Consider the following 144,179-nt stretch of genomic DNA (forward strand, 5'->3'; position numbering starts at 1 on the left):
GATCGGATGTCCCATATTCTTCTTTCTTTCTCCTTTCTCAACCTTCTGTTGAGACAACCCATTAGCATGTCCTGTTGGCTCTGCCTCAAGAAGAGAACCCAAATCCAACTATATCTTGCCTGCTTTTGCCATCATCTGGGTCTAGTCACCATCACTTGTCACCTGAGCTACTTCAGCAGCTTCGGTACGAGTCTCCCTGCTCCCATTTTTGCCTTTTTCCCCAAAGTTGATTCTCCAATGGTAAATGGTAGCTGAAGTGACTTATTAAAAAGTAGAACAGGGGCGCCTGGGTGGCTTGGTCAGTTAAGCGTCCGACTTCGGCTCAAGTCATGATCTCACGGTCCATGAGTTCGAGCCCCGCGTCGGGCTCTGTGCTGACAGCTCACAGCCTGGAGCCTGCTTCAAATTCTGTGTCTCCCTCTCTCTCTGACCCTCCCCCGTTCATGCTCTGTCTCTCTCTGTCTCGAAAATAAATAAACGTTAAAAAAAATTAAAAAATAAAAAAGTAGAACAGAAATAGGCTGGAATACATCCAAACTCCTCACCATGACCCATGGGCCCTACACAATCTGGCCCCTGCTTATCTCAGTGAGCTCATCTCAGCCCAGTCTCTCTTGTTCGCCATCTCCATCCACACTGGTCTTTTCCTGTTGTTAACACACTCATAATAATTTCCCTCCTTACACTTCTTTGTCTGGAATATTCTTTTCCAGTTCCTAAAAAGGCTGAGTCCCTCTTGCTTTGGCAAGTGCAACTTCTAAAAGGAGTCTTTCCTAGCTACCTTCTCAATATACTCCCTTGTAGCATTTTCAGTCATTCTCTATCATACTATCCTGTATTATTTTCCTCACAATACTCATCAATGTCTGAAATTATCCTATCAATTTATTGCTTATTGTTTATTGTTCTCCACTGGAATATAAGTGTCTCAAAGGCAGGAATCTTTTCTATTTTGTTTATCACCATAGCCTTAGCATCTAGAACAGTTCTTGACATATAGTTGTCACTGAGGAAATGTATGTTGAATGAATGAATGAATGAATGAATGAATGAATATATGAAACTTTCAAACTTTCTGACAAGTCATCTAGAATGTGTTTGGAGGTTGTTTATATTGAAAATAAGGAAACCAACTCTAATATCTTAAATTGGGTTTCCTGGGAAGCAGATACTGACATTGAGATGAGCACGTAGGAAATGTATAAGAGAGTGCTCCAGGGATCAAAACAAGTGGAAAGGAAGGGAAGAGACTAGGATTGGACAGAGAGAAAAGTGTGGCTGTGAGAGTCCCCCAAAAGGCTGACGTCAATCCCAGTGGGAACTCCAAAGCTAGGATAGCTCTTCCAATTGGGTCCAGTTTACAGTGGGTGGGACCAAGACTTACATTCCCATAATAGTAGGTCATTAGACATAGGCTACCCTGGTGAGGAGGGGTGCAGACACCAGCACTGCAATAGGTCTCAATGCTGCAATGAATCCTCATTGCCTCCTTCCTCTACTGCCCATCTACTTTACCCTCACTCTCAGGCAGCATCTTGGGTGCTCCTGATGGCTTACCTGGTAATAAAACCCAGGCCTTCAAATCTTAAGGGTCTGAGTCCCTGGTCATTATGCCATTCTCAGGCTATAGCTACTACATTTGTATATTTATTATCAAATTTAGAAAACAGAGTATCTAGAGGCGCTCAAATGAATCACCTGAGTGGAAAACATATTCTTTTTTATGTAGCAGCAGCCTGATCTCCTTCTGGTGACCAAAGCCAATTATCTCCTTCTGGTGACCAAAGCCATCCTTCTGCCAGGATGGTGATTCCTCTTCCTGCCTTCTGGTCCCTTGGCATGAAGAGCTTAGAGAGCCCAGTTGACGGCCATGGTAGGAGTATTCCCTTTTAGGAACCAGGACCCTTAATTATTCAGAATCCAGACTTTCAGGAATGGAAAGTATAAATTCTCAAAATGAATCATTAGAAGTGAAGGAAAGTGGGGATACTCTTTCTCCCAACTTCTGATTTCCAGATCTACGTATTCTACCTATTGGGGAAACAGCACCATATAAAAGTCATTTATTTAGTGGGGTTGTTTGTTTGTTTGTTAGAGAGAGAGACAGAGACAGAACACAGAAAGACAGAGAGAGAGGGAGGGAGAGAGGGAGAGAGAGAGAGAGAGAGAGAGAGAGAGAGAGAGAGAGAGAGAGAGAATCCCAAGCAGGCACCACACTCAGCACTGAGCCAAAATTAAGAGTAGGATGCCCAGGGGCGCCTGGGTGGCTCAGTTAAGTGTCTGACTTTGGCCCAGGTCATGTTCTCATGGGTTCTTGAGTTCAAGCCCCGCATCAGGCTCTGTGCTGACAGCTCAGAGCCTGGAGCCTGCTTCTGATTCTATGTCTCCCTCTCCCTCTGCCCCTCCCCTACTCTCGCGCGCTCTCTCTGTCAAAAATAAATAAAATTAAGTTAAATTAAAAAAAAGAGTAGGATGCCCAACTGAATGAGCTACCCAGACACCCCCAAAGTCATTTATTTAGGATGTGCATCGCATTATGGTGGATGGCATGCCATCTTCATAAGATGTTGTCTCTGAGCCAGTTATCCCATCATACTCATCACTTCTGGGTATTGCACCATGTGATAGGAACAGCGTACCTCCTGGTTATGTGTCTGTCCCAGCATTTCCTTTAATGTTAAGTAGGTCCCTTTGTCTGACACAATAGTATGTGGAATCTCATAATGGGGGATTAAATATTCCATATGCTCATGGATAATGGTACTGGCTGAGGATCTGTGGATAGAAAAAGCAAACCCATACCTATTCTTGTCAAAATGTGTTTATTCTTCGCAAAATGAATGGCTACCCCTTCCAGGGTATCCAAAGTAGTTAACCTGTTATCAAGCGGTTGCTCGGTCTCTTGGAGAAGTTGTATCATGCTGGGCATTCAGTGCTGGTTTCTGTTATGAAAAGGTTGGACATTCTGTTGTTGCAACAGTTAGATCAGCCTTGTTACGTGGGACCCAGGCTGTTGCATCCACATATAGCCTCCATCCCTGCTACCATGACAATTTCATTCATTTGCCCATCAAGCAAGCAATGGAGTGGCTGATGACAGAGGGCCCGTCTATCACCGGATGATATGTGGTTTATTAGTGCCTCTTCTATGATGGATGTTCTCTGATATGCATTAGCATATGAAATAAAGGTCTTCGCACTCTGTGCCCACTTCAACTGCATGGCTTTACCCTAATCCTCACTGTCTACCATTGTCCCCCCAGTCTTCCAAGCTCTCTGCTTCTAGACCCCTGACCAGATGGTCAAGCTATCCGGCATTGCCCACGAATCCCTGTGTTCTCATTTCTTCGCAGGCAAAGTGGCTGACTGAGTGCGACGACATCTCCTTACCGCTAATCTTTCAGGACCATGCTGAGTGAGGCGGCAGTGCAGCCTCTGTTCATTTCCAGCTTTCACCAACAAACCCAATCGAGCCATTTGTGAATCCGTCTCAGGCTTTTCCCTCTTGCATCACCTGATCATTGAGAGGGGAGATGAGCGGCGGTGTCCCGGTAAATATGTAACAACCAGCTTACTGAAAAAAAGGAAAAAAATATGTGATTTGCAGCATTGGCTCACTTTCGTGGGAGAAATACTTCTACTGTGGTCTGTTTCCAACTATCCACGGGATGTCAGCGGGATGGCAACATTCCTGAAAATTTAACAATGAGCTCGCACGAGCTGGTGCGAACTGGCTCCAGCATACCATTACAGCTGAGGGAGGGGTGGTGTAGACCGGGGGCGGATGATTGAGCTACATGCCCGCTTCCCGCTCTGGCAGTTTTCTGCTTTCTGGTTTTATTGTCGTCCAGTCCTAAAAGTTCCTCTTCCACCTGGGCCTATCCCACTCTATGGTTTGGAGAAAGTCATAGAACCTAGCTCACGAGGGGCAGTTCTAGTGTCATGGTCACTTGATGTTGTATGATAAGGTACCTGCCTCAGTTGGGGCCTGATAGTACTCCCAAAGCTGTTTTGTGAAAGGTGTTCAACTCTCTGTCGTAGTTGATAGGGTTTTGATCCAGAATCCTATGGATCCACATTGTGATTCTCCAATTGTAGTTACGTCAAATCCATGTGACATCTCTTTCCGTCACTGATATCCCTAATGCCATAGGATCTGCTCAGCGGTATGGCCCAGAAGGCTAGCTGTTTGCCCTCCAGCCTGGACCCGTGGCAGAGTCCTTTCCAGCTGTGTCACCCAGTGAGTTGGAGCAGTACTTCTGGGAACATATTGCTTCTTAAAAAGATTTTTTTAATGTTTACTTATTTTTGAGAGAGAAAGAGACAAAGCATGAGCTGGGGAGGGGCAGAGACACAGAATCTGACACAGGCTCCAGGCTCTGAGCTATCACCACACAGCCCAACACGGGGCTTGAACTTGTAAACCACGAGATCATGACCCGAGCTAAAGTCGGATGCTTAACCGACTGAGCCACCCAGGTGCCCCGGAGTATATTGCTTTTAGAACTTGAAGAGACCAACCTGGCAGGCATTGTGCATGATGGCGAGGAGGGGATGTCCCCGCATAGCGAAGATCACTAGACTCTAAAAAATTACTTATGGGTCAGGCTCCTGAATCTTTCAAGGTTTGCCTCCCTCAAGAGTGCATGTGAATTACCAAGGCCTCCAGACTCCCAGCCACTCATTTATTTGGTCTCGCTAGTATGATGTCACCAATTTCCCAGACCAGTGTGATATTCTGTGGGAGGTCCAGCTGGTTCATGTCTCCTTAGGCTCTGTTATAACAGAGGACGGCAGAGTTAACACAGCACTGGGGCAAGTCTATAAATGGAAACTGTTGCATACTCCAAAGGAATGTGAATTCTGATTCTTGTTTTGATAGGGATAGAAAAAGGGTGGATTTGCCAGATCACTGCCACATGTCACATACCTGAGTCCATGCTAATCTGCTCTGGCAGAGGTAACACACCTGACACAGCAGCTGCCATTGGGGACGCTATTAATTAGGTTTGCCATAGTCAATTGCCATTTTCCAGAATCTGGCTGGATTTTGCAGCGTCCAGACCAGTAAATTAAATGGAGGTATGATGCAGACTCCCACCCATCCATCTTTCAGATCTTTAAGGGAAGCAACAATTTTTACCTTCTTTCTCTCATTTCCTTTTTAATGTGGCAAAATATATACAACATGATGGTTGCCATTTTAACCATTAAGTATATGGTTCGGTGGTATTGTGTTCACATTGTTGTGTGTATACTCATCTCTAGAAAGGTTTCGTGTTTCAATGGAAACTCTGTACTCATTAAACAAGAAATCCCCATTTCTATCTCTCCCCAGCCCCTGACAACCACCATTTTACTTTCTGTCTCTATGAATTTGACCACTCTAGGCACCTCACATGAGTGGAATCATATAATACATGTCCCTTGGAGTGGGGAGGGGCAGGGGGAGAGGGAGAGAGAGAATCTTAAGCAGGCTCTATGCCTAGCACAGAGGGGGCCTGATGTGGGGCTCGACGCGGGGCTCGATCTCACAGCCATGAGATCACGACCTGAGCTGAAATCAAGAGTCATTAACCAACTGAGCTACTCCATTTTACATTCTCAACAGCAATGCACAAGGTTTCCAATTTCTTCACATCCTTGCCAATGTTTGTTTTATTTGTTATAGTAGCCATCCTAATGGGTGTAAAAGTGGCTTCCCATTGTGTGTGTTTTTTTTTCTTTTAACATTTTATTTATTTATTTTGAGAGAGACAGAGACAGCATGAGTAGGGGAGGGGCAGAGAGAGAGAGGGAGAGAGAGAATCCCAAGCAGGTTCTAGCTGCCAGCACAGAGCCCAACGTGGGCCTTGAATTCACGAAACCACAAGATCATGACCTGAGCTGAAACCAAGAGTCGGACACTTGGTGTCCCTCCCAGGTGACCCTCCCATTGTGGTATGAATTTACATTGCCCTAATGACTAGTGATGTTGAGCATCTTTACATGCACTTATCGGTCATCTGTGTATCTACTTTGGAGAAATGTCTATTAAAATCCTTTCCCCATTTTCAAAAAAATGTTTATTTTTGAGAAAGGGAGGGGGAGGGGCAGAGGCTATGAAGTAGATTCCCTGCTAACCGGAATGAGCCCACCTCGGGGCTCAAACTCTCGAACTGTGACATCATGACCCAAGCCGAAGTCGGAAGCTCAACTGACTGAGTCACCCAGATTCTCCTGAATCCTTTGTTTATTTTTAAAGTAAGCTCAACGGACTGAGTCACCCAGGTTCTTCTGAATCCTTTACTTATTTTTAAAGTAAGTTGTTTTTCTTGTTTCCCTAGGTTGATTTTGTAACTGTTTTCTATTCCTTATAGTTTTTTCTTTATTTCTTTTTTCACCTGTTCTTTTGCTTGCCTTCCGTGGTTTAAATTGAGCATTTTATATAATTCTATCATATCTCTTCTCTTTATTTAAAAAATGCTTATTATTTATTATTGAGAGACAGAGTGAGAGTGGGGGAGGGGAAGAGAGAGGGAGGGAGACACAGAATCTGAAGCAGGCTCCAGGCTGTCAGCACAGAGCCCAACGCGGGGCTCAAACCCAGGAACCGTGAGATCATGACCTGGGCTGAAGTCGGACACTTAGCCTACTGAGCCACCCAGGTGCTCCTATTGTATCTCCTGTCTTAATGTGTCCCTTACACTTAAATTTAGTTGTTGCCATGCACACCCTCTTGGCTCCTGCAGGTACCTGTTAGCTAGGTCTTACAGCCTTTGTGGGACAGGGTCACTTTCCAATATTATCAACCCTAAGATGTCCCTGGAATATCATATGTTGTGACTTCACTTTACTGCCTAGTAGTCAGCAGGGGAAGTGGGGGTATATCCTGAGAGAAGTGCCTTATTATCCCGCAGACAGGAGGCCTGTCACTAATTCACAAGCAAGGACCACTGGCTTTTAATAGGGAGGAGTGGGGCATTTGGGCCGTCTCAGCAGGTTGAAGGGAATTTAGAAATTCAACATTGTTCAGGTGTATCAACCTAAGTGCCCCCATCCCATGTGTGACAGTTCCACTCTTTCCCTACCAGGGCCCTGCCTTTGACATATCACGTTTGCCTAAGTTGAGAGTTTAATCTTTGCAAGTTTCCACTTGGCTTTCTGTACTGTCAGGTTTAAGTCCTGGGACTGGTCCTCAGTGTTCTCTGCCTTCCCACTGCAGGAGATGAGAACTTCTTTATATGCTCCCAGAAGGTCTTCTGGTGTTCACACTTCACTTTGAATTGCAGATCTACCACTCTAATCATTGATTCTCTCTCCAAAGCATCAACTCCATTTAGCAGTAGCCATCACATCCTATATGTTTACAGTTACTATTTCCCTCATATTTTGACAGCAATGCATGTTCTTTCACTATATACCACAGGCTCTTTCCCAGCACACCATGGGCAAAACTTTTAACAATTGCCCTGTTTTCTTGTGGTAGCTATGTTCTACCCAACAACATTGATTCATTGTGGGCCGGTGACCAGTGGCAAACTTCAAAATGCAACCACGGCGTCTGCTTTCTTAGACCGTTCCTGGCACCAAATCTTTTCGAGTGGGTTCCATGAAAAGTAAACTCTGGGGGTGCCTGGGTGGCTCAGTCGGTTAAGCCTCCGACTTCAGCTGGGGTTGTGATCTCATGGTTTGTGGATTCGGGCCCCACGTGAGGCTCTGTGCTGACAGCTCAGAGACTGGGGCCTGCTTCGGATTCTGTGACTCCCTCTCTCTCTCTAAAATAAATAAACATTAAAATTTTTTTTAAAAAAAGTAAACTCTGAAGCAAAGATCAATGTTAAGGAAGTTTATTAAGGAGTACACTTAGGACCAACACCGGTGGAAGGGAAGAGAGGACAGCAGGATCAGACAGTGAAAAAGATGGGCTGTGATGCTTTTGCATAATGCAGGATTTGACTGGCCTTTGTCCCTGGTTCCTGAGAGGTAACTTCTAAACCCTTGGAATTTCCCAAGTGATAGGACTGTTTTTGCCATTTATGGTGGGTCTTTGGACCACACTTGAGTTTGCTAATAAGATGGTTCAGGGTGAGGGCTGGTCATGCCAGAAAGACAAACCCTGCGATTAAAAGGTTGAGGTTTTGAGGGGCGCCTGGGTGGCTCAGTCGGTTACGTGGCTGACTTGGGCTCAGGTCGTGATCTCACCCGTTTGTGGGTTTGAGCCCTGCATCCAGTTCTTTGCTGCCAGCTTGGAGCCTGAAGCCTGCTTCAGATTTTGTGTCTCCCTCTCTCTCTGCCCTTCCCCTCCCTCCCCCCCCCCCCCCCGTCTCTTTTAAAAATAAACATTAAAAAGAATTAAAAAAAAAAAGTTTGAGGCTTTGAGCCTCTTGACATCAGCCCAACCTCCTGACCTTTAGGGAGGAGAAAAGGGGCTGGAGATTGAGTTCAATCATGGGGCTAATGATTCAATCAATTATGGCTACAAAATGAAACCCCAGTAAAAACTCTGGACACTGAAACTTGGTGGAGCTTCCTGGTTTGTGAATACATTCACGTGCTGGGAGTGTGATGTGTCCTAATTCCACAGGCAGAGGGTACAGAAGCTCTGGGTTCAGGACCCTCCCAGACCTCATGCTATTTCTTCATCTGACTGGTCCTAATTTGTATCCTTTATAATAAAATTGTACTCATAATGATAGTGCTTTCCTGAGTTCTGTGAGTCATTGTAGCAAACTAGTGAACCTGAGGGAGTTGTGGGGGAACCTGAATTTGCAGCCAGTTAGTCAGAAGTGCAGGTGGCCTGGGCCCCCCGAACTTGTGGATGGCATCTGGAGCAAGGCCAGTCTTGTTGAGGACTATACACCTAACTGTGGGGTCTGAGCTAACTCTCTGGGTGGTTACCGACCGAACCGTATTGCGGTACAGAAGATGCCATTATAACAACAGCCCCAGGTGACCTCGCAGGGAGCTCTGAGACTCTGGAGCTCACAGTTGTCCCAAGTTAGGAAGAAGGATGAGGCGCATATACTTCCACACTGTATTCAAAATGCCATCGGGGACCTTCCCTTAGCCAATGAGCTTCCTGAAAGGAGCTGACAGCTAAAGGATGTCTTCAGGTAGCCTTCTTGGGAACTGAGGGATGTCATTCACTCTTGGCAGGATTTCCATGGCCAATCATAGTGCCGACTACACTTTGTAACCATTTCTATCCATTAAGTGGTGGAGAGAGGACAGGGTGATTAAAGGCAGTACTGAAGATTCTTGCAAATTAGTAGGCATTTTGCTGCTAAAGAGAATCCAAAGCGGGGGATTTGTGGCAACTGATCCTGGCAATTGCTCAAGGGTGATCATACTGTCTTTGCACTTAAAACTTTGTGATGCCCTCCTGTTGTTCTTGGGAAGGATAAAGTCTCCACGTCCTTAGCAAAACCCCTCAGGCTCTGCATGATGTGGTCCCTTCTTGGATCTGCGGGATCATGTCTTCCTCATCTCGTTGCAGTCGTTTGTTCGGTCTATGGATTGCATCTGACCTTTCAAAGTTTTGGGGCCTTTGCACAGGCTGTTTTCTGTTTGGAATGCTTTCCTCTTTTTGCCTGACCAATTTGTACCCGTTTTTTAGGTCTTTGTTTACATGTCTTTTTCTCAGGTCTCCCCTAACACTCATTCTGGTCAGAACCACTTGTTATATGTGTGCAGAGCACCTGTCCCCTTTAGATGGCCCTTTTGGCGCTTATCAGAGCTTTAACAAATGACAGGTATTTTCAGCTGTTTAATGCCTCTCTTCCTTTGATAAGTGTTATGAAGGCAGGAGCTATGACTGTTTTGTTCTGTCATCTCCCCAGGACTAAACTCAGTGCCTGACATGGGGGTTTAATAAACACTCATTGAGTGAGTAAGTACATGAAGTAATTAAGATAGACAATAGTGATGCAGTGTAGTGGTTAATAGTGTGGCTCTGGAGTCAGGCTGGGTTCAAATCTTCCAAATCCTAACTTGTCTACCCAGAGCCCTGTAAATGAGTCCTCCCCTCGTACAATGTCGAAAATTCAGTTTATCAGTCCACATTGAGTTTGTCAGATTCGTGGAACTTGTCCTTAATAACCAAACTCTAGGAGAACAATGTGGGGTAAGAATACCTACTTAGCAGCAGCAGAGCATAGCACTTAAACACAGTCTGGGAATCCCAGAACTGTGATCTTGCCCACAGTGCTTAACCCTGTCTGTGCATGTTTCCTCATCTGTAAAGGAGTCTAGCTCATAGCACCTAGCTGAAAGTTGTTGTAAGGGCCAGATAGGTTAAAATATACAAGAAACAGGGGCGCCTGGGTGGCTCAGTCGGTTAAGCATCTGACTCTTGATTTCCATTCAGGTCATGATTTCCCAGTGGTGGGATCACGCCCTGCATCAGGCTCCACGCTATCAGCCCAAAGCCTGCTTGAGAATTTCTCTCTCCCTTTCTCTGCCCCTCCCCGACTCGCTCTCTCTCACATAAATAAATGAACTTAAGAAAATATTTATATACGTGAAACAGTGTCTGGTATGCATTAAGTTCTTCATACGCATTTGCTATTTTCATTATTGTTAATTTAGGTTGGAAGACATCTCTGACTGGACATTTGGAGCTGGTTAGTTGCATAAGACGTTCCCTCCGGGTGAATAAATTCATGCCACAGACAAATAATAGATCAAAGGTTTGTCTAGTAGATAAAGAGTTGGCGTAAAGGAAGTATTTCCTGGCATTTCCAGGAAGCTCTAGGGACCTGGTGGGTGGCTCTTCTCTCTTCTAGGGCCAGTTGTATCTAAAAGTCTAAGGTAGGACATCTAGGCACAGGACTCTGCCCCTCCTTCCAAGCAGTGTGAACGTTCTGGCAGATTTTGGCTTTTTGTTCCCCTTATTACAGATTCCAGAAAGGCCACTATCTTTTGGTAGGTATGGCTTTTCTTCGTTCAGATTACAACACAATTGATTAGGTTATCCTTTTCTTTCAGTACAGGCTAGGACCAAGGCAGAAGCATCACTGTCTTGATTTCAGATCCTCCTTCACCAGGTCTCCATGCACATTTAAGACAGGCTGATTCTCTTAGGGTGGATAGAATTCCAACTTTTCCATCGTTATTTCTCCAAAATTTTAAAGTGGTAGCCTTCAAACTGGGAAACACATATGCTCTGGGTGCAGAGACCCACAAAAGTCATTTCACCCCAACAATTTTCTATGGCTTTCGGATAGCTATTATGACCGTATGACTTACCTTCCCCAGGCTCAGTGTTCACATCTATTAACACCTACCTTGCAGTGTCACTGTAAAAATGAGGACAGAAGTAGGGTTAACACTGTGGAATCCCATAATACGCACACAGGGGGTAAAAAAAAGCAAATTACGCCTTTACTGCCAGTTTCCTCTATTCTGGGAAAAAACATACATACAAACAAAATATAGATTGAATACAGGCCGCCCGTGCTAGTTTAAAAAAAAAAAAAGGGCAAAATGGATCACGGAGAGTTTTGACATTTTCTCACCTCAGTTTCCCTGACATAATTGAAAGGGGTCTGGTCAGTGGGTGCAAGTTCTTTTAGATTTGGAGTTATAAAATACTGGGTTCCAAATTTGGCTCTGCCCTGTTTTTGCTGTTATAATCTCGATTAGTTTCTTAACCTCTCATGGTGTCAGACTCCCCTAAAGCCAGGATAATGGAGACGGATAAAATTTCCTAAGCAGGACTAGACTGTCTCCTCTCTGAATTTCCCAAATCAGAAGGGCAGGAAGGCCATAGGACATATACCTCTGAGCAGCCGCACCGTTGGCGGACAGAGCTCTCAGGAGGGAGGAAGCCGCCGAGGCGGAAGGAGGGCGGGCCTGGGATTCCCGCCTACGATGCGTGCGCGCGCACCACGCACGCATGCACGCATAGCACGCACAGCACGCTGCGGAAGCGCGCGCGCAGGCCCAGCCCTCGCCGCCGCCGCCATTTTAGCTCCTGGTTCCGGCCGCACGGTGTAGGCTGTTGTAGCGGGAGGGGTGGGGGTCCTCCAGAGTTAAGTAGCTGCCCTCGACTGTACCAATACAGCCGCCAGCTTCTTTTTCTTCTTCCTTCAAATCCGCGCGCTTGCAGAGTCCGAAGATGTCCAAGCGGCACCGGTTGGACCTGGGGGAGGATTACCCCTCCGGCAAGAAGCGTGCGGGGACCGATGGGTAAGCCAGGCCGGGGGCGCGAGGCAGCGGCTCGGGCTTTGTTGGGGTCCTCCGGAGAGCGGGCCAGGGCCGGCCTAGCCACGTCGGCCCTGGAGCCCGACCCTTTGTTTTCCTCTGGGCTTGGCTCACTAGCGGCGGGTCGGGGAAAGCGGCGCCACTCCCGGTGTTCGGCTGGGCAAGGGCGCGGGGAGATGTGTGGTGCGGCCGCCGCCCGGCCCAATCGGGAGGGTGGAGAGGCCTGCGTGGCCACGAGGGCGCCTCCTCCCCGGGCCGAGCCAAGCAAGAGTCACTTCGAGGGGAGCAGCCGGGAGGAACCGCGGACCTCGTGGCCTGGGTTCCCGGGTAAGGCCTGGAGAGGGTGGGGGAGGGCGCGGCGGGAGTCTTCCCTTCCAAGGGCACCAGGTATTTCTCAGGCCGAGCGACCGCGGAGAGGACCTTGCGGGGGGGGGGGCGGCTGGGTGCCCCGCAAGGAGAAACGCGGAGGCCAGAAAGTGAGGGAAGCGCGTGGATTCTTGTGTAGGTTGGGATGGGGGTGGCGGGAGTTGAGTGAGGCGTGCGGACGAGTTCTCGGGGGAAGGGAGAGTAGAGGGCCTGCGGGGGAAAGGAAAATGTGGAGTATACCTGATGGGCACGAGGGCTGGGGGTTTGGAGCCATTGCATTTGTAGTTTGGCGGGAGAGCTTGTGTCTCGGTCCATTCAAACACTTCAAAGTAGATACTAGGCAAACTTCCGCTCTCTGCGTACGCTCCCGCCATCTCCTTTATTTCCTGCTTTGGCTAAAACTGGTTGTTGGGCATCCCTGGGATGGGAATTAGAAGGCATTCCCCCCTCCCCCCCCAAGAAGTTCTCGTTTTCTGCCCCTCTGCTAGTAGCTTTCGAAACAGGCAGACACCTTTCAAAACGTTTTTAGTATTTATGGCAAAATGTCGCCCGTGGGGAGGTTGTTGGGGAGTTGAAATAGACTCGTGATGTTTCCGATTGCTTTCCCTTCGCATTTTCTGAAAGCTACAGAGGAATTTAACAGTTGACTTTAGCAATTTCATCAAAATCGTTTCTTGTCCAGTGTGTGTTTTCATTCCTGAAGTTCAGAGATTTATTTGGATAATTCAGGCTACAACACAAAAGTCTGAGTATCCAAATACTTTTCACAGTTTTATCCTTGAGTATGTAGAGAGAGCGTAAAGAATCACTGTGTCAAGCCATCTATATAACTTCTGTGAATTTTTGTCCGCCCAAAGTTCTTCATTTGGATTGGTTTCCAGGTGTCTGTTCAGTGTCTGGAGTATAAGCCAGGGTAGGGTGTACTTTTTGATACCTTCCCGTGTTGAATGTGGAAAGCAGAAGTATGTAACATTTTAATCTTGTGATTTTTTTTAGTTTTACAGTGTTAGACATTCGTTTTCTCTATTTTTAGGCTATTTTCTTTTTAGGATCTCTCCTCCCCTGCCCCCAGCAAAACTTTAGCACATTTGGGTTATAGTGTTACAGACTCCTTAGAGCTGGAAGTGACTTTGAAGAGTATAATCAGCTCCACTCAAGGGATGAGAGATGGAGACTCCGTGAAGGTGGCTTGGGCTCTTAGTGTGTAGCTGGATCTGGAACCTTGATCTTTTCATTCTCACTCTTGGCCATTTTCTTGACAGCACAGACCATGGCTGTAGTTAAGTCAATGCAGCCTATCTTAATGACATTTGTAACGGGTTGTAAAGTAGGGAGCACTTGGTTCTTGGTTCCTGTGAAGTAAAAATAAATTGCATCATCTGGCTAAGATGCACCTGATGTCTCTCACACGAGTTCACGTTGTAACAAAATACACTGGGATGCAGTGAATTCATTTATTCATATTTGTGTGTATGTGCACCATTTAAATGCTTTTCTTAAGATGAGTGGTTCCATGGTACATGTAGAGCTGCTCCCTTTCTCTTGCAAAACAGCTATGCTCTGTAAAAATGTGGACGTTTTCGGGTCTGCGATGGTGACCCTATGATTCTCTTGGATATCACATGACATCTACCTGTTGGTGAAGGAGAGTTCTTTGGAATAAAGCCCAAGTTCTGAGATATTCTGGAGAGAAGTTTCTGTACACATTTCTGTATCACTTCTCACAGAACTAATTTTCTTTAACAGTGGGTTACAATGTTTGATAGTGCTTGGGTCCCCCCCCCCCCCCCCCCATTATCCCAATTGGATAATTTTAAAAGTTAACTTGTGTTGACTGCCGTGCAGTCTTGAAGGGTTTTTTGGTTTTGGTCCTAATAGTTATTAGCAAGTGGTTTTATCTAAGGGAATAATAGGCTTGTCAGTCTTATGAACTCCACTGCTGAAAATGGCTGGCCCATTTCCCCAGAGAAGGAAGGTAATTTGGTGGAAGATTTCATTTAGATTCAAGTTCCCAAACTGTATCTGGCATTATTTAGTCCTGCTGTATTTTATTTGGAAATCAAGTACAAAAGTTGAAGGTTTCTGTTACATAGTGACCTTATTACTGCTTTTTTCATCATCCCACGTTTTCTATAATAATATAAAATTATTACCAAAAAAGGCAGCTGAAGTATGGAGAAAACTTCATGAACATAGGGACATTATCCATTTTGATGTTTGTTTCAGAGATTACTTCCTTAAAAAAACATTTTTTTTTAACGTTTATTTTGTGTGAGATGGCATGAGTGGAGGAGGGTCAGAGAGAGAGGGAGACAGAGAATCCCAAGCAGGCTCTGCACTGTCAGTGCAGAGCCGGATGCGGGGTGTGAACTCACGAATTGTGAGACAATGACCAGAGCCGAAGTCAAGAGTCCGATGCTTAACCGACTGAGCCACCCAGGCACCCCAGAAATTACTTCCTAATTGTGGACAAGTGAAACAAATAAAACATGGGTAGAATACATAACTGTGCTTCCCAAAGGATTCTGGGTGCTTTGTATGTATAACCACATTTTCACTGCAGTCCTTTGATGAAAGTGAGGTTTTAAGTCACTTGCCCCAGGGAACCGAAGAAATGTCTGTACTTAAAGATACAAAGGAAAGGCAGAAACTTCTCTGAAATCTTCATCCTCCTGTTTAACCCCTTGATGAGCATTGTATTTAGTCTTTGCATGGTTATTCACAAATAGAAGTTGTAATATTTATTACCAGTGGGATGTTTCAATATTGGTTGTTTTTGTGTTTTGGTTTTTATTTACTAAGAAATGTGTCAAACAATAGACTAGATATACATTATCCTTTTCACTGGCTCTGTAATATTCTATTTGTAAAGGGGTATCATGACTTGTCTGCCCTGTTTCCTGTTTGTTGGTGTTTAGGTAGTTTCCCAGTCTTTATTATTTTACAAGTGAAAAGATTATTGATATGTATACATACATGTTTGTGCACTTCTATCCTTAGGAGAACTTCCAGAAGTGAGATTGCCAGATAAAAAAGCTTGCTTATTTAAAGTATTCTGATTTTAATAATCCGTTGACATCTTATATGCAGTTCTTGTTATTTCATGTGGAATTTTCACATGGTATTGTAAATTAAAAAAAAACTTTAATGATAAGCATATTTATTGGGCATTTACTGTGTTCAGGCACAATTTTAAGCACACTGCGTATATTAACTTATTTAATTTTTGCAATACTGCACAAGACATATGAGTAACCACATTTTACAAAGAAGTAACTGTGGTCATACTGTTCGCTTAAGTGCTGAGCCAGGGCAGTGGCTCAGACATTTAAGAAACAAGTGCTTCACGACTGTGTCATACTGTGTCTACCTGCCAGTACCGTGGCTGTGTGATCAATAAGCACTGTTTTTTACTCAGGTTTTTAAACATTACTCTTATCTCAATGAGTAAATCTTTGTGACAGCAAAACTCCTGTATAATAAAAGTGCTTGTTTAAAAAAAGAAGACATGCATGTATTTGGTAGTCTACACATTATTTATGAAGCAGTGGGTTTGAGAGTCCTCCCTAGCTGACTTAATTTTTATCCTCCCTCCGCCATTGAAAGTAGGTAGTTTGAATCATAGGCAGCATTTCAAGATGATTGAATTTACCCTCTGCATCCTTCTTGTTGCTTTCTTTCTTTTTTAAATTACGTATAAACACACACACACACGTGTGTGTGTGTGTGTGTGTGTGTGTGTGTGTGTGTGTGTGTGTGTGTATTTAATTTGAGAGAGACAGAGAGCACGGTAGGGGAGGAGCAGAGAGAAGGAGAGACAGAATCCCAAACAGGCTCTGTCTGCTCTGTCAGCACAGAGCCTGATGCGGGGCTTGAACTCACAAACCTTGAGATCAGGACCTGAGCTGATATCAAGAGTTGGACGCTTAACCGACTGAGCGGCCCAGGCGCCCCTCTTTTTAAAATTTTTTAATGTTTGTTTATTTTTGAGAGAGGGACTGAGCACGAGTGGGAGAGGGGGAGACACAGAATCTGAAGCAGGCTGCAGGCTGTGAGCTGTCAGCACAGAGCCCAATGCGGGGCTCGAACCCATGGAGTGCGAGATCACTACCTGAGCCCAAGTTGGCCACCCAACCGACAGCCATCCAGGTGTCCCACTTCCTGTTGCTTTCTTATTTTATTACTATTTTATTAATACTTCTCATTTTGCAGGTTAGTAAATTGAGGCTTATACCTTGCCAGTGGTGTCTTTACTTCCATTTCTTAGCAGTTAAATCTTGTGTCCTTAGAATGTATTTTATGCTTCCTATGCTATATTTATTTTTGGTAATGAAGTTTCTGATGAAATAGGCCCTCGAAAAACATTTTTGTATCGCTGTTAACAAGGTGATATGATTTACTTTGTCAATCACTTTCCATCCCCCGTATTTTATAACTCTTGAAAGATTAGGTCCATATGTTAAATGCCTGGTACTGAGCTGGGAGTATGGTGGAGTTCGTTAAACTTCTATTTTTGTCCTGTGTCTCTTGTTGGTCAGGTAATGGTCTTGTGTCGCACCCTGCCCCCCACCTCTAGAGTACTAGAAACATGAATCCTTTGCATTTAGACCAGATTGTTCTTTAAAGGTTCTTTTATGTTCTGTGACCTTTTTTTTTTTTTTTTAATTTTTTTTTCAACGTTTTATTTATTTTTGGGACAGAGAGAGACAGAGCATGAACGGGGGAGGGGCAGAGAGAGAGGGACACACAGAATCGGAAACAGGCTCCAGGCTCTGAGCCATCAGCCCAGAGCCTGACGAGGGGCTCGAACTCCTGGACCGCGAGATCGTGACCTGGCTGAAGTCAGACGCTTAACCGACTGCGCCACCCAGGCGCCCCTGTTCTGTGACCTTTTAAGATACCTGGTCTTTGAACCATTCATGGCTACGGTGCTTCTCATTTTGCTGGGCATATTACTGTGTCAAAGTTACAAACTTTCCCATTTACATTCGGGGCAATATGCTTATTTAATTAATGAGCACCTGAGACCAGAGGCAGAATGCGGAAAGCAAAGAAAGGATGGTTGATGGCATATTTCAAAGATAGGGTAGGGAGCTGAGTTCTGAGACTTAATTTTGTATGTTTACTAGGTTATCCTTGGGGTTCTTTTTCCCTTTGATTTTCTTTTTCTTTGTGCCAAATGGGATGAAAGGCTTCAATCCTAGCTTGTTACCTCCTGTGATTCTGGAGGTGAACACTGGGATGGGAGAAGGGAGAATCGCTTTTCATATATATGTTTTATATGTATATGAAAAGTGTAAGTGGGTATATGAAAGTATACATACATATGAAATGTGTGTATGTATGTTTGCACATAATAAAACTTTTCTGTCTATGTAAATTACTGTGCAATTCAATTATATTTCAGGGAGGACAACATAAAATATAATTGGTCTCCTTTCGGTAGTTGGGAAACCATCCTGACTCTTGCTGGGTCTAGCATTTTAGCTGTATACTACCAAGGGATTTCTCTTGTCCTGCTGATGTGCTAGAGAATGAATGGTCCTTCCTGCTTGGCTACTGATAATTGGGGTATGGGAAATTTGTATGTCTTTTGTGTCTTATGGATAAGGGATAGTGATGTGTAAGTGGCTTGTCTTCTAGCTCTGTGTTGCTTCACTATTTCAAGTCTGGATCCAAACACCTTGTGGCCCGTTTGCTATAGGATTTGTTCTGAAGTAAACAGGATTAGTAGAATAAAGAAGCAGAGATTATTTAAAAAGTATTGTATTAGGAATCATGTCTAGTAAATAGAAGTAGATACTAGAATTGAGTACTTAAAATCGACGTAGGTTTAATACAGTGGCCATCTGCAGAATTTTAACATTTAAAAAAAATTTACTGTTGTTCATTGGAGCTTGTTTTTATTGGCTATATTTCACTTGATGGTGACAAAAATATACATAGGCTTACAAAGTAATTTCAGTGTTTTGCAGTTGTTATAAAGGAGATCATGTAGGAGTAAACAATGAAAACAAAATAATGAAAGTGTATTGATTTTAGTATTTCTTATAGAGCAAATATATGCTTATTAAACAATGTTGAGAACGTGCTGGAAAGTGTAACTTGGAAACAAACTCACCTACAGTCCTTTAATTTATATCCTGTTACATGAAAAGGAATTGTCTTTGAGTACAGAAATAGTTTTGAATTTTGAACATACTAGTCAATGCAGAAAATACATTTCATGTAACATGAAGGAGAATCTGGGGAAGATTGTGGTATCACCCTCTTTTTGCTTTATTTACCTCTACCTTTTCCCCACCTTGCCCTCAGTTTTTAACTTCTGCTGTCCTGTTTAAGAAGGGATTTTACCTTACTCGAGTCTGAGTTCTTGTGTTATCTCAGCTGGTGACTAAAGGTTGTAGAAAGAGGCCGTCCCTTAACAAAATTTGAGGCCTCATCATGGAGGGAGAGATGTTTATGGGTGAGGCATGGAGAATTCTTGATTATAAGGACTTTTTATTATCATTATTTCTGATACTTAAGTAATTCATTGAGTTTTTTACATTGGTTTTATACATTTGGTTGTTGGACATTTACTTTCTTTGTGACTGTAACATTGCCAAAAACATTTTGCGTAAAATTTCAGAATCTGAATTCTAAATTTTTGTTTTTAGGAAGGATCGAGATCGTGACCGGGATCGTGAAGATCGGTCTAAAGATCGAGACCGAGAACGTGATAGAGGAGATAGAGAGCGGGAGAGGGAAAAAGAAAAGGAGAAGGAATTGCGAGCTTCGACTAATGCTATGCTTATCAGTGCTGGATTACCACCTTTAAAAGCTTCCCATTCAGCTCACTCAACCCACTCTGCTCATTCAACACATTCGACACATTCTGCTCATTCAACACACACAGGACATGCAGGACACACATCACTTCCACAGTGCATTAATCCATTTACCAACTTACCCCATACTCCTCGATACTATGATATTTTAAAGAAACGGCTTCAGCTCCCTGTTTGGGAATACAAGGATAGGTTTACAGATATTCTGGTTAGACATCAGTCCTTTGTACTGGTTGGTGAGACTGGGTCTGGTAAAACAACACAGGTGAGTTATCGTATACCATGGTATATACTGTATTGATGTTTACCTTTACTAAATGTTGCTTATTTGATTCTGGTCGTCCTTCCCATTGTCTGTCTGGTAGAACATCCTGAAGAATAATAGCTGCTTTGATGGTTAGCACTTTTCAGTGACAGAGAGTGGGAATCCGGTAGGGAACGCCTGTTTTCCTGAGTCTAGAGGGAAATAGCAGTGCTGTTTTGTTAATATTAAGTATGGCAGAATGATGTTTTCCCACCACTTTGATTCTGGGGTAGTGCAAATTTGGAGGTACAAGTTTTGTCCATTGCTTGAGTGTAGAGATTTGAACCATTGGGACGGTTTTGTTTTTGCTATTTTCGTTTGTTTCTTTGTTTTGTTTTGTTTTGTAATTGTTTTGAACCATGTGAGGATTATCTATGCTTAAAAAAAAATGGAATGGCTAAATTAAAGTCTGTTTCCCCGTGCATGACCTCCATCCATCTAGTTACATCCTCCCCCCGTGTACATAGAAGTAAATGCTAGTATCTTGTTAGTAATATGCCTAGGATATTTTTCAAAAATGGATGAGCCATTGTTTACTGGATCCACGTTATAGACCCCTATGCTGCTTCTAATGGTTTTCATGAGCAAGTAGATCCATATCCAATAGAGTATACTACTGAATGTGAAATTTTACAAATCTGATAGGTAAAAAAGGGCATTTCAGTGTGATTTTTAAAAATAATTTAAAGTTTATTTTGAGAGACTGAGAGATGGTGAGCAGGGGAGGGGCAGAGAGAGAGAGAGAGAGAGAGAGAGAGAGAGAGAGAATCCCAAACAGGCTCTGCAGGGTCAGTGCAGAGCCTGATAATGGGGCTTAAACTCATGAAACTGTGAGATCATGATCTGAGCCGAAATCAAGACTTGGATGCATAACCCACTGAGCCACCCAGGCACCCCTGAGTGTAATTTTTCATTTGCATTTTCTTGCTGTGAGTGAAGTGTTAATCATATTTTCATATGCTTGACTTAAAAGTTTTTAAGATACTACAAAAGTAGTAGTCCCTGGCCATTGTAGAAAATGTGGAAAATCCAGGGAGTACTGAAATGAATTTAATAAATTCATAAATTATTATGTTGTGTTTCCTGGTGGCTTGTTTTCCACATTTATATACCTGTGATACATGTATAGAATTGAGCATACTGCATATGCGATTACCATTTATTTTTATTTTATCTCTATTTTTTTTAAGTTTACTTATTTTGAGAGAGACAGTGCGAGTGGGGAGGGGCAGAGAGAGAGAGAGGGAGAGGGAGAATCCCAAGCAGGCTCCATGCTGCTAGCACAGAGCCCAGTGCAGGACTCGAACCCATGAAACTGAGAGATCATGACCTGAGCCGAAATCAAGAGTCCGGATGCTTAACTGACAAAGCCACCCAGGTGCACCTCCCTACCTCCCGCCCCATTTTTTTATTTTATTTTTTTAAAGTTATATATGCTACAAACCTATCAATTTGGGTATATCATGGAGACATTTTGAAGGCTACAGTGGCAACCAGAGTAGGAAGCTTTTAAAGACTGAGCCTTTAAGGGGCACCTGGGTGGCTCAGTTGGTTGGGGATCCGACTTCAGCTCAGGTCATGATCTCACAGCTTGTGGGTTCGAGCCCCACGTCGGGCTCTGCGCTGACAGCTCAGAGCCCAGAGCCTGCTTCGGATTCTGTGTCTCCCACTCTCTCTGGCCTTCCCTGTTCATGCTCTCTGTGTCTCAAAAATAAGTAAACATTTAAAAAAAAAAAAAAGTTACATACGCTACAAACCTATCGATTTGGGTATATCACGGAAACATTTTGAAGGCTACAATGGCAACTGGAATAGGAAGCTTTTAAAGACTGAGCCTTTAAAATGATTTTTCTTAATAAGTGAAAGAAAACTTCTTGTGTTGATATTAGGAATTGAAACTGATTTCAGTTTCACTATTACCTTGTGAAAATTTGAATAATGTGTGAAAAGATATAATAACTCTAAACTTCTTAGTATAGTATTTTGAAGAATTACTTCAACTGGTTTATCTAGTTTGGGTAGTGTTAATTTATCTGTTTAGTTAACAGTTGGATAAAGCTAGGCATTGTGTCCTATGTATGTATTACCTCACTTAAGTGTTTCAACAACCCTACAAGGAAGTTAATCACCATTTTACAGATGAGCAAAATGAGCCTTAGACTCATAACAATCTTAGAGATATAGTGGGTTGCCCTAGGTTACGTAATAGATATTTAGGTGGGCTCAGTATTTAAAACTATTCCTTTGTTATAGCCAAAGTTATATTTATTTCATTCTGCTATTCTGTGGTCTTACGTGGTTAACCTTAATTCAGAGATGAGTTTATTTAGGAGCAATTAATGTAGAAGAACATCAGTTCGACACAAAAGGTTTGTGATTATTTGGATTAATATTTATGGGGTTTTTTTTGTTTTTGTGTACTTACAATGGCAGGGCATTTGGGGGATTCAAAGGGAAGCTGAAAGCTTGAATAATGAGTTGCATCCAAATGCTTTTTTCACATAATCCTGTTAAAAACTTTGACTCGAAACCACTAAGAGTAGTCAGCCATTTTTGGTTATCTTTTGGTGCCTGTCAGAAAATGAAATCCTCAAAGCAAAATCTAAACTATCGACTCTTTTGACTAAGACTCCTAATAAAGTCACTTTGCATTGCAACTTGCTACGTTCCTACTATATCCATATATAAGAGACTGAAGCTAGTTCTTTCAGTCCACGGGACCGCATGAACAAGGGCACAAGTTCAGAGAGGAGAAAGCTTTGTGTACCCTGGCCAGCACATAGGGTGTGTGTGAAGAGGCAGGTGAGATGAACAGCGGGCTGAGAGCCTTAATGTATCATACTGTAGATGGGGGAGCCATCAGAGCATTTCACTGGAGGAGAATGATAAGAATTTTTACAACAATGTTCTGTCTTTGAGAATGTTGATGACAAGACTGTGTAGGAGGTAATCACAAAAATTTGACTGGATAAGGTGGTAGAATGGAGAATGACAGGTGGATTGGAGTTAGGATGTTAATACTGCTGAGGGGACATGGGAGGAATTAATAAGTATTTGGAGGAAGGGGAGAAACGGTTTTGGTTTTGAACTTCTTGAATTTGTGATATCAATGGACTGCTCAGGTGGAAATGACCACAAGGTTAGGTATGGGAACTGTCATTAGGATTGTTATTTGGTGTATTCTAGGTAATGTTAGAAGTCCGAGGAGAATGAGACCAATCAGGATAATGTGTAAAATAAGACTAGAGGGTTGACGATCAGTTTTTAGGAAGGTAGCCTCAAATGGAAGGGCAGAAGCTGAAAAGAAGGGTTGGAGCCAGTTTGAAGCCTGGTTTGAAGAAGCCTGTACCCTGCATATTTCCGTTCCTGCTTCCCTTCTTAATGCTGTTCTTAGAACTATGAATAGATGGCATTGACTGCGCCGTTTTCCAAATACTGTCTGGGAACCCTTGAAGGTCCTTGAAACTCTTTCTAAGGTCCTGGGAATTTCTGAGTTTACTTCCAGTGAAACACAAATAATGGCAACACATCCAGAATTGAAGCCCATTAGAGAATAAAACTCTTCTAGTAAGCCAGACATTAGACATCTGCAAAAATGCAGGAACAATGTACTCTTGCTAATTTTTTCTTTTTTCTTTGGAAGATGTAATTATTTTTCATAGAGAATGTTTGTGTCAGTATAGAGTGGGCTTTTATTGTTAGGAATTAATAGTCTAACAATTTTTCAGTTTTAATTTCCTAATATAGTAAATCTATTAGTTTGGTATCCTTGGTTATTTTAAGAGTATAAAGAGGTTCTGAGATCAGAAGTTCAGAAATTGCTATATTAGTCAAAACTTTATATTTTGTTTTTAAAGTGGGAGTAAGTTATCCATTTCACTGGAGTAAATTTAAAAATCTTTTGAACGTTCTTGCCTTCAGAATTCAGAATTAGTTTTAAATAGCTTTAACTGAATGGCAAATGTTCCTTTGAATTTCATTTTGTTTGGTCTTATAAAGTACATGTTTTTGCCTATGTAAGAAGCTTGATGAAATGAGATAAATCTATAAAACTTTGCTAGAAAGCCACTTAAACTTTGGTTTGTGGGTTTACAGACGTAGAGAGGAGACCCTTCTGTTTTAGGGTAGTATTTATTTCTGTTCATTTCAAATCCTTTAAAGATACATATTGTTAAAAAATTCTTAGAGAGGTTGCAAAGTCACCCTTCCCCTGTCAGATATTTGTCAGTGAAAACGGTTATCCCCAAATTGCAGAAGTAACGTAACTAAAATACAGTAATGGTACAGCAGCCTATATACAGGTGTCCTTGTACAGATCCTGTACCAAAAAAACCCGCACGTGGGTTTTCTCTAGTATCAGAGTTTGTTAGGCTTTTGGATGTTTTTATGGACACCCATCATGAACTTACAGCAATAGATTCCCATTTCTCGTAGTGATCACTTAGATTTTTTCCATGGTTTTTATGCAGGTAAGTGAATGAAGAGCCATGAAATTCGAGGTTCTATTAGGTTCTATTGATAATGGAACAAGGAGGAAATGCACTGTCACCATGGCAGCCATCCAGCTTGCGCTTGGTGTTTTTGGTGATTTTTCTGGCTTCTCCAGGTGCTGTTGAATTCGAGATTGACAATTACTGTAATTGACTTCTAAGATGGCACCTAAGGTGTTGGTATTGTGCCTCCTCTCCTGCAGGCAGAAGGATAGGAGTTAGATTCTGCTGGCTTACAAACCAAATTTGAATGGACTTACAAGGCACATAGCTCTATAACTACAAGAGGATGTGATTTCTACTTTTACCTGCATTTTGTAATTCATTAAGAATTTAATTAATAGTTTCTTAGAATAATTTTGGAAACTCACATTTGTTACAAAGTAGAATTTTTCTGTATTTTTTTATTAAAAAACTTTTTTTTAATGTTATTTATTTTTGAGAGAGAGACAGAATGCAAGCAGGGGAGGGGCAGAGAGAGAGAGGGAGACACAGAATCCAAAGCAGGCTCCAGGCTACAGAGCCCGATGTGGGGCTCGAACTCACGAACCGTGAGATCACGACCTGAGCTGAAGTCACACTCAACTGACTGAGCCACCCAGGCGCCCCTAAAGTAGAATGTTTCATGGGTTGAGTTTCTTTCCAGTGTATAGAGAAATGCTTAATGATGGAACAGTTGATGTTAGAGAGTGTACTCCGCACAGCCTTGGGGGACCTAGCCCGTTCAGGAGTACAGTTATGTCATATCAGTGTTATGTAGGACTCCTCCTTGGCCTAGAGAGCTCACAGAGCTCATGCTGTAAGTTTGAGTCTTAATAATTTGTGGTGTGCCTGACTGAATTTTGTTTTACGTGATCGGAATGCAATAAAATACGACATGTTAAGTATACCTAATATGCAGGCAGAGTAGAATTTAATTTAAATGTGAAATTATTTGATAGATTCCACAGTGGTGTGTGGAGTACATGCGATCATTACCAGGACCCAAGAGAGGAGTTGCCTGTACCCAACCCAGGAGAGTGGCTGCAATGAGTGTGGCTCAGAGAGTTGCTGATGAAATGGATGTGATGTTGGGCCAGGAAGTTGGTTACTCCATTCGATTTGAAGACTGCAGTAGTGCAAAAACCATTCTTAAGTAAGTACTATCTTTAAAAATGGCTACTTTGTTTCTCTCCTTTCAGTTTTCTGCCACTAGACAGGGGACTTGCTAGTGGAGTCTCAAGTCATCCAAGTTTAGACTAGTGCAGAGTAGACCTTCCTAGACTTACTAGGTGACTTTTTGATATGGATTCTCTTTCTTGCTGGTAATATATATCGCTCAGTAGACAATGAATTTCAAAGGTCAGATTTTAGTTATTTTGTGCTGTATCGTAGGTGAAATGTTCTATCACTTAAATGATAGAAAAGTTAAGTGATGCATCTTAGTAAAGGATAGTTACTTTAGAAAGAAAGATGTGTGGGATGAGATAGAAATTATTTGGGGAAAAGGGCTTTTAATGTTAATTATACAGCTATTACCATACATATATTATGAGCTAAAGAGAGGAATCTTTTGTTTTGTAATATACTCTAGGAGTCTCCTCAAATTCCTTTTCCTTTTCCTTTTCCTTTATAGCTGTGGTGCATTATTGACTACCATATGGAGCTTTTTTCTAAAATTTTCTTTAACTCCTAATTTTTTTTCGTCTTACACTTGTACTCTGCATAAGTCGTAATACATGTTGCCTGATGGTGATTCTTTTGAAAATCTTCCCCTTTTGTTGCTTCTGTTTTTTCTGTGTGTATGTGACATTTAAATCATTTTTTAAAAGTGATTTGTCACAATGTAATCTCTTCCCTGAGGTTTTTAAAAGACATTTTTGGAACAGAATGTTACATGGGCAGTGAAATGAGTCATTGATGGCAGAAATATATGCGGTGTTGTAGGGTAAATTATGTATTATGGAAATTGTCAAATGTATGCAGAAGTTACGGTAGTATAACGAACTCCCATGTATTCGGCATCTTCAGCTGTGACAGTCTTGTTTCATCCAGATCCCAACCTTTTCCCTGTCCCGTATAATTTGGAACGAATCTTAGACGTTACATATTTTCAGCTCTAAATATTGCAGTGTATATAGCTCAAAGATAAAGTTTCTTAAAATACAGCTATGATGTTCACAACTTAAAATTTTTCCCTAATCAAAACATCCAATCACTCTTTAAGTTTCATGTCAATTTTTTCTAGCTTCTTTGATAATATTTTATTGGAACTCCAGGTTAAAGAATTCAATATTGTTTTTTTTAATGTTTACTTATTTTGAGAGAGTAAGCGAGCAGGGGAGGGGCAGAGAGAGGGAGAGAATCCCAAGCACACAGGGCTCTAACTCACCCTGAGTTCATGAGATCATGACCTGAGTTGAAATCAAGAGTTGGATGCTTAGCCTATTGAGTCTCCTAAGTGCCCCTCAGTATTGTTTTGTTTTTTTAATTTTTTTTAATGTTTATTTATTTTGAGAGAGAGCGCGCGCGCGCGCGCGCGCGCGCGCACACACACACACACACACACACACACACACACACGCATGAGCGGGGGAGGGGCAGAGGGAGAGGGAGACGCAGAATCCAAAGCAGGCTCCAGGCTCTGAGCTGTCAGCACAGAGCCTGATGTGGGGCTTGAACCCATGAACTGAAGATCATGACCTGAGCTGAAGTCGGACGCTCAGCCTTCTGAGCCACCCAGGCGCCCCTCAATATTGTTTTTAATATAGTAGCTGGATAAGTATTTACTTAAGTTAGTTTGCCTTTTGACTTTAAGGCATTGTTTTGGTTTGTATCTTAAACTTCATTGGATATTGTTTACTTGTAATTATATAATTGATGAAAGAACTACATAAAATCGTAAGATTTTATACTAATTTAAAACGTAGATAATGTCAAGGACTGGAGGAAAATAAAGGTAGATTCTACCCATTTTTAGAAGAAATAATATTATTTTGACATTCACTGTATTGAATGTTCTTCTTTGGTAAGCTACAGTTGAGCAAGGAAAATGGAATTTGGAAATGGGGCAAGAAGAAAGTTACATGCAACACTGGGTCAGAGAGAGAGAGAGAGAGAGAGAGAGAGAGAGAGAGAGTGTGTGTGTGTGTGTGTGTGTGTGTGTGTGTGTGTGTGTGTGAGAGAGAGAGAGAGAGAGGAAGTGGCAGGCTTTCAAAAGATGTATGCTTATGGTTCACTTAATAGGGAATGACGAGTAATGTAAATTGATTTGATAGGTCAAAATGAATGTATTTTTGGCATTGTGATGTTTTCTTATGGAATGGTTCTCAGAGGCTATTACTAAACTTAAAAAAAAAAAACAACCCAAAACTTAATTTTGGACAGGGTAAGCTTACTGAGATTTCTTCTAGAACTTGAAGAGCTAGAAACTAACCCAAGATTGTGTATAAGTGATAGTAAATCCCATTTAATAGTAAGGAGTTAGTGGTAGTTTTGATGATAGGAATGCTTCATCATAAATCTCTAGATATATTTTGTATAGTCATCTATCAACTCATTTCTTGAATACCCCAGATCCCAGATGTTAAAAACAACTAGAACCTTCTTCTTTTTTTTTTTTAAATGTTGACTTATTACTTTTGAGAGAGACCGAGAGAGTGTGAGCCAGGGAAGGGGCAGAGTGAGAGTGGGAGAAGGAGAATCCCAAGCAGGCTTGATCCCATTAACTGTGAGATCGTGAGTTGAGCCGAAACCAAGAGTTGGATGCTTAACCTACCGAGCCACCAGGTGCCCCGAAAATAGCTAGCACCTTAACTTAAGGAAGATCAGTTATAGGTAATTGGGCAGGAAGAGTGAATACCTCAGGCAGCTCTCAGTGTGTCCTCTGTTAGCTTTTCTCATACACAGATGAACTTTGAGCCACATAGGGAGTAGGAGCAGCAGCCCCCCAAGTCAAATCTGTATATACCTTTTTTTTAATGTTTATTTCGAGAGAGAGAAAGTATGAGTGGGGGAGGGGCAGAGAGAGAGGAAGAGAGAATCCTAAGCAGGCTCCACGCTGTTAGCGCAGAGCCCGACTTGAGGCTCGATCCCACCCCTGTGAAATCATGACCTGTGAAATCATGACCTGAGCCAAAATCAAGAGTCAGACCCTCACCTGACTGAGCCAGCCAGGCACCCCTGCATATAACTGTATAACTTGTGACTTCCCCCAGACTTAACTTACCAGTAGCCTACTATTGGCTTCATCAGTAACCGTCAACACATATTTTGTATGTTACGTGTGTACTATCTACTGTATTCTTACAACAAAGTAAGCGAGGGAAAAATAAGCGAAAATACATTTACAGTACTGTACTGCATCTGTTGAAAAAAATCTGTGTTTAAATGGACTTCTGCAGTTCAAACATGTTGCTCAGGGGTCAACTGTGGATATAAATGCCTGTATGTCCATTATTTAGCCAGGAAGAAAAAAACTTCTAATTTTGACCATAGAAGGATGGTTAAAGAGGACTAACTACTGAAAAATCTACCTGGGGGACTCAGACTGCAACCATACTCTTCCTGATTTCATTGTTGAAACTAAACAAATAACTTTTTTGCTAATTAAATAATTTTGTTTTAAGAGTACTTAAATTAGTGTATATTTAAGTCATCTCTTGGCACATTAAGGGTTTAAAAGTACTTTTTCCGGTGTTTCAGACATAGATACTTACATTCTGGATTCTAGGTCTAATCCTGTGCTATTTTCAGAAGATTGAATCTAGTGTAAATTCGTATACTCTGTTAGACTAGCCTTAAAAAGCTGTCCTGTCCCAGTAGACAGATTAGTTTTCAAGCCGCCACAGCTAAATGGTTTTTATATTTTGTTTGTTGTGATTTTTGCCTGCTCCTGTCTCTTTTCTGAATTATTCCTTTTGCAATATGTTTATGTTCCATTTACCATTTTGGGATGGAAATTACGAAAAAAAACCTAGTGAGATAGCTAAAGAACAGCACCAGTCAGTGGACGATGTTGCCAGGTTTGTGACTCGTCAGTGAAAATTATTTTAATTCACAAAAATTGTGAGGAAGAAGAGGTGATATACTTCTGCAGTGGATTTTAAGAAGCACCTTGGAGTTGTGATAAATTGTAAGAAATAGGTTATTTTATTTTGAGAGAGCAGATGATTTTTTTAGGGAATAAAACAAGTTGATAGTCTTGAGCCTTCAGGCAAACATATTTGCAGTTGGTAATTTGGTAGCTAATTTAGTTATTTCCTTTTTGTTTTCTCCCCCAAAGCTGCAAAATTTTGAGATATTTTGCTATTGAGAGAACCTAGTCATTTATGTAAGTCAGTTAATTGAGTGCCTTCTGTGTGTTGGACAGTGCTAGATGGATAGTGCAAGATGTGCTAAAATGGAGATCTGGTTCTTGTCCCCATAAAGTAAATACTACAAATGGTGATTAGGTTTCTGAAAGAGAGTACTGGGGGTTATATGAGAGCATGATTTGAAAATTCAACTTAGACTGGAAAAGAGAAGGTGGGATTTAAGTCAAGGCCTAAGTTGAAAGTAATAGTTCTCTAAGTGTAGGGATTGGGGTGCAGGGAGCAGAGCATTCTTGGCAGATGGAACAGCATTTTTAAAAACTTTCTGAAAGGAAGAAAAAAGCACTTGAGAAGACATTGCAGTCTATATATCCTTTAAAGTGTCCAAATGATTTGTGTATGTCAGCATTTCCATGCCAAATCACTTTTGAGATGTTACAGGACTGGTTTATGGAAAGTATGGATAATTAAAGATTGGTTTCTTTCTTTTGCCTAGTTGGAGTATGAACTCTTTAGGAACAGAGTTTGTGTCTATGTCTGTATACTTATGCATGGAACTTAAAAAAAAATTCTGAGTTGGAAAAGGCAACAGAAGAGTGAAACTTGTCAATACAATGTAGAGTGTGGGTGAATCTTAGACATAATTGTGAGACATGGGTAGCTTTTTCATGAAAAGACATTTTCCCCTATTTCTTGGTAGAGAGGGTATAGTGATAGTGTAATTTGGTGTATACAGTTTATAATTTGCCTCTTATTCTGAGTCTTTTGCTTTTGGGTATCAGATTCCAAAATTGAAAGGAATCTGTCCCAGGCTAAGGAATTGATCTGGGGTAGTGTTAATGAAACAGAAAGTGTTATGGTTCTTTATTCAAGGACACGTGTTTGTTCTTTAAGACTGCACCATCCTGAGTTGTTATTTGTGTATATGTAGCTTCAGGACAAGCTGCTGGAGAAATCGAGAAAAGTTAAGGACAGATCATAGTTTAAATCTATAATTGTGAGTGATAAGGAGAAATTAACACTCTTGGGTCTTAAGGTGTGGTAAACTCCTAGAGAGCTTGAGGGAGAAAAATTTTGAACAAATCAGCCAAAGAAGTGCTATTCTACACAATATGGGTCGGAAATTTTTAGCATTGTTTAATCTCCAAAAGGCAATCTGGACAAGAAGATGAAAGAAAATCTAAAAATACTTATTAAATATGAGATTCCAGGACAAACATTGCTACGATATGGAGCTGGCTGGTGCAGGACCTTTAAGGTTGACACTGGGGAAGGTTTACCAGGCATTGCCATAGCAGATCCCCATAGCAGATTGTTTGGGGCCTGTGGAAACAACAGTTTCAGGGGCCAGCTGCATAAAGACTACTTAAGCGATTCAGAGCGGGTTTTCAACAAGGCAACCTCGTTATTAAACTGATGAGAAGAGAATCAAGAGCAAATACATCCTAAACCACATCCTAAGATTATAGGGCCAGAATTGTGTCCTAGCTTTGCCACCTATTAGCTCTGATCTTGGCAATGTTAATTAACCTCCCTGTGCTTACTGCTTTTTCAGAAGATAGAGCTAATCATAACAACTACCTCATACGGTTGTTACGAGATAAAATACATTCATTTGTGTACAGCCCTTAGAGTAATTCCTATCGCCCAGCAAGTGCTAAGTCAACATTTTTACTTTTGCTGCTGCCGATAGCAGGGGTAGATTTCCAGTTGGAGAAATTATTGGATCTTATTAACCAGTTAACCCAGTTAATTAAAAAGAAACATAAAAACAACTTAATGAAGTTCCTTTTAACGCAGCAGTTGAATTACAATATAGGGGTTTTAACTTGAATTAAAACTTGACATTACTTATCATTATGAAATGGATGAATCCAAATCTTTTAGGGCTGGAGGTAAGCTGTGGAAACAGACCATTAATTACATAAACACATATAATGTTTATTATTTATATAATACATAGTTATGTATGTTTATATAAACATAAAATATACATTATTTTAATTATATAAACATCAATTATAAATTAATTTCTCAAACATCTATTTTAGTAGGCTTTGTTCTAATTCAAGTATAGCACTGGGATTAGATAAAGGTAATTTTGACTAAATCTTTAGAAAGGGGTGGTAATAAAGAGTAAGTGCAGTTATTTACCATTTACTTATTTCCTGTCAGACTAAAAACTCGTTATTGTCACCTAGAGTTAGAATTCTTGGGCTTTTGTTAATTCATAGAAAGCTAACATGATTTCCTAAAGGTATGCATGTATTATTACACTTGACCTTTGTGTTTGACTTAGGTAATTACAAGGGTTTAGTTACAGTAGGCTCTTTATTTACCTTGCTAACATCTTACAAAATATTACATAGAACGTATGCATTTATACTAGCCCTCTGTGAATTGTGTTGTGAGGATGATAGAGCATTTCTTTCAAAATTTTTGAAAACTTGAGGAATGGGCAGTGTATTTCGAAACAGTGATTTAGTTGCCTTCTATTGTTGTTAATTTCTTAGGCATTTCTTTTGCTTGATTACATACGTAGCTGACTGAAACACACCAGTTGTATTTCAGCTGTTTGCCCAAATAAAACTATGTTTTGGATGCCGATGTTAAGCATTTCAGCTGAGAACTAGGAGGCTGTCTATACATGTGACAAGTGGGGTTTGATGTTTTCTGTTTGCTTTCTTTTTGTCCATTTTTTGGCATTAGAAATACATTAAAACATTGTAGATTCCACATTATTCAAAATATTGTGTGGTACCTTTCCATGTGACTATTTACATCTAGTAGTTGTCATTGTACTCAATATCCTGGTATATATAGGCTGTTGTGATTGTAGTAAGAGGACTGTTATTTCGATGTATCAAATTGAACTTGATCCTGCATAAATGTTGACTTATCCCATTACAGATGAAGGCAACATTAAGTACATAAAGGAACTGTGCTAGTGTCACTGGTTCTTCTCTGACTTGGTTGGGGGGCTTAAGCTGTGAGGCAATTAAGAAGATAGTTTGACTCAGTCACATGAATTGTGTAGATGATTTCATAGAGACAAGGTATTTCATCTCATTGGAACTAAGAAGGGTGGGAAGGCTTAGGTAGGCAGATTAACTAGGTAGATGAGCTAGGTTTTAAGTAGAGTAGAAGTTCCCATGCTACCTTGGGTTCACAGCATCAGTGCTTAGTAATGTCTCACTAATTTTTCATGGTCGCCTAGGCCTGAAGAAATAACTAAGAAGTCCGTTTATTTAGTAGTTCGGTCCTAAAAACTTACTAAGAATATTTATGTCCTAACAGCTTAGTAGCCATTTAAACAAACACCACACATACATCGGGAAAATACTTTTATTGCATTCTTAACTACCGTTGTCTATTAGTGTGATGTCTGCACCAGTCGAACACTGCAGTTTCTTAAACTTTGGGGTCACGTTGGATACGGCCACCTTTATTTATTCCACACTGATATTTGCCTTATATTTGCTTTTTATTAGAGCAACGATCAGAAATTGAGCTTTTGAAAGGTAATATCAAAAGGAATATAGCATAATGAACTACTTCTGCTAGTAGTTCCTGTGGCATCCCATTTTGAGTGTATGGAAAACAATAATTAATATAAATTGTTTGGAATCATTAAGGTGAGAACATAATTAGTCTTCTCTCTGGACGTAGGATATCATGGAGCAAATTGAGTCAGTTTACTAATAGCAAGTTAAGTGACCTGTCTATACTCAAAGAAGGAAGTAGTTTTCTCCTGACTGGATGTATAAATAGATGTTAAAGTTATACAGTAATCTAAATTTGGACTGTGCTAGGGGATTATGCATAAGCTCTCCTTCAGGAGATCTTAATATTAAACACAAGTGTATTTGATTATTTTTTTTTAATGCTTATTTTTGAGAGACTGAGAGAGCACAAACAGGGGAGGGGCAGAGAGAGATGGAGACACAGAATCTGGAGCAGGCTCCAGGCTCTGAGCTCCTAGAACAGAGCCCGATGTGGGGCTCAAACCCATGAACCATGAGATCGTGACCTGAGCCAAAGTCGGATGCTTAACCGACTGAGCCACCCAGGTGCCCCTATTTTGATTTTTTAAAGTGCTGCGTTCACATGTATCAGGTTTGTAAAGTGTTGTTGTTTTTTAACATCATAAAACTATATAAATTGAGAAATACAGTGCTAGCATTTTGGACACATACAGAAGACTTTAAGTTAGTGATGAATCCAGAAATAGCCAGATTACCTTAAAGAGGTGAGTAATTTCCTATTAAACTGATTTATATGTACTTTGAATAGATGGTCAGTTCTCTTATTTTTGTACCCACGACATATAGAAGTAAATGATATTGGAAGAAATTGTTGGAGGAAGGTAATTTGATGACTTTCAGTAGCTGCTGAATAAGTACAGTAGCATTCACTGTGTGAACATGTTTAAAAATTGGTAATTGACCATTTCATTATGTTGGTATTGTGAAAGATGGGTAGCGTGTGGGTGTTAGACTCACCATATTTATAGTAGTGAAAAGAACTGTATTTTATAAAGTCACTATACTATATATGCTTCTTTCTTCTAATATAGTTCCTGGCAAGCGCATGCTGTTTTTAGCTTTGTCATTTCTTCTGTTTCCTTTACTGCTGTTACTTAAAACGTATTTTACTTATAGGGGCTTTAAACAAAAATAGGTTAGATGATATGGGGGGGAAAGAGAATAAATTTTTTGGGGGGGGTTATAGTCTTAGAAGTCTTGATTCATTATAAAGAATATTGCACACAAAGCTGTTTGTGTAGCCATTTTAATGTGGGTAGTTTTTATCTTAAGTTTGTTTATTTATTTTGAGAGAGGCCCGCATGCATACACCCAAACGAGGGAGGGGCAGAGAGAGAAGCCCAAGCAGGCTCCACACTCGGTGTGGAGCCCCATGCAGGGCTTGATCCCATGAACCTTGAGATACTACCTGAGCTGAAACCAAGAGTCAGATGCTTGACTGACTGAGCCACCCGGGCACCCCTAGTTTTTCTTTTTCTTTCCTTTTTTTTTTTTTTTTTTTTTTTTTAACATTTATTTATTTTTGAGAGACAGAGCAAGACAGAGCATGAGTGGGAAAGGGGCAAACAGAGAGGAGGACACGGAATCCGAAGCAGGCTCCGGGCTCTGAGCTGTCAGCATGGAGCCTGATGCTGGGCTCGAACCCACAGACTGTGAGATCACGACCTGAGCTGAAGTCAGATGCTTAACCAATTGAGCCATCCAAGTGCCCCCTATTTTTTCTTTTAATAGAGCCACTCATATGATTAGATTGGATTGTAGTGGGGAAGATTTTAGTAAACAGTAGTAAAAATTTATACAAACCTTAAACAGGTTCTGAATTATAACTTAAAACTTGTACATTCATTCATCAGTCTGTTAATGTAGGACTGACACCTTTTCCTTGAATACGGACCCTTTGTTTGGAGTTGAATTATGTAGTAAAATGTCTAGATCTTACCGTGGTATTTATAAACTTCACACACTTACAAAATACACAAGCGTTATCTTTCTGGAAATCAAGAGAATTCACCCTTTGAAATTCTAGAATTCCAGACTGCTTTTGCTCTTATAGTTATGTCAAGCATTTGATAGTTGTGTGTGTGTGTGTGTGTGTGTGTGTGTGTGTGTGTGTGTGTAACAACTTTTTCAAGCTTTTCTGAGCACATAGCAGGACATGCATATAAAACTCGTTTCTGTGCTAAGAGTTTACCATTTCATGTCAAGTATAATTATGTTGACCCAACTGGTAGGAACAGAGATGTGGCTATACCACTGTATGTTTTAAAGAGGGTATGATTATCTCGAGGATTTATTCATTAGATAAGAGGTAATTAAGAGTGTAGTGTGGACTTCTATATTGAGTATTTAACAGGTGTCAGACAATTGGTATACTAGGTTCTTTTAAATACATTGTTTTGTTTAATTTAAACAAAACGACCGTATTCTCATTTTACAAATAGAGCATGAGAGAAGTTGATCTTGTTCAAAGTCAGCTGCCAATAAGAAAGCAGGGACTTGAACCTAAGTTTGTCTTGATCAAGGATATATTCTTAACCACTGTTACTCCTCAACCATCCTCATTCCTCATCTCCATGTAATTCTTTTATATGTAAGTATTTGGAAAGTGGTAATTGTAATTAGATTAAACAGTACCAGTCATTTGTAATAGATAAACTTCAAAGTAGGTACCAAGAATTTCTTTGGGTCATGCTGTGTTTTGGATTCTTAAGAAATGCAGTTTTATATTATCTGCATATTTAATTATGCCAGAATAAAGTCTATACTTTGAAAGGTAACCGAATCCTAACAGTATTGTAATGGCACTACATAACTAGGATTTTCAGAACTAAAGATTAACTTCATCAGTGTTTATAGCAGGGCTGGTGTAAGACATGGCTGCTGATTTCACTTATATTGTTCTAGAACAGTAAAAATAAAGTTGCCCTATTTCTTTTAATGACTGTATATAGTTTGTCAGATTCTATCGATGGGTACTCAGATTTGTGGTCTTTGCTATTAAAAACACTTGCTGCCCTTAGTACCCTCTTAGAACCTTGTACACACATTTTTTCACACATGCATAAATATATGTCTGAAATGAATTCCCTACAAATGAAATTGGTTGGGGCACAGGGTGTCTTTGAATTTTATTAGCTTGCCAGATTGCCCTTCATAGATGTATCTACCCCAACCAGTAAATAATGAGCATGCAAGTGTCTATTCTGTATTCTTTGCTGGCACTGTGTTGTGGAACTTTTTTTTTTTTTTAATTTTTTATTAATGTTTGTTTATTTTGAGAGAGACAGAGACAGAATGCGAGTGGGTTGGGGCAGAGAGAGAGGGAGACAACAGAATCTGAAGCAGGCTCCAGGCTCCGAGCTGTCAGCACAGAACCTGACCTGAGGCTCGAACTCACAAGCTGTGAGATCATGACCTGAGCTGAAGTCAGACGCTCAACTGACTGAGCCACCCAGACACCCGTGGAACTTTTTATATTTGTCAGTATTATAAGTGAAAAATGAAATGTTATTATGGTTTTAGTTTGCGTTTCTTTTGTATGAAATTGAAATCTTTACATGTATTTATAGCCATTGGTGTTTCTTTTTGGATCTAAGACCAGTGCTTTTCTCAACTTTCCAAAAGTATTGCTACCTGCTTGACTGACAGTCATTTGTAAGGTGGTATTTTAAAATGCATCCCAATCACAGAGAAGGTAAATTTGAAAAAGTGTAGAGTACTATAGGATTAATAAAACTTGGTGTCTGTTCATATTCTTTGCCCATCTTTTTATGGTTAGCTGGCCTTTTTCTTTAAAAAAAATTTGTTTTAATGTTTATTTTTGCGAGAGAGAGAGAGAGCGCGCGAGCGAGCAGGGGAGGGGCAGAGAGGGAAGGAGACACAGAATCTGAGGCAGGCTCCAGACTCTGAGATGTCAGCACAGAACCTGATGTGGGGCTTGAACCCATGGACCAGACTGCGAAATCATGACCTGAGCTGAAGTCTAATGCTTAACCGACTGAGCCACCGGGGTGACCTGAGCTGGCCTTTTTCGTATGGATCGTAGGTGCTTTTAACAGAATAGCTTTCTCGATAGAAGTTGCAATTTTCTTAACAAAATTGGCATTCTGTATTTAAGTTCTAATTTTTGCCCCTGTTTTTTTGCTTTGTTTATCACACTTCATACCATGTAGAAACTTGAATTTTATACAAGTGCTTTTAATGAATTGAATTATTTGAATCCATGTGTTCCACTATTTACTGTTTTAGTTTGTTTTATACATCTTTGATCAATCTGGATATATATATATAATATATATAAAATATATATTATATACATGTATTATATACATATATAATATATAAAGTATATATATTATATATATATTTTTTTTAGTTTATTTTGAGTGAGAGAGAGGAGAAAGAATCTTATGCAGGCTCTGCACTGTCAGCACAGAGACCTACTTGGGGCTCGAACTCATGAACTGTGAGTTCATTACCTGAGCAGAAATCAAGAGTTGGATGCTTAGCTGACTGAGCCACCGAGGCACCTCAATCTGGAATTTTTTTTAGATGGATGTAAGGTTTGAGGTAGGGATTCAGGAAGGCGCACAGTCTCTATCTCAATATATTCCCTCATCAGAAAACATAACACTGAGTTATTGGGGGTTATTTCCCCATATTGACACATTTTCATTACTCATAATTTGAGCATTAGTCATTGAGATTCATTAAAGTTATAAATAATTTGATAGAGTTCATTAAAAATTTAAAACTTTCTGGTGTACATTTTGGGAAACATTTTCACCTTTCTGTGGGATCTTTTTTATGATTCGTTCTTTGAACCAGACCACTTGAGAGATACTTCAAAAAACTCTTATGTATATGTAAACACAAAAGTAAACAAATAATGCCTTTGCAGTATCTCATGTTTTGCCATACTTGGTTCACGTCAGAATTGGTGATACTGGCTGGTGTGAGGTTTGGCACTAGTTGTTGTACTATGCCATTTGCGTGTGCCCGTTACAAAAAAATACTCAAGTTGATACTACTCAGCACGCTGAGGTTTTTTTTGGCTTATTTTCTTAATTAAACAGGGTTGGAAATATGAACTGCTTTTGACTTGCTTTCCAAGCATGTTTTTGCTGCTTTAGGCATCTATTTAACATGCCTCTTATTTGCCTTGACTTAGAGTACTGTTTCTCATGCTTTAGCGAGCGTCAGCGTCACGTGAAAGCTGGTTAGAATAGATTGCTAAGCCTCATCCCCAAATTTGTGATTAAGTGTGTCAGGGGGCAAGACCCAAGTTTTGTATTTCTAACCAGTTCTCAGGTAATAGAGATGACTTTTTAAGCGAGTCTTTGTTTCAAGACCGGAAAACACTGGATAACAGGGTATCCAGTCAAATGTAGAATTTGACTCTCTTGTGCAATTTTCAATTATTAGTCTGTCATTGAAACTTCAAAATTAGGTAATCACAGTTTTAATAGCGTGACACCCTATTTTTGTGACTGATGCCTTAGTCTGCATAAATACTCCATGATTATTATGAAAGGTGGTAAAACTTAAAAGGAAAATGGTTATAATTCATAGGATCACTAGTACTTGGTTCTGCCTTTTTCTGTGCTCTCTGTTAGGTTATTTATTTATTTATACATACGTGGAGGGCCTCATCTATTTAGTAGTACAGCAGATCGTCGGGTAGCTTTTCTTTTTTTCTCAAGGTTAATAAAGGCCTTAATTTCTCTCTCTCTCTCTCTCTCTCTCTCTCTCTCTCTCTCTCTCTCACACACACACACACACACACACACACACACACACACACACCCCTCTATGCATAATTTAACAAGGAGAGAAAAACAAGAATCCATAAAGGATATGAGGGAGCAGTTCTGTTAAAACACAGATAAAGTGCTGTTCCATACAAAACAGCATAAAGAATAAGAATCAAGTCACTCTGAACACGAAGAAAATCATCTCATAAATCATGTAGCCAAAGTTGCCAGTAAATCTGGTATTGGCTCAATTAGGCAAACTGCTGGATCCTTTTCCTCTCCGTAGCATAAGTAAACGACACTGACAGCAGGCCAGAGGGGTCTAGATGGAAGGAGGAGTACAGAGAGGGAGGAAACCTGGGGATGATGGGTCTGTGGTCTTGCTCCCTGCCTCCCCTCTGGTTTTGAAATAGGCCAGGTCAGTTGGTTGTGGTCTTCATTATTTCTGACATTTTTGACCTGTTGAACTTGGGTCTTGATCTAGACCCTCATCCCCTCTAGTTTGCCAGTGAATATGCCTATACTTTGAACCTCTTATTGTACTTTGAAAAGTCCACAATGTTCGCAGAGTCAATGGCTTAAATTCATACTAGTATACTTTTTATTTAAAATTTCAAAACCTCAGACATATAGCACACATAGAAGAATTTACTGTGTATAAATATAATACAGTGGTAACGACTGCCTCAAGCCTAGTAATCAAAGCATGCCATAAAGGAGTCTGTGATTGTGGTGACACACAACAGAAGGATTGTCACAAAACTCTCAAGGCCTAACACACCAGTTTTCCAATAAAATATACTTAAGTTTTTCAGATGTTAATAAGATACTCCAGTAGAGACAGAATTAGAGTTTTGAAGTGATACATGAGAAAGATGTTAGTTAGATCTAAGACAGAAATCTGTCCAGGTTTGGCATACACTTAAAGAGGGCATTGCTCAGTTTTCAAGTCAGATGGGGAGGGGGAAAAGGACATAGCTGTTTTTGGAGGACACTTTTATGTGACTTGCATCTGGTGCTGGGTTATTGATAGATCTACTTCTGTTTCCCTGATTTAAAACAAAAGACCACCTAAGGGTTGGGATCAATTAAATCAGGGCCAAAAAAAAAAAAAAAAGTGCAGATGACTAACAGCATCCACTGTAGATGAAGGAAGGACAGAGAAGAGTAATACTTTTGTTTGTTTTAATATAATCTCTGTTCAGTAGATCACAAACTTTTTTTCCCTATGTTTCCAACTCCCACCCCCACACTAGCTAACTTTTTGCTATTTATACATACATTTTCTTGGGACTTTGAGGAGAGTGTGTTAATGTAGGAGGGGCCCAGGATTGGGAATCAGTACAGTGATAACTAGTCTTAATAAGCTGCTTAATGGGCTTCAAGACCCTGGAAAGATTAACTACTAATACTGAGTTTTGTTCATTGGAAAAGCAGCAGTATTGACTGTATTTTTAAGAGACCTTTCAACTTTAAAAATGTAGTTTTTCCTGAAGTTCTCTATAGCACAAACAGTAAGTTTCTTATATTCCTGTGATAACAGGATAGCAGTAGATAACAGTAGCATCTCGTGGAATTGGATCATTGGGTGATGATCGAATATTGAGGTACTAGAGTAGTGTTGACTGTCTGTGGAGTCTGGAAGTCTGAGGGTTTGACCATTTAACTGAGTACATACACTATGCCTAGTTTCTAATAAAACATGGCAAATAGTTCCGTTAATGTACAGTATTGGTGTTCTGCCATTTACACCAATTTGTTCTCAGCATTTGTTCTCAGAAAAATATAAAAGAATGAGTATTTGGGTTAACTGTGCTTTTGAATGCCTTTACTTTTTATGCTGTTGAAGCTTGAGGAGTCTGAGCAGGAAAAAGATCAAAATAAAGAGAGTGGCTTTTTATCTTAATGTGTTTCAAGGAGTTTTCAAGTTCACGTCTGATCTGTTACCAGTTCTGTGACTTTCTCATATTTTTAGTATGTGAGATTGAAGGTACATTTTTACAGTCTGAGGGTCTTACAGACTGGTAGCTGTTTGGTGGTTATTGCCTGTGAATGCTTGAACTTGATCTAACTGTACCTATTTCACTTCACTTCAAGTAAGTAATGTGCTACTGTTGGAACTATGTACTGAGGTAACTTGCTAATTAAAATGTCTTCAAAAAGATGACACTAGGATTCTATTTTGAAATGAGTAAAATTGGAAACTGAGCAGTATGGTGGTGTAAATTTGATAGTATTTAAACAAATATTTATTGTTCGACAAGTGACCAATTTGGTTTTTGTTTTTTTGTTTTTTTTTTCTTGCCTTGCAAGGCAGCAGACAAGCGCTTTGTTGAGTCTGAGGAAGTTACTCTCAAAGTAGATGAAAACTGTATTACGTTTTGCTACTGAGATAATGTGGAAAAGGATTGCCTGTCTTATGTCAGTAATCACATCTGAAGGCAGGAGAAGTTCTAAATATCCTCAAATAGATCAAAGCTATTTCAAAGCAACTACAGGCTCTAGTGTAGCTGATTCATGCTCTGTGCTGCACTGTCATTAAGGCACTGAGTCATAGTTTAATTGGCACTGGTTTTTTTTTTTCATGGTCTTAATATAAAAAAATCTTGCAGGTAGTGCTGTGTCAACTCCAGAAACGTAGTTTGCTTTACAAAATATGGCCAAAGAAGAAAGAAGCGTAAAATATATTGAGTAGGATGGGTTTGTTTGCCAAAAGTCTTATTAAATTTAGAATTAAGTTCAGGTGAATTAAAGAGAAGGCTTCACTTCCATTGTACATTGTCAATTTGGTGAATTTAAGTGCTCCAACAGATGGCATTAGCTAAAAATACCAAGTTGGTCCGTGAAAGATTAGGTTAGGCTATTTTGTGAAAAGTAGAGACCCAAAATAGCAAAGTCATAAATGATGACTTCAGATTTTTATACTGTTTTTCAATTTGTAAATAAACACATTAATTGAATGAACTGTGACTTCAGCATTTGCAGGTGGACTTTATTTTGTCCACATGCTGAACAAAATAATGGTTGTTTTGTGCTAGTGACAGTAGCAGGTGGAGTAGAAGGGATGGGAGATGGCTGCCCATACCGGTATTTGCAAACCACACTTCATCTGAGTGCTACATTAGCCAATTTGTCTTGAACCTTCTCTAAACCTACTTTCCCTCTCTAGTTCATTGATTTAGCAGATGTCCTTTGCCTTTCTCTTTCATACATGTTTATCAACATTTCTATAGCACTAGTTCCGCCCCTTATTATCCCATGAATGTATTCCTTTTTGTGCTTCTTTGCCATCATTTCATTAGAATTGGGTGGGGCTTGGGAAAAGAGATGGTAGACTTACATGCTGTTTTAGCTCTTTTGAACCGAGTGGCCTATTGTTAGCGTAAGTGGGGAATTACTGAGGCTTTAAACAAATGTAAATTTGCATGTGGTAACATTTTAGTGATGTTACAAAACCAGTGTCTTAGTTTTGTTTTGCAGGTTGAATATTTGTGTTTTAAATTTTGTACTTTAGACACTCATTTAAGTGATGACTTTTGCTTTGGTATTTGTGTGAAACCACGTGATCATTATATTCCATAATCAGATTTAAATTTGTTAACACGTTTTCACCATTACAGTCTCACTTGACAAGATTTTGTAGTGTATGACTTGTTTCATATATACTCTTTAGAAATTTTTCTTGATGGTTAATTTTGCAATTGATTATGAAACAATAGCACATTTGTTTTGGGAGAAGGTTTAATTTTGATTCACCTGATGTCTTTGCGTTTTATTTTTATGTCATGAAGTTCAGTTTTAAATGCCCTAAATGAACCTTGACCAACTTTTTTTTTGTGAATATAGGTATATGACTGATGGGATGTTACTTCGTGAAGCTATGAATGATCCCCTCCTGGAGCGTTATGGTGTAATAATTCTTGATGAGGCTCATGAAAGGACATTGGCTACAGATATTCTCATGGGTGTTCTGAAGGAAGTTGTAAGACAGAGATCAGATTTAAAGGTGAAGTAATTTTTTTACTCGTTTATTTCATAAAAAAAAGGTACATATAAAAAACAGAACACATGCTGATTACTCTAATCAACTGTAAAAGAAGGAACCAGTAAGTACCTGCGTTGGCATTTTTCTTTGTTTCTAATATCCTTACCTGTGTCTTCATTTTAGACTTTAGTATGATTCCACTTTTTAGTAGTGTATTTTGAAGCCAAATCTTTTCCATTTCTTTTTTTTATTAAAATTTTTTTTAATAAACGTTTATTCATTTTTGAGAGACACAGACACAGTGTGAGTAGGGGAGGGGCAGAGAGAGGGAGGCACAGAATCTGAAGCAGGCTCCAGGCTCTGAGCTGTCAGCACAGAGCCTGACGCAGGGCTCGAACCCACGAACCATGAGATCATGACCTGAGCCAAAGTTGGATGCTTAACCGACTTAGCCACCCAGGCAGCCCCACCCAACCCTTTATTAAATATAGAAACTTCTTCCTATTAAGGATCAAATCTTTGTTCTGTCCCAACATAAACACATCCGTTATAACTTGTCACGTTGGGAAGTAGGAACAACTGTACTCAGAACAAGCTGTTCCTCAGAAATGTGTTTACTTAACCTACTTGTCTCCACCAAGGCAGAAGGATTCTGGGTCTTAAAAATTGTTATCCTAGTTTGGTTTTGCTTCTAGAAATTTACATTTTTAAAGATTGAAGTACTATGAGTAGTCATTGATTAAAACTTAGGAGCCGTTGAAGTTTGTGTTTTGTTTTAATTGAAGTATAGTTGACACACTGTGTTAGTTTCAGATGTGCAGCGTAGTGATTGGCAGTGACAGTTCTGGGTGCTGTGCTCAACTCGAGTGTAGCTACCAGCTGTCACCACAGTGCCATTACAGTACCATTGACTGTATTCCCTGTGCTGTACTGTTCATCCCTGTGACCAATTCATTTCCATAACTAGAAGCTTATACCTCGCACTCCCCTGCACCTATTTTGCCCATCGCTCCGCTTCCCTCTTCTCTGGCAACCACCAGTTTGTTCTTTGTATTTATGGGCCTGTTTCTGCTTTTTGCTTTTAGATACCACATATAAGTGAAATCGTGTGAACTATTAAAGGTTTTAGGAAGGAGAGTCAAAAAGTAGAAATTAACACTCTAGTAGAATAGTTAATGGGAAAGCTTTTATTCAAGTAAGTTTTTAATGGCTTCTATAATGTGTGATTTACATGGAGGGAGGGTGACTGCATAGTTTTATATCCTTGCACCTGAAGAGCCTTTTGTGCTGTGGCTTTTTTACAACAGTGTAGAAAATCCCTGTTTAATTTTAGGAATTTTTAATTTTAGGAATTTTTTCTAAAGAAGTCATGCTTATTAAAGATGATTTGGGGGCGCCTGGGTGGCACAGTCGGTGAAGCGTCCGACTTCAGCTCAGGTCACGATCTTGCGGTCCGTGAGTTCGACCCCCGCGTCAGGCTCTGGGCTGATGGCTCAGAGCCTGGAGCCTGCTTCCAATTCTGTGTCTCTTCTCTCTGCCCCTCCCCCCTTCATGCTCTGTGTCTCTCTGTCTCAAAAATAAATAAACGTTAAAAAAAAAAAATAAAAAAAAAAATAAAGATGATTTGGAGAGAGGAGAGTAAATTTATATCTGCCACATTTTTTTTTTTGTTTTTGCATCCTGTTTACTGTGTACAAGGTTGTCATGTCTTGTTTTAATAAACATAGCAGTAGTCGTACTATTTATTAATGTTGCTTTTACCAATCCCTTTTATACATTATGTTAACCTTATGTAAACATAAATATGTGTTTTATAAACTTGGGTTTTTTTTTTTAATGTTTATTTATTTATTTTGAGAGCAAGAGAGAGAGCATAAACGGGAGAGGGCGGAGGGAGGGAGGGAGACAATCCCAAGCAGCCTTCGTGCTGTCAGCTCTGTGCCCAGCACAGGGCTCGATCTCATGACTGTGAGATCATGACCTGAGCTGACATCAAGAGTTGGGTGCTTAACCAACTGAGACACCCAGGTGTCTCTAAACTTTGGATTTTAAGGTATTGTTTCATGAAAATATAGTTTATTTATCGGATATCGGGTTTATTTCTTATTTTTTAAAATGTAAGTCTTTTACTGTAGCTCAGTGTTTCTGTATTTGATTTTTTAGTTAGTTTATTTATAGGAAGGCTTTTGTAGGCTTTTTTATAATTGATGTATATAGAACAGTAAACATTAACTTGTCTTTTTTTCCTGAAGACCATGTGAGAATCCTTGAAGACAACTTTAAATAATTGACTGTTTTCTTTGCAGGTTATAGTTATGAGCGCTACCCTGGATGCAGGGAAATTCCAGATTTACTTTGATAACTGTCCTCTCTTAACTATTCCTGGGCGTACACATCCTGTTGAAATCTTTTATACTCCTGAACCAGAGAGAGATTATCTTGAAGCAGCCATTCGAACAGTGATCCAAATTCATATGTGTGAAGAGGAGGAGGGAGATCTTTTACTTTTCTTAACTGGTCAAGAGGTATCGTCATTGTTTGCTTCATTATTTAGCCTTTAAACATATTAAATTATGCAACTTTTTAAGCCCAAGAACTTGGCATATATTAACCACATATTTCTTATCCCATGGTATAAAGTTTCTCTTCAGCCTGATTGCATTTATATATGAAATACATAACCCCTTTGTATACTCTGTGGATACCTCTGTGTCATTAGTGTTAATTACCCTGAGAATAAATTGTTTTTAGAATTTCACGATTTAGCAGCTGTAGTCTCGACTTTGGAGAGACCTGGGTGCGGTAAGTAGTGGTGTGTGGTAATTTGCAGTTTTGCTGAGGTATGAATTTGATCCACACAACCTCTATGAAGTCGGGTTGTTAGCTTGTGAATGAACTTGAGTAACTTGGATGCCCATCCAACGTCAGAATGAATGTTTGTGTTTTGGTTTGGTCATCTCTGTGTTCGCTGAGGATTGTAAGAAATCGTTGAAATTTTTTAGTTAGAATTTACCCGTTTTAAGATACACGTTTTATTCTCAGGTGCTGCGTGTTTTAAACTTCTTTCCCATGGTAGCTTTATAGGTGTGCTGTGACATTCTGGAGCTGAAGTTGAGGAAAAAGCTGTCTGGATAAATCCGTTTCAGAGAGCCTTTTGGTGGAGGCTGTTCTTAGAATTTGTCTTCTGTTTCAGTAGGCTTTAGGGGTTTTCTAGAATGTGCTTCTCAAACTGACATACGTGCAGATCACGTAGAAAATTTGCAGATTCTGATTCAGTAGGTCGGGTGGAATCTGAGACTGTTTGTTCCTGACAAGCTTCCAGGTAATGCTGAAGCTCCCCAGGTTTGAGTCGCACAGGTTCTAGAGCGGCGTTGTTCTGTTAGACCTTTTTTCAGTGCCACACGTGTTCTGTAACTGCTGTTCAGTGTGGTAGTCAGCGGCAGCGTATGGCTTGTGAGTGTTTGAATGTGGCTAGTGAGAGAAAGGAGTAAATTTTAATTTTACAGCATTTGAATGAAGAGCTACCTGTGACCACCCTTTTCCTGTTTCAGTTTTTGTATGGCCCATTAGTTAAGAATTTTTTTTTCCGTTTTAAAAGTTTATTTATTTTGAGAGAGGAGAGAGTAAGAGTGCGGGGGAGGGGCAGGAGAGAGAATCCCAAGCACGCTCCTAGTCGCCAGCCTGGAGCCCACACACTGTGAGAGCGAGACCTGAGCTGAAACGAGAGTCGAGAGTCGAACACTTAACCGACCGAGCCACCCAGGTGGCCCTGTTTTCACATTTCTGAAATGTTGTAAATAAGACCAAACAATGTGCAACAGACAGGCTGTGTGGATGCAAAGCCTGATGGTTTTTGGCCCTTATGGTAAAAGGTCTGACCTCTGCCCCAGAACATTTCTCAAGTGTGGCCAGTGGACTGCCTGCCTGGGGAAGGAGAGTTTGTTAAAGCAAGTTCTTGGTCCTGTTCCAGACTTGCAGAAATAGGTGAAACCTGAGGCCAAATGTAGGAATCTGCATTTTTGATGAGGTCTACAGGCCACTTTTATATTTCCTTGGGTTTAAAGGTCACTGTGCCAGAGGGATGTTTAAGCCTGTATAATTCCTGTAGTACGTTAATGACACAACTCTGGACAGGGTTGTGGGGAATTGCCCTAGTTCTCCCAGATACCAAAATCCGAGGTCTTCTGTGTGATTGCCTGCCTCTATTGGAATGTGAATTATTTGATTTGTATTCAGTTTCTACGGGAATGCTTGGTATACATAATATTTGAGCAAATGCTATTGCTTTAAGAGCTAGAAATGTTGAGTAATTGTTTATCCCTGCATTTCTTCAGTCTTCATGTAATTTACGATTTGTGCCCCATTGGCCGTGGTTCCTTTTCTATAGAGCAAGGGTTTTCAACCTCAGCGCTGTTTACCTAGTAGTTCAATCAGTATTTTTGTTGTGGGGCGCCCTGTGCATTGTGGCATCTTTGGCCTTATCCGTTAGATGCAGTAACGTTCCCTCCTCCTGTTGTAGCAACCAAAAATGTCTGCAGACATTGCCAGATGTCCCCTGGGTGGAAAATCATTACCAATGCAGTCATACTTTTTCTTTTGGGATATAAAACGTGTTGCAAATTCAGTTTTACGGATACACCTCTGTTGGTACTAGTCTTCCTTTCTGTGTGTTTCGAATGGAAGAATTTTTATATATTTTGTAAACAAGAGTACCAAATGCTTTTTTGATGGCATATAAACAGTATTTATGCTCTAATGCAGTGTTTAGGTTGTTGAGGTCTTTTTGTCCTTTTGTATCTGGTCTCTAGTTTCTTCATCTAGAGTGCATAGTGTATTTTCTTAAACGACTTCTTAAAATAGCCATTATATTCAGATAACTAAGCAAATTAGAATCTTATCAAATATCAGATGGTCTCATGAAAGGCTTTTCTATGATTTAACTTCATGTACTTGATATTTTGGCAGCCATCCCATATTTGGGGAAAGGGAGTAAGCCCCATGGTTTTCAAATGTGTGCTGGAGTGTATATTTTCCAGTGAAGTTATTAACTGTAATTGTGAACTAGTTTTGCATGTGCCCTGTTATATTTTTAAATACCCTTTAGGTGACTAGGTTTGAATTTTGAAGATCTTTAGGGAGAAAGTAGCAGAGTACCTAATGTATTTTGTTTCACTGATTGTGTTTTAGTAGAGCTGACTCAAAGACATATAAAATACTATTTTTCCATGGCTGTGAATCTGTGTTACTTTTACATGGTCAGTTAAATGGTAGATTTCTAGAATTCTCCGGACTCTTGTCTTCATAAATTTGAATAGCACCCATAAAATTTAGTTTTCTCGTGAAATTTTAAAATGATTTTTTTACGAGCATTTTACCATTTTGACCACTTAAACAGTAATGCTTGTGTGCTAATCTGAGTAAATTTGGGTAAAGGAGATCAATCTTAATTGGTGAAAGGTTGGGAAGAATTTGAATTCTAGAATTTTTTTGTGTTATTTTATGTTAATGCATAAAATCTGGACTTATGATTAAAATTAAAAGTCCTTAGGGAAGCTATACTTCTGAATTAGATAAGAGTGATTGTAACTGAAATATCAATTGTTTGTGATATGAAGATGTTGAAACCATTCTTAAAGCAGCACGTTCTTTTACCGTGAATTTTGATGAATAAAATATCTTTTCCATATGCAGTGAGTTCAGCCTCCTCAAATTACTAGTCCAAATTTATTTATTAACCTATATTAATACTTTTGGAGCTGAAAGTCGTAAAAACTCCCGAGCTTCTGTCTCAACACTCAATCTTGCTCAAAACTAACAGATGGTTGCTTTATGCTGATGAATGTCAATGAGTTTTGTTCTTTTCTGAACTTCCCATGTTGACTGTGGGAATTTGGTAAACTTAAGGAAAAATTTTGTTGCAGTTTTAAAAGTGTTTAGAACTTTGCTTATATAAAAAACATAAGTGGTGTCGGGATTTTTTCCTCTCAACTTTAGAGATATCTTTATATCCCATGCAGTAGTTCTTTTGTTTTAACTCTGTACACATTTGACAGATTGGATAGCCTAGTCCAAGTAAAACTGGGGTTACCTTGTTAAAATTCTGGAATCTGCAAATGTACAATTTTGGGTACTTTGTTTTGTGATATATGACATCTGGATGTTTGCTGGCGTTGGACCTTTTATTGTCTGGTCAACTACATGTTTAATTAAGTAAATTAAAAACATTCTGGATATTGGAATCAGTTTTTTCCTATTTTTCTTAATTTTAGAAAAAACTAACTTGGGGCTTATATCCAAATCTTTTTGATTTGGAAGAGATATAATTTTGTATTTGCATACCAGCAGGGGGCATTCTAATCTAGATACAGCATTTAAAAGCTTTTTTTTTTTCCCTAAAAATATTTGTTTTATTTTTTGTAGTTTTTCTTTCAATCAGTCTTTGATTTTCTTTTAAAACTTCAGATTTCAAAGGGAACTATTAACATCAAGTCCTTAATAGTAATTTTCTGTGTGATAATTTTCTAAGACCCTTATCTTTTTTTTAATGAAATTACTGTATTTGAACGAGAGGGGACAATTTTTGTTCTTAAGTGCCCAGAAACTTTGTATTCTTTAGCATGGAAACAGAATTGCATGTTGATTTAAAATCATTTCAAGGAAAATCATTTTAGTTTGATGTAATAAAAATACAGACTACATTTACCCGATACATTTTCCCCCTTTTTTGTTTAATCATTCTGATTTTTAAATAAGAGATACTTTGTTGATAAAGATAGCTTCTGATTGGGTCGTCCATTGGATAGGCTTCCACATTATTTAACATACTTCTGAGTATAACCAAATTAAGGTTTCAGTAAAATTTAAATTTCTGGGTCCCCCCCCCCCATTTTTAAGTCCCCTTGCCACTCCCTTAGAGCCTTCACCTACCTCTCATTTTCTGTCTCCCACACTCTGAGTAATCATTGTGTGTCTTCTCTTTAAAACCTGGATTTGAATGAAAATGCATTGCGATTATATTCTGTGATGGAGAAGTTTTTGAAGATGCTAAGTTATTTGGGTTAGCCTACTTCTTAAATATCTGTGTTGATACTGTAAAGGTGTTTGTTCTCATTAGGCACAATGAAGCAAATCTTCCATATAATTACATTAGCGATACGTGACATTAAAGCCTAATTGGCTTATTTAAAATATCTAGCACATCAATTTCTTTTAGATTGTGAAAATTGAAAAGGTTATGAGTGCAGTTAAATATTCCTGGGTGAGAAATTTCAATTTTAGTACAATTTGTTGAGAATTAATTAGGACATTTGACTAGAAGAAAAAGAGTGTGGAATGCCAATAAGATAGTTATCTATTTATTTGATTATAGAAATGAAAATGTCTTCAGTAGTTTCGGAAACCCAGTGAGGTTTACCTAGTTTGGGTTTACCAAATTCGAAATAAGCTGTACAGAATTAAGATAATGGTAAATACTTACATGTTTCAGTGTGTATTTGTTGTTTTTACACTCAGACTTTTATTTTGTAGGAAATTGATGAAGCCTGTAAGAGAATAAAGCGTGAGGTTGATGATTTGGGCCCTGAAGTTGGTGACATTAAAATCATTCCATTATACTCTACACTTCCACCTCAGCAGCAACAACGCATTTTTGAGCCTCCGCCTCCAAAAAAGCAGAATGGAGCGATTGGAAGAAAGGTTAGCATAGAAATGTTCTCTGTAAACATTTCATTAATACAGAAAGTGTATTGAAGTATGAAAGTATGAGATATGGAAGTATATTGAATTATTAAGGACTAAGTGATGGGTGATAGTGATCTGGATTGCACACTACAAAATCTGTATTTCAAATGCAAATATTAAACCGTATATTTAGGTGGAATTTTGCATAACTTTTGACTGTAAAGTAAGAGCATGTACTGTTTCCCATTCCCTCCTTATTAAATGGGAGTTTGATTAGGATGGCTAAAGAAAAGAGGGAGATGGCTTAGTGTTGTCTTTCTCTCCATTAGTAAGTGGATTTCTTTAGAGCTCGAATGTAGATTCTCTTAGTATAGATGTCTGCCTGGCATAGGAAGGGAGCAAGGGTTTTCCAAACCTGTTTCTGGGCTCTTTGTTGGGATGGGAAGGGTATCTGAGTTCTAGTTTGAAACAGAACAGCTAGCTATCCTTTTATTTTTTTTTAAGAGCTGGGTGTTCTAGTAGATACTTTGAAAATAAAATTACATTGCTTGAAAAGGTTTGAAAAACACTAGTATAGTGGAGTCAGTCATTAGGTTAAATAGTAGCTGTATATGAAATTTGTGAAGATTCTTGATCTCTGGATTTAAAGTTTTCATTTAAAAAAAATTTTTTTTTTCAACGTTTATTTTTGGGACAGAGAGAGACAGAGCATGAACGGGGGAGGGGCAGAGAGAGAGGGAGACACAGAATCGGAAACAGGCTCCAGGCTCCGAGCCATCAGCCCAGAGCCTGACGCGGGGCTCGAACTCACGGACCGCGAGATCGTGACCTGGCTGAAGTCGGACGCTTAACCGACTGCGCCACCCAGGCGCCCCTAAAGTTTTCATTTTTTAAAAACAATTTTTTTTAACATTTATTTTTGAGGTGGGGGGAGAGAGCGCATGGTAGTGGGGGAGGGGCAGAGAGAAAGGGAGACAGAATGTGAAGCAGACTCCAGGCTCTGAGCTGTCCGCACAGAGTCTGACACGGGGCTCAAAAACCCATGAACTGCAATGCAAGATCATGACCTGAGCCGAAGTCGGATACTTAAGCAACTGAGCCACCCAAGCGTCCCTTAAAGTTTTCCTTTTTTAAAGTAGGTACAATTTACCTTCATCACCTTGGGAGATTATTGTCAAGGATTAAGCTTTGTGTATACAGGGTACTACTATATCTAGAAGAAACTAGTCCTTCATGGTAGCTGCCATAAATTCCTTGAATATATTCACGTAGAAAAAAGTCTCAGTTGAAATATTACTTACTTATGATTTACTTATCAGATTTGGAATTTATTGCTCTCTTATTTCTATATTCAGGACTAACAGAGTCTCACAACTTTTTTCTGCTTGTTTTCAATCTTTTGCTAATGTTTATCATGATTATTGAAAAATTACACATTATCAAGGTACTTAAATATATCAGGGCTAATTATTTCTTTACATGGTTGTGTAAAAGTTAAATGAACCAGATACATTTTTCAAATTAAAGGAACTTACTGAGAGGATATACAACACCAGCTTAGTGGAGTGTAAATTAACAAGAGATTGATAAGGAAGAAATCAGCCTTCTGAGTTTTTCAGATCAGCAAGAGTAGTGAATATGACTTAAAAAACTGTCTGATCAGAGCTTCATTATGTTGAACTTTTCCAGTTATTTTAGTCGTAGTGCTGTTTCTAGAACATGTTAAAATAGTTTTCCCTGTTACTTTATGTGCATTCTGAACTTTGGGGAAAACTTGAAGTTTAAGTGATAGTTTTAGTATATAATTCTGAAGTTGATCTGTTGACTGAAAAATACTTGTGGAATTCTTAGCATAATTCTGTATCAGTGGTTGTATATAAAGTAGCTGTTTTCTTATATATTTCAGTAGTAAAGAGGAGTGGCCTGAAGGCAGATGATTAAATTTTTCTTGAAATCATGTACACTTTGCATATCTGCATTTGTTTTAATTTGATGGGTTTTTTTTAACCACTGAGTAAAATTACGTATATAGCAAGATTTGCCAAATTTGTGTCTTTTCGTGTAGTTCTTTTTATTCCATTTTTAGGTTACTGTGAGAACTTAAAAGGGCCTGAGCTTACTGAAATATATTTCACATCTGAGCTCTTTTGCTCTGTTAATTATCAGTGTATTGGAAAGTTAAGTTCAGTCTGCTGCCAGTCCAGTAGGTGATATGTTTTCTAGGATCTTCAGCTTAAGCTCGTGGAGTATAATTGAACTCTTGCTTTTTGTTTTCTTTTAAATCATAAGGATATTGAGGAGAGTTTTGTCTTCCTGAAAAGAATAACTCAGCAGTAGTTGGATGTATGTGTGGTGAAGGCCATAGATGATGAGGGGGTGACTGGAGTCCCCAGGGCTTGGGGAATCCCATCCTGGGCTTTTAATTCAGAGTCAAACCAAGGGCCATAGTGCTGCTTCATCATCCATTGATGGTGTTTCATTCAGCTAAGGCTACAGGACCTCTTGCTGGGAAATCATGTTCTCTTCTTGGCATGAGTCAGCTTCATCTTCCAGCCTGAGAAGAGCATTATCACAGCCCTCCTGGATGGACCCAGGAGAGGGAGGGAGGACTTCATTAGTGCTTGGTGTGTCATTGTCATGCGAAAAAAAGAGCTTTGAAGCCTGGCATGTTTAAGGAGAAGTAAACGTCTTTATGGAAGCCTAGTTACAGAGAAAGATTCACTCCTCCAGTCCTGTTTTTGGTGCCAGGTGGAGAAGTTGCCTGGAGGAAGGTAGGAGTGCCAGCTGAGACCCAGAGATAGCAGAAAAACACCCCGTCCACGTGCCGTGACTGGCACGTAAGACGAACCGATGACCTAGCAGGTCGCAGGCGACCGTGACCCTTAGAGAGGTCAAAGGGATTAGTGGGACTTTGGGGGAAGGCGGAAGGGTATGACGGAAGATGCAGGGGTTCTGTGAAGGCAAGTGGCTGGGTACTGGAACAGGAAGAACTGGCATTCTGTTGCTGTTTTCCTGTTGCGCTATTTTAAACAAAAATGCCACAAGTTTGATAATGTCCTGTTTATATTATAAAATATAGGGCTAGAGGCCAGGGCTTGCTGCTTCTGTCATGAATTCATTATACTGCCAGTTACTAGAATGGAGCTTTCATTCATGAGTGTTAAACTGTCACTGATTGATATTCACAATTGATTTAAATGTACAAAGGAACGTTTAGGGATTTATGTTCTGCTTCCAATTGTGTAAAACAAAATACAATTTGATTCTGTTTTTCGTTAAATTTGTTCTAATATAAGGATACTAGCTAGCATAAAGTAGAATGTAATAAGTTAGAACGTTTGGAACAAAGAGAATATTTAATACAGTTTTTAAAATTCCACCAAAATATTTAAGTATAATTCCATGTTTATATTGGGGCACCTTTTGTAAGTAGTGCCTTGTTATCTTACTGAATGTATTAACTTATGCAAAATAGAGTTTATAATATGATTGCAGTAAAAGAAGCAAAACAGCTTTTTACTATTAAAGTTTTAAAATGTAGGCTCTATTAAAGGTAAAGTTTTATGGGCATTGGGGACTTTAACTAGCATTCCTTTTGCAAATAGTTACTGAGTTTTTTTACATGGACTTCTAACACAGCACTACTGGTAAACAGCTTCAAAGTTTTAGTGATCAAGAAAGTTGAGAATGCATGTATTTATGTGAGGGTAGATCATGTTACCTGTTTTTGTTTGTTTGTTTGTTTAATGTTTATTTTTGAGAGAGGGGGGAGTATGTGCAGGGGAGGGGCAGAGAGGGAAGGAGAGCGAGAATCCCAAGGAGGCTCTGCCAGCACAGAGCCCTACATGGTGCTCAGACCCATGAACCTTGAGATCATGACCTGGGCCTAAATCAGGAGTCAGACGCTCAACCAACTGAGCCACCCAGGCACCCCCATTTTACCTGTTTTGATCATGCTTGACATTTATTCACGTATTTGACTTTCAGCTCAAGCTACAGTAGTTTTATAGAAGCATTAAAGTTTGCTCATCGATAAATTACTTGTATGCATCTTTTGACTAAGACTTACAATTGCTGTTTTATAGATTTGATGTTATTAAAATCCAGCAACTATTCTTTAATTTCACTTAGTTTTCATTAATTTTGTCCATACAAATAGCTGATTTTTCTGTAGCTTATCTTACAGTTTACTAATTAACATGGCTCAAAGCATACACTGCTCAATAAAAAAGAGAAATGGCCCTTGTGGAGATGGTTCTGTAGTTTTAAAGAGAGGCTTAATGATCCACTATCTGAAGATAACTTAGTGTGGTGCTGCTGGGACGTGTATAAATAAAGAAGTTAATGTCCTTACTGAGGTGGCGACCCCCGCAGAGTCCCCTGGGGACTAAAAATCCAGACTAGTTGAACCTAAGTGCATTATTGTGTCCAAGTAGAATTCAAGTAGAGCAACTCAACGAACTCTGAGTTCTACTTTCAAGTGGAATTGCTGAAATAAGTCAAAGTGGATTTCTTTGGAAGGCGTGTTATTGAGGGGGAAGAGGATACGTCTAGATGAAAGTTTAATCTTAACACTTCACATAAAAACATAAAATTGGCAGTGACGTCAAACTTGTTTCCACAGAGTTTATTCTATATTTAGGGGCTATTTACCTGGAATAATTGCTTGGCCAGTGAGGTTTGAACACTTCTTAAGGTTCTTTGAGTGCGTATTGCCATGTTGCAGTCTAGAAAGCTTATCCCATTTATATATATTCCCATTGTTCATATGTAGGTCCCTTGATAAATTCAGGATCATTTTGTGTTCTGGCCAGTTCCTAATTAGATCATATGCCACTTAACATCTAGAACATACTTAGGCTTGCATTAGTCCACTGCTAAGGTTTCAAGGGAGCTGGGTAACTTTTATCATCTCCTTTGTTTGTTCTCAGGCGTTATGTATGTAGGTTTTCTTTCGGCTTAGCTAGTATGGCCTCTCCATCTCCAGTAGTAGAGTTATTATTAGAAGAAGCACCCTGAAAGTTGTACAGTTTGTTATGTGAGTTTTTTCCTCATTTTGTCCCCAAACCTACCTCCCATGGTTTCAGAACCCTGCCTTTTTTCTCATAGACACCTTAATAATTATTAAATCAGTATGGTAGGCAAGTCCTGCTCAGATGTTTTTTAACCAATTTTTCTTTGGGGAAAAAACTTGAAAGTCCTATTTCTCTGTGTGGTCTTTTTTAACATTACTTTGACTTTTGGGTAGCAGTAGACTATCGATAATGACATGGGGTTTGCCAGGATGGCCTAATCCTGTGATTCTTAAGCACTTGGGGAATCACAAATCCACACCTCCTTGTAAGTATGCTATGATTTGTAACATACACACCAAAAGGAGATGCATGCACATGAAATGAAATGATTTTATGGAGAAAAATTATTTTTAAGTAACTCTAAAGAATTGATGTCATCAAGAAATTTTTATCACACTAACTGTATTCTGTTGTAGAAGAAACCTGTGAAATGTAAAATTTTCATTTCCTCCATTGTTCTAAATATATATCCAGAACCATAGTAATTTCACCCCAGAATTCCAGAAAACTCTAAGAAATCACAAGCATTATCTGGTTCTGTAACAAGTTTATAATGAGTTTTTACATATTTTATGCAATTTTATTTGTTACAACTTTGTCTTATCTAGATTAATATGCAGGAGTAAAAAAAAAAAAGGTAATCGAGGTTTGGGAGTGTTAAAAACCTTTCCACTAGAACTCATCTTTGCGGGTTTGCTCCCCAGCTCTGCCACCCGACTCCTAAATTCATTGCCCCTTCCACCACAGGACGCTGACTTTGTAGAAGAATATTAAACTCAGGATAGTTACTCAAATTCACCTGTCAACCTTATATGCTTTGCTTATGTTTGCTTCAGTTCTAGCGATTGAGCCGTGCGGATCATCTAAATGTCTTGAAAAATATTTCAGTAACCTCAAACCTCCATGTTTCTTCTCCATTGGCTAGTTAGCAGTCTTGGCAGCTGCCCAGTGAAAAGAAGGATTTTGGTTTTAGATACGTGAATGATTCTAAAATATTACCCTGTTAGTGGCTCCCTAGTAAGTTTTAAGACCTCCATGAGGGCCTGGCAGTACGAGTCCTTTAATTTTTTAGTTGTGCTTATGGACATTTCTGCCCATGTGCTCTAGTTTGAGCTGAGTCTTCTACTACTAGTGTTCTTCCCGGCTCTCTTGCGGCAGATCCCACCCTAGCCTCGAGAACTCTCCTAAGTGCCGTTTTCTCAGTAAGCTTCCTTTGTCTTCGCTGTGGAATTAAACCCTTTTTAAGTCCCACAGGGAATCTTTGGCGTCATTTACACTTTCTGTCCATGTCTAATCTTCCTTCACAAAATGTAAAAGCTGTAAGAGCAGGCTCTATATCTGATTCATCTTCTGTGTCAACTGCTTGCATATATAGGCATCTTCCCTTAATGGCAGTTTTCTGTTCCTGAAAATCAAATGTTCTGGGAAAAAATACTAATGAGAATCCCATTTACTTACTGCTTAAGAAGAAAAATTGCGTGACATGTTACTCTCAAAGCCCAACCAGTTTCCTAAAATATATCTAAAATCCATCGTATATTTACATAAAAAAAACCTAGCTACCATATTAGTATGTAAATGATTTAAACATTATTCCCTGGCAATAAAAGGTTCAAATGATTCTTGACGGTTGGTATGCAGTGATGTTTTGTTTGAGACTGTACTCTTTTTAAAAAAATATCTACAGTTGATTCTTAAGATTTGCCAGATCTTGGAGTATAACTTGAGATTTGACCCCCCACCGCCCCCTAGCCTTCATGTGCCATTTTGTTTAAAATGTTGAGTTTTGGTGATACAAAGTTGCCTTATAAATATTGTCAGAAAATATTGAAATATTGAAAGAAAATACTGAAATGTTGTAGAGTTTGGATAATAACCAAATAGTGTTCTGTAAGGGAGGCATTTCTGTAAGGTAAGCTTGAGTTATTTCGTTATTTTTCTTTTGATGCTATGCTTAGGTTTAAGAAATCAAAACATAATGTGATTGAATGATAACCTGAAGTAATAGTTTTTGTTGAGAAAGAAATTTGCTGTAATGGACTAAATGAAATTTTGAATTGAGATCTTAAATGTTAATTTGTCTTGATATTGCATTGGCTGTTAAGGATGAAACCTTATTTTTAGTTTATTTACTGGATTGAAATTCATTGTTCAGTAGAAGTTCGTGGCTATTTTTTTTTAAGTTTATTTATTTTGAGAGAGAGAGAGCGAGAGTGAGCGAGCGCACGTGAGTGCAGGGGAGGGGCAGAGAGAGAATACCAAACAGGCTCTGCACTGTCAGCAAGGAGCCTGATGCAGGGCTGGAACTCAGGAACCATGAGATCATGATCTGAGTTGAAATCAAGCGTCAGACGCTTAATTGGCTGAGCCACCCAGGCACCCTGTTATAGCTATTTTTATTGTCATTTGAATTTTACCTGACTTGTAATACAATTTATGTACTATTTATTTCCTAACAGGTAGTTGTGTCAACTAACATCGCAGAAACATCTTTGACAATAGATGGTGTGGTATTTGTGATCGATCCTGGATTTGCAAAACAGAAGGTACATATGTTGGTACTTTAGTTGTATACTTTATTAAATTAGTGTTAGCTTCACAGTACTTGCTATCTACTCATGTAATGACTGGAATTTACTTTTTAGAATTTTCTGTTGTGTCTTGTTTTCAAACGTCAGTGGTGATGAGCTCTTTCTGTTCTAGCTGGCTCTCATTTAGTAAGCCCAGGCATGATGTTTAGTCCTAGGCTGCTTTTCTGTTTCCTGTAAGATTGCTTTGGCCTTTTTGTTTTTGTGTAGTAATAAGGGAACAGGATTGTCATCCCTGTAGATCAGTCACTTCCCCTTTGAAATTAGGGTTTCTGTTATTGCCAGGCATAGTATCTGAAAAGGTGTTAATTTCTAGTTTACAGTACTGAATACCAAGCACTTTGGCCAAATGGAGTGACTACTCAGTAAATAGTGTGTATGTTCTATTATTCACAGATCTTTGATTATATTTGATTACATTTTGTAGGTATAATTGGGAGAATTTGTTACACGTAGTGTTTGTGTCTCTGATGGTAGTTTTTCTTTTTAAATTGGCAGTATGTAACTGATTTCTTGTGGATTAGGTTCAAAATATATTTCTTGAACGTTCACTGTGAACATCAGGTGTTGAAATTGACAGGTTCTTTTCAGGCAGAAGCTTTCAACGCTGTTTGTCCACTCTATTAAAGCAAGATAAAACTGGTAGAACTGAAATTATTTTATTTATTAATTTTTTTAACTTATTTTTGAGAGGCAGAGACAGAGCATGAGTGGGGGAGGGGCAGAGAGAGAGAGAGAGAGAGAGAGAGAGACAGAGACAGACATAGAATATGAAGCAGGCTCCAGCCTCTGAGCTGTCAGCACAGACCCTGACGTGGGGCTTGAACTCACGAACTGTGAGAGCATGACCTGAGCTGAAGTCGGATGCTTAACCGACTGAGCTACGCAGGTGCCTGAACTGAAATTATTTTAAATTCGGAAGAAAAAGATGATGTAATCTCTGTGTATAAGAGCCTTTTCTTCTTAGCTTGAGTCTTCAGAATGATAGAGTCAGAATATCTGAAAGTTAAGGCACAGGATGACTGATTCTCATTTTCCATTTCAGTGTGATTTACAGCCTTCATTAATACTACGTTGTTTATTGTGGGTTTAGCTGTGGACTTTGTATACTTTATGTTAGATTACAGTTTTGTGTTTAACTGAAAAAATTCTGAACGTTATTTCCATTCCAATAGGTGTACAATCCTCGTATCAGAGTTGAGTCCCTTTTGGTGACAGCCATTAGTAAAGCTTCAGCTCAACAGAGGGCTGGTCGAGCTGGGCGTACCAGACCTGGGAAATGCTTCAGACTTTATACCGAGAAAGCTTACAAAACAGAAATGCAGGTAAGGGGGTTTGCTGTATACTTACTATGTGTTTGGAAGGTTAAATTGAACTTGTTACCAGAAGAAAATTGTTTTATTTACCTCATCCTGCCTTTTGGCACCCTTACCTCCTTACTTTTTCCCTGAGAGAGATTTATGGTGTAATCTACCAGTATAGCTCTCTGTTAACAGCTCTAAGTTGAAGTGAACAGCAGCAGAAACACTTTGAACCTTATAAAGCTAGTTTCACAGAATCTGATCCCTTTCGGGTATGTTCCACATGTATTTTTCTCCTGTGATCAGTGGTTTAGAAGTAATGCCAAAGTAAATAGCCAAAGAGGCAGAGAACAGATATGTTTTGTTTTCTGGAGCAAGAGGATTAAGGCATGTTTAACAGAATAAACATTTTTGTTTTTTTGCTAGGATAACACCTATCCTGAGATTTTGCGTTCTAATTTAGGATCAGTAGTGTTACAGTTGAAGAAGCTTGGTATTGATGATTTGGTGCATTTTGACTTTATGGATCCACCAGGTACGAATCCTCAAAGCGTATTTTAGCAAATGTTGTAACCAGAATTCACTAGCTCTGCATTGTATTCTTTACCCACATGCACACACGCACATAACACCCCCTTTTTTTCTTCTGTGTGCATCCAGAGAAGTCTTGTATTTTAGGATTAAAACTAAGGAAGTGATAATTCTATGAGAAAATTTTTCTTAATTTTTTTCTTTCCTTGGAATAACTAAATTATTCTCGGAATTATTGATTGCATAGGAAAATGAGAACTTTCCTTATTTTTTTTATTTGAGAGGAAGAGCAAGCATGCGTGTGTGTGTGTGGCATGGGTCAGGGAGAGGGGCAGAGTGAGAGAGAGAGAGAGAGAGAGAGAGAGAGAGAGAGAGAGAAAGAGAGAGAGAGAGAAAGAGAAAGAGAAAGAATCCCAAGTAGGCTTTTTGCTCAGCACGGGGGCTGATGCAGGGCTTGATCCCACAACCCTGTGATCACGGCCTGAGCCAAATCAAGAGTCGGATGCTGAGCTGATTGAGCCACCCAGGCACCTCTGTTTCTAATTTTATTTTTGTGAACAATTATTTAATTTACTTAGGAAGATGACAGTTTTATCTCCTGTGCAGGGAAATTTTGCAAGTTTATATGATTCATAGTTTGCTAGATCTCTGTAACTGAATTTGATGACAGGTTGAGTTTTGAGTTTGGTCCACTGTAGAATGAAAAATGAGATTGCTTGTAATAGTTTGTACTTTATCACATTTTTGCTTATTAAGGCAGTTTGTTTAATAGATTGCCTTTTCCCCCAGCTCCTGAAACTCTGATGAGAGCCCTAGAACTTTTGAATTACCTGGCTGCTTTAAATGATGATGGAGATCTGACCGAATTGGGATCCATGATGGCAGAGTTTCCTCTAGACCCACAGCTCGCTAAAATGGTTATTGCAAGTTGTGACTACAACTGTTCTAATGAGGTCCTATCTATTACTGCTATGTTGTCAGGTAATAGAGGGAAAGGAACTAAACAAAGCCCAGCTCTTCACAGTTTGGGTGGACTTCACATTTGGTTTTGTTTTTTAATATTTAGCATGATAGCGGATTTTATAGATGGTTTTGAGGAACTCCTTTTGTTTCCTAAATATCTTGTAAATAGCTTTATAAAGACATAATATTTACAGAAGTAAAGTAACTCGTTGTGCACAAAATATAGTAAAAACATTGGCTCTCTTGAGTGCAGTAAAATTGCAGTAAGGGAAGAGTACGTCCGAACACAGTTGTAACTGACTTCTTTGATAGGTCCATCAGTTTTGCGGTTTATTACTGAAAGTACAAGAAGAACCTGTTCTAGTACTTGGCACTGTTAAGTGAGCCTGAGACAAACCCAGACAACTGTCCTTAAATTGAGCTTTTCTAGTGGCAGTCAAACAAAACATGAATTTTAAACTTAGTATCAAGTAAATAGAAGTAGTAATGTATAATTTTAGGCTTAGAATCTAATCTGATAATTCTTTTACAGTGGCAGAAAGCACTTGATAAAAGAAATATACCTAAAAGATAAAATGGCTAATTTTGGAAATTAGAGCATTAAGCTGAACAAATCATGCTGTTTTTAGTAGCAGTAAAACATAATCCACGAATGAACTACAACTTGGAATTAGATTTTCCAAAAAGAAGAAATACGGCTCATTATTGTTCACTGATTCTCACAGCTAAAAATAGAAGACCTCTTACGTTTTTACTGATGGTCAAAGTATTCTATACTACTAGTTCCAGTGCTGGGGAGAATGACTTCCAGTTTCAGAGTGGTTTATTAGTCTTAATTACAAACTTAATGCCTCAAATGATTCAAAATCTTACATGGAATTAAAGGATAAGTTTAAAAGATTTCTAAATATAGCAATTTTGGCTCAGTTTAGATGTATGGTATGTTTTAATGGTGTGACTTTTTTTATTTAAGAACTAGCTAAAATGTTTTTTTGCAGAGTTATGACTGATCAGACTCAGAGCAGATGGGCAGGGCAGTATCGAATCATTTTAATAAAATTGTAGTCTCACTTGCGGAGGTGGTGGTAGGTTGTTGTCTGCCTTTCTTACATGTTTTTGTTAGATGCTCCCAGTTGTACTTCCACAGGATTTTAGTTTGTAGAGAAAGCGTGGGGCAAGAGTTAACAGACTGTTTGTGTATTTATTTGTTATCTGCTCGCTTTTTATTCTTCCAGTTTCTCTATCAGGCATTCTATATAATTACCATCGAGTGAGTCTAGATTATTAGGCTTTTAAGAAAACTGGTCATTGTGACACAGTTGAAATCTTCCAACTGTACCTTTTACTTGTAATAAGGAGCTCTGCAAAACGTAGGGGTTTATTAGCATATCAAGAAAATGGACATTTATGTGTAGCAGTTATTAAGCATGACGCTTTTGGGGGGACAATGTTAAAGGGTGAGGAAGAAGTCATGGAACAAAAACAGTTTGCCCAGCTTATAATGCTTTGATTTTCATTGAAATAGTTTTTGAAGTTTTCAGGTCCTGATGTAAATAATGCAAATCAAGGGCCTTATAGGGTGCTACTTATTCCCACTGTTAATTCTGGGAGCTAGTTCTCATTAACTTTCACATCTTTGAGAGGTTTCTGTACTTTTACGCATTACCTTGCTTCAGTTACATTAAGCAAGACATTTAATTATTACTTATTGTGATCATGTGTCATTGTCTCTCTTGGCTTCTTTGGTATCTTTTTAAAGGGGAAACTGTATGGGAAAGTAAATTGATACTGTATTTGATCTTGTTGTTGGTTATTCCCATTATCTTCTATCTGGACTGATCATTTATACTTTTTTATATTGACACGGTTTTAAGAGCTTTAAAAAAATGTGTTGACAAAAGTCCCAAGCTGTTAAGTATTTTTATTTTCATATTGCTTTTATGACTATGGAATTGCTAAAGTGAATTAAGGAAAGTTGTATTTTAAAAATGTAGTGCACGCTTTGTAACAACTTAAAAATTTATGTGAAATAACATCAAGGCTCTAAACAAATACTGTAGTTACCTATTTTGATGACCCTTGAAATAATGACTGTTTCAGACTAATTGTCAACTTTTTAAATACTGGATTTTGCTTTTTATATTGAGGTTTTGATTCAAATAACAGTTTTTTTTTTTTTAAACTTGGGACGTCATTCTCTAATCTTTTTATTAAAATGCTGGAAAACTAGGCTGAATCTCCCCAGCCTTTTTGAATTTTCTTAATTCAAAGGCGGTTTAACCTTCCACCACTACTGCTATCCTCAAAACCCAAGATTTCATGATATTTTTTATGTTTACCTATGCTTCTGCTCACCGGTGCTAATAGTGATACCCACCAGTTGGTAACAGCCACAGCACTAGGGAAAAAATTACAGTAGAAACGTGCCAGTAGATCGGTTAGAAAGTTGTTTTTAGCCCTGCAGTGGGCAAATAGAGCTTCGTAACTTCCCTAGCCACTCAGTGGATTCGACGGATGGCCTTTTGAAAAATTACATTTAGCTTAAAGGCTATTGACACCATAATTCTGGTTATTGGTAGAGCTATCGGCACTGGTTTTTGAACTAAGTTGAGCTTTCTATCTCTAGTATCTTGATGGCCTTCAGAATAGCTGTTTTGATGCCTACTTTTAGATCTAGTTAAAATAATCAGGTACTCTGTAGCTTTGAAACCCTCTTGTCTTACAGATGTGGTTAGGTGTTGATGTACCAAATCAAGGTAGTAAACAGTCCAAGATGCAGTTGGAGGCCATCCTGCCCTGCCCTATGCTCTGTGAACTGACCTAGCTAGGCCTTGTTCCTCTATCTGTGAATGCGTGACTCATCGATATGGGCGTTTGTGTTGGGCCCATACCAACCTTGTTTAGTCCCACAGTGTTTTGTTCGCCCCACGGAGGCCAAGAAAGCCGCAGATGAAGCCAAGATGAGATTTGCCCACATAGATGGAGATCATCTGACACTGCTGAACGTCTACCACGCTTTTAAACAAAGTAAGTGTAAATTAGATTGAAGGCACTCTTTTGTCTAAATGTCACTTGCAGCGCATAAGATGTTTCTTCATCTCACTTTCATTTATTATCCGTGACAACTTTACATTAGAAACCCAGAGGTACTTTAGGAAAAACTCCTGACTAGCATTTAAAATAGAAATTGTCTATCTTTTTCAAAGTTGTTTGCACTTGTAATCAGGGGAAAAGCACCGATTATAGAAAGCTGGAAAATACAGGACAGTAAAAACAAAATATCAGTATAAAATTTACTATTAACACAGACATTTTATATACTTTCTTTTACTGTTTATTTTCATACCGTTTGTATTTTTGTAATTTTGTATTATTTATAGAATCTTTACTGCTTAATAATTTTACTAATGAATAGCTCTTAAATAAATATAAAACTGACAAAACAGAAGACTGGGCTGCAGATGTGAATGATCATTCTCAGTCAGGTACAAGTGGTCTATAAGCGGGGGGAAAAGTCAACTTTACTTGCAGTTCAAGAAGAGCCATTATTATTGAGAGGTACCATTTTCTCACCTATAAAATTGGTTACAGAAAGGAGGTTATAGAAAAATAGCTCTCAGGTGTGTAGGAGTGGGTTTAGTGGAACAGTCCTTCACTGGAGCTGGGAATAGAAGTTGATGTTGTCTTTATGAAAAGCATATTTTATGTCATCAAGAACCTTAACAAGTTCATACCGTTTGACCCAGAAATAATCTGTGCAATTACCTTTCAGTATCCTGTGGACACAGATATAGTTAATGACTTCACCTCAGAATTATTTATGATAGTAAAAAAAAGGGGGGGACTATCTAAATTGCCCATGAGTAGAAAGATAGTTCAGTGATTTACGCTATAGCCACATGGTAAAGTGTTGTTCTAACTTTAAATCATGTTTTCAGAGAGTATTTAGTGACGTGAAAAACATTTTCCAGTTGTTTGAAAACAAGGAAATGCGGTAATCAAGTTACTGCCTGATACTGTTGTTGGAATCGACCATTTATAAAAATTAGAAAGTTAAAGAAAAAAATGCAGAAAAAATTGAAACAGGTTGTGAAAATGTTTGATATTTATGTATCAGTTTACCTGTTGGGTGACATGCAATCAAAGAATGGTAGCTTTACATCATCACCCTTTACCAAAACTGGGGTTCACAATCACTGTTAAGTCTGTGTTTTCTGCTGTTAAGAAAATGGTTCCCTAATTTATAGCCTTGATAAATTTTTCACCTCTGGTTTTCTTTGCAACTCATTGTTATCTCATAAAAATCTCTGTATACGCCTAAAATAGTGTGTTGATTTTGGCACATCTCCTTTGGGGTGGGGGTGAATTTATTTATGTCAGAGTCTAAAAGTGCTGGAGAGCCCGTGAGTGGAGCAAAGAGCAGAGCTGCCAAAGTCCTGCACGTCTGTGCAGGTAGGAGTTGACTAGAATTGATAAATAATCTGTTTAAAAAAGGGGGGAAAAAAAAGATGAAGGCCAGTATACAGTTTACTTCAGAACATTTATCCCTCTCATGTGCAAAGTATTGATAATGCATCATGTTTAAAGATTTTATTCCGGGGGTAGGTCATCCAAGAAATACTCTGTATTCCTTTGTGTGTCAAAGTGTACCGTGGTGGTTGATGCTGGGCGACCACCAGACACATAACCTGTGGACGGACGATGAGAAGAGGTGGAGGGGGGAGGGCCTTGGAAAGGAAGGCTCCTGTCCCGTCAGAAGGAGCAGATTCATATCCATCTTGCCTGTCATAATCCTTTGGTATCATTAAGATACTGTTTTAAGTGGGATTTAAAAGATGTCTAAAGGAGCAGCACAGGTTTTTACCGTATGGTCTCACAAGACATTTGAATGTTCTTTGAAATTAGGAGATTGTGTTATTTTGTTCTGTAAGTTTTGATAATTGGCACAGCAGTCAGCGTATTTGGATTTCATAATTTGCTCTGAAAATAAAGTTTAGGGCGCCTGGGTGGCTCAGTTGGTTAAGCGTCCAACTTCACCTCCGGTCATGATCTCGTGGTTCGTGAGTTCGAGTCCCACGTCGGGCTCTGTGCTGACAGCTCAGAGCCTGGAACCTCCTTTGGATTCTGTCACTCTCTCCCTCTGTCTCTGACCCTTCCCTACTCACTCACTCTCTCTCTCTCTCTCTCTCTCTCTCTCTCTCTCTCTCTCTAAAAAACAAATAAACATTAAAAAAAATTAAAGTTTCGATTGATAATAGAACTATGCATTTGGATTTTAAATATGAATGTAATAATTCAGAAGTTTAATACTTCAAATGATAAAGTTACTAAATAATGCTTATCTTTACATGTTGGCAGTTGGGGGCTTTCTATGAAAATATTGTACAGTAGGTATCTATAAAAGTTTTATCCTACCTTTTTTTTTTTTTTTTTTTTAATTTTCCATTTCTAGAGAGAGTGAGCACTTGTGGGGGAGGGGCAGAGAGAGAGAATCCCAAGCAGGCTCTGGAGGGTCAACACAGAGCCCAACATGTGGGTGGAACTCAAGAACCATGACATCATGACCTGAGTAGAAATCAAGAGTGGAACCCTTAACTGACTGAGCCACTTAGGCTACCTGCCGCTGCCCCCCCCCCCCCCCCCCCCCCCGCCCTCCCCTTCAGTACGATTAGTGGAGGGAGTATCGTGAGTGAGACTGATAGCATCCACTTAACTACATACTTGATGCTTGTCTACTACGTGCTTCTCACTGCCATAGGGATGGTAAGCTGTTGGGTGGTTTTAGACCTTTTGTGGTATATGCTGGTCTTAATAAATAAGGTCAAAGGCAACAGAATGACTGAACACTTGGTAAGTGTCTCCAAAGGATTCAGCCTTTAATTACTGACCTATTTTCAAATAAGGAGAGCCATTAAAAAAATAGTGTCAGACTTTGAGATCTCCTTATAATACTTGGACATTTCATATCCATTTGTTGAGTTTGGAATATTTTCATTAATTTTTAAGTGATGCTATGTTTTAATTAAAACAAGTATGTTTGAAAAATAGCAACTGTGTTTCAGGTATTAGTCAAGAGGAATCCTTTCATTACAGACAATGGTTGATTATACAGTGCAGCTAAAATTCATCTTAATACTGTTGAAATAGAAACAAGGGGATTTAAGTTAATTTGCAACACCTTGATTTCTGTATGTGTATATATGATTTCACTCTGAAGTGATTGGATTTTAGATCTTAAAAGTAGCTTACTGGATTGGTAAGAAATTTGTAACTAGCATTATTTTAAGAATATGTTTCCATTTGTAGGCTTTATTTATCAAATTATTTCTCACAAATTTAGAAAATACAGATAGTATTTGTTTATTGACAACTTGAATTGCCATTTTGTTACCCTTTAGGGTATGAATTCTGAAATTTAGAACTGCAGAAAGCTATACTCGTGGTCAGGGTCTGCACATCAACTTCCTTTTTCAAAAGGCCCCCTTTTTTATTGTCTCAGTTTGGACATTACCATTGCTTTTCAGCTCAGTACATTACAGCAGCATAAGCAAGAATACCTCTAAAGCATACTTTCTTTCTTTGTCTTCTCTCTGGAAGATATTTGGTGCTTTGTTTAAATGTCAGTAAGTTCAGATGGATACTGCTTCTCATTCTAGATGGGTGAATTAATCGTCTTGAACACATCAGTTCTTCAATTGAAAGATCGTTTACTACCCCACCTACCCACCCACCCTTTCTGAATTGTGGCTGCATTTTGTAATGGGCAAACATTTATTAATATATATTCGTTGTTTTTTGAAAAGCAGTTAAGAAAATATTGTATAATTGGTAGAATCCTAGAACTAAGGAGAAAAGAAAGTGCCAAAGATTAATGTACATTACAGAAACGGTAGGAAGGATCAACAGTTTTGATTTTTAAGGAACACACCCCCCACCCCCCACCCCCACCCCCCACCCCCATTTCACAGTAACCCTCTTAGGTTTATTTATCAAAAGGCCTCTGAAGTAAATAATGAAGTTTTCCATTGTGACTCTCTGGGACATAAAAATGTCACTGTATAATATATTATGCTGCAGTTTGAGCTCTTTGATTAGATGAGAAGACAGTGGATTGGTTGGAAGCTTGTCAAGGAGTCATCAGTGGAGAGATACCCTTTGATAATAAATAAATACCTGGATTGAAATTATTTGAAGTGTTCAGCTTTGTTTATTAATACTAATTAATAAGCCTTGTTTATTAAACATGAGTGGGGATTCCAGACGTCCTTATAAACTATATCACTTGTATTTTAATTTTTTTTACTTCTATAGTACAGCTCTTTATTTGATTGTAAGTTTTTATTTTAATTCCAGTTAGTTGACGTTGTTACATTAGTTCAGGTGTATAATGTAGTGAATAATTCCAACACACCCGTACATCATCCTGTGCTCATCACTATTCATAGGGATACACGCACCCCTATGTTTATAGCAACGTTACTTGACAGTAGCCAAGATACGGAAGCAGCCCAAGTGTCTGTCAGTTGATAAATGGATGAAGAAGAGGTGGTATATATACACAGCGGAATATTATTCGACCTGAAAAATGAATGAAATCTTGTCGTCTGCAACAACATGGACAGAGCTAGAGAGTGTAATGCTAAGGGAAAGAAGTTGGAGAAAGACAAAACCATTAATGCTTTCTTTCACTCATGCAATTGAAGAAACAAAACAAATAAGCAAAGGAGAAAAAATAAGGGAGGGGCAGATCAAGAAACAGACTCAATTAATTGAACAAATTGATGATTACCAGAGGGGAGGTGAGGGGGAATGAGTTAACAAGTAGGTGGTGGGGATTAAGGAGTGCATTTGTCACTCGAACTTTAGATCTTGTTTGGCCAACACCAAGAGGCACATGGGTTGCAGTGAAACTTCGAAACACTTCAGGTTTCACAGTAGTCACTTGAGTTCACTTTTATAACTTCTAAATTGTTTTTGGTAATCTTAATCTAAGGCTGTCTTTTCTTTGAAAATGAGAAAGACCTGGATGGCATTTTATCAAATTCCCTCAACTCAGTCTGTTAGACTGTATTAGAAACAACCAGGTGGATGTTTGTGGATAAAATAACTTCATTAAAAATAGTGTATTCAAAATCCGTTTATTCAAAGTCACAAAATCCGCTAGCCAGAAACCTTAGTGCTGTTTCTGATTTTGCACTTCACTACAGATTTTTGGGAAAGTTGATAAAATTTTGATTTGTTTTTACCGCTGATGTGGGTAATTTTCCTTTTTGGATTACTTAGTTTACACTTAATAATGATTTGCCTTTTTAATTAGATAATATACCTATTTGGATGATTCATGTCCGCTTTCTTTCCCCCTCCCTCCAACTTTGTAGATCATGAATCGGTTCAGTGGTGTTATGACAACTTCATTAACTACAGGTCCCTGATGTCAGCAGATAATGTACGCCAGCAGCTGTCGAGAATTATGGACAGATTTAATTTGCCTCGTCGAAGTACTGACTTTACAAGCAGGGACTATTACATCAATATACGAAAAGCTTTGGTTACTGGGTATTTTATGCAGGTATGTGGATAATGCACGCATACATAATTAAATGTTTACATAATATTGTTTGCTTTAACAGCCCTTTGAATCTCCTTAAACACAAGGTAAAGAATGCCTCTGATTATTGATTTTAAATGTTATGTCCAGATTCTTGAATCAACTGATAATGCTAAGAAATTTTATGTGTCTAATGAGTAACAGATTAATTTGCTAAACAGCAAAGTCAGTAATCCAGTTACATAGAAATCAATTTGGAGTTAACTTTTTAATTACCCGTCTTTTTTTTTTTTTTTAAATACCAAATGAGGTGCTAGCCATTTTCAGGTGGGATTAACGATTTCTTCAATGTAAATTTCAATTCTTGGCTTTTGATAAACATATTGAAAAGTTTCTGTGACTAGATCTTAACTGGGGATGTATAAACAATGCTGAAGTGAGGCATTTGTCTGTGTGCATCCAGAAGTACAGTTCACTTTCCTCTCTGTAGAAACTAAAGACTCTAAAAGTCAGATACTCAGACAGCTGTATTTGATTCACAATGCTGTGGAATGATTATTGGTATTTACAACTGAGACACGGGTGCTGGGAAAAGACAAAAATGTTATTTTAAGTGATAAGATGAAAAGTAATTTAAAACGTTTCATTTAGTGTGAAGTGTGATATATATAGTGGGGACTCTACTAACTGAAGTACAGCTTGTCAGGTAAACATAGCGGACATTTATTTTAAGGGATTTAAAACAAATTATGTTTAAAAAAAACTCTGCGGTTGTAAAATTGAAAACAAATCAATCCATTACTTGGGATTGGATTGATTTTAATTATGTCTTCTGTCTCCTGGTTGTTTTCTCATTCTCTATTTTGGCTATGTCTATTAAGCAAGATGTGGCCTGCCTTAAGGCCAGATGAGCTGAATAAATAGAACGGACCCAAATGCGCAAAATCAAAATAAGAATTGATTGGTGCATAGTCTGTAGTTGAAATCATAGTGACAGTAAGAACTTTTATTGTGACATCTTCCAAGATTGCGTGATTAGAGTTAGGAAAATAATAGAGCTAGGTATGAAAATTCATTCTTCAGACTCTTTATTCTTCATATTTAATAGGTACTAGGATACAGTGGCTTCTTTTTGACATATTCTTAGATTTGCTTCTAATTCAGAAAAGATTGGCAAAGCCATATTCAAGCATAATGGGTTTCTAATTCTCTCAGGATTAAACTTTGTTAGAAACAGGGCATGCAATATAGTACCTGGCACCTAGCAGGTGCTTAGTAAATATTTAGTGAAGGAAATGGAGTTCATTTTCTGTTATTTATTCAAAGTTATTCACGTCAATTATTCACACACATTCTTCATATTACTGTAGGTCTAGAATTTTAAAGGGTGTATCGTCTTCTGTTTCAGTGTTTGTTAATTAGTTATTACATAAGTGCCACCAATCAATATGTTTGATTATAGAGAGAAGTACAGGAAGGAATTACGTGCACCTTCCCCCCTCCATTCTTTCTCTTCTCTTCTCTTCTCTTCTCTTCTCTTCTCTTCTCTTCTCTTCTCTTCTCTTCTCCTCTCTTCTCCTCTCCTCTCCTCTCCTCTCCTCTCCTCTCCTCTCCTCTCCTCTCCCCTCCCCTCCCCTCCCCTCCCCTCCCCTCCCCTCCCCTCCCCTCCCCTCCCCTCCCCGTAGACTACCTTTTGCTTTTCACTCCTTTTTGCTTTCTTTGTCTCTTAATTGTGAATCTTCTGGTAATTGTTCATCTAATACATAGTTGTTACCTGGCACTAAAGAACTCTTTCTAGTCCTTCTAAAGCAGGAAGGACCAGGTAGTATATATATGAGGCTCTGTGGGCCCATGAGGTCACTGTTCACCTGCTCAGCTCTGTCTGCCCTTGCAGTGCAAAAGCAGCCATGGGCAAATGAGTGTCCTTGGGTTCCAACCAGACTGTACTTATGGACCCTGAAATTCAAATTACATAATTTTTATTTGTAATACAAGTATATAATTTACATAATGCAAATTACATAATTTTTACTTTTTAATTTTACATATCTCCTTACCCCACCCCCAATTATTTAAAGATGTATGAACCATTTTTGGCCAATAGGCCTTACAGATGCAGGCGGTGAGTTGGATTTGGCCTGCAGTAGTTTGCTGTTCCTTGCTTTTATCAGGCAGTGATAAAATATCTGTAGCCATTGAATTAAAAGCAAAAGATGAGGCCTGCTTGTTCCTAATCCTATAGGTAGCTTTTCACATGTTTGTTTTGTAACTGGCACATCAGAAGCATTGTATTAACTTACTGGGTTTTGGTTTCAGGTGGCACATTTAGAACGAACAGGGCATTACTTAACTGTGAAGGATAACCAGGTGGTTCAGTTGCATCCCTCTACTGTTCTTGACCACAAGCCTGAATGGGTGCTTTACAATGAGTTTGTTCTTACAACAAAGAATTACATCCGGACGTGTACGGATATCAAGCCAGAATGGTAAGCGACACCCTTTGTCCTAACAGAGTTTGTTAGTATTTTGCTCAGAATGCAGTCTGACTTCGTTGGCAGCAGTCTTGTCCTTCCTTTGATTCCGAGGAACTTGATGGTCTCATCAGCTCAGGATGTGTGCTCCGTGTTTAGGTATGGGGCTTTCACCGAATGGTATGGTTGATCTCTCTCTTGTGATTTTGCTTTTCTAAGATGACAGAGGGATGGTTGGTATGGGTGTGGGTGGGATTTGCAGCCAAATACAAAATTACAGCTGACTAGCATCAAGGGTCTTTGGAGTCCTTCTCTTGCTGTTGTGATCGACTCAAGTCTCCTGGTACTGTCCTCTAGATATCAGTCAGTCTTTGTATTTTCTCTGTTTCATTATCATTAGCTCTGAATTATTGATGATTTATATGTTGATACTTTGGAAAGAGTTAAGCAAGCCTAAAAACCACACATCTCGTTGTATCTTAGCATATTTGATTTGCAATTTGTTATTGGAACTGATTGCCATCATTTTTTAAAGTTTTTTTTTTTTTCTTAATGTTTATTTATTTTTGAGAGACAGAGACAGACAGAGTGCAAGCAGGGGAGGAGCAGAGAGAGGGGGAGACAGAATCCAAAGCAGGCTCCAGGCTCTGAGCTGTGAGCACGGAGCCCGATGCGGGGCTCGAACTCACAAACCGCGAAATCATGACCTGAGCCGAAGCTGGACACTTAACCGACTGAGCCACCCAGGCGCCCCTGATTGTCGTCATTTTAAGCAAAATTACCACCCTTCCCCTTTTGTGTGTTTGGCTTTTTGTTTTGGTTAGTTGGTTGGTCGGTTTGCCAGAATCCATTCTATAACTTAAGATAGGAGACGTCAGCTGGGAATGGTGGGACTGAAAACACTTCTTTTAGTTGATGACACTTGCTGTGAGCCTGCTTTCTTTCCTACACAGATTTATTATGACTTCTGACACTTGTGTAGGACATTACCATTTTATCTTAAAGGCTTTGTTGAGAAAAAATTGTATGGCCAAACATTAAAAAAGATTCAGTCAAGGGAATTCTTTGGGGTATAGAGCTATATTTATAGTTATTAAACTTTGAGAAGATCCAGTCATTTGAATACCAAGATATTTCTCCTACAGAGCCTGTGTTACTCTAACCTTGGAGAGGTTGGTCAAAACGGTGTTCTAAAGTGAAGAGATTAGTGGCCTAATTTTCATATCTTTGTATTAATGTAAAGAAAGGTTTTTAAAAGATTTTATCTCCAGGTTTTTTTTTTTTTTTTTTTTTTTTTAAGTCTATGGAAAGTCCAACATGCTAACTAAAATAAGGCATTTCTAAAAGTGGTGTTAGGCATTTGTAGTTTGAATGTTGATTTGGGTTTGTAGATTTGCCTTTGTTCATCATTATATTAATGAGTAATTCCTATCCTACTAGCAACTCCAGTACTTTAATTAAATGTTAATTTGGTAATTTTTCCCCCCCTTCCGGACAGGTTGGTGAAAATTGCCCCTCAATATTATGACATGAGCAATTTCCCACAGTGTGAAGCAAAGAGACAGTTGGACCGCATCATTGCCAAACTTCAATCCAAGGAATATTCACAGTACTGAATTCAGTGCTTAGAACTGAAGTTATTCAGAGGACAGCTTTAAAAGATGAATGAACTCAAAAGTTCAAGTTGTGCTCTTCACGTTGGTTCAATAATGGCCTTTATTTGAAAGCTTTTTAATTTTTCTTTACAGTAAATATTCCATTCTGATTTCATAAATTAAACATTTATGCCTCCCTTTTGTGTTGACACTGTAGCTCATACTGGAAAAGTCGATCAATGTTTTGCAGTTTATTGAAAGTAGTTCTATATATAACAATGTTATAAGCATTTCTTTAGAAATGGTTGAAAATGCTTCTAAAATGTGATTATCGACCATGGTATGCATGATCGTTGTAATTGTTGACATTCCTTTTAGAAGTTGTGAAATGTTACAACTTGTGCTTATGTAGACACAATCTTCTGTCTCAGTACAGAGGCACTGACTTCAATAAAGTCTATTTATACTAATTTCAGCCAAAGCACTTTGATATCTTTGTTCTAGTCTCTTTATGGCTTCTTCTCAAGCATGGGGCTATTTTTTTAAATTGTAAGTATACCATGATTACATACTTAGCATCGTTCCACAACCTTTCCTACTTCCGTAGATAAAGTAGTCATTAAAGCAGTATTTTCAAGAACATAGTGTGGCACTTTGTTAGGTTAATCAGGGTGTGATCTAATGGGATAAAAGTATATGGTTTTCATTCACAAGGCAGAGTGATGAATAGCTTTCTCTGGTCTTAAAGTTTATTTCATAAGGCTGATTTTGCACCACATTTTTAGTAGATCTTTTCTATACAAGAGAAACACCCTAGCTTCTGAAACCAACATGTATTATTTGTATTAAGTAGATAGTAGGGAGTGATGTTATATTACAGATCTTAGTCCATTTTACTAGAATCTCGGCGTTGGATAGTTTATGCAGTCTACAAAGTAATTAGTGTGTTAAAATGTGAATTTGACTTTCCATTTCCTGTGACAGGCAGTAGACAAGTTAAAAACACCTTTTTAACAGCAAATGAGGTGTTTGGTGTGACCCATCAAAGGGCCTGTGATAAATCACTTCCTTTCACTTAAAGATTAAATACTGTACTCATTAATGTCTGGACTCCCGTCTTCTCTTCCTCCCTCTCTTTTACAAATATTTAAATGTTAAAGGGAATTTATAGGTGTGTGTAGTTGGAATTTAAATGTACTTTGAAGCATACATCTTAACGCAGTTTAAGGGAGTTAATTGGGCAGATTAGAATTTTTCAGGCTGTGTACTTTTTACTGTATAGGTAGCTGTTCTTAAATGATGCTGGTGGCTTAGAAGAGTTCAGATGCTTCTGGAAATGCCTCCTGTTCTTTTCATGGAATAATTTACATGCTGAGATGATATTTTAGGTTACCCTTAACAATTTATTCTGCTTTAAGTATTGGCAACATTATCTGCTAGAATTTTTTTATTTTTATTTTATTTTTTTTTAGATTATGTTAAGAAAATCTAGGCACTTAGATTTGTTTCCCCTAAACCGGCACCTTTTGCCAAAGTATTATGTTGCATTTTTTTTCAGTTGCATCTTCTTATAATGTGACCATCTATCTAGTTTTAAATAGATGTCAGTGTCGCGTAGGTATTGTTTAATCTTGTGCTTTTTAAAATCCTAAATGAGACCATTAAGTTTTCTTAACGAGAAACTTAAGTTGCCATGCTGATGTAAAGAATGCAGGTTGGCATTTGGCAGAGTTTCTAGGAACAGCCGTGCTCTTTACATCTTGGTAAGTGATGAGTGTGCACTGGGAGTGGCTGTGTGGAAACGGTAGCGCGAGCTGAGCTCTTTTGTCTTCGGCCCTCATGCCGACCCCAACTGTTCAGTTTTGCAAGCCCGGCCACATCTGACCAGAGCTGTGAGTCTTAAGCACTGATGTTATTCACAGAGGTGTGGCTCTTAAAATTGGTGTCCTTTAACCCATTTATTATAGGCTTGCCAATTGGATACAAACATGGTTACAATTTCCCTTGTTTACCTAGGTGGTTACAACTATCAAATGAATCCCCTCAGTGGTGTGGAACAAGAAAATTAAATGTAAAACGTTGTCCCTAATACTCCGAAAATCTTTCTTGATGATCTTGTTTTCTTGAAGAAATCTTGCCTCAAAATAGTGGAGCTGCTTTTTGTTGTGAATGTAGCATAAGAAAGGAAGGCCATCAGCAAGTAGAAATTGGGCAACAAGGTGAGGAAATGAACTCAACATGGGGGAATAGGGCAGAATACACCCCTCCAGTCACACTACTTAGAACCCCACAAAACAGAAAGCATATGACTTAGTCCTAGGATTTGAGGCTTGTAAGCTAACACAAACACCTTCAGATTCTCTTGTGCATAATTTTGATGGCTATCTCCTGTGTTCAGATACTTTAAAGAAAACCATTACTTTCGAAGACATCTTAATAGTTTGCTAGAAATGCTGAGTTAAAATTTCTTTCTCCGTGACTAATTGTTTCTATTTCTTGCTTTTAGAGCAAAGTTAGTTAAATAAGGATGTTTGTTTTACTGCATGATGCTATTTAGATACTTAACTTTGTCTTCTTTCTTTACTCTGATTTAGGCTGAAGAGCCTGTTTTCCCCTCTTTGGTATGGTTGCTAGATAATCCTGAATATTCCTGATTCTGCTAGGTATTCTTTGGATTGTAGTCAGTACTGTGGTCTCAGCTGGGCAGTAGCCAGTATTGTGGTCTCGACTGGAACTTGTGTTTCTCAGGGGACCAGACATGACATCATTTCTGTTAATGCAGCTGAGGATCACATTAACCGTTCAAACATCCGCAGCATACTTTTGGTTCATATTAATCTTACCGTAAATTTAAGGTCTCTAATTTTTATGTGATAGTTTGGCATGTGGCTCAGGGCCAAGAAAAGACCCTCACAGACCGTGGGCATTGATAATCTTCAGAGACCTCACCATCTATTGAACTTAGAAATAAAGTTGACAGATTTGGTATGTACCTATTTAAGCAATGATTTGAATTTTAAAACTTCTTTTTATCCTAGAGAAAGCGGGGTGGGGGGGCAGTTGTGTTCTTAGGTATTTATAGTGATGCGCCAGCCCTGTACCGATGGGTGAGATGGCCCCGTAGAGAACCATTGTGCGGGTGGTGAAGTAGTTTATCTTGCATCGAGAACATGCTGCTGCAGTGACTTCTGATTCCTTCTCTTGGAGCACACTGGCTAGATTATGGACACTGGTTTGCTTGACCGAATTCTCTAGCTTGGACTCGGCGATTGCTCGTTTCTAGAGTATTTGAACCAAAGTTAGCAAAAGCAGTTCTCTGTCACCACCTCTGTTACCAGTTGCGTGCTAAATGTAGCCCAACCTGGGAGTTCTTAGGTTTGGCCAGTTTTCTTACAGTTTTGATTTATATGTGGGCTTATTTTTATCCTCTCTTAAAAGATGCTGTTTTTTTGTAGGGCCTTCATTTGTAATTATAGTAGGTTGTAGTAAATGGAACGTGATGGAGAACTCAAGTGATAAACTTGGTAAAGCCACATTTAAATAACTTGGGGTGTTTTTGTTTGTTCTTATTTTTGTTCGTTCACATTCTCCCTGATATCAGCGATTTCATTTCATTAGTAGTATTCCTTCATAGGATTTCTCTAGAAATTACTTAGTGGTACTGATGGTTGTTCATTTTATTAAGCACCAGCTCTTAAAGGCATTGTGTGGGATTATAAAGAGTAGATTCATAATTCAGAGATCATCTCAAATTATGGTCTAGTTAAAAAATGTGCAAAGGTCTGAATATAAAGCATGGTATAGTGACTGTGATAAGACGGATCAAAGAGCTATAGGTATCAGGAAGGATGGGTTGTAATTAAGCAAGTGTTGTCACAAAATCCCTGATGGTATTTCAAACAAAACTGGAAATAACAAAATGATGGGTGAAATCTTCCTTTTAGAAATCTGTAAATTTTTTTTCTTAACACTTAAAGCTGGATTCTGGGCAGCCACTTGCAACTTCTGGGTTAAGGAATCGGGAAATTTTGTGGAGGAGTTTTAGTTGGACCTCACATATTAGGCTTTCAATCAGCACGGAGGATTTCTTAGATGATTAACAGGATTTCAGGCCAAGAGTCATAGTTCAGACCGTTTTTAAAGTTACGCTTTAATTGATGCATAGTTTACTCAAATGATCCCCCCCATTTTAGGTCTTCAGTGTTAAGTGTGAACAGTTTATGCAGTTGTGTGATCATCACCACAGTCTACACAGCATTTTCATCAACCGAGAGGGCTTCCTTTCCCCTGTTCTTTGTAGCAGATCTTCTTGCCCCACTCCCCAGTGCTCTGCAACCACTTAACTTTGTCCTTCTGTTTTTGCCTTTTCCAGAATGTCAGAAATGGGATGGTACTTTATGCGGTTTTGTGTCTGGTTTCTTTCATTACTTTTAAGATTCATCCATACTGCACGTATCAGTGCATTCCTGTTGATTGCTGGATAATGGTCCATTATGTATGTACCATATTTGTTCATGCATTTATTAGTTGCTAGGAAGTTGGGTTATTTCCAGCTTTTGGCTATTGTGAGTAAAACTGTTTGCATGCAGACCTTTGTATGGATATGGGTTTTTATTTCTCTTGGGTTGTAGGATACGTGCATGTTGGATTTTAGGAGAAGGTGCCAACTAGTTTTTCAAAGTACTGTACCTTTTTGCTGTCCCACCAGCAATGTACAGGTGTTTTAGTTGCCCTGCAGCTCACCAAAATCTGGTAGTTACCCATTTTTGTTTTCTGTTTGCCATTGTAGTAGGTACATCTTAGTTCTTCATTGTGGTTTCAGTTTACATTTCGCGAATGACTAATACTTAGCGGTGTCAAGCATCTTTTCTTGTGCCCGTTTGCCATTCATATCTCCTCTTTGGTGAAGTGACTGGTCGCATCCTTCACTCTTTTTAAAATGAGTTTTATTGTGGAGTTTAATAAGAGTCCTGTGTATTCTGGATCTAAGTTCTTCCTGAGATACACGTTTTGCAAATGTCCCCCCCGTCTGCTGGCTTTCATTTTCTTAAGAGTCTTTGTAAAAACAGAACTTTTAAATACTGTGTAAGTCCAATTTATCCTTCCTTAATTCCTTTAATGGTTTGTACCTTTGGTGTTCAGGGCCAGTGTTGATGGTCTCTTAAAGGGACAGCAAGGAGCATAGTTTGGCTGGAGCATGTTCTCTAAACTGCTAGAGAAACGGTTAAAGAAGACTATTTAGGTGATACAGAAAAACACTTCATAAGGTAAACCATCTCCTTTTAGAGAGCTGCAAAACAGGGCAGAAGGCAAGAAGCTTTTACAGGATAAAGAATAAAGAACAAGGGAAGACAAGTAGAAAATGTCTGATTGTCAGCCACGTTGACAACCTTGTTTGAGGTGAGAAGGCCCAGAGTTGCCTTGACGTTTGGCATTTCTGGTCAAACCAAAATTAACCTGACTTGGTTTGCTGATGTGGCACTCCGGCCAGGAGTGGCTCCGTTCGGGTCCTAAAATTTATTTCAACGATATAGAGTAAGGACAGATGAGGCTGTGAAGGTAGGTTGGGGTTGAGTCACGGAGGGCTTTGGAGGCCAGGTTGGGAGTGGATCTGAGTTCAATAGAGAGGATAGAGTGTAGGAGGTGGGCATTGGCCACCACTCGAAAAAATACTATAAATAGTGAGATTAAACTGAACAGAAGAGTAAGAGTGAAAGAGCAAGAGATAAAGTAGTGATACCAAGAAAAAATAGTGCTTAAAGATAGCTGGTTTAGCGTGGGAGTGAACGAATGAGTGGCGTGCCGGTTGGGAATCCAGACTTGAGAGCGTTCTATGGAGATCCTGGCTGCCGCTAGAAGAAAAATGGCAGAAATTTACAGACAGAATCCTTCGAAAGGGAATGGGCGAGATGAAGGAGAGACCAAGAGAGAGAACAATTCTTGCAGCTTCGTGTTGCAGGAAGGTGGGATGGATGAGGGCTGTGCATGTTGAAGAAGGCCACCGGCTGTGGCAGTTTGGTCTTCAGCCACCTTACGCAGGGACTAAGGTGGAGGCTGCAAGCAGGTAGCCAAGAGAGCCGGAGGCAGCCTGCCCATCTGTCTCACGTAGCCCTGATGGGGCATTTCGACCCAAAATATCCGCAGGTCTGGCCAGGACAGGCCTTCCTGATGTTTAAGCGTGGCACTTGAGGTAATCTGCTACTGTGGGGTTATGGCTGCCCCCTGTAGGTAGGTGCCTGTTCTGGTTTGCCAGACCCCCTTGCCTTCATTCACTCTGCCACCCCCCTGGCCTCTGTAGGCGATGTTGAGTGAGAGAGGGTTTTGAAGTGGAAAAAACTTGCAAAGGTTACTTTTTACAAGAAGTCGTATGGTTAGGATTGAGATCAAGAGGAGGGATCCTGTTTTAGGGGCGCCTGGGTGGCTCAGTTTATCGAGCATCTGACTGATTTCGCTTCACATCATGATCTTTGGGTTTGTGGGTTTGAGCCCCGCTTCAGGCTCCATGCTTCAGTGCATTGCCTGCTTGAGATTCTCTGTCCCTCTCTCTGCCTCTGCCCGGTTCATCCACCTTAACATGTTGTGGGGGGAAATTTCAAATTAATGTCTCAGGAGAGAGTGGGGTTGAGGCCAAGCTTGGTTGCGTTCACCTTAGAAATGAGAAAATTTCCTTAGAAAGATTAGGATAAAGAAGGGACAGTTAAGGGACCTCAACTCAAATGGCCTCTTAGGGGGAGAGTGCAGGGATCAAGTTCAGGCTTGAGGGAGGGGAGTAATGTGTGAAGTTGACAATGGATTTCTTCTTTGGTTCCTCTTCTGTGGTCTTAGCCTGGGAATGGAAACATCGGGAGAAGGCTGCCCAGCTTGATAGGGGTGCCTAGGCGTGAAGAAATGTGGTAAAATCTTTAAGATCTTGCCGTTAAAAAGAATCATTGATGGCAGCTGTCCCCATAAACTCATCTAGTATCTGTGAATTTTCCTCCTGCCTTGTGCTTCTGTGATGTTTGGTCAGTAGCATTGGTGAATACATTCAGTACACAGTAATGGTTGTGATGTCTTTGCTGAGAAGCCTCTTCATTTTAGCTCATAGATTCATTTTTTATATGAATCGTTGGGCAATTGAAATTTTGTCATAGCCAGATCTGAGGCCTGATGAGTGAAATGAGGCATGCTCTCAATTTTAGGGAGTGACTTACTTAACAACCCTTAATGAATGGAAATTTATTTTGATGCTTACAGAGGTGTGTGTTGTTTTACTTTAGATGTAGAATTGCTAAGAAGTAGAATTGCTAAGGCTAGATTGTGGGGAATATTTCAGCCTTATTGCACTAGGTCTGTTTAGTGTCTTATCAAAGAACCCTGTATTTGATTCATAGGATTTACCTACCAGTGCTAACGTTGTTCTTTAAAAGGGAAACATTTTAATTTTTGAGGAATGATAAACTCGTCAGTAAATTGTAACAGAAATGATGAGAAATTTCATCTCTGAATGGCAATCGTGTATGTATGACATTACTTGAGTATATTTGCCCTTAATTGTACAATCTCAGTTCTCCTTAGTGTAAAAACATACAGTGCTATTTTGTAAAATACTTAAACATTGTTAAAGCTTTGTATTTGGTGGTTTTGTGTAATCATTACTTCCCCAGATTGATTAATGAAAGAAATTTCTTTGATTTAAGATCGTTAATGTTTTATTATTTACCTTTTTACATTTAAGAGGGGCTGTATTGATGATGTTGAAGATAGTTGTTAAGCTTTGAATGTCTGTCTGCACTTGTCCTCTGGAGACATTTAATCACCTTCAAGAAATATAGGACTTTGTACAGAAACTAATGACTGATTGCTTTAGAGTTGTCCCTTTAAAATAATGTAATGATTAGGATCCGCTCATGTCAACTCTGGTACAAGATATCTTGTTTGCAGGGTGAAACACATTTCCCCATTTTTGCTTTATTAGTGGAGAAGTGTAATAAAGGGTACCTTTTTTGTAGAGGACTGACACGAGTCGATCGCTCTTGCAGGTTGTGGTCATGTTTTCACTAAGAAATAGTAAGATAGACTGAAGGCAATAGAAATGATCAGGCATGGTGGAGGAAAAGAGAAAGCAATCAATAGCGACTTTTAAAATAGTTCATAGGAACTCTTCAGAGTCCTTTATGAGAACCGAACCTTACAACTCTGGGGTATATTACATTATTTCCATTTTTCTGGGGGGGGGGGGGGGAGATACTGAGTTCCAAGGTCCTGCAGCCACTTAACAGCACAACTGGCTATTCCTTACTCTGCCTAAGGGCCCCTGTACTACATGACTTTCCCCTGAGCTGTCTACCAGGGAGCTTGGATATATAAAGCCAGTTTGGAGTTTTTGATCTGCTGCGTGGTCCTAAGATTGTGATGCCCATAAGTTTATTTTATTTTATTTTATTATTTTTTTTTAACGTTTATTTTTGAGACAGAGAGAGACAGCATGAACGGGGGAGGGTCAGAGAGAGGGAGACACAGAATCCGAAACAGGCTCCAGGCTCCGAGCTGTCAGCACAGAGCCCGATGCGGGGCTCGAACTCACAGACTGTTGAGATCGTGACCCGAGCCGAAGTCGGCCGCTCAACCACCTGAGCCACCCAGGCGCCCCATGATGCCCATAAGTTTAGAGCACTATCTGAATTGTGTATTAGGCATCTCTATGACCACAGTTTTCCATTCTGGTTTAATGTTCACCAGAAAATGGAAAGGGGACTTTATTGTATCCCTGGTCCTCTTCTTAAGTGGGGCTGTAAGGGTCTGATAAGGATACCTTTTTTTAACTGGTAATTTGTTTATTATAGTGTGGGTTTTCAGTGCAACCTTCTCCTGATTGTGTTTTCAGAATGGATCAGTGAATATAATCTGAAGGGAAGTCTGAAGCGAACATAACCCAAAAGTGATTTGTTCAGTTTTGGGATTAGAAATATTTCCAACCGGGGTGTCTGGGTGGCTCAGTCAGTTGAGTTGTACAATCCTTGATTTTGGCTTAGACCGTGATCTCATCATTCATGAGATCGAGCCCCCGCATCGGGCTCTGTGCTGAGCACACGGAGCCTGTTCAGGATTCTGTCTCTCTCTCTCTCTCTCTCTCTCTCTTCCTCCCACACTTGCATGTACTCTCTCTCTCTCACTTTCAAAATAAATAAACTTAAAAAATATACGAGTGAGAAATGTTTGCAAACCAAAGTGAAGCGTGTTTATTTCCTCCTGCTCATTCACACTAAACTGCTTTTCCCCATGACTTGGAGCTATCGTGATGATAGATTGTCTCTCTCATTTCTCTACTTTGAGTACAGAGTATTTGAGGCTGTTTTTCTCCACTAGGCTGGGCGTCCTAGAGCTGTGTTGCTTGTCTCTGTCCCTAGTACCTAACCCTAGGTCTGGTATGCAGGAACTCTTCTTGCATTTTACAAATACAACTTCTGTGGCTTTCTTGGGTTTGGTTTTTTATATTACTGTTCCCTTATTACTGGCAGTGATAGAACTTAAGACTTCCTACTCTTTTCACCCATTAGACTAAAAACCAGATTGTTCAAGGGTATGTAATGGAATGGGGCAAGAATATGACGTAATGCACTTTGGTAAACAGACCGGATTTTATGTTTTCCTTTTCCAATCAGGTTTTAAACCCCATCTCTGCCCTTACCCAGCAGTACGATTGTGGATTTGTGACTTACCCTAACCTGATTCCTCATTTGTATAAGGGGAGGCTCGATTATAGTACTTTACCCAAAGTGTTTGGTTCACTAAATGAAATAACCCAGAACTTCTGGTCCAATGGATGCCCATCCTTGACAGCTTTTCCTATTCCACTGTTAAAAATATGAATTAAGTAGGTATTTCGTGGGGGCCTTAATAAAGCTCCATTCTTTTTTTTTTTTTTTTTTTTAATGTATTTGTTTTGAGAGGGGGGCAGGGGAGGAGTGGGAGAGTCCCAAGCAGGCTCCCCGCGGGCAGCACTAGCAGTGTGGAGCCTGACGTGGGGTTTGAACTCCTGTACCGTGAGATCGTGAGCTGAGCCGAAACCAGGAGAATCAGCCACTTAATCAACTGAGCTATCCCGGCGACCCAAACCTCTGTTCTTTATATGGAACTTGAAACAATTATTGTGACCTCTTTCCAGAGATCGGTCTTGCTTTTTCCCTGACTCTTTGGATTCTCGTGAAGTTCCTTGGAAAGAGATTCCCCTGTGTAAACATCGATACTGCTGTGACCAAGACAAGCAGATCTGCGTCACCTGAATGCTTTCCCTTCTTGATTTCATGGTAGGGGATGCTTTCAGGGAAGTATCCGGAATGTATTGGATGTATTGAAAGGAATCACAAGCTTTTCACGGGTAATCCAGATTGATTTATGAATTGACAGAGTGTAGTGTCTGTGACTGTACCTGTTGATAGATCTTGTGCTCCAATCTGCTGAAGTCATCATCTGATTTACAAATAAATAACCAAAGTATTGATGTACTGGGTGAACTCAGCATCATGCCCTCTTTAAACATCTAGTTTAAGTTTCCAGGGGAAGGCCTTACTTGTTTTTCTTTTTCTTTCTTTTTTACGTTTATTTACTTTGATAGAGCATGTCACACGAGCCAGGGAGGGGCAGAGGGTGAGGGAGAGGATTCCAGACAGGTTCTGCACTGTTGGTGCAGAGCTCCACGTGGAGTTCTATCCCACAGACTGTTGAGCTCATGACCTGAGCCGAAATCGGAGTCGGACGAGTAACCGACTGATCCACCCAGGTGCCCCAGGCCTTACTTGTTTTGACCTTCCTTTTTAGTCTCACGACAAGGGTTTTGGCACAGTGAGGCAGGCAGGAGCAGGTGTTCAGACTTACAGAAGGGTTTTGGAACTGTTTGGCATAAATTATTATTTTTCCTCTGTAGCATTTCTTTTCTGTCTCATAAGGGAAGGAAGAAAAAAAATAAAACTTAAATGGCATGAGCTTGTTATATTTCATATTAAAAAGTAATACCGATAGCTTTTATTATTGGTAGCTATTGTATGGGTATATCTAGAGAAGTACTTTTCCAGAATTCACTGACGTTACGAAAGGGAGTATCAGGTGTTACTTGCCCAACTTCTTTCGTTAGCAAATATATAAACACCATTGATCATATATTCATATTTATTATTAAATCATATCTGAAAAATACAAAGACTGATAGTGACCTAAGAGTTTTCCATGGCCATTGGCTTTCCCACAGAATTCCTAGGCCTGCTTAGGTTTAATCTTTGTAAGTTAGTGTTCAAAGTTTTGCTCTTTATTAAAAAAAAATAGAAAGCTTAGAAAGATAAGTGGCAGTTCATCACTTCCCAGGGCCCATCCCTCTTTTTATTTCCAAGTCATTATCTAGGTTCTGAATACAGCGTTGCCACCCTGATTTTTTTTTTTTTTTTCCACTGTTCTGCACTAAAATATTTGAGATAAGTCCTTAGTGTTGAGGAAATCCTGAATCCTAGAGCCGGGGGGTTAAAAGAAATACAGTGACAGGCTATGAAATAGTGTTGTCATAACTTATCAGTGGCTTGTAAATAGGGTAGTTGCCTTGTGACACCATTTTGAGTGAAGGCAGTTTAATTGCGTTGGCTCTGTTTAGATAAGCATTTGGGATCCACAGTCAAATGTGTGAATGCTGTGGTTTAAAGTACTCCCTTATATAAGATTTGATTTCTTAAGTGATTTTTCTTTCTAAGTTCTATTTTATATCAAAAGTTATTTTGGACAATGTCTTTCACTATGTACCTGGAGAAAGAAACCTCACCTACAAATGTATGTAAATCCAGTGACTGTAAAAATTGGAAATTTGCAACATGAATGACAGTTGGTGATTTCCCCCCATGTGTCACCCCTCACCCCCCAGTCCTGTGGAAACAATTAAACAATTCTAAGAATTTGTAATTTTTTACTTGTGTTCTTTTTCCTTGAAGAAGACATCTTCTCTGTTGAGTGAAGATTCTAGAGTCTGGGCATATCACATTCACGCTTCCAGCCTCATTGCTTCCTGCAGCATAAACAATCAACACTTAAACCACTAAGCATTTGCCAGGATACTCGTAGAGGAAGGCTGCAGCTATTTGAGCTAATTTTTGCATGCTTTGTCAATTCAAATTTTCTACTAGGTTGAAAATCCACTTTGGTTTGCAGTGGTGATGGGTTTTATCCTCTGATGATTCAACCTTTTCGAGTTTTGAAAGAGAGAAGTTTTAACCTTAGCAGTCATGTAGCACTTTAAAATTCAACACAAGAATTTGACTCTTTGACTCTTAAAATGATACCGTGTGTTTTGTTTCTGTGGAATGGGAGGGCCAAATGGATAGTTAGTTTCTGTTGCAATTGCAACGGCTGTCATAAAATCAAAGAAAGTGCTGGAAGGGACCTCAGAAGTCCTTGATTTCAGACCCTCATTTTCAGAGAAAACCAAGGCCTTGAGATAATCAAATTCTCTTCAAGGTCATTCAGTTTATTTTGTCTCCTCATTCCGAGTCAGGGCTTTCCCCCCATATCCAGTTACATACATGGTGGCTTTTAGTTCCACCTAATTTTCTGCTTTCCGCAAATAAACAAAAATGGCTTTTGAACTGTACCGGTGGCATTAAAAGACTGTGGATGATAGTTACCAAAACTTGTATGTGTGCATTATTTCAGTTATTTCACCATGAAGGAAATTTTAAACCTTTGGTAATTTTCTAATCACGTGATTAGGATCTGATATGGCTGTAAACTATTGACCCTTTAAAACTAATGGTCTAGTTTATTTTTTTTTTTTTCCAGGAAATTTTTGGATAATGCCTACCATTTCCTGACTTCCTTAAGAAGGAAAAATCTGTTGAACTCTGGAAGAAAAGCACATTTCAAACACATTTTGATTTGCCCTACCATTTTTTGAACACTACTTTTATGTTACAGGTCTTGTGCTGATTAAGCACTTAACATGCACTGAATTTAATCCATTTTTCACAAAGGCCCAGCCAAGGAAAACTAGGCCCTGTGAGGTTATGTAACCTGCCAAAGGTCTAGGACTGGTGAGAGCTGCGTTTTAAACTTTGGTAGTGCAGGTGGAGGGTAGGGAGAGCAGACCCCAAAGCCCCATTAACTTCTCCCTCCAGCCGTGTTCTCCCCAGTCCAAACTAGTGCGAAGCCGGCCTTTGTTGTCCTATCTCTGTGCCTCTTGGGACATGGTCTCTTGAAGGCCCAGGCTTTATGGAGAAATCAAAGTTTCACTCCACCCTTAATTTGCATCCCTCCTGCCTCGGTCTTGCCAAGTTTGGCAAATGTCAAAGTATATGCCCAGCCAGTCACATCATCATTTGAATTCTCAGGCCGTTCCTACCATTCCCATCCCAGGGAGTTCCCGTTTCTTGGCATTCCCGGCTGTGCATTTTCAGAGATCTTGTTAGATTTTTTTTTCTTCTGCATTTCCAGGTGTTGTACGAAGCTCTCAGGTTATCTGGGTCTAGAATTGTTGTATGTAGAGGTTAATCACTCCTCCATCTTTAATCAGAAGAAACGAATGAGGCCCCATCACTGTGCTGCCTAATGAATTATTTGTACAGATGTCGAAAAGATAAATAGTAGTTGATGCAATCAGCTGGGTGAAAGTTTAGTAAACTCTCCCTGACATATTGACATACTTGGGCCAGCTGATTAGTCCTGTCCTTTTAGCAGATCTCACGAGTTCTATTGGCACCGTTAAGTGGGGTTGGTAAACCATGTCTATTTATTTTCTTTTTGCCTGAAGCCCGACACCCCGTGGTCAGGCTTTGAAACCAAAGCATTTCTTTGGGGGGTTAACTAGGAAAAATAGAGTTCGGTTCTTGGCCTCCTGCCTCCCGCTTTTAGCTCCGCCGCGGAGGAAGTAGCTGAAATACTGAGCCAGGGGCCAGACCAGGAGAGCCACCCGGTTCTTGAGACTCCTCTACGTTATCCCTTCACAGGGACTTGCCTTGAGGAGATGGGGATTCTGAATCGCTTCTTTGCCCATTGTCCTTGTTACTCGAGAGCTGAGCCTCTGTTCCTTCCCTGATCTTTCAGAGAGGCATCAAGTGGGGTCTCATCATTCACTTGGGTGGTGGCGGGGGGGGGGGGGTTAGACTCTAAAGTCATTTCTTAAGGCTAAAATCATTATATAGTTCAAATTAAATCTCCCCGTAGAGGGGAGATGTTAGAGATGCATGCTGGACTATTTCAAGAGGGGAAATGTGGCCATTTCCCCCTTCAATATTGGAAGATTACAATTTTTAAGCTAAGAATTGGTATAGTTGACCTTCATTCAGAGTCCATTTATAAGAGTCCCACTCTTTATGAAGACGTGCTTTAAGAGGCAGGCAAGCCTTGAGCTAAGCAGGTGGCAGATTCACACCTCCTCTTTCATAAGACTCAAGGCCCTCTCTCACTTGTATTTCCTCTGACTTTGTTTTGGTCTTTGGTGGACAGCTTATAATTGAATTAATCGCATTTAACTAATTCATCGCTGTCTTGGGTTTTGTGAGAATTAAGTTGGGTAGTAGTCATGGTGACAAACGCTTTTGTGAACCGTAAGATCCCTCTGGTAGTCGTGAATGCAGTCCTCCAGATATTTTCGGTTCCAGGAGTACGGTGGGTTTTCGCATGCCCCATGTGATTTGCTTGAGCCGACGGGACGGAGCAGAAGTGACGGGGGCACATCTGAGTGGAGGCTCTAAGAGCACAGGGTGCCCTTCCCGGGCTCCCTCTCCCTCGGCCCCGGCAACTTGCCATTGGAGGGGACACAGCAGAGTTCCCAGATGACCTCAGGTGGAGATGAGCACAGAAGCCACTGACGTTTGAGGACTGTTTGTTCTTAAAATATAACCCTACCCTGCCTCGTGCACAGAACGCACACGGGTCTTACTTGGTATTGTGCTGTCTTGACCTATAGGCCTAACCAATCAGTTAAGCCTTAAGGTAAAGGCACAGCTGTGAGTTGTATCTACAGTGAAATCTTTTAGGGACACCTGGCTGGCTCGGTTGGTAGACCATGCGACCCTTGATCTTGGGGTCGTGAGTTGAAGCCCCACATCGGGCATGGAACCTGCTTTTAAAAAAAAAAAGAGTCTAGGGCATCCTGGGTGGGTCAAGTCAGTTAAGCGTCTGACTCTTGATTTTGGCTCAGGGCATGATCTCATGGTGTGTGAGTTCAAGCCCTGGGTCTCACGGAGCCCTCTTGGGATTCTCTCTCTCTCTCTCTCTCTCTCTCTCTCTCTCTCTCTCTCAGTACCCCTCCCCCACAGTGTGAACACACTCTCTCTCAAAAGAAATAGCGTCTTAAAAAAGAAGAGGCTAAAATGAAATCTTAAATCTTAAAACTCATCATAGATCCAAGATCCTCCGAGGGTATGTTTCTTTCATTCCTGATTTCCACTAACCTAACGCCATGGGCCCTTGTTGATAAGACAGACTTGCCTTCCAGTCCTGGGTCCACTGAGGAAATTACTTACTCTTGCCGTTTTGTCATCTAAAATGGGGAAAGTATTGGGGCGCCCGGGTGGCTCAGTCGCTTGAGTGTCCGACTTCGGCTCAGGTCATGATCTCACAGCTCGTGGGTTCTAGCCCTGTGTCAGGCTCTGTGCTGACAGCTCGGAGCCTGGAGCCTGCTTCGGATTCTTTGCCTCCCTCCCTCTCTGCCCCTAACCCACTCGCATTCTGTCTCCGTCTCTCTCAAAAATAAATCAACATTAAAACAATAAATAAAATGGGGAAAGTATTGGCATCTACTTCATACATATGTATTAGTATATATTAAGAATAAAAATGTGTAACATTTAAAGAACGTAGTTCCTAGCCATGGAACAAATACCCAATAGATTATTATTGTGGCTTATTTGTAAATGACTAGGAACTATGCATCAGGTAGGGCAGGAAAGAAAGTCCCCTTTGCAGTGAAGCCAACCCAACCTCTACAAAGTTTGAGAAGCAACTAGCCCAAGTTCTCACGTGTAGGCCTAGGATCCATTTTCCTCCTCCAGATCTAATTTTCTTCTCATTCCATGCTGTCTCTTCTTTAAATTTCAGTTTCGTTACACCAGGTGTCATTCCCTTAAATTAGCCAACAGGAGTGAGTTGGGGGCCTTTGTGAGGCTAAGGTAAGCACTTGGGGAATGAAAACACTAGGCTCCCCAGTCCCGCCCAACCCCCCTCCCCAGTTACGCCTCTGGAACTGCCTCCAGCTGTACCCAATCTGCTTCTCCCTTCTTAGAGTTATTCTGTTGAGTGACATGGCTCAGGGCTTGGGGACGTTAAGGGTGGGGCGTTTGGAGTGGTTCTTAAGGCCCTGGCTCCCAGCACTTGCACAGCTGTGGGACTTCACATCTGTGTGGTGCAACAGGTGCCTCGAGAAGCTCTAAGGGGAGGCAGGGAAACAGGTTGTCCTCTAGAGCTTACAGAAGAAATGCACATCTGTTGACAGCATGATTTTTAGCCTGTGAGACCCATCTTGAAACTCTGACCAAATTCCTGATGCCGCTAGATTTATGATACTTTGTTACAGCAGCAAGCGAAGCGAATACAACCTGTATCGCGTTTCCTGCAAAAGCTCTAAGCCAGTATGGTAATGCCTTCTGGTTCCCTCTTCCTAAAATCTCCCCCACAAACCCACATGGCTTCCTTCCTCACCTCCTTTACCTTCTTAAGTCCCTCTCTACTCGTGTGCCCCTTACTCACAGGGACCTATTTCAGATAACACACTTCCCTGTCGCTATTTCCACTGCTTTCTGATTACAGCCTGACTGTAAATGTATATAAATGTATGTTTTTATTCATATATGAGAGTAGAGGCTTGGCTTTTTTTCACTTCTCTGGCAGAAAGTAGGGGCTCCATGAAGTATTTGCTGAAATGAGTGAAGGAAGGAGAGATCTTGTTTGTGATACGAACCCTCTAAGTTAAAGGCTTCCTAAATGACATTCCTGCTTCACCTGTATTCTTAGTGTAGTTTGTACATTTCATCCTCAGATCTTTCAGGAAAATGAGGGCACTCTGCTTAAATGACAGAATGCTTCAAACACACAGCACGTTGCCAGCAAGAAATCGGCATTAATTCTACATGGCAAATGGAGAAATGAGGAAAAACAAAAGTGCCTGGTCCAAGACCAGGGGCTTTTTTAAACCAGAATTGTGGGGATTTGGGCTGCTGTGCTGGGCAGAGGACAAAGGTGAGCCCAATGGCTCGCAGGACTTCCCAGGAAGAGCAGATTTGTTTCCTCCTAATCGTTCTCAGAGATCAGCAGACCTGGAGGGGAGCTGGGGAGATCATCTGGATTCACTCCCTGCCTTTGCTGTGTGGCTTTTGAAACATTGCCTGGGCTCTGGAGTTTCAGAAAATAGTACCCCTCTTCAGAACATTCCTTCTCCCAGGTTCCATCTGGCCCCAAACTTCCCAGCCTTCAGCAAGCCACTTGATAGGTTTTATGATACCGCTGGGGATAGAGAAATCCTGGCCGACCTGGCTCCGTGCAAAGGCAGTCAGGTGACTGTCGCAGGCCCCTGGGACTAAGCTCTTGTGCCTGGCTCCCCGAGCTGCCAGCTGCGGGCAGGCTTGAAGAGGTAGTGGCCCCAGGAGCAGCCTTGAGTCAGACTGCGGTGGGGAAGGTTGTATATGAACACCTCTTCTCCCCTTCGTTGGATGATTCTCAAGCACGTTCTGCACCGTCTCCCACGACCGAGCTCCAGATGCCCTGGCAATATGAACCTTGACCATGGCCCTTCTATTAGCTTTCTTCCCTGCCCCGTTTTCCTACCAGGACTTTCAGGGATCACGTTCCCGCTTGCAAAATAGACACACTGAATTTCCGTCTCAGGGTCTGCTTTGGGGGAAACTCAGCCTGGAAATCATCCCTTAAGCCCACCTTCGCCAGCTGGCTCACCCCGTGGGTTCTTCCGTGCTCACATCTATCTGGGCGGCCGCTCAGGGCATTCCCCATCTCGTCCCATCCTTACCTTCTCCTTCCGCCCTAGCCCATTCCGTCCTCAGCCTGATAGCCCTCTTTGTACTTGGCGGATGTTCACTGCCTTGTGACAGCTCTGGTATTCAACTTTTGGTGGAGTCAGGGTGGACAGAGTGGGCGTATCACTCCCCGTGTGACCGAAAGTTCCTGGTGGGGAGGGACTGTCTTGTTAGACGTGTTCATCTTAGAAACCTTAGAGACTATAGTTTCTGCACGGGTGGTGCAGCCCGACATCACTGCCGTGGCCTCCGCGAGTGGAGAAGAAGAGGTTCTCGCTCTCTCAGACCCTGATCCAGACAGTAGGACTTTAGGCAGCTGAGCTCACAGTGCCTGTTTCCTTGTCTTTGAAAACGGGAATAATAATAGTATCCAGCAGAAAGCAGCGTTGTGAGAATTAATAGAGTTGCTACTTTTAGAGCATCGCCAGATCCATGGAAAGCACTCGGCAGATGCTCACTATTGTGTGAGCAAGCTAAATAAACATTTTTGATTCTGTGGAAGCACTCCTTTCCAGTAAGGTTGGAACCGATTGGTTGGTGAGTAAAAAGATGGCTCCTTAAAAATGTTGTATCCGGGGCGCCTGGGTGGCGCAGTCGGTTAAGCGTCCGACTTCAGCTCAGGTCACGATCTCGCGGTCCGTGAGTTCGAGCCCCGCGTCGGGCTCTGGGCTGATGGCTCGGAGCCTGGAGCCTGTTTCCGATTCTGTGTCTCCCTCTCTCTCTGCCCCTCCCCCGTTCATGCTCTGTCTCTCTCTGTCCCAAAAATAAATAAACGTTGGAAAAAAAAAATGTTGTATCCCTGGGGCACCTACTGTCACCAAGCAGCACGTTAGATCCTGGGAACTCCTTGGAACTGAAAATCTGTGGCCTTTGACCAGTGGCGCATTTCCACTTCGCCTCATCCCCCACAACCACCCTTCTGCTCTTTGTTTCTATCAAATACGATTTTTTTTTTTTTAAGATTCCACATATAAGTGATACCACACAATACTTCCCTTCATCTCTTTCTGGCTTATTTCACTTAGCGTAATAGACTCATCCGTGTTGTGGGAAATGGCAGGATTTCCTTTTTCATGGCTGAATAGTCTTCTTTTGTATCTCTGTCGCTACCTCTTTTTCTTTACGCGGTCATTCGTGGAAAGACACTTGGGTTACTGCCATCTCTTGGCTGTCGTGACTAAAACTGCTGTGTTCAGGGATGTGCAGATACTGCTCTGAGATACTGATTTCATTTCCTTCTGATATATACCCGGGAGTGGGATTGCTGGATCAGTTCAATTTTTAATGTTTTGGGGAACCACCGTTCTGTTTTCCATAATGGCTGCACCATTTTACATCCCCTCCCAACAGTGTATAAGGGTTCACTTTTCTCTGCTTCCTTGCCAACATTTGTTATCTCTTGTCTTTTTGATTATAGCCATCCTAACAGGTGTGAGGTGATATTGGGGCTTTGATTTGCATTTCCCTGACGATTAGTGATATTAAGCACTTTTTTTTTTTTATGCACCTGTTGGCCATTTGTAGGTCTTTGGAATATATCTCAGATACATGGTTTGTGAACGTTTTCTCCCGTATCAGTGGAACAGAATAGAGAACAGACATAAACCCAGACAAATACAGTCAACTAATTTTTGAGAAGGGTGCCAAGAACACAATGGCGAAAGGATAGTCTCTTCAGTAGATGGCATTGGGAAAACTGGATATCCACATGAGAAAGAATGAAACTGGACCCTTACCTTACACCACTCACAAAAAGTAACTTGAAATGGATCGAAGACTTACATGTAAGTCCTGACACCATAGAAGTAAAAACAAGAACGAAGACAAAACAGGCAAAAAACTCAAAACAGGGAGAATTGAAGAATGTTTAAAAGTTATAGTGGTAGTTTCCCCAAAGACATTACAACAAGATTCTTTTCATGCGCTTCATCAATGTTACTTCCACAGTGACGATTGGTAGATAATGGGTCCACCCAATGAGTAAAGACAATCTCTAGACTCACTGGTCAGCCTAGAAGTCATGGGGCTGAGGTGGCCTAGCACTTTGGTATAGACGCACATGGAAACAGAGGCATGTGGTAAAGCTCACAGGGACTGCAGCCATTGACCGACCAAACGGTTGATTGTATTTGTAGCCAATATAAACTGTGCAGTACCTTCTAGAAGAGTGGGAGACTATGATGGAATACCATGTGTTGCACTGTTCGTGTTCTACAAAGTGGTACGAGTCACTGGGCCAGGCTGTAGCCAAAACCAACCTTGTAGAACTTTCTAGAAGAGTGGGAGACTGTGATGGAATTCTGTCCCTTGAACCAACATTATCCTCACCAGACCGGGTCTGGCCTCCCAAAGGAGTTGGTCCTGGTAGTTTCTTTTCTGCCACCTCCCGTAGAGGGGCGTGCCCTCCCCACGCAGTCCTGTGGCGTTGTAGCATGAGCCCATGTTTTATTATCTTAGTGGAATTTTATTGAAGTTCTTCCCATCAGAGTACCCTCTTTATTTCTTCGTGACCAATCACCTAAGGATCTGTAGGCCTATTCCTTACCTAGACCTGTTGAGCTTAATTTCCCTTCTTCAGGCCGAACCCCTTTTCTTGACTTTTCCTCAGAGAGGTTAAAAACAAAGCCAACCGACACCAAAACCATCTGTATGGAACTGTAGCTAGGAAAAATTCAGAAGAGGCTGGGCAACCTGGACACATGACAGATAAGTCCGCATTGCCCTGTTTCCAGCGGAGGGGCTGCTTCTCAGGGGCAGTGGTTGTGGGGGCGGGGTGGTGGAAGAGTCTGGCTCAGCCTTAATTCGGAGACAAGTGTTTCTGCTGAGCCCATATCCACGTCTCTAGAACTTCCACTCTCTGCTCATTGAGAACAGCCCACGAGATGGGTTTGGCTCAGCGTTACGGCCTCCTGTTTTGCAGCTGCACAAATCAGAAATCAAGGCCCGGCTCTCTTGTGACACAGGTTCCCCTGGGCGACTTGCTCTCTCAATTCTGCTTTCTCATCTGTCAAATGGGGATAATACTGTGACGGGCACCAGATGAGTTTGATGTGGACACTGAATGGAATCATGCAGGTGCTAACCTAGCACAGGACTTGGCTCATGAATAGTGCCGTTACCATGGTACTGACCCTCGAGACCCTTCCTTGCAGGATGGCCTTTAGAAAACTGGCGGACTGCTGCCTGGGCGCCCCCTCGTGTCCGTCAGGAGGACTGCCCCTTCCCTCTCTTAACTCTCTTTCAGCCTTCCGTGAGCTCCACTCGGGCACAGGGCTGTGGCCCAAGCACGCTGTCCCCAGAGTACCATCTCACTTCATGTCTGTCCTTGTCCAGTACCGGTCTCCTCCCTCCCCCCTGCTTTCCCCCTTCCCTCCTCCTCCAGCCCCCACCCTGCCCTCGAGATCAAATCCTGCCCACCCTCTCTCGCTCTAGAAACCTCCCCTTGCATCCCTGCCTGCTGCCGTCCGCACCAACACCTTAACATGTTGCTGGTGGATTTGTTGTCTTTTGTCGTTTCTCCCTAAATAGGCTTTGGGCACCTTGAGGACCAGATAAATATTTTAAGTGCCTCTTTTTTCTTCTTTGGTGCCTGTGCTGGTGACTTGTCCTGTGCTGTCTGCTCCATTCTCACCTACCAGCTCTTCGCCCTCTGCACTGTCCTCCCCACCCTCCTCCTCCTAGCTTCTGCTCCGGAGAGCCACCAGTGGGTCAGCGTCCACGAGAAACGGGCATTAGCTCATTTAACCCCCAGTACCCATGGAAGCAAGTAAGAGTCTCCACCCAGAACGGTTAAGGGCCTGGCCCACAGTCACGTAGTCGGGAGTGTCGCAAGGACCGGCTGATCCCAGGAGCCTTAACCACTCAACCACTTAACCTTACATACAGCCCATCCAGCCGTCCGTCCGTCTGTCCTTCCCACCGGTGCCGCCTGCTGCTTCTGCCCCGAGCGCCGCACTCGGGCTGCTGGTGTGCGAGAGGCTTAAAGACCCGGGAGGGAGAGCAGACCATTACCGTAAAAACTGTTAAATAAGAAAGCAAAGGGGAATAAGCAGACCGACGGGGAAGAGGCGGCAAGGAAGGGCCGCGTTTCTCAATCACGCAGGTAGTGCCTGATAAATATTAATTATTCGGCGATTGATTTGGCTCCGTTTGTCCCCTGGGAAAAGCATCTGCTCTCATGGCGAAAGGGGAAATGCAGTCGGTAAACTCTGAAGCGCTTACAGATGTCAGCACGCGTGCCTGTGGTTACCTGCCCAGTGAAACCCTGACACGTAGTAGGTGCTAAACCCACGGCGTCAGTGTTCTCTAAGGATGAGGGTCCAGAGTGCTTGCTTTGCTAATTTAAAGGCAAAAAACTTTTTTTTTAATGGCTCATTTATTTTTGAGAGAGAGACACACACACAGAGTTACGAGTGGGGCAGGGGCAGAGAGAGAGAGAGAGAGAGAGACAGAGGGAGACACAGAGTCCGAAGCAGGCTCCAGGCCCTGAGCTGTCGGCACAGAGCCCGACGCGGGGCTCGAACCCACGAGCCAGGAGATCATGACCTGAGCCGAAGTCGGACGCCCAACCGACTGGGCCACCCAGGCGCCCCCCAAAAATCCTTTAACATTGTGAAGCTCTTCCCTCCCTACTTTTTCGCGGTCAGCCCCGTAGCACATTTTGATGACAATTCTCCGTAGCCTACAACTTTTATTCGATTTTGGGCAGTGTCCCAGGTGCCTTCTCTTGCACCCACATAAACTCACCATTCACTTTGCTTTTGCCCCACCTCTTTGACCCCTCGCATCTTGGGTGGGTTCTTCCCCTTAAGGGTTGCCTAGTCATTGAAGGTACTGGAGGCAGGTGAAATCGAGTTCTTGTGTTCCTTGGGGCGAGTTTCTTAATTTTCCCAGGGCCAAAGCCTTAATGCTCACGTTTGTGTGATTACACGACCTGCCTTGCGGAGGCTTCCGTGAGGACGCCAGGAGGTGGCATTCCCCCTACCTCGGTGCCTGTCATAAAGTGGCTCAGTGAAATTGTGTTCCGGCTCTTGAACAAATGACCTCGAATTTAGCGGCCCTGAATTTAGACGACAGGCGTCCTCTTATATTCCATGAGTGTAGGGTCAGGTTTTCCAGGATGGGCTTGGCGGGTGCACTTCCGAGATGGTTCGCTCCCACGGCTGGCAGGGTGGTGCTGGCCATCGCCTGGAGCTCGGGAGCTCACTCAGCCAGAGCGCCTTGCGGCCTCGTCGCCGGGCCGCGGGGCGGAGCCCAGCCGCTCCTCGAGCGTGTCCCGGGAGACCGCGACGCAAGCTGTAATGCTTCTCGTGATCCAGCCTCACGAGTCCCTGGATGTTACTGCAGCTGGATTTGCTTGAGCAAGTGACTCCCTAGGACCCGCTCAGATGCAAGGGGAGGGGAATCAGACCACACCTAGTAAAAGGAATTATCCAAGGATTTGCGCCCATAAGGTTAACTCTCGCCAGGAGCAGGGACCGTTGTTATTTGTCATCCCGAGGCACGAGGTCAGCGGCAGCTTCTGGGCGCCTGCGCCATAACCGAGGGTCTCCTCGGGGTCAGCCCTACAGCTGCTCCAGCTGTGCACGTAGCAGCTGGTTCCCTCCTTGTCTCCGATGGCCTCTCTCTGAACCGGGAATGCAGGTTCCAGAGCTCCCATGTGTCTAACCATCTGTTCCCGTGGACGCTACTTTTTTCTCCTCTGTGTTGACTTCCTTCCTTCCTTCCTTCCTTCCTTCCTCTTTCTTCCTCTTTCTTGAATTTATTTTCCTGAGTAATCCTGTAAGTACTGTTTAAATTCTTTTTTCCCCCCAGTTTTATTGAGATACAACTGACAAACAGCACTGTGTAAGTTTAAGGTATACAGCGTCATGATTTGACCTACGTATATTATGACATGATCATCACACATGAAGTTGTTAACACCCACGACATCGTGTACTTACAAAACATTCCCCTTCCTTGCGATGAGAACTTTCAGGATCTACTCTCTTAGCAATTTTCAACTATGCCATGTAGTAGCGTTAACCACAGTCCTTAGGTAGTCCATGAAGCCCCAGGTTTTACTTCTAGATGGGAGTTTATGCTCGTTGACCCCCGTCATCCAGTTCTGCCTGTCCCCACCTCCCGCCTCTGCTGACCACAGGTCTGATCTCTTTTTCTGTGTGTGTGTTTTGTTGTTGTTGTTTGTTTGTTTGCTTTTAATTCCACATATAGATGAGATCGTACATATTTGTCTTTCTCTGACATGTTTCACTTAGCGTAAGGCCTTCAGGGTCCATCCATGTTGTCACAAATGGTAGGAATTTCTTCTTTTTAGGGGGCTGAATAGTATTCCATTGCATATATGTGTATACCGCATTTTCTTTATCCATTCATCTGTCTAGGGACACGTAAGGATGTTTCCCGAGTCTTGGCTGTTGTGGACTGTACTTTTCTAAGTCATTCAAATGTCGAGCCACAGGAAAACCTTGGGTCACGTTGGTGAACATAGCAGCCTCACAAATACACTCACATTCTGGGTGTGCTGGGGTAGCTCAGTCAAGCGTCTACCTCTTGATTTCAGCTCAGGTCATGATCTCATACTTCGTGAGATCGAGTCCTGGATCAGGCTCTGTGCTGACAGTGCAGAGCCTGCTTGGGATTCCCTGTCTGCTTCTCTCTCTCGGAATAAATAAACTTAAAAAAAACCCAACAACTCTCATTCTGTGCTTAAGGTCTTAGCTCTGAGCATGCACTCACAAAATACAGATTCTGTACTCCGTGACGTGAAAGAACTTGGTTGTCTTTGATTCTGTCTTCTGGATTATATTTGGGAGTCATCCTGAGTGCCGAAGTGGTTTTTCATATCATGAGGACTTTAGGTTTCTTTGTGGTTCTGATTCTGTTTTTCCATAACTCAAACTTTCCGTTAAATATCTTGCTTGGGCACATTTTCCCCTGTCCTGGGACATCTGTGGCAACTCATTATTGAAGTGTGTAAGGTCTTATTTTTTTACTTTCATTATGTTCTTTATTTACCACAACCAGCGTTTCTCAAAGTGAACCCTGATAGAGATTATATGGACATAAAGGCCCTGATGTCAAATAGGTTGGGGAAATGCTGACTGGCTTAAACAAAGTCAAGCAAACAGGTTTCTTTACAGCAGGACTTCTCAGAACCTTTAACTAATGTGCACTTTGTATTTCAGAGAGAATAGCGAAGGCCACATTTCGTGGACTTAGGTGATTCTAGACTCTTTTTAAAGGGCACTTCCCAGGACATACGTTCCGCGGGACACACTTCGGGAAAGGTAGGCCCAAACCTGTGCTCCTTTTGGGGGGAAGAGGCACACGGCCCACCATTTTGCCGGTGTCTGCATACCTTCCCTTCCTCCAGGCAAAGTTTAGTGCTGCCCTCTCCTGGGGTCCTGCGGGCAGCCTGGTAGAGGAGAGAAAACCCGGTTCCTTCAGTTTCTCCTCTTTGCTCGGTGATGCTGGGCAGGTTAGCCCCATCGGTCTCAGGTCTAATGTGGAGTTAATCCAGTTCCCCGAGCTGGGGCAGTGGAAGGATTATGAGCAGTAGTGCACACGGAGATGGGGCTGGAGCAGGTGCCCCGCCTAGGCTGCCTTTCTCTTCCCCGGTTTGGGGACTGATCCACCACCGGGAACAATGAATGAGCGCACTCGCCCCCTAGTGGGCATTTCTGCCTCTGCCACGTGAGTTGACCATCCTCGGAGAAGACCAGACGGCTTCCGTTGGCTTGTCAGCAACTGTTCTGGTGTGTGGGCAATTCGTTTTAGACTAATGGGTCAAGACATTATTTAAATGAAGACGATAGATTTGAGAGCAGAGACGGTGGGTTCTTTTCTCAGTGAGAGATGAAGTACTATCCCCATCATACGGATGCTGTCCTCGAGGTCGCCCAGAAGGTGACCGGGTGGGGGGGCGCCTGGGTGGCTCAGTCGGTGAAACCTCCGCCTCTCGATGTCGGCTCAGGTCATGATCTCATGGTTTTTGAGTTCCAGCCCCATGTCGGGCTCTGTGCCGTCAGCACAGAGCCTCCTTGGGATTCTCTCTCTGCCCCTAACCTGCGTGTGCTTTCTCTCTCTCTCTCTCTCTTAACATAAATAAACATTAAAAAAAAAAAAAAAGGATGTGACCAGGTAACAGTGGGACTCCCAGTGGGTCATTTTCACACAGCTGAATGTCTGCGTAGACAAACAAGATCTTATTACCTTCATCACGTGTGGTTCTTGATTTTGAGGGGAGGACGGGGGGAGGGGGGGATGATTCACCCGATTCTGTCTTTGATGGAAGGTAATGTCCGGTATCTCCAAGTCTTGCAAATAGGAGGCAGTCCGTGACAACAAAAGTTATTGTTCATTGAGAGCTTGGTCTGTCAGGAAGCGTCCTAAGTGTTTTACTTATTTAATGCTTGCAAGAAGCCTTGGAACATGGCATATAATGGCTGTCCTTCCCATCTGAGAGTTGAGCAAGCGGAGGCGCCGAGCATCTGAGTCACCTGCCTCAGGTGGCACGGCTGACGTGGGTTGAATCCGGCATTCGCCACCCACGCGGTCTGACCTCACACCTGTGTGCCTAACCAGCACGCCTCCCTGCCTCTCCCAACGGCCGGCTGCCCACCTTGGTGGCCGCAAGTATGTATTGTGTCCCTGTTGTGTGCCCACCCCGGTGCCGGGAGCTGGGAAGGATACAGAAGATTCATGAGACTATTTGGTATCTATGATTGCTCCAAAATTGGTTTTGACTTCTTAATAAAGGGTAAAATCCCCGAGGAAAAAACTGAATGCTGAAATTTAAAAGAGCAAGTTTTTCAAAGTAGGAAGAAGCTGGTTAATAGCAGGCTGAAGGGCAAACATGTTTAAAAAAAGAACCAACGCCGGGAAAACCAACACTGTATTAGTGACCCATATGATTTGTATGCCTGTGAGCAGGAAAATGCAAAAGGGGGAGAGAGCTGTCTTCTCGAGTAAATGAAGCATAGAAGTTCATTAGGACTATAAAGAAGTGTTGAAAGAGGAAACCCTGCCTTCAGAGCATCAATGGACGGTAATATAAACCGTGTCAGGTAGGTGCAAATTGGGAACTGGAGATGCAAAGGCCCGATCTGAGGAACACATTTACAAAAATATCAGCTAAATAATAAATTATTAAATATGTTAAAAGCTAAAAGGATCTTTGTGTCTGCAAGGCTCTTAAATTCAAGAGAAAACAGTGCTGGGTTGGTCTGGTCCGAGAGGGCGAGGGGAGGGGAATGGAGACAGTCTGGCTAGAATAGTCCTTCCTCCGAAGACGCACAGGAAAACACCCTGGGTAGAGCTTCCACAGGAAATCATTAGGCCCAGGCCACATGCAAGTCCCCAGGGGAAATAAAGGAACAAGTTAAAAACACCCGGGCATTTGAAAGATGGGAGGTCCCCCGCCCTCATTCCGCGCCCAGGAGCCTGAGGCCTGGCGGGAGATCCCTCTGCCCGGTGCAGGGAGGTCTGGCCACCGAGGCCCTCCTCTCCCCCTCCGAGTAGTGCCCTTCGGCCCCCCCCACCACCATCTTTGTTTCTGGCTGCTCAGGACCGCGGGGTGCGGTGACTGTGCAGGCCCAGTGCGCCTGCTTGGCGTCCAATGTTTCCTCTGCCCTCCGTGCCACCTCTCCCACCGGGCCGTGGGTGTTTACCCCACGGATGGGAAGGAAAGACCCCACGGCCGGCGGAATGGCCAAGTGAGTATGAGCACAGGATTCGGGCCAGACGGAGCTCGGCCCCTTGACCTGCTGGGTGACCTTGAGCAAGCTCGTCAGCTGCCCGATTGTGAGAGGGCGGTGGTGATCCCGATCGTGCTGCACTGAGTTCTCCAGGCACCCGTGGTGCACCTCTTTGATGGTCTGCTGGACACGGTCCCGGCCTGGGCAGGGCTCAGCGGAAGGGGAGTCAGCCCTAGGGCCCCTCCCTGCGGGCTCGTGCTGTTGTCGCACCATCCCGTTGGGTCATTATCAGCATGTCCGTCGTGTGACCGACACGGGAACCGGTGGAGCGAAGCTGGTGAACTTGCCGGGAGGCACTCGGCTGGAAAGAGGTGGCGCTCGCTCCAATCCCACAGACCCGATGCCTGAGCTGTGCCCTTAGCGCCTACTTTTACACAGAAAGCCAATAATCGCGTGGACAACTGTGCCGTTGGAGCAGTGACGGGCCGCATGAAAGAGAACACAGAGCATCTGGGCATTTCACTGAAGAAATGACATCACTGGAATCCGAAGACTAGGTCGGAGCGAACCAGGAGAAAACAGAAGGGGGGGGGGTGGTCCTCAAGGCAGAAAAGGATGGGACGTAGGGATGTGGAAAGGGCGGGGCACAGAGCTAGCTGCCTAACTCCTGTGTGGCCTTGGCCAAGGTCCTGAACCTTGAGGGACTTGAGTGCCCTCATCTGTATCATGGAGAGAACAGGAGGTAGTCCTACCAAGCGCGTGCCCAGCACGCAGCAGGAGCCATCGTCAGTGTGACTTATGGTCACGAACAAAGATGTGTTCTTTGTTGTCATCGTCCCCCTAGGGGCCCCCCGCCCCAAGGTCTCTACCTCAACTCTGACACCACGTGAGAGTTGAGAGAAGTCAAGGGTGGTCGGGGGGGGCCCAGGAGGCTTCTCCCTCAGTCTACCAGAGTCAACGGAGTAGATGAGAAGCCGAAGTCACTGAGAATTTTCTCGGCTGCCCTGGCGCTGAGACTTACCAAATCGTGTGCAGAGTGTTATCTGAAACTTTTTATTTTATTTTATTTTATTTATTTTGAGAGAGAGAAAGCACGAGCTGGGAAGGGGCAGAGAGAGAGAGGGAGAGAGAGAATCCCACGCGGGTTCCCCGGTAGCACAGAGCCCGATGCGGGGCTCGATCTCACAACTGTGGGATCGCGACCTGAGCGGAAATCAAGAGTCAGATGCTTACCTGACTGAGCCTTCCAGCTGCCCCTCGTATTATCTGGATCTTGATCCTGATATGGGGGCAGGGCCCCACAGGCTCCCGAGCCCATGTGGTTTGTGAAGTCTCAGGAATCCTGTTGCACCACGGATTAATACAGATGTCACAGCAGCCTGGATTTGACCTTCAGCAGCCAGGCCAACTAAACACTTCACTGTCAATGCCAACAATAGCTCCGGCACTCGGTGTCCCCCCACAGGCAGTCCCTTAGACCACTTCATGGTCCCAGCCGCCCTGCCCCACGCGAAGGGTCACAAGCCCAATTTGCAGAGCAGGTGACTGAGCTGCATCTCAGGCCGCTCGGAGAACAGAGCCAGGATCAGCCCCCTCCCGCCCCTGGCCCCGGAGCCTTGCTCTTCTGCCTCCCTGCCCTCTCACACCTGTTCTTCAAGAGAACTTCCTAAAGGTACCGCGGAGGATCAGCCCTCGGGCTTCGTCTCGTTTTGTGTGAAGAGACTTGGAGAAATCGGCCTCGACTGCCGTGAGATTACCTCCTTGCCGCGGGAGTATCGCCTCCAATCCTACCTCTTCAAACGGCCTAAATTCTCACCGCCGCTTCCGTTCTTTAAACCAGAGGCTGGAACGGTTTTCCTGGCACCCCTCACAGCCTCAAATCGTCTCGCTCACACGTCTGCGTACTTTTACTGCGCGGCTCAGCCTGCTGGACGGCGGGTCCCGGGGCAGTGGGAATCGTGTTGGTCTCCGTTGTCCCCTGGGACCGGCAGATACCCGCGTGAGGCAGGCGCTCCGTGTCGGTTTCTGAGGGCGCTTCGTGAACTCTCTGGGTCGTAGTGCTTTTTCTTATTTCATTTGGTTCTTCCCTTCCTTCCTCTCGACCTCCCTTCCTCTCTGCCTTTAGGCAAACGTGTATCGTTTTGTGTAGCGAGACAACAGCACCGAGAAAAGTCATTTAATATTAAAAATCGGGAAATCATAAAATGGGCAAGGTACCCTTCCCAGGGAGGGGGGCGGGGGACGGGCTCTAGGTTTCCCTTCTGTCACTCTCATACCCTGTCCTCCAGGAGGCCTCCGAGCCAGCTAACAAGAAGTAACACTTAACCAAATGCTTTTCTGACTCCCCAGGCCTCACACGTAAACCCCCTTCATGAATTGCACAATTAATCCTCTCACCAGACCTGCCTGATAGGTGTTATCATTGCTGTTAGAGAAGGAATCCAAGGCCCAGAGAGGCCAAGCGACGTGTCCCAAGAGCGCCCAGCTTCCAAGGAGGCAGTCCTTCAGCCGGGCCTATCTAACTCGGAGCCCGAGACCTAAAGCCTCATCACTCAAATTGCTGGCCCCAGGCCAGCAGCATCAGTCTCACCCAGGAGCTTGCTAGAAAATGCAGAATCTCAGGCCCCAGCCCAGCTTCACCAAGCCGGGAGCTGCACTGTGACGAGATCCCCAGGTGGTCTGTGGGCAGTCAAGCTTGGGAGACCCTGGTCGAGCCGCTGTGCCGGGTGGCGTCGCCCAGACTTTCCCCTCCGCCTGCCTCCCTCTCGCCTGGCCTGACGTGCCTTCCCACCGCTCGCTGGGATCTCACTGACTAGAAATCAGCAAGAGAAACCAGTAGAAGCCACCTCCTGACGACTCTTGTGGCGACTACTCAGCAGCTCTGAGATAGAGGTTTGAAGACAGAAGGTGTTTGAAACCACAGACCTGTCGTGGGGATAATCTACAGCGTGCCCATATCCATGTTACCCCTTTCCAAACAGTGGGCTGGGAATAGGATATTTTTGTTCTTTGAAGAAAAATAAATACTGCAGGCTTCATAACCAGAGGCCTTTCTAATATGCTTAAATGCAGTCCAGAAGGCCCTGACTGAAGGATCTCGTGATAGAACAGCAAAGGTAAATTATCCCGGCCTGTGGGTGTTTGTACATGATGATGGAACGCAAACAAGCATCGTTTGGCTCAGGACGCACGCACACACACCAACACAGGCTCTTTAGGGTGAGAAAACAAAACGATCAAAAGGGAGTCATCCGCTGTTTAATTCTGCCGGGGTAACAGATCGGAGCTGGGCATTTCTCCTGTCTGTGCGCGTATGTGGGTTGTACAACCTGATAAAGTCAAGGTGCTGGCCCATAGCTTCAGGTTTTGCCAGTTTCTTATGAAATATCAGGGCTTTTCCACTAGTGTGAGAGCCAAGGCGGAGAACTGGAAAGATAAATGATTTAATTCAGGCTGTCAGGTTCTGTTTGCTTGGAAGCAAGGATTCGCGAGGAGAAAGCACATTAATTGAAGTCTCAAGGTGGTAGTGGAACACATTTTCTTTATTACTGCTTTCTGTGCAGGGGATTGCTTTTTTTTTTTTTTTTTCTTAAAGTTTATTCTGTCTTGTTCAGTCAACGTTTATCGAATAGGTCCTGTGCGAGGTGGGGAAAATCAAAGTAAGACCGGCTTGTGGGAAATGGGCCGTGGGAGTGGTTAGAAACAGGGAGAAGAGAGACACAGAGTTTCCTCCGGGGCTGGTACAAAGGGCTTTCTCCAAACAAGTGACTTCCAAGCTAGATTTGGAGAAGGTCTTTGCCAGGCAGAAAGGATAGAAAGGGCATTCCAGGCCCCTAGAACGATAGGGGCAAAGTTAGACTCCTGTGGAAGGATCGAATGTCTGTGGGACTTCAGCGTGTGGGCCGAGAGACCGGTGACAAGGAGCAGAGAAAGTTACTTGCGATGAGAGTGGAGAAGGTAGGTGGTAGGAATTGCTCGTGAGGGGTCCTGTGGCCTTTTAGGCCACACGGGCCCATAGGGAAATACGTGCCTTTGGGTCAGGTGTGGGTGCCTAGAGTGGAGGCATGGGAGGGATTGTTTTAAGGGCTTTGATCCAGAGAGCGATGGAAGCCCACTGAAGGGAAGCCATGATTAGATCTGTGCTTTGGAAACATTATCCTGGGGCACCTGGGTGGCACGGTCAGCACCCGACTACTTGATCTCGGCTCGCGTCATGATCTCAAAGTTCGTGAGATCGAGCCTCAAGTGTGGCCCGGCACGGACAGCGCGGAGCCTGCTTGGGATTCTTTCTCTCTCTCTGCCCCTCCCCCACGCACACTCACGCACGTGCTCTCTCTCTCTCTCTCACAATAGTAACCTTAAAAAGAAGTTTAAAAAAATTTGAAAAAAATGGAAAGACCATCCCACTGGCAGGGTGAAGGAGGGCTGGTCGAGGGTAAGAATGGATGTAAAAAGACCTGTCGGGAATCTCCTGTAAGGTCCTGGCAAGAGAGGAAAGTGGCCTGGCCTAGGGTGGCAGAGCGCAAACGGAGAGACGTGGGAGTTTTTAAGGGGGGGGAACACCGCCTGCGGGTGTTGAAGGGGAGGGAGGGGCCAAAATTACTCTTCTCGCAACATGGTCCAGACTTCCTCCTGATTGGCTCTTACGGACAAACACAACGTGCCGTCGGATCTTCAAAGGGACCTCCAGGAATGGTGGCCCCAGGTGGTCTGAGCGTCCAAGCTTCTGTAGACGTCTCACCCCCTGGCTATCTAGAGCCTCTCATTTTTCAGCAGGTGTAGCGGCCAAGTCCGATAAACCAGCGTGACAGGTGAGCCGATCTCAAGTCCAGCCTTTCTTGGCTTCTCTCCCACTGAACTCCCGTCCTCTGCTCAATGGCTGATACTGTAAAGTCACTCACTCAATATCCATTGCCACGCCTCCTACTTAACCCTTTGGTACTTAGAGGCCAGAAAACTACATTTCCCAGATTTCTTTGCGGAAGAGGCCATGCATGTGACTGAGGTGCCCCCAAACAAGGTGCCTGCTCTAGACGGACCGGCAGCAGTGCGCAACGTATGGTGGCTGCTCGGGGCAGGAGATCAGTCTGGCAAAGTCTTGTTTTTCCAGGGCAGCGGGAAGTAGAGTGGCTGGTGTCCACGCCCTACGGGCATGCGGCTTCTTTATCTGGCTGTTTTGTTCCTATTTGTAGCATCTAAACCCAATTCGCTGGCCCATCCCGGTAATTACATAAGTTCCCTCAGACTTATCTGCTTAAAGTATTGAAGTGGACGCTGTTGCTCTGCGAATAAGAATCTGCAATTCATTTATTATCATATATTTTCTTTGTTGCTCTACGTATAGTGTCACTTTTCCCGGAACAAAGTATGAACTCTAAAGACGAGGAAGAGGTCAGGGGTCCTCTGTAATGTCAATCGGTTTGCCTGCCTGACAGCCGACTCATTGTTCTTCCAGAAATAGGAGGCTACCAGATTGTGCCCTCGTTTTTCTCTGGGAAACCACATCTTCTCCGCTCTCACAGTTTATGTGCTTTGGTAGCGTGGATTCCACCAACAGAGCCACGGATGGCCATGTGACTCAAGTCTGGTCGGTCAAGAGTATTGCTTCCCACTGGCTAGTGTAAAGATGCCTGGACCCAATCAGAGCCAGTGACTTGTAGTCTCAGGGTTTTGTCCGGGACTGTTGAGAGAGAGGGGCATCTGTCTACTCTCTTTCTGTTAGAACCACCGGTAAAAAGGAGGCGATGAGCCAAGTGCTTTCCCGGAGGCTCTGTGAGCGACTGGGCATGAGGTCAACCCCAAGGCAAGCAACACCAAGAAACTGTTCATGCTGTTCGAGCCTTGCGTAGATCCAGCATTGCCTGAAGACAGCCCTATCCTTGGTCTCTTCAGTTAGAGAAGCTAACAAAACACACACTCTCTCTCTCTCTCTCTCTCTCTCTCTCTTTTGCTTTAGCCGGGGAAGTGGAGTTTTCATCACTTGTAACCATGAGTCTTGACTAAAACAGGAGTTGTCCCTAAATATCTCCTGATTGGCTCATCAAAACAAAAAAGCACAAAACAAAACAAAACACCAACCACCAACAAAAACCTGAAGGCCTCGACTCCTTATTTCTTTTCTTTTCAAATTTTCTTTCACGTCTACTCCAGACTTTCTTCAAGGGACCAACATGCTGACATGGCTGCACTTTTAATGATTTGGTGGGACGATTCAAATAAAACCGAGAGGCACCCTGATCCCTTATCCTCTTAAACAAACTGGCAGCTGCTTCTGGAAGGAGAGAGGCTCCAAGTGAAGGCCAAGCAACGAGAAGGATGATGTGGCTCTGAGCTCTGTCCTGTGGTGGATGCTAAATTGCCTTCGTGGTGCATGATGGTTGAGGACATGTGCCATAGCGCCGTATGCAGTTAGGGTTACTCGGGTTTGAATATTACTTCCGCATTCATTAGATGTGTGATCTTGGCCAAGCTGCTTAACTTCTATGAATTCAACTCAAACTGGCTTATAATTAAAGAGGAGTTTATTGGCTTGTGAATTTGGAGAACCCAGGCAAGTGTCTAGCTGCAGGTTGGGCTGGGTCCAGTTGTTCAAAAGATGTATGTCAGGAACCCGGGGTGCTTCCTGTCAGGGCTGGATCTTCAGGCTGGCTTTCCTCTGGGCTGGCTTCATTCTCAAGCCCAGTTGGGTTCATTCTCGTGGGAGTAACACGGTCTGGAACAGCTCCAGGCTTGCATCTTCCTGGCTTTGCTCTCCCAGCAGAAAGAGCATACCTCTTGCCCTACAGCTCCTGTGAAAATCGGAGGGAGAGCTCTTACCAGGACGGCTTGGGTCACAGGCACATATCTGGAGTGAGGCAGTTAGGTCAGATCACCGAGCCGGGGGAGGGAATGTTTCTCAAAGGGAAAGCAGGGGGCTGTTACTGGAAGAGGGAACTGATGGTAACTGGGTAAAAACAACAGATGCCACTTCTTACTCTCCTAGGCTGTGTTCTCTGGGGGAAAGTGGAAATGTAATAGTTCCCACTTCACAAGGTTTTTGTAAAATGAAATGAGTTAATGTTTGGGTAGCAGATGCTCTTGGAGCCCCACCCATATCCCCACAGCCCCTACCATTTCCATGTACATGGCCACAGATTCTAACAGCCCGTGCATCCCTCTGCCTGAGGACTTTCTCTGGCGGCTAGACCCCACCTTATCCGTGCTTGTCCCAGGTCGTACGTACCCGGGAGTTAGCAACACCTGGGAGCAGCCTTTAGCTGAGGAGTTGGAGGGTCAGTACCCAGGTCCTGTCCCCCTCACCCCTACGATGGGTGAGTCTGATATGTGCACGCTCCACTACTTGCAAGGTTTTCTCAAGTAGTACTGGGTTCCAGTTGCCCAAGGTAGCAACCATCATGCGTCCTTCACTTCCTGTTCTCACTTCTTTTACTTCCCTACTGTGTTTCCTAGGATCTCCTCCCAAATAAACAACTGGCACTAAAACTCTTGTCTCACAGTAAGAAAGACTGCCCTGCACTTAACATCACGCCTAACATACCGTAAGCGTTCGGTACGTGTTTGTACTTCTTATCGCCGTAGTTATTTTCTGCCGTAGTTTGTTGTTGCCTTAACTGCTGCATCCTTCCTTATGTCCTTGCCTTTCCGTGCTTTTCGCTGTTATGCCGTTCCTCTGCCCTCCGCACTTTGCCTTGTCTCGCTACTTCTTCCTTTTCACCTTTCCCCAGGCTAGCTGCACTTTTGATGAGAGGCTGGAAATTTTTAAACAATTACAGAGAAAAACTGGCAACTACAATAATTGTTAGATCAAACAACATTTGTCAGGGACTGTAAACTTCTTGAAGGCAGGAACGATGCTGGTTTTCACTTTGCCTAGAAGTAACACATGAGTTTGTATTCAGAGGGCTTTTAAAAATAAGACAAATTCGGGGCGCCTGGGTGGCGCAGTTGGTTAAGCGTCCAACTTCAGCCAGGTCACGATCTCGCAGTCTGTGAGTTTGAGCCCCACGTCAGGCTCTGGGCTGATGGCTCGGAGCCTGGAGCCTGTTTCCGATTCTGTGTCTCCCTCTCTCTCTGCCCCTCCCCCGTTCATGCTCTGTCTCTCCCTGTCCCCCCCAAAAAATAAATAAACGTTGAAAAAAAAATTAAAAAAAAATAAGACAAATTAGCAGACTTTGTTTTAATAAAGGAAGGAGACTGAATGGATTCTACTTTTGTGTATCACATCTGCTTCCCCTCTGCAGTTTTGGCCCAAACGATCATTTTTTATCCACATCCACGACAATCTGGCCTCTCCCATCTGCAGAGCAGAGCCACCATTCACTAAATGATACTCTAGTGGTAGGGACTGTAAATGCACCTCATTTATAAAAAGGAAAACACCCCAGCGTCATCTGGACTATTAACCAATTTCCAATATGAGATTAATGCAAAACTTACGTCTTGGGGGGGAAAGTGTTTGTGAATAAAGATGGGTTTTTCTCATTAATGGGATGATACCAGTTGGAAAAATCACACATTTTTGCTGTGACAAATCATGACTTGGCAAGATGACAGGAATGCATGCAGAAGAAAGTTTGGTTTGTCTTGAGAAAACCAACTACGGCGGATTTAATAATCAAAAGCTTTCTGTTTCGGGTTTCTATCTTCAGACCTCTGACTACCGTACAGCAAGAAGTTGGCAAGGTGGCCGGGGTGATCTTTCCTCAACGAGCTTGCTCTCTTCTCTCTGCTTCCCGAGGGGTTGTTGCATCTGTTCTGGGCCCCAGTGGGGGTAGGGAGGGAGGGGATGGCTTGTTTTTATGTTGTTGGGAACTGGCAAACAAACCTCCATGTTACTGTGCTAATGCCAGGTGAGCAAATCTACTGAGGAGGAATTCTTTCAGGGTGACAGGGCTGCCTGGGAGGGTGGCAGGCTGGGCAGAGAGGGAGGCGTTCTGTCAGAAGTCTGTCCAGGTGGCCCTCCTCGGGCCTCCTCTGCTTAAAGAGAAAGAGCCAGAGATTTGAAGGGAGCCAAACATTGGTGGCTGGAGGCCAGACTTCATTTGTACAAATGTTTTCCTGCATGTCACTCCGAGAAGATTCTTTCCACCTGTCCCTCCCTGCCTTTTGCCCCTGCAGGTCTCTGCAGTCCCGGGCCTTGCTCAGTGGACCCACGCACCTATTTTTCCTGTGTGTTTGGGGTCGGGCAAGACTAATATTCAGGGAAAGAGAAGTCACGAACCAGAAGTCTTTGGTTCAAGACCCAGCTCTGCCTTTTAACTAGCAGTGGGTTGGGGGGGGAATTGGGAGTCTGAGTCCGATTCCTCATCTATAAAACAAGAATAGTGAGAGCTTCCTAACAGGGTCTTCCTGAAGAGTGGATGAGCTGGTGAATGCGCGATCATCGTTTAAGTGAACACGTCTCACAAATGTACATTTCGGCAGTTAGAGGGGGGAACCACTGTCTCTATTCCTGGGGGGGGGGTTGCGGTATTCACTCATTCAACCAATACGAAAAGGGGATCACAGAGACAGAAGTAACTTCCGCTACTGGGGTGGGGGAAACCAGGGAAGCAATAAGTGGCTGCAGGCACAGAATGTAAATTTGAGCTAAACTATACAGTTGACCCTTTAACAGTATGGGTTCGAACCGCACGGGTCCGGGTGTACATGGATTTTTTAAAATAAATACAGTACCGTACCGTGAATGTATTTTCTCTTCCTTATTTTTTTCTTGATCACATTTTCTTTTCTCTAGCTTACTTTAAAAAAATTTTTTTTAATGTTTATTTATTTTTTAGAGAGACAGAGAGAGAGAGAGAGAGAGCCAGGGAGGGACAGAGAGAGAGGGGGAGACGCAGAATTCGAAACAGGCTCCAGGCTCCGAGCTGTCAGCACAGAGCTCGACGCAGGGCTCGAACTCACGAGCTGTGAGATCGTGACCTGAGCCAAAGTTGGACGCTTAACCGACTGAGCCACCCAGGAGCCCCTCTAGGTTACTTTGTTGTAAGAATATAGTATATGATACATATACAAAACATATGTCTATCAGCTATTTATGTTGTTGGTAAGGCTTCCAATCAACAGTGAGCAATTAGTAATTAAGTTTGGGGGGAGTCAAAGTCAGACCCAGATTTCCGACTGTGTGGAGGTCTGCCCCAACCCCTGCATTGTTCAAAGGTCACCTGTAAATGAAAGCAGTCTACAGACTAGGTTTCTATAGAAGCAATATTCTATATTTCCATAGTAGAAATATTATCTAAAGAATTTTATTTAGAGAGGAGAGCTAAGAAACCCCAGACATTGGTCCTAATCTTATATTTTCCAGTCCTTTCACATTTGATATTTATAGGCTTACGACTGCAGGAGGATTAAAACAGCATGAAGAATGCTTCCGTCTTTCCCCAGGAAACAATGGAAGGAATGATGGAGGTGAAGCCCCTCTATTCAATAATGGTGAGATCAGCACTAATTTTGATAACTGAATAGAATTTTGTGGGTCTAATACTTCTTAAAAACTATTGTGTTTTTGAAGCGAAGTCAGTCAGCATTATTTGGGTCTGAAGTTAGTACATTAAATTTCATCTCTCCATGTTCTTTCTTTTCTTTCTTTCTTTCTTTCTTTCTTTCTTTCTTTCTTTCTTTTTTTCGGTTAGGAAAAAAATCCCTTTCCCCTTCATTAAAATCCGTAGTGGCCAGTGTGGTTAGGGGCCACTGATTTGAAACACCATTGTTCACAAACCCAGAAGAGGAAGGTGACCTATTTTTTTTTTAAAGATCATTTGATGTATCTTTGAAAAATAAGTCAGTCTCAGGAAAAAACAAACAAGCAAACAAACAACCCCCCCAAAAAACCCCCCAAAATACAAGTATTTATCCAGAAATCTAATATATTTTCTGAATCTCTACTTGCGAGCAATGCTATTTGCAAGAAACAGAAACTCTTTCTACAGAGATCCTTTCTCCTGCTTTATTTCCCCTCTGAAATCATGAGCCGATGTTTGTGACATCACTGGGTTGCTGTGGAAATGTTTATTTCACAGAGGATTTCGACCTCAAGTGGGTAATTTGTAGGAGGAAGTGTGAAGTCTTGGAAAAACACAATCGGTTTGAATAAAAATGGGCAGCATTTGAAAAAAGAATTCAGAAAGAAAACAATATAAATTGTCTATAACAGGTTGTTTCAAGTTTTCCTGTGAGGATTCCAATACTTGTAAGAGCATCTTACACTGATAGGCCCATCTTTATTTGAATTTTACTCACTGGAGAGATCGGTATAAAGAGTTGGGGGGAGCAGGTAAGGAATGGGTTTTTGCATTAGAAAAAACTTTTGGCTACTCAATTATTGAAACTGAAAAGGAGGTTTGGTCCTAAATACCATCTTGAGGTGTGTGTGTGTGGGGGGGATTATATTCTGTTTATATTTTTAGAACATACAATAGACTTAAGAGAATTGCTCCATTTAAAGAATTGTGACTCAAGGGGCCTGAGTTTTAGTTGCAGAAGCTACAAAATCCCTTTTCGTCTTAAACTGTTAAATCAACAGAATGCCAAACTAGAGCCTTTCTTCCTGCTGGGGCAGTATTGTCCCCTAAATCCACTTTCCAGTTTTCTCAGCCTAGCCTAGTTTGATGTAGCATTGACTTAGCTTAACTACAGCAACCGGCAAAAGGAAGTGGCTTTGCATTTGGGATGGGAGGAGGCGGCCACGGGTGTGTGTGCGTGTGTGTGTGTGTGTGTGTGTGTGCCTGCGTGTGCGCACGCGGGGGACGAGGGGCCCGGGGAAAGAAAGAAAATCGAGACATAGCAACTGTGTGAAAATAATTTCCCGTGGCTGGAAGAGGGGTCTCTGCACGGGAAAGCAATTTTAGGAATAAAAAAAAAAAAATCTTCAAAAGAGGGCGGGAGGAAGGCTCGCTAGGAGGGTGCGGGGCGTAGCGAGGGACATGTGCGTCTCCGCGGGCATCTTCCTCTCCCCCTCCCCGCGCGCCCACCTGCCCGCGGCCGCACCCGCGCCCCCTGCCGTCCCGGAGCGCGCGCGGCCGGCCGTGCGGGGAGCCGGGTGGAGGGGGGGAGGGGGCTGCAAAGGTCTGGCGGCGCGGGCTGATTTAGTGGCCGGGGCTGTAGTACAGGCTGTCCCCGGCAGCCGGCGGAGTCAGCGCGCCCACGTGACGGCCCCGGCTCTCCGGTGAGCTCCCCAAACAGACGCACACCCAGCCACACGCGCGCACACACACACGCACGCACCCCCGCGCGCACACGCCCGCCCGCCCGCTCTGCCTCTGCGCCCTCCATCCCGGCTCGCTCATTCTCTCGCCCTCTCGCTTCCCCTGCGGTCTCTCGCTCTGCGCGCACACACCACACACACGCACACGCACACACACGCGCGCACACACGCAGCCGGCACAGGCGGCGGCGGCGGCGGCGGCGGCGGCGGCTGCCCAAGTCAGGACGAACCTCTGTAGGTACCGTCTTGAGAAGGCGGCGGCGGCGGCGGCAGCCCGAGCATCCCTCCTCACCCGGAGAGCGAGCACCGCCGAGAGTTTGCGTTCCCTTTGCCGTTCCCTTCCCCCTCCTTTTCTTTATTTTCAAGAGAATTTGTTCTTCGCTTATTGGTTTAATTTGATTTTGAAAATTTTGGGTTGCTTTTGTGTGTGTGCTTTTTTTTTTTTTTTTTTTTTTTCTTTCCTCATTTTATTTGCATCCAGAGCATGGCGGGCTGCGGGCTGTCGGAAGACACCTTCTTCTCTTCCTTCTTTTACAACTACGGCTCCTCCTGGGAAACCCCTTCCAACCAGGTAAGGGGTGGCTCGGGGCCCGGCGGCGTCGCGCCCTGTGCCCCCTGCCGCGCGCTCACTTGGCACTCGGCGGGGAGGCAGAGGCTTGGGAGGGGGGTGGGGAGGCTGGGGGGCCAAGTGGGTCGCACTGTCTGGGTCAGTGCCAAGCGGCGAGAGGAGGTGCCCCTCTTCCCCAGCGCCAGCTCTTCCGTCTCCAGGGGCGGTCGCGTCCCTCCCATGCCCAATCTGCCTCCCTACCCCCCTCCACCTCCCAGCCCAGCGGGAACCCGAGAAAGAGGCAGGAGCCGGCACGTTACCCCGAACAACTCCTGGCAAAACCGGGGAACTCGAGCGCAACCTTCCCCAAGTCGCCGCGGGCGCCGCGCCCCTGTGCGCCCGGCGCCTGCCCGCCCTCCAGTTGCGCCGAGGGGCTGCGGAGCTGTGAGTCCCCCGCGACGTGCTGTTCCCCTTCCACTCCCCCCCGGGCCCGGAGCTATCTCTTTCCCTAAAATGGCTGCAATCTCAAGTGGAGGCGTCCCCTGACCCCGCGGAGGCGGGGGTGGGGGGGCAGAGTGGATGCTCCGGCGCCCATGACCCCGCGCTTCCCATGGCGCGCACAGGCACCCCACAAACACACACACTTAACTTTGATGACTGTGCAATGCAGTCCGGCTGCATCGTGCCCTCGACGCTCCCCGCCGCCGGCCTCTAGGTGTGCATGTCGGTGTGACTCCGAGGTGGAGGGGCTGGGGAAGCTGGAGGTGGACGCCGGAAGGGGGGGCGTGGAAGGAGATGGGTGTTAGCCGGCCACGGATAACCTGGAGAGACAGGACTGTGCTCAGGGTCTAGGGGTGCAAAAGCTATTCTGAGAGCCAGAGCGAGCAAGAGAGAGAGGAAAAATGCCTTTTAATTAAATAACTGTTGTAGTCTGCTGCCCCCACCGCTTGTTTGGTGAAAGTCTACAGGCATCTGTCATCTCCAAACTACACGGGGAAGTGGAGCTGGAGTCGAGGGAGGGGAGGGGTGTGTGTGTGTGTGTGTGTGTGTGTGTGTGTGTGTGCACGCGCGCGCGCGCGCGTGTGTGTGTGTGCGCGCGCGCGCACACGCGCATGTCCTGGCTGGGGAAAGTTGGGGCCGGAGGAGAGGTGAAGGAGCAATGGTGAAAGGCAGCAGCAACTCGGTGGGCGGTCGGGGCTCCGGGCGCTGGGGATTCCCGAGCCCGGCGGAGTGCGCGCCGCGGGGGAGCCGGGCGGCGGGGGTTGGGGGTGTCGAGGAAAAGAGCTCGGTTCGGCCCGGCTCACGGGGCCGCCGCGGCGTCTCTTCTCCCCAGCCTGCCCGCCAGCCTCGGCCGCTCGCGGGGCTGCCCGCCGCACTCGCCGGCTCTGGCGCGCTCCCTCCCGGGCCCGGGGCGCAGCGCGCTCCTGTGAGCTCCAGGCTGAAAAGCCAACCCCCCGAAGCAAAACAACCGAAAAATGCGCTCCGCCGCCCCCGCATCACCCCCAGTTTCGAAGAAACGGAAATCTCCAAACTAGTAGTTGCCGGGCGAAGCCCTGGCGTCTCCGGCGAGGGCTCCCCAGAACGCGCCGCGGCCATCCGAGTGAATAATACATAAGGGCGGTCCGGGAGCCTTGGAGAGGCTCCTGCCTCCGCGGCAGCAGCAGCGGGAGGCGGCGGCGAGCTCCGGCCAGACCGCCGGGCCGCCGCCGCGGGTGGGGGCGTCTGGGCGGCCCCCGGGAAGCGCGCCCGGCGCGGAGCTGCGGATGGGGCGAGAGGGCTGCCCAGGCGCGTGGAGTGGGGGGTTCGGGGCGAGGCAGCCGGGAAAGGGGAGGCCCCGCTGTGAGTAGAAACTTGAAGAAACTGCCAGGGTGGTCGGGCTGGCGCTGGAGTTGGGGGACTCGAGGGGTGCCGTGGCTGCCCACGGCCGGTGCAGGGGGGCTTTCTTCAGACCACCCCCCGGGTCCTGCGGGACCCCGTGCTCTGCGTGCTAACCCGCACCGGCTCCGGGTAGTCGAGGGCCAACGACCCAACTCCAGCTCTCCAGGAGCGGGCGTCCGCGCTCGTGTGTGTGTGTGTGTGTGTGTGTGTGTGTGTGTGTGAGAGAGAGAGATTGTCGATGAGTCAGAAACCAACCCCTGCTCGCCTTTAAGGACCGAGACGAGTAGGAAAGGCTTGAAGCGCACAGCCCGCAAGAGCCCGGCGGGGATTCGGGACTCGGGATTCCTCGGCAGCGCCGCGCCCCCCCAATCCCGGAGTCAGATGCGTTAGGATAAGTTTCCAGGCGCGTACCTCCGACCTGTATCTCGAGGCCGCGAAACTCAGGCACTGCGTTCGCCTCTGAAAAGAGAGAAAAAGCATGGAAGGAAACTCGCAGTGAGACAGCTTTACAGCGATGCGAGCTTTGGCAACATCTTTAAGGAGATGGGGAACAAGTCGTTTGTGAGCGTTTAAAGAGCGTAGGGCCGTGGCCCGAATTTGCAAGACTGGCAGTCACGTGCAAACTCCTTGGAAACCGTAGGAGGTGGGCGAGAGGGAGGGGAGAGGGGGCAGGATCGGAGTAAAGGAAAGAGGGAGCCAGAGAAGCGGGGGGGTGGGGGGGGCGCGCGGCATTTATAAAGAGGAAACCTATCGGTTTCCTCGGGTAAAGTTAGTTTAACTTGATTTGGAAAAGCATTTTCCCAAAAGGCAAGATCTTTCTTCTAGAAAGGGAGACTCGTGTTGCTAAGAAAATCGGAAAGAATTTCTGATAAAGCAGCTGGCGCTGCTCTGTGGAGGATGATTAGCTCGCAGGCTGGATTGTATGGTGGGGAGAGGGAGATCATTTGCAATATTGATCTCTCTTCCAGTGGTGCGGTGTGAACTTGACGATAAAGTACAGAAACAAACGAGAGATGTACCTCATTAGAGAAGGGTGCCCTCAAGTGCTACCGAAGCCTTCCATCTCTGGTGGTGAACGCGGCCAGGCAGCGCGTCTTGCCGGGGTTTGCGGTTTCCAGCGCGGCCGGATCACCATTTTCCAGGGATGCAGCTATGTGCCTAAGAACCTAGGTCCTTAGTGCTCTCCAGTTCACATTTGCAGCGGTGGGGCATGGGCGGGCACATGACCGAGAAGCCTGCCCCTAACTGTTCTTCGTCGAAAAAGGAAAAACAAACAAAACCAAAGGCAACACTAAATCTCATCTTGGACTCAGGCAGGGCTGCTATGGGGAGGCCTGGGCCAAATTTGAGAGAGTGAGACTTATTCATGATTTTTACCTGAATTCCTGCCAAAAAAGCTTACAAACCCTCCACTCCCTAAAAATAGCTTTGCTCTTCAAATATAATTTGTTTACTCTACCTCAATTAAAAATAAAACCATCTTCCTGGTGTTACAAAGTGCTCATGAACGTAAGGGTTGACTGTACTAAAAAAAAAAAAAAAATCAAGCTTTTTATTTCTAGATCAATATGATGTGCTCTCGACATCTAATACCATGTAAGAGGAGCCTTTTTACAACATCAATAGCAGGCAGGCATGTCTCCCTAAGAAGCTCTTTTCCTGGAATCACAAGGCATTTTGATTACGTTCATTTTCACAAGAAACATGATTATGACACCTCTAGTTATAAACAAGCAAGTGAAAAAAAATTTGGAAAACAAGCAAGTGAAAAAAAATTTGGAAACAACGGGGGCATTTATTCAGTACCGAACCCCAGAACAAAAACAGAAACCCAACCACGAATGACTGTTGACTCCAAGGTGTTCAGGCTTCTCTGTGACATTTTAGCACTCAGGCTGGGGGAGGGGGGATCAGGGTGATATTTTGGGAGAGAGCCCAATGTGTATCAGAGCCGAAACTGCATCTGTTACCATTTAAAAACTGGGAAATTCCATCTTATATCTGAATAGACCATGTTGCAGATCGTTTGCACCCACTTGCCAATGTGCAAAACATACCATAGTGCGAGTGTGTGTGTGTGTGTGTGTGTGTGAAGCATCTGCTTAGGTGGAATTTATTTCTTCGATTCAGATGAAAACCCCAATTAAAGTGTGTATGTGAAATGTCTCTGAGTTGGCTCAGTGCAGCAGACAGCAGACCATTCTTTAATTTACAGTTTCACGCCTAGGGATGGCAGTAGTGTGAGCTTCCAAAACCCAGCATTATCTTTTTCTGTTGTGCTTTTCAACCTGCAAGGCTCTCCTGTGGTGGTTTGAGTCTCCGTCATGATGCGGAAGGTAGAGTGGTCATTGCTGCTTGCAGCGTGGACCTAGGTCACCTTTATTTGGTTGTCACTGTGTGAGCCCAAATCAAGGCAGGCCGGGTCTGTATGATATTGAATCAATCAGTGGGAAGTGAAAAATGGAGCCAATCCACGAGGCCAGACATCTGACGTTACTCACCTGATTGCCCAGTTCTTCGGTTACTGGATAGCCTAACCTGAGTTTGTGAAGAGACCTGCTACCACCAGACTCGACTATGCTTCTTGGCTTTTCTTGCCCCCTCCCCCAGCCCCTGCCTCTCCCTCATTTTCCAGACTCGAAATATAAAATGGCATCCTTATATGGACACACACTAGCTTTCCAGAGTAGGCAGTGACTGTTTTGAATTTGGCCCTGGAGTTTTGTTAGCCAGCATCTGCAATTCTTTCTACTCTATCTTTTCAGGCAGGATAGAAGTTTCAATGCAGAATCATTAATGGATGTGGGTAAGTTGTTGAAAGCTTGTGCTGACTGCCTATTTTTTTTTTTTTTTTGGCTTGGCAGAACTTCCATGAATATGGATAGCCAAGCAGAAAGCAGCCCACTGAGGAACACTTCTTTCCCATCCAATCCAAGTACTATAAAGAATTCAATACTCTTTTCTTCTTTCCTGGTTATTTCATAATTCTCAAAGTAGTAACAATGTTTGGATCCACGGAGATGAGCCAAGACTTGGGAATGTCCTGCATGTACAAGGTTGTTGGAAAACCAGTATCTTAAAGTTCCAAAGATACAAACTGGGTTTCTAAAATTTTTTTTTTTACATTTATTTATTTTTGATAGAGAGAGAGAGAGACGGAGCACAAGTGGGGGAGGGGCAGAGAGAAGGAGACACAGAATCCGAAGCAGGCTCCAGGCTCTGAGCTGTCGGCACAGAGCCCCACGCGGGGCTCGAACTCACAAACTGTGAGATCCTGACGTGAGCCGAAATCGGACGCTTAACCAACTGAACCACCCAGGCGCCCCTAAACTGGGTTTCTATGCACTTTAAACATTTTTATTTTCCTGAAGATGTGCGGATGAACTGCAAAGTCATTTTTAGGTGCATTTCTATATATTTACTTTAAATACATTTTAGAAGTACATTTTCTAAATCTGGCTCACATGACCCCCATTTTCCCAACGTTGGGTTTCTCCTCGGTGGATAGAAGAGCAAAAGAGACTTTTGTAATATTTTGGGTTTCTTGGGGGTCTTCCTGTATGGCTGGCTTCCTTAAGGCACCAGCTTGGAAATACTGTTTGCTTTTCCTTGTAAAATTCTGGTAACCTGAAACTTAGGAACCAAGCAGCAGTGATGAGAGCTGCTGTTTTTTAATGCTGTTCCAAACACTCTGCGAGTATTTGAATCCTTTAATCTCCAAGACAAGATACGAATGAGGTACTTTTGTTATCGTTCCCATTTGATAGATGCAGAAAATAAGGCACAGAGTTAAATACTTTGTCTCTCAGTGCTGGGTAGGGGCGAACCTAGGGTCTCCTCTACCCAGTCTGATTTCAGAGCTCAGAGTACCAACTAATTCTTTCTCTCCACACTACTTACTCTCCAGTACAATGTAAGACATCATGTGGCTGCAGGTACATGTCTAGCAAGTTTGTGATGGTGTCATTCATTTCCCAGCTTCATGAAATAGTGAAGATCGCCTGTGTTTGCCCAAGTTTGTCCATTTTTTTTTCTGGTCATTTACATAACCGGGTAAGTTTCTCTTTGGCAAATGAGATGAAGTCTTCTGTTTCAGCAAAATCAACCGCAACCACCTGATGCTTTTCTTTTTTCTTGGTGATGGACTAAATGTTTTCAGTTTGCCCCTCCCCTTTTTTTTTTTGGTTTGAATGGTTGATTCAGTTTGAGAGATAGGGTCTTTAGATTGCCAGCTCCCAACCTCAGATAATTATGACTTAGTGGAGGACCCATTACAAATATATGTGAGTATCAGTGTAATAACACTCTACAGAACAAATGTAATTTTAAGATTCATGAATAGAATAGTTTTATAAATAATCACTCAGATGCATCATGAAAATCCTATCATATGTGTGTGTATTTGTGTGAGTTTATGTAGGATCTATGTGTCATGTATCATATGCATGTATATATATATATATATATATGTATATATGTATACATGCATATATAGGCATAAACTTACTCTCATTATGTAAGCAAACCCATATCATGTTGAGTTGCCCTGTATACGGTTATATTTTCAATTTAGTCCCAAACTTACCTTTTTCAGCATGGTCATGTTATAACAGGTGTCTTTTGCATTGAATCATGCATCTAACGTTTCTGTCCATCGTGAACCTCAGGGCTTTTCGTGGTTCATCCCTTATATTGTGATCTTCCAAAATACAGTCGTGGGAAGGGGAGGGAAAACATTAAATGTCAGTAGTTACGGCAAGACAGTCTCTAGGAAGAGGGCAGTTTCTCGGTATTTTCACATTCCTGTGGCCCTAGCGGAAATGTAAAAGTGCACGGTTTGCATTGGAATGAGAATGGGGTCACCTACCCTTTGTAGTCATCATCAAGGAAGCAGAACTTCCTTCCAGAGAGACCATAGGAAATCAATGATCACACTTTGCCAGTGAAGAGGTAAGTGTGGACAGCAGCCGACATTAAATAAAAGGGCAGCAGAAAAGTGATTTACTCTAGAAGGCAGTGTGACTTTTTGGTCCGTTCAAAGAATTCACGTTTTTGATATAATAATGACATTTAAATAGTTTTCTCTTGGAGAATGTTTGTGGAAAAAAGGAAAGGAGAAATGCCATTAGGTGATGCTACCCGTGTTTCCCTTGAACATGGCTATTTAAGGAAGGCAGAGTGTCTGGAATATGGTCACAGATACGCCCTCCCCTGATTTTTGTCTTAGTAAGAATTGACCTGATTCGTTAAAGTTACTGGATTTCCGTTTGATTGTTTTTAGATTTCGCATAGTCCCTGTTGCAGAGGGGAAGCTTGCTGCGGGGGAGGGCTCCCCTCGACAGCAAAGTGTTGCAGAAGAATCCTCCTAGGGGAGAGGCATGGGGTGGGGGGTGGGGGCCGGAGAAAATGGGGAGAGTGATCGCTGACGTCCAGGGAAATGTAAGTTTGGAAGCTTAATGAGATGTGGAAGAGCAGGTGTGCAGTTCTGGTACGCGTCCCCTCTTTCGCGTGCACCTCTGATTGCTTTGTGAGCATTACCTTCTTCCGGTAGATTTGAAATCTAGAACTTCAGGTGATATAGCTAAGGGGCAAAAGGGAGCCTTTGGCTCCTATCCGGGAGAATACAGAACATCCGTGTCATCTCTTGCCTGAAAGCGTATTAGAAAAAGTGTGTTGGTTGTGTAACGACAAAGCAAAACAAGAGGCACAAAGAAAAAGAAAGAAAAGTCTCACCAGCAACCCCTACCACAGTTTGCTCCAATTTATTATTTCCAGTAGAAGTTTAGTCCCTAATGTTAACAATGAGTGATTATGATGCTGTAGTTTCGTTTACAGCATAAATTAGCATTTTGTTTTCTGTTACGGCTTTTGGATGAGGAATTATAATGTATAATTTGCTGAAAATAGATGTTATCATCTCTTAGGAGGAGAACAACCACATAAACTTGAACAAATGATAAAAATGGAATCAATTACATTTCAAATGGAAGCAGTTTACAAACCTCCAAATACAAAGTGGCAATAGTAGCTGGTTATTGTAACAAATAATTAGTTTTTTTAAACAACATTTATTGAATTCCATTGACAATTCGGTAATTGTTCACAGTCGACTGTAGCCCTCCCTCTTGCAAAATGAAATGTGGTGTGGAATGACTGCGTTTTATAAACTGCACTTTTCCCCATTATTTAGTGCTGCCCCCAGAATGCATGTGTATTTGCATAGGCAACCCCTTCTCACTAATAGGAAAACGTTGACTTGAATAAAACGGTGTCACCAGACCTAGTTGACGGCTTAAGATAAACACCCAAGGGCTGATGATTGACAGTGTTTTCAGGTTCCAAAGAAAGAAAAGAAGCAAAGAGTTTAAAAGGGTGTGTGCGCGTGTGAGTCTTTGTTGAAGGGGGAAACATGCAAAATGATTTATCAAATAGACGAATCGTATTTTTGCTTCAGCAGGAATTAATTTCTCTTTGCACTGTTGATGCTCCTTCTCCTGCCTTTTCTGTAGTGTCTTGTCTTGTCCTGGTTTATGTGCCGGCTCACCTCCCACACTACCTAGGAGCCTCCCTGGGGGAAGGCACCTCACCTGCCTTGGTTCTAGATCCTTCCTCGTGTCTAGCCTGGAGTAGACACACAGAACAGATGTGTTGGATAAATGGCTGAAATTTCAGAAACAATATATGTGCCATTACGTTACATACAATACTGTATGCCATTACTTGTGTCACCTTATTTATTGTTCTTTGTTCCATCTCAGGATGATGAGGGTAATTCTGCAATGTCATTTTTGAAAACGGGAATTTGACTCGGAGAATAAATGAATCCTACCTTCATTTAAGCGTCTCCCAGGGAAGAGCATGATTGGGTTACCATAAGCTCACTAGACCTCTTAATTTTTAAAATGAGAAATTATGAAGTATATACTTAAATTAATAAATTCAGAAAGGATAAAGGAGGAAAAGTGGGAATCGGAGAGCTTTTAATTTTAATTTTAATTTTTTTTTTGGTAACTGCTACAAGCTGAGTGGATCATTCATTTTTGATTATTCCTAAGATTAATCTATTTCTTTAAAGTTAATATGCAAAGAAATATGTTCAACATCACTTTATTTTTAGATCCCACGATTGAGTCTGAAACAAATCAGTGGTGCATTATAAACACACAAGAATGTATCTAATGACAGGAGTCAGGCTGAACAGATGCTAAAATAGATGCTTCGTGTGAAGTCGAGGGAGCTGCAGGAGGGGATGGAAAAAAAAAAACCCAAAAACCTCTAGAAGTTGGAGGGCTTGTGAGGCGAACCCTATGGAGACTTTTTACCCGTGAGATAGGTGCTTGTGCAGTTCAGGGCAGAAGAGACTCCATTTGCTCCCGCGTAGAAGTAGGAATGATGATACCCATCTCCCAGAACACTTGTAAAGGTGAAAAGATGCTATTGGCTGAGTCAATGTTAGGTCTTATCAGTCCGTCCTCAAATATTTATAGAGTCCCTACTGATGCGGCAGCCTAGTGGAGTGCCTGGCACATGGTGGATTCTTAATAAATTATATTGAGTCAATAATAATAGAATCCATGTATTGAGCACTTACTACAATATTCCAGAAACCTTCTAAAGTGCCTTATGTGGATGAACTCATTTAGTCATCAGAATAACCCTATGAAGGTGGGCACTATTATTGGTATGACATATTTTTTTTTTATTTTAAAAAAATTTTTTTTTCAACGTTTTTTATTTTTTATTTTTGGGACAGAGAGAGACAGGGCATGAACGGGGGAGGGGCAGAGAGAGAGGGAGACACAGAATCGGAAGCAGGCTCCAGGCTCTGAGCCATCCGCCCAGAGCCCGACGCGGGGCTCGAACTCCCGGACCGCGAGATCGTGACCTGGCTGAAGTCGGACGCTTAACCGACTGCGCCACCCAGGCGCCCCAGTTATTGGTATGACATATTACCTGTCACCAGTGAGGCAACGGAGGCACAGAGATCCCACAGCTCGTAAGTGGTACAGCCGGGATTTTTGCCTATTGTGTCTGGCTTCCCAGCACCCGTTGTAACCACCATGCTAGGCTGCCTTCGGGTGGATGAACCAGTGGATGACAGGAGAATCGAAGAGGGATCATACATGTTTCCTTCGGCATGGTTCTGGGACACAAGCCGGGCATCACCTCTCTGCCGCAGAGAAGCTTAGAAAATGCTTTAAGAAAGGAGCAGAGAATAGTGCTATCTATGGTCATTAGGATGAGGGAGAGTTTACTCTTGCCTGGCAGAATCACAGAAGGTTTTAAGAAGGTAGTGACATTTCATTTGGACTTGGAAAAACGGAGAGAATTTGGGCAGGTGAGTATAATAAAGACAGGCGTGGGGCAGAGGGAGTATTTCTGGCAGAAAGAAAACATGGGAGGAATTTGTCAAGGAGTAGTTGTGAAGGGTTTTTTTTGGCGATTTGTTTTCGTTCAAGACTTATTTTGTGCCTACAGTGTGGTGTCCCTGCCCTCAAGGAGCTTTAATCTTTTTTTTAATGTTCATTTATTTTTGACAGAGAGAGAGAGAGAGAGAGAGAGAAAGCAAGCAGGGGATGGGCAGAGAGAGAGGGAGACACAGAATCGGAAGCAGGTCCAGGCTCTGGGCTGTCAGCACAGAGCCCCACAGGGGGCTCGAACCCATGAACCACGGGATCATGACCTGAGCCGAAGTCGGATGCGTAACTGACTGAGCCACCCAGGTGCCCCTCAAGGAGCTTTAATTTAGTAGGCAAGACGTAGATCATGTGACATATATGGTATGTGTGTAATTTACATCATAGAAGTCTTTTTGTATCTATATCCATACATATACACATGTCACGAATCTGTCATCTACTATTCGTCTATTTATCCATCCATCCATCCGTCCTCATCCTGCTTATTGATTTATTCATTTATTTTTGAGAGAGAGCACGTGCGAGCATGTGCACGAGCGGGGGAGGGGCAGAGAGAGGGGGGGACAGAGGATCCCAAGCAGGCTCTGCACCTGACAGCAGAGAGCCCGATGTGGAGCTCGAACTCAGGAACCGTGAGATCATGAACCTGAGCCCAAGGCGGTCACTCAACGGACCGAGCCACCCAGGTGCTCCTTTCCTCACTCCCTTTATTTGTTTTTTAATTTTTTTTAACGTTTTTATTTATTTTTGAGACAGAGAGAGACAGAGCATGAGCAGGGGAGGGGCAGAGAGAGAGGGAGACACAGAATCCGAAGCAGGCTCCAGGCTCTGAGCTGTCAGCACAGAGCCCGAGGCGGGGCTCGAACTCACAGACCTCGAGATCATGACCTGAGCGAAGTCGGACGCTCAACCGACTGAGCCACCCAGGCGCCCCCCTCACTCCCTTTAAACTGCGAGGTGTCAGGAAAGAAAAAGAATGTCTACAGTAAGACCAGGAGAAGGGGGCGAGGTCTGTCCTGAAACTCATGTGTGACTTTGGAAATTTACAAGTGGGGCCTTCCCAGGGTGAATCTCCCTCCAGCGGCTCCCCTCCCTCTCTCTTACTCAGCAAAGGGAAGGAGCTGGCAGAGCTGGATCCTGTGAGTAATCCAGATCCAAGACTTGCTTTCCACCCTGTTCTGTCACAAGCAAGCAAGCTTTGAAACTTCGCTGGAAAGGGAGGATCTATGCATCATTCAAAATCCGCTCTGTTGACAGTGTCAAGAGAACAGTTTAACTAGTAAGTCAAACGTAAGATTTTATTTTGGAGCTTCTTGAGCTTTAATAGATTCCTAACCTTTTTCTGGGTTAAAATGAGTCACCCGACCTAGAGAGTAAAATAGCATCTGAAGTTGGGGCCACACTCTGGGCCTGTGCAGCTGTGCTAATGCAATCTTTTACTTCTTTCTTTGTGTGATGTCAGACTGAAAGGCTTACATAGCTTTGTGAAAAGAGCCCAAAAATTGTAAAAGGGAATGGAATCATCTTTACAATGTTTATCAAAGGCTTGTTATTTTTAGGAAGTAGGGCTCCATTGCTAGTGGATTTTTTGATCTGCTACACAATTGCGTGAGAAATAATTGAAAAATTATTCCCCCCAATTAAACTAGTCCTAACGACCTCGTCGCCAGAGAAGAGTGGGCCGATTCCTTGGGTACGTGCGTGAAAGTGAACATGCTCGTTCATTCTTCCGAGATTTTGGCCGTATCCATTCTTTTACTGTTCTAGGATAATCAAGTGTGATGATGTTTTTGGAGAGTGTTTGTACACTGTAAAGTTCTGTCTTAGTCATTATCATTATGGTGGAAGGAGGGTATGCTTTCCGAAAAGGGAAACCATTTTTGTATTAGAGTAGCACGGAAAACAGACCCAGAAATAAAGTAAATGTTAAATAAATAGACGTTATTCTCACTTAAGTAGTGATTTTTAAAATGCTTGCTTACAACGATATTAAACGTTTGCATTGTGGGGTCTCACTCCAGGAGCAAGGACTAAATCTGTATTAAATCTCTTTGCCTCCGCCGTAATGGATTCCATCAAGTGACCTCTCAAAGCATCCCAAACAAGCATTGACTGAGGTCATTTCAGGCTAATGAGTCTTCCCCAAGCATTACTTAGTTGTTTAAATAAAGTAATTAGAGAATGTCCTATAATATGAGAGCCTTCGGAAATACTCGAATAGCCCTCCTTTCTGGAGAATTTTGGGAAAATGCCTCACAGATTTGGGCATATATAGTAAGTAAGCCTTTATTTTAATGTTTAGTTTTGAGAGAGAAAGAGGGGGGAGGGGCTGGGAGAGAGGGGAAGGGGCGGAGAGAGAGGGGGGCAGAGGATCTGAAGCGGGCTTCGTGCTTGACTGCAAAGAGCCTGATGTGGGGCTCGAACTCACAAACAGTGAGATCACAACCTGAGCCGAGCCGACTGAGCCACCCAGGCTCCCCAATGAAGAAGTCTTTCTAAACAGTAAGCACTGCTCAAATGCTAGTTGTTACTAGTGCTTTTATGCCTGCATTGTATGTAAATAGCTAGCTTTTTTCTTAGTTGATTTATAAGTGCCGTGTGTTTTTCTTTTTTTTTTTTAAACATTGTTTGCACCCCCCACAACATTAAACACACTGTTGAACATGAAATAGGTGCTAACTAAAATCTTTATCAATCATTTCAATAGAGAAATAAACCTGGGCTCGTTATGGGAATTTCAAGATATCAGCCTCTAATTCAAAAATGGTCAGACCACAGAGGGGCAGGAATGTTCTCCTTTAAGTACCAACCCCAAAGGCCCTTTTCCTTCCAAATTAGGACTAATACCTCTGTTGTCCTGCATTTTTAAGTGCAGCGAATACTTTCCTCCTTTATATTTTGCTACCTAATTAAAAAAATATGTGTGTAAACTTGTTTTCTAGGGCACTGTTTTTGAATATCATCTGCCAGGAAACTGATAAAAACATATCGTTAATTTTTCTTATCGATAACATTTTTGTTTTGGAAAATTTTCCTAAGAAAGTAAAGAAAAGAGAGGAAAATCAAAACCGTACATAATGCAAATACCTAAAGATAGTCACAGGTGATATTTTAACATATACACTTCTCTACTGTGTTCTTAGCCTTCAGATTTCATTTTTGAATTGGTATCCTATGTATTTTTGTAACCTGATTTTAGCCCAATAAATCATACCCAACTGCCGTGCAGTATTTCATATGCCTTTGTGTCCCTTTTTTTTTTTTTTTTTTTTTAACATTTTATTTATTTTTGGGACAGAGAGAGACAGAGCATGAACGGGGGAGGGGCAGAGAGAGAGGGAGACACAGAATCGGAAACAGGCTCCAGGCTCTGAGCCATCAGCCCAGAGCCTGACGCGGGGCTCGAACTCCCAGACCGCGAGATCGTGACCTGGCTGAAGTCGGATGCTCAACCGACTGCGCCACCCAGGCGCCCCCTTTGTGTCCCTTTTAATGGTTCTGTAGTATTCCGTTGTGCGATTATAGGACAATTTATTTTATTTTTTTATTAAAAAAATTATTTTTATTTTTATTTTTATTTTCATTTTTATTTATTTATTTATTTATTTATTTATTTATTTTAATATATGAAATTTATTGTCAAATTGGTTTCCATACAACACCCAGTGCTCATCCCAAAAGGTGCCCTCCTCAATACCCATCACCCACCCTCTCCTCCCTCCCACCCCCCATCAGCCCTCAGTTTGTTCTCAGTTTTTAACAGTCTCTTATGCTTTGGCTCTCTCCCACTCTAACCTCTTTTTTTTTTTTTTTTTTTCCTTCCCCTCCCCCATGGGTTCCTGTTAAGTTTCTCAGGATCCACATGAGAGTGAAACCATATGGTATCTGTCTTTCTCTGTATGGCTTATTTCACTTAGCATCACACTCTCCAGTTCCATCCACGTTGCTACAAAGGGCCATATTTCATTCTTTCTCATTGCCACGTAGTATTCCATTGTGTATATAAACCACAATTTCTTTTTTTTTTTTTTAATTTTTTTTTCAACGTTTATTTATTTTTGGGACAGAGAGAGACAGAGCATGAACGGGGGAGGGGCAGAGAGAGAGGGAGACACAGAATCGGAAACAGGCTCCAGGCTCTGAGCCATCAGCCCAGAGCCCGACGCGGGGCTCGAACTCACGGACCGCGAGATCGTGACCTGGCTGAAGTCGGACGCTTAACCGACTGCGCCACCCAGGCGCCCCTAAACCACAATTTCTTTATCCATTCATCAGTTGATGGACATTTAGGCTCTTTCCATAATTTGGCTATTGTTGAGAGTGCTGCTATGAACATTGGGGTACAAGTGCCCCTATGCATCAGTACGCCTGTATCCCTTGGATAAATTCCTAGCAGTGCTATTGCTGGGTCATAGGGAAGGTCAATTTTTAATTTTCTGAGGAACCTCCACACTGCTTTCCAGAGCGGCTGCACCAATTTGCATTCCCACCAACAGTGCAAGAGGGTTCCCGTTTCTCCACATCCTCTCCAGCATCTATAGTCTCCTGATTTGTTCATTTTGGCCACTCTGACTGGCGTGAGGTGATACCTGAGTGTGGTTTTGATTTGTATTTCCCTGATAAGGAGTGACGCTGAACATCTTTTCATTTTATTTATTTTTGAGACAGAGAGAGACAGAGCATGAACGGGGGAGGGGCAGAGAGAGAGGGAGACACAGAATCGGAAGCAGGCTCCAGGCTCGGAGCCATCAGCCCAGAGCCCGACGCGGGGCTCGAACTCACGGACCGCGAAATCGTGACCTGAGCTGAAGTCGGACGCTTAACCGACTGAGCCACCCAGGTGCCCCTAGGACAATTTATTTAACCATCCTCCTAAATATTGGGTATTTAGCTTGTTGCCAATTATGACTGAACCTGGGGGCATATCTATGATTATTTCTTTAGGGTAATACCGAGTGGTAGGACAGCCAGGTCCAAGGGCATAAACATTTTAAGACTTTTGTGTTACTTGCTTCTCAGAAAAGAAGCACCAACTTAACACTCTGAGTAGCTATTTGTTAAGTTCCCAGGTAGAGGCTATTATATAATGAATCTTCATAGGACGGTATTTTCTTTGCCTGTTTGGAAACTTCAAAATAAACTTTTTTTTAATGACTATATCAGTCAAGAGGTTATACTCTTTTTTTTTTCTTTTTTGAGAGAGAGAGGGAGCACGCATACATGTGCACATGCATGAGTTGGGGAGGGGCAGAGGGAGAGGGAGACAGAATCCTAAGCAGGCGCCACGCCCAGCGAGGAGCCTAATGCAAGGTTCCATCTCATGACCCCGAGATCATGAAGAGTCAGGCGCTCAAGCCACTGAGCCACCCAGATACCCCAAGACGTCATACTCACAACAATGATGACCTTTTGTCTTCAGCTTTTGCAAATCCTTTGGGCTACTGGAACAAAATGTGGGTTAGGTGACCCAAGCAAATAGTTTATGTCAAGAATTTAAGTCTGGTTATCAGATGAGCACTTTTTTTCTCTTTTTCCAGGGCCTATCTCTGCAAATATCTACCGCCTTATGTTCTGTTGAGATCTAAAGAGAGAAAAATCTTTCTTGTTCCTCTCACTGAATTACTTAAACTTCAGCACAAGGAATAAGCCTGGACTGTAAGCAGTATGTCTTGTCATTCCAGAGATAATTCCAAGGGAAGAGGGATGTTGACTACAATGCATTCATGCGTCGTTGTTGTTGGTCTGGTCTGGACGCCGACAAAACAAATCTTAGAGATATTCATGACAATAAAAACTCTTGTACAAAAGTCAGCATGATTAAGTTCTGTAATGAAGGCCATTCTCATTTCTCTCTGGGTTTCCCCACTTCCTTTCTCAGATGACCTCCTTGCGACTTTTCTCAGTAGGACTTTTTTAGGACGCTTGGTCCATCGGCAGTATAAACGCCCCTTCCCCAAATCTTGCCTTGACTGAAATTTCATTCCTGTCTAAGAAAGTGCGTTTTGGGGAGGGGGCAGCAGTCGTTCATTTGTTTACATCCCTTAGGCCCAGGGAGGCTGTGGCCATTGTTGCTTCCAGAACATTATACTATCTCACAAAACTGTATGATCCCTGCATAGCCTCCAGTGAAATTCCCATCAGACCTTTCATCCCGGCCATCTTATCATGTTCATGTCACTTCCCTGTGTCCTTCAGGGCCCAGGACCTGGCTCATGTCTCCTCTCTACCCCGAATGCCACCACCCAATGATCTTCAGCATCTGTGCATGGGGAATGTACCCAGTGGCTTAGCTTCCAAGTGGCAGCCCAGTCACGTTGCCCACACCCTGGCCTCGTCCTTTGGAATGGCACTGCTTCTAGAAACTTAAACTCCAGTGTAATCATCTATGACTATAGTCTCATAGCCTTCCTGCTCCCTCACCCATTTATCTGCAACATGTCTGTCCCTGTACTACTCTCCCTTTTCCCCAGGTCATCAACCATACTTTCCCCCCACTCCTTTAGCCAGCCCAGATCCTAGGATATGTCACTTTAACCATTCTCTTGAGAAAACCTCAAAGCCCTTAATCTCTTGCCCTTCTGGATCTGTCCGTTAAATCTCAGTCTTGGATCCGTCCAACCAATGGCCTTGGTTTGCTTCCACAGGCAAGCTTTTGACTTGCTATTGGAAAAACCCAGTCATGTTAAAGAATGCTGCTATAATTTTATTGTCCCCCACCTCAGTGCCATTCAAGAAGCCTTGTTTGGATCATCGGGCTCACTCACTGTGCATATCTGCAACTGCAGACACTTGCCCACCGTCAACAACTCCCCTGCCCACCCTGGCTGTCTTGCCAGGTGAAGATTTGCGATTACCCAATATAAGTTCCGTCAGCTTTTGGTCTCCTATCTGGAAATCTCCATCTTTCCAGCCCCAGTTTTCCTTGAACCTGTGGATATCATTCCCTCCCATTCTCTCCAGGATGTTGAGCCATTAGTTATGCCTTTGTGACTCCACTTAGGAATAAATGTACCAAGATCTCTCCCAGCTTGAAAAATTTCTCCATCAACATTTCACTTCCCTTTAGACGTTGTCTGTCACCTTTTGTTGAGTGGCATGAAAGACCCAGCTGTTGTTGGGGACCATCCATTTTAATGACGTAAATCCACAGATTCTTGGAGCAGAGGGGCAGTTAGTGTTCCAGGGCAGGGAACCTGTTGCTGTGCTCAGCAAGAGACTTGTAGACACTCACTGTTTCCAAATCCTCCCCTCCCTTTCACTTTTTAGTGCCCTTTAATAATGGTTTTAGCCTCCACTACTTTGCTGAAGCTCTTCTGGCAATGACTTTATAATTCCCCATTGCTGGGGACTCATATTAGTTTACATATACGTTCTTTAGACATTTGTGTGACTTTGAGTCTGTTGAGAAATTCCTTTGGCTTCTGTGGCATCTTCCTGTCTTTCATCATGTTTCCTCCTCTCCCTCATTGACTCTCTTGCTTTGCCTGACCTTTGTCGTTCCTGGGATCCCACCTGGATCTCATTTCACTCTGCGCTTGCTCTCCTGTGGCAATCTACCCACCCATGAAAATCAGTGACATGCATGCCTTTGTCTTTCAGATTTGCGTTTCCAGGCAAGATCTCTCTCCTGGGCTCCAGAACTGTTGAACCAACTGGATATTTGACAGTCCTGTTGATATTTCAAGCACAACATGTCAAATATGTCCTCATCCAGATTATGTTGCCCTTGAATTCCTTATCTGGGTAAAAGGCAATAATACTCATTGTACCTCTCAGTTAACTCTTGCAGTATACCAAGCCACCCAAAACTTTGTGGGTTAAAACAACCATTTGTAAGTGCGTAATTACACGGGTCAGGAATGTGGGCTGAGATCAGTTGGGTGGTTCTTCTGCTGGATTTGGCTAGGTTCAATGATGCCTGTGGTCAGCTGGCAGTTGATGGTCTGACTCCTATCTGGCAGAGGGCTGGCTGTTGGCTGGGCCCTGGGGGTGACTGAGCCATGTTTTCATGTATCCATCATCCGGCAGGCTAGCCCATGCTCATTCACATAGCAGTGATCACAAGGTTCTCAAGAAAAGCAAGAGAGAGGAAGACCAAAGGTTTCTTGAAGCCCCTTGCTATCATTATAAAACATTACTTCTGTCTTATTCTGTTGGTCAGAGAAAGTCACAAGGCCATCCCAGATTCAGGGAGTGGAGGAACAGATTCTACTACTGGAAGGGAGGGGCTACATGGCCACGAGGACCACATATGTGTTTGGTGGCTGTGGGAGTGGGTGGGTGGGAAGGAATTAGATTGGCTTAAAGTGGTTCATGCAATGGTAGAGGCCTGGTAAATCCAAAATCTGCAGAGTAGATTGGCAGTCTAGAGACTCAGGGAAGAGTTGCTATTTGATTCTGAAACCCATCTGCTGGCAGAATTCTTGCTGAAGAGAAATCAGTCTTTCTTCTGATGGGGACTTCAACTGGATCGGACGAGGCCCACCCACATTATGGAGGGTAACCTGCTTTACTCAAAGTCACCAATTTAAGTATTAATCTCATCCAGGAAACACCTTTACGGAAACATCCAGAAGAATGTCTGGATGCAGGTAGCCTGTGTAGGTACCACGGCCCAGGCAAGTTGACACATCAAATTAATCCTTGCATGGTCCAACTGTCTTGGTCCCTGAGGCACTTCGTGGTATAGAGCAAAACGACTGGAATTTAGGCAGAAGGAATAAACTAAAACAAATAGTCACTGACCTACAGACATATGTAGAGCAGTCTTGTTGAAAATGCCGTTGAGGGGCGCCTGGGTGGCGCAGTCGGTTAAGCGTCCGACTTCAGCCAGGTCACGATCTCGCGGTCCGTGAGTTCGAGCCCCGCGTCGGGCTCTGGGCTGATGGCTCAGAGCCTGGAGCCTGTTTCCGATTCTGTGTCTCCCTCTCTCTCTGCCCTTCCCCCGTTCAGGCTCTGTCTCTCTCTGTCCCAAAAATAAATAAACGTTGAAAAAAAAAATTAAAAAAAAAAAAGAAAAAAAAAAAAAAAGAAAATGCCATTGAGGTCTTGCCTAATTAAGATGTTAGCCAGCCTTTCCGAGAGATGTTCTGTAGTCTGAAAAGGAATTATCATGTGATTTTCTATAGCTAGAACAGAAAATAGGATAAGCCCGAGTGTTTAAGGAAAATTTGAAATCATTGTTTGATGGTGAACTTAATTCCAGTCGATAAGATACAACACAAATGCAGATACTTGTTCATTTTTATGCAAACATGAAATCAAAGTTTATGATATGTACTGGGAAGGGGTATTATAGATTAAACAAAATCATGAAAATCAAAGAATTATTTGATTAGGAACCCAAGCCGAAGTGCTGATTATCGTAGCTCAGTTATCATCCTTTACTATTACTCTTAGATCTATTTGTGATTCTAATCAAATTCCCTGTCGTTTCTTGTCTTTGAGCAGACTCGGAAAAGTTATGACAAGAAATAATTCTTTCCTCAGAGAGTTTTTGGAACCCGAAAAAGTCTTTCATAACAGAAGAGGTCTTTGTTAGGTGGTCATTTGAAGGGGCAGCAACAGGCACGGAGCTACATCTCCATTAAGCCTTAAAAACATTTTTAAGGGTGAGGAATTTGGAGCCAGCCAGTTTTTTTTTTTGTTCTTCAAATGGCCAAATATTCAGATGATGACGTACTGTTTTCAAAGATGTCTGTAGGCATCCGGTCCAGATTTAATATGCAGGGTTTATGAAATCAAGGGAAGAGAGAAAGGTTACTTGTAATGATGAATTTAACACAGTGGTTATTAATACTGTCATTGTTTTTACTAGTGAGTATAATTCAGGCTTTCGATTCCTCTATTTGTGCTGGGAAGAAAAGAATCTCTGAAACACTGATGTCTTCTTCCCGGGAAGGTTTGCATAAGAAATCTGCCTTGCTTTCAAATTTTGACCTCTGCAAATTGAAAGCTATTCAAATAGAGGTTCTGAAAGGAAATTCGAGAATAGCGTCATGGTGAAAGGTACGGTATTTTACATCCAGCTCTGCAAGGCACTAACCTTCAGTTTTTTTGATCTATAAGATGACACATGTGAAGAGCTTAGGGTGATGCGTGGCATGTGGGAAGCGCACAGAAGCCACAGCAATGATGTTAGTATAAAATTGGGCAAAGGGACACCAGCGCAGTACCTGCGAACTGATGCTAACCAGGTTTACAGGAGGCAGTTGTGGGGAAACCATGGTATCCATTTGACCTCATTTTTCTGTGTCCCTTTCTTGACTTGTTCCCACAGACCATGTTGGTGATGAGGTAAGTTTCAAGAAGATATTTTCTAGGAACAGACACGTTTATTCCTTTGTTGAGAAGCCCCGTGGCCGGCTGCACACCAGTCAGGTCATTTCTAGAAGGTCTGTTGTCCGCTTCAGATTTTAATATTTCTTTTCCCCGATTTGCAAACAAAGTGGAAAAAATTGCCTATATATTTGCAGGGAATAAAAACATGTAATACCAAAGAAAATTAGAAGGCAAAACTCTCGAATAACGTGATTCTTCAGAAAATACAATCCAATTATAGGAGACAGGTAATATCCAGCTCTTTTTTGGTTGACCTATAATAAATGCAGATTGCTTAGGTATTTAACATAGAGTGGTATTTCAAAACCAAATGGTGACTATTATTTCCATTATCAGTGGGAAAAGTAATGTTAAGGTAGAAATGAGTACTTTGGGCTTATAAATGGGAAAAGGAATCTTTTGAGCAAAACTAGCCGAAATATTGTAACTCTTTGGATCTCAAGTTAGAGGAGTGTTCTTTCAACGAGTACTTCGGGAGGCTTTATCCTGTTCCAGGCACTGTTTTAGAACCTGGGTGGAGTGCAGGAGTCACGAGAGGAGTTTAGAATTCATTGTCAGGGCTACGGGAATCCCCTGGAGATTTTTAAGCAGGAGAGGGACATGGCCTGCTTTGTGTTCTCAGAAGATCCCCCTGGCTGCTTTGAGGAGGCTGGGCGAGAACGAATAAGGGGAAGAGTGAACCATTGGGGCTCTTGCGTGACATGGATGAGAGAGGTGGGACATGCAGGGACTCAACGGGGAGAGTCGTTTCCCCAAACAAAGAATATGGGCAGCTGCCTCCATTTCCCATCGTGGAGAAAGGCCACCTGAGTGTCTGGTGGGAAGATGCCAAGACAAAGTTGAAGGTGGAGCCTCAGACGCTGAGCGGCGGATGGACCGTTCGGGGCCAAGGCACGGCCCGCTCTTTTGTGAAGTGAGTGTTGGAAAGTGTGGAGCAACGGTATATCCATCCAGTTATATGGGAACATATCGTGGTGCGGGTCATGGAGAGAGTCAAGAGAATTTGGCATGTCCCAAGTTAAGTAGCGCGTTCAGGGCCGATGTCCGTGGTCTTTGGTAGCGAGTTGGCTTCTAGTGGAGGATGAGCAGGTGTCACTGTCGTCGACACGCTCTGCGGACCCTTGTAAGTCCTCTGGTGGTTTTAAATGTCTAAATGAGCAGTGCCCGGCTGGCTCAGTCCGTAGAGCGTGAAACTCTTGATCTCGGAGTTGTAAGTTCGAGCCCCACGTTGAGTGTAGAAATTACTTAAAAATCAAATCTTAAGAAAAATAACTAAGTGAGCAGACCGCTCTTGTGTCCGTTGCTGTAAAGAACAGTCGCCCCTGTTGGAAGAAGGGCTTGGTGCTGAAGTCTTCAGAAGGTCATTGCCTCGGTTGTGTGGGAAAGGATGTCTTCTGGGGCTGTTTTGTGCCAATGTTTCCTCCTCTTGTTTGCAAGGAAGAAAACCCACTACACACACCCCTATGCCCCCACGCGCCGCCCGCACCCCCACCCCCCCAGGGCTTGGGTGGCTAGCAGGTGTAGGTGAGGATTCAGACTCATTATGGGAATCTAAGGTCAGGAAGTGAAGCCACATGTCATGCGAAGTGGGACCGAGCGCTGTGCAGTCGAGGCAGAGGCTGCTCGCCCCTGCTGTCTTCGGAGCCCCTTTCTCCCTGACTCGTGTGGCTTAAAAGTCATCCCAAATGGCTGCCAGTCCAGATTCTATATCATCGCCTCTCAACTCCAGTGCCCCATCCCAACCGACGCTCCTTTCCCGCCTTTCTTTGTTCGCTTGCCCAGAGGACGGTTGTGTTTGGTTCAGCTCCTGAAGTTACCTGCCCGGTCCTGCTTTGTGGGGATGGTCTGGAGCCCGTCAACGTGGCCCCTCATGCGTCCACTCAGTAGCGCCGGACAGAACAATGACAGATGGGTCTAACGTCGCTGTTTCGTGAAGAAGTGCCGTCTTTGGTTTCTCCACAGCCTTGGGACCACTTGGCAATGGAGGGAGGAGAGTGTTTCTGGTCATGTCATGGAGATGGGGGGGGGGCATCGTTGTTGCAGGGCTGGGTGGCCTGCCCGAGAGCATTCGGGATGTGTCTAGGAGGGACAGGGGAAGGTTGCGGTGGCGTAGCAGCGAGTAGAGAAGAGATGCTCCGGGGTTGAAGTGACCAGCTCTGGAAGGGGGTGTTCCATATGTGGCGGATGAATTTTCACTTGTAAAATCAGGCAAAGACGTGAGACTGTTGTCTAGTAAATTCAGCGTTTCCCCCTGTCTTAGTGAGTTTGGGCTGCTGTAACAAGGCACTGCACACCCAATGGCTTATAAACAACATGTATTTGTCACAACTCTGGAAGTCCAAGGTCAGGGTGCCTGCGTGGTTGGATTCCGGTGAAGCCCTGTTTTGGGTTGTAGACAGCCAGCGTCTCATCGTATTCTCACAAGCCTGGAAGAGAGAGACCTTGGTCTTTTCCTTTGGTTGTGAGAACACTAATCTCAAGCATGGGGGCTGCTCCTTCGTGACCTGGCCTCCTCCCAATGACCCCACTTCCTAATGCCATCACCCTGGGGATTGGATTTCAGCATATGATTGGGGCGGGGCACACACATTCACTCCATCACACCCCACAGGACTCTGAGAGAGTTCCATCTTTCATTCTGGCCTCTCCTTAGCACCCTTCTGTGTTGTTATGGTGTTAACGGTGTCTTTGTCTCCCCACCCCCCCTTGAGGAATTGAATATTGAGTTGCAAAGAAGTCCCACAACTCAATAGCAAAAGACCAATAACTGAATTCTTGAAAAACGGGCTCAAGATTTGAATAGACAGTTGTCCAAAGAAGACATACAAATGGCCAACAGATTTATGCAAAGATGTACAACATCACCGATCTTCAGGGAAATGCAAGTCAGAACCGCAGTTAGATATCGTCTCACACCTGTCAGGATGGCTATTATCAGAAAACACAAGATGACATGTGTTGGTGTGGATGTGGAGGAATTCAACTGTCCCTTTCCTTCTCCTGGCTTTGGTGTACGCCAGGTGGCAGGACAAGACGTGCTGAGGAGACACTGCTTCCCCGCTGTCTTAGCCCGTTCGGGCTGCTGTAACAAAAACACCGCAGACTGGCCGACTCAAACAACAAATATTTTTTTCTCACAGTTCTGGAGGCTGGACGTCCAAGATCAAGGTGTGGTCAGATCAGTGTCTGGTGAGGGTCCGCTTCCAGCTTCCCGGATGGCACTTTTCTAGCTGTGGACTCATGTGGCAAAAAAACAAACAAACAAACAAAAAACCAAGAGAGTTCTCCGGGGTCTCTTTTCTAAGGGCACTAATCCCATTCAAGGCAGCTCCCTCCCCGTGACCTAATCACCTCCCACAGACCCCGCCTCATACCATCACGTGGGGAGTTAGCATCTCAGCATAGGAATTTGGGTGGGGACACAAGCATTCAGACCATAAACAATATGGACTGAATCATTTCAATGATACTGAGTGAATATCTTATTTTTAAGTTTATTTATTTATTTTGGGCGGAGGCGGGGGGACTATGAGCAGGGGAAGGGCAGAGAACGAGGGAGAGAGAGAGAATCCCAAGCAGTTCTACGCAGTCAGCCCAGAGCCTGATGCAGGCCTCAATCTCATGAACCATGAGATTGTGAACTGAGCTGAAACCAAGAGCCAGACGCTTAACTGACTAGAACCACCCAGGCGCCCTGAGTGAGCATCTTTTAACCAGTAATGTTCTCTGGATTCTCAGAATGTATTTATTAGAGGTGGGCAGTCCCTGCCTGCTGAATTAACTCAGAAATGCATAATGGGTGAGATTTTTCGGATAGTTTTCATGTCTCCCTGCCCCCCCCCCCCCCCTTTGAGGACTTCACAAGAACCATGGATATACTTCTAACTTCTGCACTACTTTAAATCGAGAGCGTAACACATACCAACAGGTTTCTTGAGAGGTTTGGAAGAACTGAATCCTATGTGTGCCAATTATTACTATTTCATGATAATAAAACTCACCGCTGGTACGCTGCACAGGGTTTCTGTAAAACACGCTAATCCAAAACTGGCAATCTGGTTGCATCATCAGAGACAAAAAGGAATTGTGGAGACATTGATTTTATATCAACCCGGGCCTACGGAAGCATGATTTAGGACACATTTAAATAAAAGAGCAGAGAAAGGGGATTATATGAATCTTCAGGACAGAGAGACCATCCGTCTTGAGATCGTATTTCATGTTCACACGTTGTGAATGCCACCCACTGCCTAGGGTGTGGTCCTAGGTGGTTAGGGTGAGTATCTTAACATTTGGGGGTGTTTTGTGTAGAGCTGGTCTTTGGTCGTGGGGGGGCTTCCGGGGGGGCGTCACCAGTGGAAGCCTGGCTGAGCCGACTGCTCCATTTGAAGCGCTGCTCCATACGGCCGCCAAGAAGGTGTCCTTGTTTTCTCCCAAATTAACAGCCTCCGTTGCTCAGCAAACACTCACCTAGGCCACTGTCCCCTCAAGCACTGCTTCCCGGTTTGCCTGCTTTTCTCTGACTTTCTCGTGTTCATTGGTCTCCCTTTCCCCGGTGCCCGCGCAGTTAGCAGTTGATTCGGAACGACCTTGTGCTGTTGTCTGTTCTGTCGCCTTTGGATCACCTTCCAATCTAGACGGTAGCCTCCTTGGGGTAGAAACAACTCTCAAAATGGACCCATCATCTTGGCTACAACTCGAATTCACACAGTCATCATTTCTGGTCTGGAGGGCAGTAGAGGTTTTTGTTGTTGTTTTATTTATTTATTTTTTTTGAGAGAGAGAGACAGAGAGAGAGACAGAGCATGAGCAGGGGAGGGGTGGAGAGAGAGGGCGACACAGCATCTGAAACAGGCTCCAGGCTCTGAGCTGTCAGCACAGAGCCCTGTGTGGGGCTCGAACTCAGGAATGGCGAGATCATGACGTAGGCCGAAGTCGCTCGCTTAGCCAGCTGAGCCACCCAGACGCCCCTGCAGGGCAGTAGATTCTTCACTGAACCACCTGTAAACAAAGTTTCTACAGTGCAAGGCTGGCTGTGGTCATCCTCACTTAAAAACCCCTTAGGGGGTCCCCTGGCCTGGGCTTGCTTTCACCCTGGGTAGCAAGGTGCAGCTCTCCGTGACCTGGCTGGCTTGTCCCTACTTTGAGTCTCGCCTCCTACCGCTTACTGCCGTCCCTTCCCTCCGCCAGGGCTATTTCTTGGTGTTCAGGTGTGATGGGATCTCGAATCCCTCTGAGCGCCTGCCAGCCCCTTGCCCGGACCTTCCTTTCCAACTCATACGGTTCTGTAATTTTTAGCATATTATAAAAAACACCGTACATTCTTTGGACTAAAATAGTGACATTAAAAGCGAAGGAAGAGAGGTACAGAATGTATGTAATAATGAACATGATTTGACCAACCAGACAAATATATAATTTGTGCAGGTTAAAAAAGCATATTAATAACTTCATGAGGTTAACCAATTTAGGACTCAATTAGAAATGTGATCCCAGGAACTACATACAAATTATTATAATTATGGTGACAGGAAATGGCACTCCTAGGAAATGGTAGGAGGCAGAAATTTAAAAGGGGAATATATTATTTAAAAGTCAGGCAGCTTGTCTTTGCGGCCCCTAAGAGTTGAATTGGGAAAATTAAAGATCTCAGATCATAAAACTACCAGCAGAATGAAGTACTAAGCTAATCCACTCAGCAGAAAGCAGTTCACCACCATAATTGGAAATACAGGCTTGTGGTTACTTAATAGACGTGAGCATTTCATCATGTCAGGGCCACCGTGTGCCATGGATTTAACATACCATCTCTAACATATTTTCAACTTGGACAATTAATTCCACACCTGTACTGTCCCACATCCAGCTTTATAAAACATGTCCTCCCCATAAAAATAAATGTATGTGGCAAAGAGCCCTCTCTCTTGTTTGCCAAAAAACAGATTACTATCAGGAAGGCCGAATTATCACCTGCTGTCAACAAACAGATTACCCAAGTTAAGGTCATTACCATTGCTGTGATTATCTTACATATTAAAGCAGTTATGGACGCACGTAGGAATGCTAGGGACGGCCTTGAATTTATCCGGGGGGGCTTCTCTGAGACCTTTTTGAACTTCATCTTGCATGCTTGTAAGATTAGGAATTAAAACTATCCATGCAGCCCTACATTTTTTTTTTTTTTTAAAGAGAAACTGCCTCTTTAAGCGAAGAATTTTTTTCCCTTGCTGCTAAAGGTTTTAGATTAACTCAGCATCCCATGAACCTTTTCATGTTGTCATCTCCTGACATTTCTCGTTCTGGATTTTTAGAAATATAATACAAGATAAAAATACACTTGGAGGTGAAACAGCGAGAGGTGGAGAGAACAAGAATATTTATTTAGTTTACTCTTGCTTGTGTTTTTTCCCTTATTATTGATGTGATGGATGTTTCTACTCTTTTTTTTAACCTCCAAAGTCTGTCTCAGTTAACTTTGATTTCCGTGATTCGATTTTATTTAATTAGACCATTTGAAGACTTTTGCCCACCCCATGTAAATGAAACCTGACCGAGGAGAGAATGAATATAAACATCTTTGCATAACTGATAACGTTGAAAAATGCATGACCACTTAAATGTCACAACGCGGTGAAGCATTTCTTTTTCATTCTAGTGCCGCGGGATCTGAAGGACAAGCTGAATTCTGCATTGTGCAGCTTTGCTAAAATCAGGTAGCACCATACTCTTGAGCTAAGAACTACCTCCATGATGAGTGTGTTGCTGAGATCTCAAAGAATTTCTCCCCCCTCTCTCCTCCTCTCCCTCCTTCCCTTCCTCCCTCCCTCCCTCCCCCTTCCTTCTTGCCTTTCTTCTTTTCTCTGGCAAATAGCCAGGGCTGTGGGCATGACAGATGTAAGGCCAGCCTTGGGCTGAGCCTGGGAAGTCCACATTCAGGCCAGCTGTCCCACCTCCCACATCCTGTACCTCCAGGGCCTGTTAGTGAGCGCGGCTCGGGTTCTGCCAGGTCCAGCAAGCCTTGGGAATTAATTTTGTTCTGGGTGGTGTAGCTCTTCCTGACCAGACTGCTCATTTACTTGCTCTTCAGCAGGCAGGCTGCGGTAGCTGAGACTCCAAGAATGAGGTAAGGTCTGATTCAGATGTCCTACCAGCAGGATCCCACGGGCCGGAAGGGGCAGGGGAATACAAATCGGAAAGGGAAATAAAAGGACACAGAAACAATTAGGTTATTACGAGACGAAGTAGATCAGAGCACAGAGGCAGGGGAATTGGGTCGGTAACGACCATGTCCTGAGCACCTACGAGGGCAAGACACGCGAGGACAGGAACCAGCGGGGGACGGACGGATGGACAGACAGACGGGGCGATGACTGGGGTGTGACCTTGTCACTGTGTCACAGTCTCCATCATTCCAAAGTGTCTCTCTGGCCAACAAGTGCTGACTGTTTTTAACGAGCAGGGATTTTTATGTCGTGAACCAGAAAAATCTATGCTTCTCGGGAGAAAAGCTACCCCTACCTCTCAGCTCCCGTCCATTGTCACCGAGGAATGTGTGCAGAGTGATGAGGTCCGAGTGTTCCACGGAAGCGAGCGTTCCAGGTTTGTGTGCGGGGTTTGCGTGGGAAATCTCCTGATCTGTCAATGTGGGCAACAGAACAAAAAAAACTTTAGAAATTAATTAACACTCTCTTCGAGAGGAGGGTGTGGAGCTGGTGGCTTAGGACCTGCGTCCTGAGCTGTCCGTGGACTGGCCGGCTCACTCCTCGGCCCAGCCCCGCAAGGGGTGGGTATGCTCTCCCCTTTCTCAGGAATCAAAGGAATCAAAGAAATGACGGCGTGCTTGGAAGAAAACGGATTCAGCAGATAACTCCTGGGCACCTGCTGTGTGCCAGATGCCATGTAGTTCCCTATGGGAAGATGTGAGCACCTGCCCTGCAGACGCATCTGGTCTACCTCACGATGCGGGAAGGATGCGTGAAAGTGAAGGCATCGCCACACTCTTTAAATAACAGTTCTGAACCACACCAATACAAGGCCTTCCATCCTTGCTGTGGGAGCTCCCAGGAGGGAGGGAGAGCTCTTTGTGGGCTTGTCCACAACAGGATGGATGAGAAGAGAAAGAGTGAGATACGGAGACTTCTTCTTCTTCTTCTTCTTCTTCTTCTTTTCTAGAAGAAAGCCTTCTAGGGAAAAAAAAAAAAATCTCGGAGGCATGGGATTTGACCCAGAGGGTTGGGTCACTTGTGCTTGACTGGACAGGACATTCATGGCAAATCCAGGCCCAGTACTTCGGGGGCTGTTTGCACGAATGGGTCATTTTGTTGGACTGTATCTTGGATCTTTAACAGGCAAAGGTCAGGACGGTTATAACTTACAGTGTGACCGCAGAGTGCTTGTGCCTGCCGGTGAGAAGCTATCTAATGCTGTTTTAACTTTTTCCTATTTTCTTCTGGAAATCCTTTTTTTTTTTTTTTTTTTTTTTTATTCCAAGCGAAAGCAGTTCTGGTAGGACGTGGATGGCGGCCATATTGTTCCCAGGTAGGAGAGTCGGCCCAGTACCAGTTGGACATTTATGCCTCATCCCTGGGAACTGCTGTAATGGCTTCTAGCCTTGAACCTGGAAGAACTTAAGGAGGTTAACAGGACAAATTACGGCAAGTGCAGAGAGAAAATGGAAGGGAGCACACAGACCACTTCTCACTGGCCTGCATGAGGAGTCCTCGCTGCTCTGGAGAGTAGTGATTTTTTCCAACTTGATTTTATTAACTACAAAGCCCTTTGCTCAACTGGCCTTCTCACACAAAAATCCCGAAATTTAAAACAGATGAAAATGGTCCTCCCAAGTCCTCCGTCCAACCCTAAGCCTTCCCTTAGGGTGCCGTATTTAGTCCTAGGGGTTGGAATCCATTATTGAGTCAGTTTTCTCAGAGCATGAGAAGGATGGACAAGAACCAGAGGGGGGGAAGGACAAGTGGTCCAGGCCAGTTCTTTCCAAGCTACAGGCCATTGACCCAGAAGGTGTGCAAGGGCAATGGGGAGAGGGAAGAAGATCTTAGAACTTCTGTGTCTTTTTCTTTGTATCTCATCCTTTTCAAGTTCTTCTTGGTTTATATGTTATCACGCATGTAATATATTAGTGCAGCAGGACTTAAGTTACGACGAAGTCCTATCACATTACATTATAAATTAAAAAACACATTCTGGGGGCGCCTGGGTGGCTCAGTCGGTTAAGCGTCCGACTTCAGCTCAGGTCAAGATCTCGCGGTCTGTGAGTCCGAGCCCCGCGTCAGGCTCTGGCCTGATGGCTCCGAGCCTGGAGCCTGCTTCCGATTCTGTCTCCCTCTCTCTCTGCCCCTCCCCCGTTCATGCTCTGTCTCTCTCTGTCTCAAAAATAAATAAACGTTGGAAAAAAAAAATTCTAAAAAAACCCCCACATTCTGGGGATACGTGTTCAATTTTATTTTATTTATTTAATACATTTTTTGAAATAAATGTTTTTATTTTCGAGAGAGAGAGCGGGAGTTGGGGAGGGGCAGAGAGAGAGCGGGGACAGGGGATCTGAAGCGGGCTCTGTGCTGACAGCGGCGAGCCTGATATGGGGCTC

At 42.8% G+C, this 144,179-nt stretch overlaps 1 protein-coding gene and 1 long non-coding RNA gene across 3 annotated transcripts; one reads left to right on the forward strand and one right to left on the reverse strand.

Annotated features, from left to right (window-relative positions):
• Positions 1-2,736: 2,736 nt before the first annotated feature.
• LOC125163255 (uncharacterized) lies at positions 2,737-11,829 on the reverse strand. Its single transcript, XR_007151362.1, has 3 exons — positions 11,762-11,829; positions 11,268-11,279; positions 2,737-3,574 (listed from the first exon to the last, which is right to left on the reverse strand). It is a non-coding gene; the product is annotated as an uncharacterized LOC125163255 (long non-coding RNA).
• Positions 11,830-11,940: 111 nt separating this feature from the next.
• On the forward strand, positions 11,941-73,972 carry DHX15 (DEAH-box helicase 15). Of its 2 annotated transcripts, XM_047854770.1 has the most exons (14): positions 11,941-12,171; positions 19,212-19,647; positions 25,118-25,311; positions 42,612-42,771; positions 45,057-45,275; positions 50,278-50,445; positions 57,965-58,051; positions 59,269-59,418; positions 59,821-59,929; positions 60,715-60,906; positions 63,793-63,915; positions 69,267-69,457; positions 71,753-71,922; positions 73,406-73,972. In XM_047854770.1, exons 1-14 carry the CDS (start codon positions 12,101-12,103, stop codon positions 73,521-73,523), a joined length of 2,388 nt encoding a protein of 795 aa, XP_047710726.1. In that variant the 5' UTR covers positions 11,941-12,100; the 3' UTR covers positions 73,524-73,972. The 2 variants fall into 2 exon arrangements, with proteins under 2 accessions (XP_047710726.1, XP_047710727.1); XM_047854771.1 differs by lacking the exons at positions 19,212-19,647; positions 25,118-25,311 and having other exon boundaries at positions 11,942-12,171.
• Positions 73,973-144,179: the final 70,207 nt, after the last annotated feature.

This window comes from Prionailurus viverrinus, chromosome B1 (assembly GCF_022837055.1).
Source record: "Prionailurus viverrinus isolate Anna chromosome B1, UM_Priviv_1.0, whole genome shotgun sequence".
In the NCBI taxonomy this organism is placed as follows: Eukaryota; Metazoa; Chordata; class Mammalia; order Carnivora; family Felidae; genus Prionailurus; species Prionailurus viverrinus.

Excerpts from the sequence above, each read along its gene's own strand:
- DHX15 (XM_047854770.1), top strand. The coding sequence starts at position 12,101 with ATGTCCAAGCGGCACCGGTTGGACCTGGGGGAGGATTACCCCTCCGGC. Across the intron at positions 19,648-25,117 it reads GGTCTGGTAAAACAACACAG|ATTCCACAGTGGTGTGTGGA; the intron begins GTGAGTTATCGT and ends ATTATTTGATAG. Across the intron at positions 58,052-59,268 it reads CTGGATTTGCAAAACAGAAG|GTGTACAATCCTCGTATCAG; the intron begins GTACATATGTTG and ends CCATTCCAATAG.